The sequence below is a fragment of the Heptranchias perlo genome, chromosome 39 (assembly GCF_035084215.1).
Source record: "Heptranchias perlo isolate sHepPer1 chromosome 39, sHepPer1.hap1, whole genome shotgun sequence".
NCBI lineage: Eukaryota > Metazoa > Chordata > Chondrichthyes > Hexanchiformes > Hexanchidae > Heptranchias > Heptranchias perlo.
The window spans coordinates 5,024,982-5,130,313 of record NC_090363.1 but is presented as its reverse complement, the minus strand read 5'-3'; the positions used below and the strand labels follow the sequence as shown (position 1 = coordinate 5,130,313).

The following is a 105,332-nucleotide window of genomic DNA, read 5'->3' as shown; positions in this document are numbered from 1 at the left end:
GCCCTCTACCCTATCACAGACCTTCCCTTTGTTCTTTCCTCTCCTCCTCCTCCTCCTCCTCCTCCCCCCCCCCCCCCCAAACCTTCTTTCCCTGAATCTGCACTTGTTCTAAACTGTTAAATCTCTAACTTCTTCCAGTTCTGATGAAAGATCATCGACCTGAAACATTAACTCGGTTTCTCTCTCTCTCCACAGACGCTGCCCTGATCTGCTGAGTGTTTTCCTGCATTTTCTGTTTTTATTTCAGATTCGCAGCATCCGCAATGTTTTGCTTTTGTTGTAACGTCAGGAGACGCTTTAAATAGTTTAAGATAGCGGACGGTAGAATGCAATATGAACACATTAAGCATAATTGCATCAACCGCATATTCAAGGCCACAAACTCCCCAAAAATGAAGATTCTGATTCTGATCCCATAGAAAGAACTTGCATTTATATAGAGCCTTTCACAACCTCAAGACCAAAGCTCTTTACAGCCAATGAAGTCCTTTTGAATTGTAGTCAATGTTGAAATGTAAGAAACGCGGCAGCCAATTTGCAAGACGCCGCATACAGCGACTTGATAATGACCAGATAATCTGTTTTGTTAGTGATGTTGATTGAGGGATAAATATTGGCCCAGGACACAGGAAGAACTCCACTGCTTTTCTTCGAAATAGTGGCCGTGGGATCTTTTACCTTCACCCGAGAGGGGCAGACGGGGGGGCCTCGGTTTGAAGTCTCGTCCCGAAAGACGGCACCTCCCCCTCGGTGCTGGACTGGAGTATGAAGAAGTGGCCACACGAGGCCTGGAACTGTACCCCAGCCAGGGGTCAGCGCCTTTAGGGAACAAAGAATAGAGGCAGTGGAAACTCACAGTGCAGACAGATTTACAGGCTGCAGTTTACAGAACTGAGTCCTGGGACACTTATCGATAAAATCCATCTGCTTCCCAGGCTGTTTGAGCCCAATCCCTCCCTAATGCATTGCCGTGTATAAATAGTGCCCTTTTAAAGAGAATATCGAAATAATTTCTATTACAACAGTTATTTTAAGAAGCAAAGCGACTCAAAACTTCTGACATTTGAGAGAGAGATTACTGTATCTACATCTGTAAACAATTTTACAACACCAAGTTATAGTCCAGCAATTTTATTTTAAATTCACAAGCTTTCGGAGGCTTCCTCCTTCCTCAGGTAAATTTACCTGAGGAAGGAGGAAGGAGCCTCCGAAAGCTTGTGAATTTAAAATAAAATTGCTGGACTATAACTTGGTGTTGTAAAATTGTTTACAATTGTCAACCCCAGTCCATCACCGGCATCTCCACATCATGTATCTACATCATCCAGGCAAAAACATCTTTACCTCAAGGCCCGCAGGCGCTTGTCGTTAACGCTCTATAAAAAGAGATTTTTCCCTTTATGTTTACAATGAAATAATTTACAGATTATGTATTTCCAGCAGAATCAAAATATCATTGTGTGTGATAATAACTGACCATTGTACCCACGTGGGATTCGAACAATTGCCTTTCTGGTTGGTTGCAGCTCCACTTTCATGCTCTCGCTCTTTCTTGCTGATAACAAACGCTGTCCCAGACTCTAGAGTTCATGAGCTCCTTAACGGGCAACCGCTCTCCCACACTTTAATAACAGCTTTGAAATTAGTAACCTGCCAGGGGTTTGCTTAGCAAGGTGACTAGGTCCATGCTTGTAAATGGGACTGGGTGGTGCAATGGGTCAGACACTGTCCTTTCCCCCTCTGGGACTGGGTGGTACAGTGGGTCAGATACTGTCCTTTCCCCCTCTGGGACTGGGTGGGACAGTGGGTCAGACACTGTCCTTTCCCCCTCTGGGACTGGGTGGGACAGTGGGTCAGACACTGTCCTTTCCCCCTCTGGGACTGGGTGGTGCAGTGGGTCAGACACTGTCCTTTCCCCCCTCTGGGACTGGGTGGTGCAGTGGGTCAGACACTGTCCTTTCCCCCTCTGGGACTGGGTGGTGCAGTGGGTCAGACACTGTCCTTTCCCCCTCTAGGACTCCAGCCCAGATTTTAACTTAACCTGCCTGGCGGGAACGAGGTGGGAAGTGGGCGGCAAATTCATTTGAGAAACTAACAAGAGGTACGATTAAGGCAAATAACCTTCACTATTCATCACACAACTTAGCCTTCTGCTCATGGGGGTCCTGTGGAGGGGGTCTGGGCCCGGCGGCTGGACCTGAGCTTCAGAACAATATTCGGGTGGAGCCGCTGGAATGGAAATCCTCACTTGCTGACAAAACCAAACAGTAAGCGTCAGGCAGATGTGCGAGGAACAATCGAGAAGTTTTAACACCAGCCAAAACCACAATTTTAAAATGGTCCACGAGTGACTCGGCTGGAATAACCCCTCCCCTCACCCCCTCTCATTCCTGAACAGTCTCTATCTGGTTAGAGACATCTGGTCAAATCCTTTCAAGCAGTAGTTTCCTTCTGGATTGCCTCTTCTCAAACCATGGCCGTACTTTACCCTAACCCTACGGGGTTACGGGGAGCGGGCAGGAAATTGGACATGAATTTAGATTTGAGGTTAGGATCAGATCAACCATGATCTTATTGAATGGCAGAGCAGGCTCGAGGGGCCGATTGGCCTACTCCTGCTCCTATTTCTTATGTTCTTATGTCTGCAAGTGATGGCGGAGTTCATCGAGCATCTACCCAGCCACTGCCCGGATTATTGGCGTTCAAATCTGGAGATGTAAAAGATCCCTATTGAATATTCAAAGAGCAGGGAGTTCTCCCATAATCCTAGCCAATATCCAACACCACCATCTTGCATATGAATTTTTTTTTTTTTGCACACCATACAAAATGGAATCCCCTTCCAAATTAACTGGTTGTTTATCTCCTCTTGCTACATGCTAAATGGTTGCTACGTTTGCCTAAAAACAATATTGGCTGACTGAACTTCAAAAATAGTCCCACTCCAGAGATAAAGCAAGATCCCGCAGACAGTGGAATTTTTGTACTGTTCAGGCAGCGTACTGATGAACTTTAAAGGACAGTAGTTTTGGGATGGGGGTAGTGTAATCGTACTTTCACTGTTCCCTCCCTGTGCCCCCACCCCAGTCTCTGTTAGAGAACCCTTCACTTTCATTGTTAAATCCTTCGTCACCTAAAAGGCCATAAGAGCACTGTTTTCCGCCGTGACTCACTCTCGCCTCTGAGTCAGAAGGTCATGGGTTCAAGTCCCACTCCAGACAATCGAGCACATAATCCAGGCTGACATTCCCAGTGCAGTATTGAGGGAGTGCTGCACTGTCAGAGGTGCCGTCTTTCAGATGAGACGTTAAACCGAGGCCCTCTCGGGTGGACGTAAAACATCCAGTGGCACTATTTTGAAGATCAGGGGAGTTCTGCCCGGTGCCCTGGCCAATATTTAATCCCTCAACCAACATCACTAAAATACAGATTATCTGGTCATTATAACATCGCTGTTTGTGGGACCTTACTGTGCGCAAATTGGCTGCCACGTTTCCTACACTACAACAGTGACTACACTTCAAAAGTGCTGCTTTGGGATGTCCTGAGGTCAATAAATACAAGTTCTTTTTTTCTGTCTATTGTAGTCACTAAATCATCGGTGTCGTCCCCAGATGTATTTAGCTTATTGGCACCAATTCTACTGACAACTTTGTAAAATTAATTCACGGCATCTCATCTGACTGAACTTAAAAACAGTCTAATTTATGACTTTAGCGTGCAATTCCTAAAATTAAAATATAATTGAACTAATCGACATTACCAGGACTGAATTTGAAATAATTCAGTGTCTCTCTTCACTTAGTGGTTAATTAACAAACAAAAAGAATCGAAGACTGGAAAGAATGAGGCAATGGCCTTTAATGAAACAATAAACTTTATTTAACCTAGTCACCTGACAGTTTTAAGCAGACAACTGTTGCGAGATGGAGGAAAGAGAGAGAGAGAACGAACTGTACCAGTATCTACCCGTATTGGGGGGGATGGAGGGAGGGGGGAAAGAGAAGTAAATAGGATTGCAGCTACTGGATCTACACTTGAACAGGAGCAGGTCAAAGGTACAGCTACAATAGACCAGTGCTAGTGACACATAGGTCTGAATCCCACTAAAGACATTGCCCAGATCCCATAAGCAGGCTTACACTGCATAGCAGATCCATCGAGACTCATGGGCCCGCTGGAGATTAATCACATCCTTATACTGATTTCCCTCCCATTTCTTCTTGGGGATCAGTGGGAGGCTGGCCCAGTTGGAAGCAGATCTTTGGATCCACTGGCAGCAGCAGAAACCAACTCAACGCCCCCCCCACCCCCCCACCCCCCCCACTCCACCCCCCCCCCCACTCAGCTGAAGGAAGCCACGGTTCCAAACTGATTCCAAAAAAAAAAAATGGGGGCAGAGCTGTGGGGAAAGAGAAAGAGGCAGCATAGGCACGATGGTCCGAATGGCCTCCTCCTCTGCTATACCTACTATGATGATACTATGTCTCCCTGAGGGCAGGGCAACAAAGGACATCAACTCTGCATGACAAGACGGTGGCCGAGTAACCAACTTAAACAGTGCCCTTTTGGACAAGCCTAGGGGATCAGATTTCTCCCTCTCGTCCCTCCTTCCTCTCCCCACCACTTTCATCCAAATATAGACCAGCAACAGAAGGAACCCTAAATTCTAGAGTCAGTCGCAGGGCGAATGTCAGAATGCAAACCTGAGGGTCTCGTTTTGCGGCAACAAAATATTTGAAGATGTCCACAAAACCTTTTTAAAACCTCATAAGGAAACAAACAACGTCCTTTCTTATTCCACATTCCGGTTCAGACAAACCGCTGGCCAATAAAAGTCCCTTTCAGAAAGTCCAATCAAAATCCAAACTCACCCCCCCACCCGCCCCCAAACTCACCAATCTGAAACGTGCATCCGTCAAAGTGCAGAGAATAACTTTTAAAATCATTGGAAAGAATAAATCCACACTCAGCCCACAAAACGCTGGAAGCAGTGAGGGGGAAAACGCCACAAGGAACGCTGCAGGTCGGTCAGCGTCTGAAAGAGAGGTCGGGTCCCGAGGGAGGAGCCTCCCCCGTTTTCCTTTTCTCTTCCAGACGCCGACCGGCCTACCGTGCAGTTCCGGCACCGGCCGGCTGTGACCGGTCGCTTTTCCAGTTGCGCTCCCCCAACGAGGCCGGGATTTGCCACTGGGAGGGCACGTCAGGAAAGTTTGCACCTTCATCCCGTAAACGTTCCCAGACATTAATAGCCGCGGGTTGGGGGCGGGAGGTGCAGAATTTCCCGATAGGCGGTACATGGTGAGCACCAGAAAGCAGAATATCCCAGTCAAAGAGTGTAAAGAGCCAATCGTTCCCTCCTCCTTTGCTGGGACAATAAGACACGGCGTCCGCAAGTTTGGGGGGAGAGCGGGAACGATCGAAGTTTTAAGGGTCGAGCGGACGCACTTATTTTAACGTAAACCACAACCACCTCCTATAAATCGGGATTGAGCAAGCTGCTGTGACCAATCTCGCAGCCGAACAGTTACATCGTCTCCCCTACTGGCTACGGTTTGCACAAAAGGGGCTCGGATGATCGCGCCTGAGGTTTTGCTATTTTAACGAGTCAGATCATCATCTCAAAGTTCTGGATGGCTTCTTCCACCTTCTGCAATTCAGTCTGGCTCTGCTTCAGCTGCGAAATTAAAAAAAAAATGAAAACACGAATAAAAGAAAAAGCAGAGCCCAAACCTTTTATGACCGGGGGGTGTCAATCGGCTCTGATTCGATGGCCTTGTGATTCACTGTCGACTGGTGACTTTTGCCCCTTCCTGAGCCCAAGGGCGCAGAGGCTAAAGGCGAAACTTAGAAACAGGAGGAGACCATTCAGCCCCTCGAGCCTGTTCCGCCATTCGATTAGATCATGGCTGATCAGCATCTTAACTCCATCTACCCGCCTTGGTTCCATACGGCTCTCTATTCCTTCATTCAAGTCATTTGTAAATATAGTGAAAAGCTGAGGCCCCAGTACAGATCCCTGGGAGACACCGTTAGTCACATCCTGCCAACTGGAGTGCATGCCCATTATCCCCACTCTCTGTCTCCTACCTCCGAACCAACTCCCTCCCTACCCAAGCCAATAGGATCCCTCCAATTTCATGCGCTCTCATTTATGTAACAGTCTCTTACCTCAGTGACCTACTCAAAAAATTCAACTAGGTTCATTAGACATGACTTCATGGAGCTCAGTATCACACTGGGTGGTGCGTTTATCAACTCAGGCAGCGTGGGAGCGAGACAGGGCGGGAGAGCGAGCGTGAGCGAGACAGGGCGGGAGAGCGAGCGTGAGCGAGACAGGGCGGGAGAGCGAGCGTGAGCGAGACAGGGCGGGAGAGCGAGCGTGAGCGAGACAGGGCGGGAGAGCGAGCGTGAGCGAGACAGGGCGGGAGAGCGAGCGTGAGCGAGACAGGGCGAGCGACAGAGAGGGCGAGCGACAGAGAGGGCGCAGCTCGGCGGGAGAGAGAGAGCCACACACAGACAGACAGACTCAGCAAGAGAGAGAGCAGGATCATGAATCGTGTCCAGAGCTCACTGTAGCGGAGACAGAGAGAGAGAGCGAGGCTCGGTGGGAGAGAGAGAGAGAGACACGCACAGACAGATAGACTCGGCGAGAGAGAGAGCAGGATCGTGAATCGTGTCCAGCGCTCACTGTATTGGAGAGGTGGAAATGGTACAAGGCAAAGGGTCCTAGTGGGACGTCTCCGCTCGTTCACCATCGCCAATAGTCCCGACTGTGCTTGTTTTTTCTTCATTCAATCTTAACTGATTTTTTGTACCTATTAAAGGTGATGGGGTATTAGTTCTGGAGAATGGGACTCTCCATTTCAGGCAACGAGTGTCAGAACCAAACACTCCCAGGACAGGTACAGCACGGGTTAGATACAGAGTAAAGCTCCCTCTACACTGTCCCATCAAACACTCCCAGGACAGGTACAGCACGGGTTAGATACAGAGTAAAGCTCCCTCTGCACTGTCCCATCAAACACTCCCAGGGCAGGTACAGCACGGGTTAGATACAGAGTAAAACTCCCTCTACACTGTCCCATCAAACACTCCCAGGACAGATACAGCACGGGTTAGATACAGAGCAAAACTCCCTCTACACTGTCCCATCAAACACTCCCAGGACAGATACAGCACGGGTTAGATACAGAGTAAAACTCCCTCTACACTGTCCCATCAAACACTTCCAGGGCAGGTACAGCACGGGTTAGATACAGAGTAAAGCTCCCTCTGCACTGTCCCATCAAACACTCCCAGGGCAGGTACAGCACGGGTTCGATACAGAGTAAAGCTGTTCCGACACCAACCCCATCACTCGTTCTTGCAGCAGTGCGACGTTCTCCATTTCCCACATCAACCATCCTGCACCCACCGAGCGCGATCATAAATTCCAGTATCCAGCTTAGGGGCAGTTTTTGCAGGTGGGGCCCGTCTACAGTGCAAACTAGAACAAGGCCGCTGCAAACTCAACTCACGTGGGAAACGTACAACCAACGAACAGACTATTTCCCCCCACCCTTGTTTCGGAGCGATGCGCTTACCTTCTCTGCTTCTGACTCCTGGATTTTCTGAGGCACTTTGGTCCTGTAATCAGCTTTGGACATTTTCTCCCTGAGCTTCTCGATCTGCTTCTGAACCTCTCCCTGCTTGGTCCTTAGTTTGGTGACTTCTTTTTCTGCATCTATCAGCCCCTTTAAAACGATCAGAAACCAAGACTCCAGGTCAAAATGGAACACCAGGCTCTGCCTTACCTGGTTTCCCCTCGCACCCGAAAGCACAGCAGAGTCACTGCCAGACATCTCGTTCACACTCTGAGTATCAACTAATGACACAGACACCCAGACACTGAGGGAATAAGGAACTGTCTAGACACTATGATGAGAAAAGAGTTCTATCCTGATTGCATCTGCCCTGTAAATGAGCAAGAAAAAGGGGAGGGAACAACACAGCCAAGAGGATTATGACCGACGGCCCCAGGCACTCCCCGGGGTCAACTGCGGCCCACCTCCCCTTCATGAAGTGTCAGCCCGTGGCTCAGGGGGTACCTCTCTCGTGTCTCGGAGTCAGAAGGTCGTGGGGTTCAAGTCCCCACTCCAAAGACTGGAGCACAAAGCCCAGGCCGACGCTCCACTGGGAACGGGCCACGAACGGGCCACGAACGCGGCCTTGCCTGTGACGTCCATATCCCGAGAACAAGTCAAATTAAAAAATGTTAAACGGACAACTCTCACAACTAAGAGATTTGATATGGCACAGGTATAAACAATTAACATCATGAGGGGTGGTTTTAACCTAACTCGCCAGGCGGGAATTCCATGGGATCGGGTGCAATGCTGGTTTTACACCCTGCCCAATATCGCTCTCCGTTGACTTCAATGGAGAGTAAAATCGAGGGGGGTATAAAACCAGTGTCGCACCCGATCCCGTCAAGTTTCCCAACGGGCGGGTTAGGTTAAAATTGCTCCCGCTCCCCCCGTATAACATCACGCAGAATATATTACCGCTTCCATCCAAATTGGAACTTCTGCTTTGAAAACTTAGCACCGAGGCAGCGATGGGGAGACACGGTGGAGGGACGGGACGGGACATAGATATGGGGCAGTGACACCTACCTTCAGCATCAGATTGACGGAGCATCTGTCGGAGGCGAGAGCCAAGGCACAGCCGTTTGGGGAGTCCTCGTTCACCAGGATGGTCACCGACTTGGAGGAGGACAGTGTCTGGATGTCGGAGGAGAACTGTCTCACCAAGGCAGCTGTGCTCTCATCCGAGCACTTCAGGTAACCTGCAGATGAAGGCGAGAAAGCACAAGATCAATGGCCCACGATCTTGGGGGAAGAGAATTTAACTGGAATGATAAAGAAAGGGACTTGCGTTTATACAGCACCTTTCACCACCTCAGGACATCCCAAAGCACTTTACAGCCAATCAAGTACTTTTTGAAGGGCAATATAGGGAAACGCGGCAGCCAATTTGCGCATAGCAAGATCCCACAAACAGCAATGTGATAATGACCACATAATCTGTTTCTTAGGGATGTTAGTCAATATTGGCCAGGACACCGGGGAGATCTCCCCTGCTCTTCTTCGAAATAGAGGCCGTGGGATCATTTACGTCCAGCTGAGAGGACGGATGGGGCCTCGGTTTAATGCCTCACCCGAAAGACGGCACCTCCGACAGTGCAGCGCTCCCCCAGTACTGCACTGGGAGTGTCCGCCTGGATTACGTCCTCAAGTAGGACTTGAACCCACGACCTTCTGACTCAGAGGCGAGAGTGCTACCCACTGAGCCACAGGCTCACACCTTTGGGCTGCTTTGGAAAGAAGCTGGAAGTGGGTCTGCGACCCGTTCCCTCCAGCTGGGGAAGGCCGTAGAGTGCAAGAAAGTCCCCAGAAATAAACGGCACACGCCACATCTCGGGCGCACACGCCTGCATCTGACCAGGAGTGAAACGCCGCAAAAGAGAGTCAACTCACAATCTGCTTTGGTCTTGGTGAGATTATAGTCGGCTCGCAGGGACCGGATGGTGCGGGTGACGGACATGGCAAACTCCACATTTCGGTCCAACTCCTCGTCCCTCCAGCAGCACTGCAGGGAAAGAGGCAGCAAATTGAAACGCAGCAACGCTAATTAGACTCAGGAACCTCAGGAGCCCTCTTCTCCTTTAATTAACTATCCGTTCATTCCCCATCCCCCTCACCCTGCCTTTGACCACTCTTGTTCCTCCTAAACTCCAAATACCCATCCTACATTCCAACATTCTGCCTCCTCTTTGCAACTTTCATAGAATCATAGAAAGGTTACAGCACGGAAGGAGGCCATTCGGCCCATCGAGTCCGTGCCGGCTCTGTGCAAGAGCAATCCAGCTAGTCCCACTCCCCCGCCCTATCTCCGCAGCCCTGCAATTTTTTTCCTTTCAAGTACTTATCCAGTTCCCTTTCGAAGGCCATCATTGAATCTGCCTCCACCACCCCCTTGGGCAGTGCATTCCAGATCCTAATCACTCGCTGTGTAAAAAAGATTTGCCTCATGTCACCTTTGGTTCTTTTGCCAATCACCTTAAATCTACGTCCTCTGGTTCTTGACCCTTCCGCCAATGGGAACAGTTTCTCTCTATCCACTCTGTCTAAACCCTTCATGATTTTGAACACCTCTATCAGATCTCCTCTCAACCTTCTCTGTTCCAAGGAGAACAACCCCAGCTTCTCCAGTCTATCCACGTAACTAAAGTCCCTCATCCCTGGAATCGTTCTAGTAAATCTCCTCTGCACCCTCTCTAAGGCCTTCACATCCTTCCTAAAGTGCGGTGCCCAGAACTGGACACAATACTCCAGCTGTGGCCAAACCAGTGTTTTATAAAGGTTCATCATGACTTCCTTACTTTTGTACTCTATGCCTCTATTTATAAAGCCCAGGATCCCGTAAGCTTTTTTTTAGCCACTTTCTCACCCTGCCCTGCCACCTTCAACGTATTGTGTACATATACCTCTCTGTTCCTGTACCCACTTTAGAATTGTGTCCTTTAGTTTATATTGCCCCTCCTCATGTGGTTAAAAAAAAAATCAAAGCTCATTGCACGGTCTCCCAATCTAACCCAATCTTCTCCAGACCTCAAAGTAAGGAAGTCACGATGAACCTTTATAAAACACTGGTTTGGCCACAGCTGGAGTATTGTGTCCAGTTCTGTGCACCGCACTTTAGGAAGGATGTGAAGGCCTTAGAGAGGGTGCAGAAGAGATTTACTAGAATGATTCCAGGGATGAGGGACTTTAGTTACGTGGATGGACTGGAGAAGCTGGGGTTGTTCTCCCTGGAACAGAGAAGGTTGAGAGGAAATTTGATAGAGGTGTTCAAAATCATGAAGGGTTTAACCTCAAACCTGTAACTCTTCACCTTCCCCCTTCCCCAATTTTCCTTCCCTTCTATAATCCACAGATTGTTTTAAGCCCCAAGCTTGACGTTACCAAATCTTTCTTTTGTGATTGGCCTTATTTTCCCTCCCACCCTCTACGACCTGGGTACTTCCGACAGCACGGGGAATTTGGTTTCTCGAAATAAAACAAAAACACGTTTATTTTTTACCCGGCTAAAAAGGGATAAATTATGAGGCCAGGTCGCACAGACTAGGCTTGTATTCCTGTGAGAATGAAAGATTAAGGGGTAATCTAATTCAAATGTTTAAGACGATTAAAGGATTTGATAGGTTAGATAGAGAGAAACTATTTCCTCTGGTGGGGGAGGAGTCCAGAACCTTAAATTTCGAGCTGGGCCGTTCAGGGGTGATGTCAGGAAGCACTTCTTCACACAAAGGGGAGTGGAAATCTGCAACTTTCTCCTCCAAAAAGTTATTGAGGCTGGGGGTCAATTGAAAATTTCAAAACTGAGATTAATAGATTTTTTTTGTTGGATAAGGGCATTAAGGATTATGGAACTAAGGCGGGTAAATGGAGTTAAGATACAGATCAGTCATCATCTAATTGAATGGCAGAATGGGCTTGAGGGGCTGAATGGCCTCCTCCTGTTCCTATGTTCCGATTCTCCCACCCCGCCACGACCCAAAGTCCGTCAGCACCCGCACCTCGTCGCAGTCGGGGTAGGGAGTCACGCCGATGCTGGGGGGGTCCTGTGCCGATCGGCGCGGTAACCTCTGGTAGAGTTCCTCGGTAACGAAGGGCATGAACGGGCTGAGGAGGCGAAGGGCCACGTCCAGGCAGGTGTACAACGCGTGTCGGGCAACGTGGGCGGCGTCCTCATCCGCGCCGGCAAACACGGGCTTCAAACATTCCTGAGGTGGGGGGGGGGGGGGTGGGGGAGGAGGAGGGGGAAAAAGAAAAGGAAAAATTGACAAGCTTTTCGCTCGCGAGGCCAGCACAAGTCAACAGGAATTCGCGGACATCTTCCTTCATCACTAACAGTAACAATCATTTATATAGCGCCTTTAACGTGGTAAAACGTCCCCAAGGTGCTTCACAGGAGAACAATCAGACAAAATTTGACACTGAGCCACATAAGGAGATATTAGGACAGGTCAAAGTGGTAGGTTTAAGGAGTGTCTTAAAGGAGGAGAGAGAGGCGGAGGGGTTTAGGGAGGGAATTCCAGAGCTTAGGGCCCAGGCAGCTGAAGGCACGGCCGCCAACAGCGGAGCGACGAAAATCAGGGACGTGCAAGAGGCCAGAATTGGAGGAGCGCAGAGATCCCGGAGGTTGGTAGGGCTGGAGGAGGTTAGAGATCGGGTAAAGTGCGTCCCAAGGGTAACCTTTGGAAACTGCATGTCAGAAAATGCACAAGTCAGTCAGCGTCTGAAAGAGAGCTACAGGTTCAAGGTCCAAGCGAGTCCCTCACATCAGAAAAGCAGCAAAAGCCTCCTATTTTTTCCTTTCAAACGCTGACTAACTCTTCCGGCACGTTCCGTTTTCATTCTATAGCTTTGATTTAGTAAGGAGTATTAACCAGTCGTTTCAGCGTTTCCTAGTCTTCGATCTTGTACTGGAGGTGAGGGATATTTGACAATATTCGACATAAACCTAACAGAGCGCTGAGCCATGTCAGAGTGAACCACAGAGAGTGGGACTGGAATCGCGTGTTGGGCAGACCAGGAGTCGGTGGCAGCTTCCCTTCCCCTGACGGACTTCAGCGAATCGGTGAGAGCTGCTTTTTTTTTAAAACAAACGACACTCTGGCAGCTTTCGTGGATTATTTCTTTCTCCTGCAGCAGGGCGACAAATTGAATTCCGTTTCGGAACATTCCGCGGCGGGGTCCGAATACAAAGCTGGTTCGCTCGTTCACACCACAGCCCCGTGACCACGTGACTTATGTTGTTTCACGGCCTCCCCTGGTTGGTTTACAGGGCCCTCGTGTGGAGGACAACAGTGCTAACTCGGTGCACGACCGAGACAGAAACAACACACACCAGGAAGGTGGCGCGATCAATCCCCTTGTCTGCACTGACTTAAATAGGCCACAGCGGGCTTCTTGTTAAAGGCAAAGGGCAGATGTTCCTGCGTCTGGGATCGCCTGGGCGAATAATCGGACTGGGAAGGAGAGCGCGCCCCTAACAGAGCCCAGTGGGGTCCTCCGAGTGGGCAGAAAATTAGCCAGGCTCCTCCCTGCCCGCTTTTCCCGTGCCCAGGCGATCCTCTAAAGGGACAAAATCTGCCCCCACCCCCCTCCCAGATCAATGGAGAAAAGGGGTTTGGACTCAGCCGCGATGCCTCCCGCAGTTGAGAAGCCCAGACTCTCGTATAAAGAATGGGCCACTTGCGCGTGGCACTGGAGGGCACCCAGCATCGGTGATAACCGCACTGCAGCGACAGTTAAACCCCCCCCCCCGCCCCCCCCACACCCTACAGCAGAGGAAGGGAGAACGGGTGGAAGGGGGAAGTGTGCTAAGAGAATAACGAATTTTCTTTCGAGGGGCTACAAGACGTAAGCGGATCCCACGGTTTGCCGAGCGCTCACCAGGTAGACGTCGCAGAGCTCGTAGAGCCAGAAGTTGTAGATGGCGGTGGTGATGCCCGGGAAGTCGTACAGTTTGAACCCGCGATCGCACAGCTCCACCGCGTGACTCAGGCGACTCAGGATCCAGCGATCAATCAGACTCCCCCGCGAGGAGCACTGGAGGGAGAAACATAAGAACATAAGAAATAGGAGCGGGAGTCGGCCAAACGGCCCCTCGAGCCTGCTCCGCCATTCAATAAGATCATGGCTGATCTTTGACCTCAACTCCACTTTCCTGCCTGATCCCCATATCCATTGATGCCCCCAGATCCCAAAAATCTATCGATCTCAGCCCTGAATATACTCAACGACTGAGCATCCACAGCCCTCTGGGGTAGAGAATTCCAAAGATTCACAACCCTCTAAGTGAAGAAATTCCTCCTCATCTCAGTCCTAAATGGCCGATCCCATTTCCTGAGACTATGCCCCCTAGTTCTAGATTCTCCAACCAGGGGAAACATCCTCTCAGCATCTACCCTGTCAAGCCCCCTTAGAATCTTATACGTTTCAATGAGATCACCTCTCATTCTTCTAAACTCCAAAAACAGAATCACATCGAATTTTTGCAGCGCAGAAACAGGCCATACGGCCCGAGAGCTCGACACGAGAGCCTCCTCGCACCTTACTTCATCTCACCCGATCAACATATGCTTATCACAGTAGGTATAGCACAGAAGGCGGCCATTCGGCCCATTGTGCCTGTGCTGGCTCTTTGAAAGAGCTATCTAATTAGTCCCATTCACCTGCTCTTTCCCCATTAGCCCTGTAATTTTTTTCCCTTCAAGTATCTATCCAAATCCCCTTTCGAAAGTGATCATTGAATCTGCTTCCACCGCCCTTTCAGGCAGCGCATTCCAGATCATAACAACTCGCTGCTTAAAAAAATGTTTCCTCATGTCACCTCTGGGTACCTTTTGCCGATCACCTTAAATCTGTGTCCTCTGGTTACCGACCCTTCTGCCAGTGGAAACAGTTTTTCCTTGTTTACTCTGTCAAAACCATTCATGATTTTGAACACCTCTATCAAATCTCCCCTTAACCTTCTCTGCTCTAAGGAGAACAACCCCAGCTTCTCTACTCTGCCCATATATTGCCCCTGATTTTCCATGGGCCGTGAACCTAGCACTTATGCCCGAGTGTACAGAGTCAGGGGGAGGGTAGCACCAGAAGCTGCATAGAATTTTACAGCACAGAACCAGGCCATTCGGCTCAAATGGTCTATGCCGGTGTTTATGCTCCACATGAGCCTCCTTCCTCCTTACTTCATCTCACCCTATCAGCATATCCTTCTATTCCTTTCTCCCTCATGTGTTTATCTAGCTTCCCGTTAAAGGCATCTGTGCTATTTGTCTCAATTACTCCTTGTGGTATCGAGTTCCACATTCTCACCACTCTCTGAGTAAAGAAGTTTCTCCTGAATTCCTTATTGGATTTATTAGTGACTATCTTATATCAATGGCCTCTAGTTTTGGACTCCCCCCACAAGAGATCCAGCTTTACTGTAACTTTCAGGAGCAGAGAATAACTGTGGGTGGGGGCGGAGGCTTTCTCTGTGTGTTTTGCGTAACAAAATCGTTTCATTTGTCACGTACAGTAAATAGGGGAAATCTCTCCTCCCAACAGCGACTGAAACCCATCCCATTGAAGCAGAACTGTGACGACTCTCCAGTTTTGAACAATTACCATTAGGTTTTCATACTGGACGTACAACTTGGATTCAGTATCAATGGTCGCTCCCTTTAGCCGGCCTTGTGTCCCCTACAAAGCAGGTGCCTTCTAGAACCGTGCAGCACAGACGGAGGCCATTCGGCCCATCGTGCCCCGTGCCAGCTCTTTGAACGTGCGATCCAATTAGTCCCACGCCCCTTGCTCTTTCCCCATAACCCTGCAAATTTTCCTTTTCAAGTATATCGCCAATTCCCTTTTGAAAGTTTTCCCTGAATCTGCTTCCGCCTCTCTTTCAGGCAGTGCGCTCCAGATTAGAACATGGGTCCAGTCCTCGCCTAGCAAGACCCATGGATCGAACAGGGAACCCCTTGCCCAAGCTCTAATGTACTGAAATCCATCAGGTGCTGCCACGTGACTTCCTCGTCTTCAGTAGGATGTACACTCCACCAGGCCAGGGCTATAAACCAACAGGCAAACCTATCCAACATAAATCAGGTAAATGAACAGTATTCATTCACAAACAGTACATGCCTATTCTCCCTGAATTGCCAAACAATAAAGGGGCTACTCCTATGCTACCTAACATTAAAAAAGATAGAACTTGCCTTTATACAGCGGCTTTCACGACCTCAGGACGTCCCAAATCATTTTACAGCCAGTGAAGTACTTTCTGAAGTGTAGTCACTGCTGTGATGTAGGAATTGGCAGCCATTTTGGCCGATATAATCAGCGGGGACTGCACTGGCTTAACTCAACTTTCCCGAGCCTCGGTGGCTGCTCGCACCCACCCACCCGCCCGCCCCTCGGCCAGCACCTACCTGGGCCGGGCTCTCGGGTGCGAAGTTCTCCCCCAGGCCGCGGATCGCAAACTTCGTGGCGTTCCACAGCTTGTTGCAGAAGTGGCGGTAGCCGAGGATGCGGTTTACGTCCATGTTGATGTCCCGGCCTGTCGGTGAAGCAGAGGGAACAGGCTGCCAGTCGGTGAATCACGGCAATAAACTACGTCACCGCCACCAACTCTGCCACGGGGAGTCAGGTACCGCCTCAAAAATTACAACAACTTGCATTTGTATAGCGCCTTTCACGTAGTAAAACGTCCCCAAGGCGCTTCACAAGAGCGTAATCAAACAAAATTTGACACCGAGCCACATACGGAGATATTAAGACAGGAGACCAAAAGCTTGGTCACAGAGGTAGGTTTTAAGGAGCGTCTTAAAAGGAGGAGAGAGAGGCGGAGAGGTTCAGGGAGGGAATTCCAGGGCTTAAGGCCTAGGCGGCTGAAGGCACGGCCGCCAACGGTGGAGCGATTAAAATCGGGGATGCAAAAGAGGCCAGAATTGGAGGAGGGCAGAGATCTTGGAGGGTCGTAGGGCTGGAAGAGGTTACAGAGATAGGGAGGGGTGAGGCCATGGAGGGATTTGAACACGAGGATGAAAATTTTAAAATCGAGGCTTTGCCGGACCGGAAGCCAATGTAGGTCAGTGAGCACAGGGGGTGATGGGTGAACGGGACTTGGTGCGAGTTAGGATACGGGCAGCAGAGTTTTGGATAAGTCCAAATTTAAGGAGGGTGGAAGATGGGAGGTTAGCCAGGAGAGCATTGGAATAGTCAAGCCTGGAGGTAACAAAAGCCATGGATGAGGGTTTCAGCAGCAGGTGGGCCGAGGCGTGGCCGGAGACAGGCAATGTTACTTGTAAATAAAACATTTCCGACCAACTAAAAACACGAACCAGCCAATTCAAAACAACAGTGTAATGCAGGTGTATCGTTAGCATCTGACTGAACAACCAGAACAGGCAGACGGGGCCTTTGATTTATTATCTTATCCAAAGGACAGAAAAGCACCCTGTTCGCACTGTACTGGAGCATCAAGCCTGGAGTATGTGCTTTAGTAGCGGAGTGAATCTCGAACTCACAACCTTCTAACTCAAGAGGCGAGGGTGTTTCCTCCAACAGAACGACACACGCACATGCACGGATCAGCACCGGTTGTCTCACTCCCTCTCGCACAACAGCCAAATCGCTGACTAAGTTGCTGCTGCGTTTCAGCACAGACATCGGAGCTTGAAAACAGATCGCTCGCAGATCCCAACATTAGGGAACCGGACAGGCTCCCGAGAGACACTCTCGGCTGCCGTCAACGCAGCACGTGCGCTGGATACCGACACTCCCCACTGTTGTCCGTACGTGCACCTGGTTTTACATGAAACCGCGGCGGTGCGACAGCGCTGCAAATAATTCCACGGCCGCGTTACCTTGAGACGTGTAGGCGCAGAGAGCGAAACGCAGGGCGTCCGTCCCGCATTCGGGAATCCCAACAGGATAATCCGATTTCTAACGGGGAAAACAAAAACAGAAAAGAGGGATTCAAACAATCACCTTGCACTGGACGGGCATACAGGTAAGAAAGAAGGAACTTGCATTTATATAGCGCCTTTCACAACCTCAGGACGTCCCAAAGCGCTTTACAGCCAATTAAGTACCATTTTGATGTGTAGTCACTGTTGTAATGTAGGAAACATGGCAGCCAATTTGCGCACAGCAAGATCCCACAAACAGCAATATGATAAACGACCAGATAATCTGCTTTCTCAGTGATGTTGGTTGAGGGATAAATATCGGCCCAGGACACCGAGGAGAACTCCCCTGCTCTTCTTCAAAATAGTGGCTGTGGGATCTTTTACAGCCACCTGAGAGGGCAGACATCTCATCTGAAAGACGGCACCTCTGACAGCGCAGCACTCCCTCAGTACTGCACTGGGAGTATCAGCCTGGATTTTGTGCTCAAGTCTCTGGAGTGGGACTTGAACCCACGACCTTCGGACTCAGGGGCGACAGTGCTACCCACTGAGCCACAGCGGAAAACAGTGTTCTTATGGGCCTTTTAGGTGGCGAGGAATTTAATAATGAAAGTGAAAGGGATCTCTAACAGTGACTGGGGTGGGGGCACAGGGAGGGAACAGTGAAAGTATGATTACACCCCCACCCCATCCCAAACTACTGTCCTTTAAAATTCACTAATACGCGACTTGAACAGTACAAAAATTCCACTGTCTGCGGGATCTTGCTTTGTCAGAGTAACAATGATGACCAGTGGGCCCTAACCAAAGCGGAGCTGAGCCCTGTGGACCACACAGGAAGGAGTCACACGGCTTCTGTGGTGTTGGAGGAGACCAGTGGCCTCTTTATCCCCAGCTCTTCCCCTCCCGTCGGGCAAGTGCAGCCAAACAGCGACTGTACATATAATAATAAAAAAAACACAGAACAGCCGCAGCTCCTGGGAAATCCCAGGCCCGTTTTTTTTTTGCAAAGTTTTCCCAACTTTGAGAGGAAAAGGAACATAAACAGAAAGTTTGATCAGCGGTTGAAACAGAAATGCAGATTTTAAGTGTTTGGGAGCGACCCTTTCTCAGGACTCGGGGTGGGGGGGGGGGGGGGGCGGTATTCTTTTTTACGCAGCGAGTTGTTATGATCTGGAATGTGCTGCCTGAAAGGGCGGTGGAAGCAGATTCAATAGTAACTTTCAAAAGGGAATTGGTTGAATACTTGAAAAGGAGAAATTTGCAGGGCTATGGGAGAAAGAGCAGAGGGGGAGTGGGACTAAATTGGATAGATCTTTCCAAGGGCCGGCATAGGCATGATGGGCCGAATGGTCTTTGCAATGACCAGGCAGACAGGTAGAATTACATAGAATTTACGGCACAGAAACAGGCCATTCGGCCTAACTGGTCTATGCCGGTCTTTATGCTCCACACGAGCCTCCTCCCACCTTAGTTCATCTCACCCTATCGGCATATCCTTCTATTCCTTTCTCCCTCATGTTTATCCAGCTTCCCCTTAAATACATCTCCGCTATCTGCCTCAACTAGTCCTTGTGGTAACGAGTTCCACATTCTAACCACTCTCTGGGTAAAGACGGGGACAGGGGGACACACATTTCTTCAAAGCTCTGCTGTGTTTACCTGAGCCTCCTTCGCTCGCTCGACCTCGGTTGGGTCCAAGTTACTCTCGAGGAGCTGTGCGTGCAGACCCTGAGGAAACAGTAAAGGCGATGAACGACCGTGGGTTTTTCACCACGTGTGCATATCGCAGCCACTCGGAATAAACATTACTACAGCAACATGTTCTCTGAAGGATGCCACAAAGTCACACACGCATACGTGTAAACGCACACGCACGCGCGCGCACACGCACACACACACGCACACACACACGCGCACACACACAAATTGCGCAGACGCACGTGCACAATCGTGCAGACATTGTATAAACAATTTACAGCAGGAGTCGCTGAATGATGACCTGAAACTGGAAAGCTGGCTGATTTTTCCCACCCCTGGTCTAGGGGAGTGAAAGCCAATTGCAACATCCATCCTGCCTACTGAGATCACTAACTCAGCATCGACCAGCAATTGGACTAGAATTTTTTTTTAATATATATATTTTTCTTTTCCATTGGCTTTAATAGAAAAGAAAATCAGAGCAGGGGTGTAAAACGGACGGCCTATTCGCTAAGACCAGTCTTTGTGCTGCTGCCAGAGACCAAATTCACCCCAAATATATTTCAATTAGGATAAATTTCTAAATCCAAGTCCGAACCCCTGATGATAAATCATTACGTTTTACAACTCACAATATTGAACTCGAAACGCCAGCAATGCTGAGAACGGACGTTTCCCAAACCAGCAGGCTCTTACCTCAAGTGTAATACCGAAGATCACATCAAGGGGATCAATGACATTCCCCAGAGATTTGCTCATTTTCCGGCCGTGAGCATCACGAACGATGGCGTGAAGGTACACCTGAGTTATTTAAAGATAAACACGAGCATGAATGAAATAAGCAATCTCAATAGAAACACTGGACTACGATAGGAAGAGTTACCCACACTGTACTGATGGTCAGAAATACTGGGCTATGATAGGAAGAGTTACCCACACTGAACTGATGGCCAGTAGCACTGGGCTATGATAGGAAGAGTTACCCACAGTGTACAGATGGCCAGTAGCACTGGGCTACGATAGGAAGAGTTACCCACAATGTACAGATGGCCAGTAGCACTGGGCTTTGATAGGAAGAGTTACCCACAATGTACAGATGGCCAGTAGCACTGGGCTTTGATAGGAAGAGTTACCCACAGTGTACAGATGGCCAGTAGCACTGGGCTTTGATAGGAAGAGTTACCCACAGTGTACAGATGGCCAGTAGCACTGGGCTACAATAGGAAGAGTTACCCACACTGTACAGATGGCCAGTAGCACTGGGCTACAATAGGAAGAGTTACCCACAATGTACAGATGGCCAGTAGCACTGGGCTACAATAGGAAGAGTTACCCACACTGTACAGATGGCCAGTAGCACTGGGCTACAATAGGAAGAGTTACCCACAATGTACAGATGGCCAGTAGCACTGGGCTATGATAGGAAGAGTTACCCACACTGTACAGATGGCCAGTAGCACTGGGCTACGATAGGAAGAGTTACCCACACTGAACTGATGGCCAGTAGCACTGGGCTATGATAGGAAGAGTTACCCACAGTGTACAGATGGCCAGTAGCACTGGGCTACGATAGGAAGAGTTACCCACACTATACAGATGGCCAGTAGCACTGGGCTATGATAGGAAGAGTTACCCACACTATACAGATGGCCAGTAGCACTGGGCTATGATAGGAAGAGTTACCCACAGTGTACAGATGGCCAGTAGCACTGGACTATGATAGGAAGAGTTACCCACACTGTACAGATGGCCAGTAGCACTGGGCTACAATAGGAAGAGTTACCCACACTATACAGATGGCCAGTAGCACTGGACTACGATAGGAAGAGTTACCCACACTGTACAGATGGCCAGTAGCACTGGACTACGATAGGAAGAGTTACCCACACTATACAGATGGCCAGTAGCACTGGACTACGATAGGAAGAGTTACCCACAGTGTACAGATGGCCAGTAGCACTGGGCTACAATAGGAAGAGTTACCCACACTATACAGATGGCCAGTAGCACTGGGCTACAATAGGAAGAGTTACCCACAGTGTACAGATGGCCAGTAGCACTGGGCTACAATAGGAAGAGTTACCCACACTATACAGATGGCCAGTAGCACTGGGCTATGATAGGAAGAGTTACCCACAGTGTACAGATGGCCAGTAGCACTGGGCTATGATAGGAAGAGTTACCCACAGTGTACAGATGGCCAGTAGCACTGGGCTATGATAGGAAGAGTTACCCACAGCCAAATACAATATCGTAACAAAGGTACTCCACCTGGGAATGGGAGGAATCTCTCTTCCCCACACACCCCAAGGCGGTGGTTCGAAGCGGAGGTTCAGTACTGAGGGAGGATGGTCCAGCCTTTGACCTGTAACAAGCCTGCTGCTGCAATTCAGCCTCTTGCATAGGAACAAGTGGAGGCCATTCAGCCCCTCAAGCCTGTTCCGCCATTCAATTCAATCATAGCTGATCTGTATCTTAACTCCATCTGCCCACCTTGGTTCTATAACCTTTAATACTCTTGCCTAACAAAAATCTATCGATCTCTGTTTTAAAATTTTCAATTGATCCCCAGCATCAACAGCTTTTTGGGGGAAGAGAGTTCCAGATTTCCACTCCCCTTTGTGTGAAGAAGTGCTTCCTGACATCACCCCTGAACGGCCTAGCTCTAATTTTAAGATTATGCCCCTTTGTTCTGGACTCCTCACCCCCACCAGAGGAAATAGTTTCTCCCTATCTAATCCTTTGATCATCTTAAACACCTCAATGAGATCAGCCCTTAATCTTCTCTACTCGAGGGAATACAAGCCGAGTCTGTGCCGTGCCACCTGCCCTCGTAATTTAACCCCAATTTTACCTCGCTGAAAGGCAGTTTTCCGGTCAGCTTCAAACCCATCATCACCATCCTGGCCACCCAGAAGAACAAGATGTCATGGCCTGTCTCAAGCAGGGTGCCCGGATAGAAGGCTTTCAAATCCTCCGTCTGCAGGAAGGAAACTCGAGTCAGATTATTTCACATCTAATAATGCAGTATTGCACATATACAGAATTACAGAGAATGTATTGAACTGGTCCATGCCGGCATTTATGCCCCAAATGAGCTGCCTCCCTCCCTACTTCATTACGCCCCCTTGTTCCGGATTCCCTCACCAGAGGAAATAGTTTCTCTTCATCTACCCGATCAAATCCTTTTCTCATTTTGAAACAGCTCGATTAGATCACTCCTCATTCTTCTATTCTCAAGCCAAGTTTATGCAACCTGCTCTCGTAGCTTAATCCTTTTAGCCCCGGTATCAGTCTGGTGAATCTGCCTTGCACCCCCTCCAAGGCCAATATACCCTTCCTGAGGTGCGGTGCCCAGAACTGAACGCAGTACTCCACGTGGGGTCTGACGAAGACTCTATTCAATTGATACGTAACTTCCCTTTGCGTTCCAGTCCCCTTGAGATAAAGGCCAACATTCCATTAGTCGGTCTGATCGCTTTTTGGATCTGTCCACGAGCTTTTAGTAATTTCTGTACATGGATACCCAAATCTCTTAGCTCCTCCATAGTTCCTAGTCTCTTGTCATTTAGAAAATGCACTTTGGTATCCAAATTTTTTTTAAAGATGAACCCGTGTGCGTATTAACTCACTCACCTCGTTCGGCCAACCGAAGATGGAGAATGGGAAAATACCAGAAGAGAACCAGGTATCCAGTACATCGTCATCTGGAAAACAAAGAGGCTGATAACTAAAAGACATACATTTGAGTTAACGCTTCCCATATCATGTCAGTGTTTGACCCGCACAACATAATTGGAATTACATAGAATTTCCAAACAGAAACAGGCCATTTGGCAGGTGTTTATGCTCCACACGAGCCTCCTCCCTCCCTACTTCATCTCACCCTATCAGCATATCCTTCTATTCCTTTCTCCCTCATGTGTTTATCCAGCTTCCCCTTAAATCCATCTATACTATTTGCCTCAACCATTCCTTGTGGTAGCAAGTTCCACATTCTCACCACTCTCTGGGTAAAGAAGTTTCTCCTGAATTCCCTATCGGATTTATTAGTGACTATTTTATATTTATGACCTCTAGTTTTGGACTCCCCCACAATAGGAAACATCGTTGCTACGTCTACCCTTTCAAACCTTACCTAAGGAAGGATATACTTGCCTTAGAGGCGGTGCAACGAAGGTTCACTCGATTTTTAAATTGTTTTTTTATTCATTCATGGGATGTGGGCGTCGCAGGCGAGGCCGGCATTTATTGCCCATCCCTAATTGCCCTTGAGAAGGTGGTGGTGAGCCGCCTTCTTGAACCGCTGCATTCCGTGTGGTGATGGTTCTCCCACAGTGCTGTTAGGAAGGGAGTTCCAGGATTTTGACCCAGCAACGATTGATTCCTGGGATGAGAGGGTTGTCCTATGAGGAGAGATTGAATACATTCTCTGGAGTTTAGAAGAATGAGAAGTGATCTCATTGAAACGTATAAAATTCTTAAGAGGGCTTGACAGGGTAAATGCTGAGAGGTTGTTTCCCATGGCTGGAGAGTCCAGAATTAGGGGGCATAGTCTCAGGATAAGGGGTCCGCCATTTAGGACTGTGATGAGGAGGAATTTCTGCACTCAGAGGGTTGTGAATTTTTGGAATACTTTACCCCAGAGTGCTGTGGATGCTCAGTCATTGAGTATACTCAAGGCTGAGATCGATAGATTTTTGGACTCTCAGGGAATCAAGGGATATGGGGATCGGGCGGGAAAGTAGAGTTGAGGTCGAAGATCAGCCATGATCTGATTGAATAGTGGAGCAGGCTTGAGGGGCCGTATGGCCTACTCCTGCTCCTACTTCTTATGTTCTAAACCCTTTCATAATTTTAAAGGCCTCTATCAGGTCACCTCTCAGCCTTTTTTTTAAAAAGAGTAAAGAGCGCCAGCCTGTTCAATCTTTCCTGATAGGTATAACCTCTCTGTTCTAGTATCAGTATTGAAAATGATTTAGAAAGGAGTTGGTACAGTAATAGACGACTTTGTTGTTTTGAAAAGGGAGGGATGGATAAATAGCTTTAAAAAGCACGTCAGACATGCATGGACAGTTAACCATCAATCAGATAGCAAGGGCCAGGTTCCAGCCTGTGGATCACTCCGACTATTCAGATGCATTACAACCATATCCATTTTTCTAAAATTGAGAAACCAAGGTGAGGTGCAACACCACGGATGAAAAGGGCAAGAGAAAAGATGAGATAAATCAGGGAATAGCGATTAGGTGACATCAAAGAACGGCTTTTAAAAGAATAACTTTTTTTTCAAAAGAGGAACAGAAGGGGGAAGGAGGAAGACTGAGGGGAGTAAGAGACCCACAGTTTTCAGATCCTGGGAAAGAATGTTAAGAGTGAGGGAGGAGTCCTCATTTCAGCACAGCGAGGATAGAGATAGGAGGAAGAAGGGGTAAGGCGGCAACAAGAGAAGAAATTTCAGAGACGCAACGACCATGTTAACAAAGGTAGAGAAAGGCAAGAAAGGTTCAGCTGGAGAGAGAGGGGCTGGAGGCTGGAAGTGAGAAGTTGCCCACCAGGTGACAAGTATGTTTTTCTTGCATCCTGTCCCGGAAAGTGCACGAGAGGTGCTGGAAGAGTCTTGTCTGACACAGGGGCATTGGTCCAACTCTTGGTCAGACTTGGGTTTTATAAAGGCAGATTCACCAGAATGATACTGGGGCTAAAAGGATTAAGCTACGAGAGCAGGTTGCATAAACTTGGCTTGAGAATAGAAGAATGAGGAGTGATCTAATCGAGCTGTTTCAAAATGAGAAAAGGATTTGATCGGGTAGATGAAGAGAAACTATTTCCTCTGGTGAGGGAATCCGGAACAAGGGGGCGTAATGAAGTAGGGAGGGAGGCAGCTCATTTGGGGCATAAATGCCGGCATGGACCAGTTCAATACATTCTCTGTAATTCTGTATATGTGCAATACTGCATTATTAGATGTGAAATAATCTGACTCGAGTTTCCTTCCTGCAGACGGAGGATTTGAAAGCCTTCTATCCGGGCACCCTGCTTGAGACAGGCCATGACATCTTGTTCTTCTGGGTGGCCAGGATGGTGATGATGGGTTTGAAGCTGACCGGAAAACTGCCTTTCAGCGAGGTAAAATTGGGGTTAAATTACGAGGGCAGGTGGCACGGCACAGACTCGGCTTGTATTCCCTCGAGTAGAGAAGATTAAGGGCTGATCTCATTGAGGTGTTTAAGATGATCAAAGGATTAGATAGGGAGAAACTATTTCTCTGGTGGGGGTGAGGAGTCCAGAACAATGGGGCATAATCTTAAAATTAGAGCTAGGCCGTTCAGGGGTGATGTCAGGAAGCACTTCTTCACACAAAGGGGAGTGGAGAGGAAGAGGAAATCGAGCTTCTTGGGGGGGGGGGCAGTGTTAGCAATGGAGGGGGGTGCAGGAATCCCATCGGAGGGGAGCGGGAGGTCCAGAACGTAACTAGATGAAGGATTTAGGGTGGAGAGGTTAACGGTTTGTCCTGGCAGTTGTTGGTTAAGATGCCCATTCTCTGAACTCAAGAGGTTGTAACTGAAAAATAAAGCCTCCTCCTCTCCTGCTTCATTAATTTAGACACTTAACGTTAACTCAACTTGACATTATATGTGGACAGTTACACCCAAAACATGACCTTATGTCCTACATTACAACAGTGACCACATTTCAAAAGTACTTCATTAGCTGTAAAGCACTTTGCGATGGCCTGAGGTCATGAAAGGCGCTGTAAAAATGCAAGTGGCAGAGGCTTGAGTACTGCGCACAGTTCTGGTCACCACATTACAGGAAGGATGCAATTGCACTAGAGAGGGTGCAGAGGAGATTTACGAGGATGTTGCCAGGACTGGAGAATTTTAGCTATGAGGAAAGATTGGATAGGCTGGGGTTGTTCTCTTTGAACAGAGGAGACTGAGGGGTGATTTAATTGAGGTGTACAAAATTACGAGGGGCCTGGATGGAGTGGATAGGGAGGACCTATTTCCCTTAGCGGATGGGTCAATAACCAGAGGTCATAGATTTGAAGTGATTGGTAGAAGGATTAGAGGGAGCCGAGGAAAACTTTTTTTCACCCAAGAGGGTGGTGGGTGTCTGGAACTCACTGCCTGAAAGGGTGGTAGAGGCAGAAACCCTCAACTCATTTTAAAAGTACCTGGATGTGCACCTGAAGTGAAGGGCTACGGACCAAACGCTGGAAAGTGGGATGAAGGCCGGGTGGGCTCATTTTCGGCCGACGCGGACACGATGGGCCGAACGGCCTCCTTCTGTACCGTAAATTTTCTATGATTCTGTAAGTTTTTCTTTCTTATTTCACATGCTGTTGGGACCTGCTGCACATTTCCAGCACTCAACATTTTTTAGATGAGAAACAACTGTAAGTCATTTTCACTCCGAGGCTGTAATTAGTCAAGAAATACTGCCGAGTCACCACATTCACTCAGTTCAAGGAGGACATTTTCTTTTCTCTCCACAGTTTTAGTTTAATAAGCAGGTCAATTTTGAGCCGACATTCAGCAATTGAACAACTAACAAGACGGATGCCCGCGATCCCTGCCCCCTTGGTCCCAACTATCCGCCCGAGGTGGGGGGGGGGGGGGGGGGGGGGGAGGGGGAGGTGGGGGACAGGAGACACCAGACGTGCAGCCCACCCCCCGTACCTTGTCGAAGCGAGATCAGATCGGGAGAGACGTTGAAACTCTTGGCCGCTTTCTGTCTGGCGATCTCCTCCGTGCGGCCGCTCACCCAGTACTTCCCGTCGGTGTCCTGGCGGAGTAAAGACGGTGTGGTTTAAATCAACGTGCAATATCCACCATCGTAGGAACAGGAGGAGGCCATTCAGCCCCTCGAGCCTGTTCTGCCATTCAATTAGATAGTGGGTGATCTGTATCTTAACTCCATTTACCCGCCTTGGTTCACTAACCCTTAATACCCTTTGCCCAACAAAAATCTATCAATCTCAGTTTTGAAATTTTCAATTGACCCCCAGTCTCAACAGCTTTTTTTTTTGGTGAAAGAGTTCCAGATTTCCACTACCCTTTGTGTGAAGAAACGCTTCCTGACATCACCTCTGAACGGCCTAGCTCTAATTTTAAGGTTTCGCACCACCTTGCTCTGGCTCCCCCACCCCACCATCCGCGAGTGAGGTGCGTTACCTCAGAGGGCACGAGCCCCCACTCCACGGTCATCACCCAGAGCAGCAAGGCAGGTTCCAAGGTGACACAACAGCCCCTTTCTGGAATGCAGTTGCCTTTCTACGCTTTCTTATTCCAACCTGGTCAAATCCTGGAGTGGGGCTCGACTCCTAAAACTCTCGAGTCAGAGGCAAGAGAGATATCATCGAGACAAGCTAACACCTACAGCCACGATGACAACTCCTCACCCATCCCACTGAAGTAATTATTCTCACCTCAGATAACAGTGCTGTTTCAGTCCATCACCCACCTCCCCCCCCCAACCCGGTGCGGTACGGAGGGAGTGCTGCACTGTTGGAGGTGCCGTCTTTCAGGTGAGATGTTAAACCGAGGCCCCATCCGCCCTCTCAGGTGGACATAAAAGATCCCAGAGCCACTATTTTGAAGAAGAACAGTGTTCTGGCCTAATATTTATCCCTCAACCAACATCACTAAAACAGATTATCTGGTTATTATCACATTGCTGTTTATTGGATGTTGCTGTGTGTAAAATTGGCTGCCGTGTGTCCTACATTGCCAGCGACTACACTTCAGAAAAGTACTTCATTGGCTGTAAAGCGCTTTGGGACGTCCTGAGGTCATGAGAGGTGCTATATAAATGCAAATTCTTTCACTCTTTTTCTTTCTAAGCCACTCTGCCTAGCTGCTTCCCTTCCCCCTTCAAAAGGGCTCTTGAAAACTTCTCTCATCAGTGCGTTGAGTACTCTCCTTCCTTAATCTTTTCAGTGCTCTCCTCTCCCCTCGTTCAGTGCTCGAAGGCGCTATTCTATCCGATACACAGGTTCTGCTGAAGGACCGGACGTTTGAGAATCCAGCAAGGGACGTCGACCGTTCCGAGGGTCTTACCTCTCCAGGAGGGACTGCGGGATCGTTCACCGTGACAAAATAGGCCGGCGTACGATGTCCCCACCACAGCTGCCGGGAAATGCACCAGTCCCTGCAGAGAAGGCAGATACCGGATGTTAACACTGGTGAAATGGACAGACAACCGCCAAGGTGAAATTTAACGCAGAGAAGTGTGAAGTGATGCATTTTGGAAGGAAGAATGAGGAGAGGCAATATAAACTAAATTTAATGGGGGTGCAGGAACAGAGAGACCTGTGGGTACATATACACAAATCTTTGAAGGTGGCAGGACAAGTTGAGAAGGCTGTTAAAAAAGTATATGGGATCCTGGGCTTTTTAAATAGACTGGGGTGGACATTCATCTGACGAAGGGGATAATCTCCGAAAGCTTGTGATTTTAAAATAAATTTGTTGGACTATAACCTGGTGTTGTAAGATTCCTTACATTTTTAAATAGAGGCATAGAGTACAAAAGCAAGGAAGTGATGATAAACCTTAATAAAACATTGTTTGGGCCTCAGCTGGAGCATTGTGTTCAATTCTGGGCACCACACTTTAGGAAGGATGTCAAGGCCTTGGAGAGGGTGTGATATGGAGATGCCGGTGATGGACTGGGGTGGACAAATGTAAGCAATCTTACAACACCAGGTTATAGTCCAACAGTTTTATTTGAAAATCACAAGCTTTCGGAGATTATCTCCTTCATCAGGTGAGTGAGTCATTCACCTGACGGAGGAGGTAAGCTCCGAAAGCTTATGATTTTCAAATAAAACTGTTGGACTATAACCTGGTGTTGAACGATTGCTTACATTGGAGAGGGTGTGGAAGAGATTTACTAGAATGGTTCTGGGGATGAGGGACTTCAGTTAGGTGGAGAGACTGGAGAAACTGGGGTTGTTCTCCTTAGAGCAGAGAAGCTCAAGGAAAGATTTGATAGAGGTGTTCAATATTATGTGGGGTTTCGATAGAGTAAATAAGGAGAAACCGTTTCCATTGGCAGGAGGGTCGGTAACCAGAGGACGCAGATTTAAGGTAATTGGCAAAAGAACCAGAGGGGGAAGAGGAGGAGAATTTTTTTTACGCAGCGAGTTATGATCTGGAATGTACTGCCTGAAAGAGTGGTGGAAACAGGTTCAATAATAATTTTCAAAAGGGAATGGGATAAATACTTGAAAAGGAAAAAAAATTGCAGGGCTGTGGGATAAGAGCAGGGGGGGGGGCGAGGGACTAATTGGATAGTTCTTTCAAAAGAGCCGGCACAGGCACGATGGGCCGAATAGCCTCCTTCAGTGCTGTACGATCCTCTGAACCCCCTCTTAAAACTACTGATGCAGACCTGCTAACGTCTCTGTGGGTAAGACCGGCACAGGCCAGAGACAGATGGAGAACCAGGGACCTCCCTGGTCCCTGCCGTTAAAGGACTCGCTTAACCACGCAGCCATCAGGGGAGTGCTGGAAATTAGTCTGACCGGCACCTCAACCAAACCGTTTCCCATCAACTCACATCTACAGGGTTTGCTCAGCTCCTGCTGACACTGGTCAGCCCGCTGTGTGTCGGATAGTGTAAAACATAATAGCTTGACAATACGGATGTCAGTATTAATATCTTTGTAGATATGTATTCCCTCAAGTAAGGAAGATTAAGGGGTGATCTAATTGAGGTGTTTAAGATGATTAAAAGATTGTATAGGGTAGATGCAGAAAATCTATTTCCTCTGGTGGGGGAAGAGTCCAGAATAACCTTAAAATTAGAGCCAGGCCGTTCAGGGGTGATGTCAGGGAGCACTTCTTCACACAAAGGGGAGTGGAAATCTGGAACTCTCTTCCCCCCAAAAAGCTGTTGAGGCTGGGGGTCAAACAGAGATCGATAGATTTTTGTTAGGCAAAGGGTATTAAGGGTTATAGAACCAAGACGGGTAGATGGAGTTAAGATACAGATCAGCCGTGATCTAACCGAATGGCAGAATAGGCTCGAGGGGCTGAATGGCCTGCTCCTGATTCTACGTATTATGAGAATGTGTTCTGTGTGATAGTGGCGAACACATGGTTTGGATCAGGTCATTAGGGGAGTGCGAAGTAAGCAGGAGGAATGAAAGTGCTTATATAAGAATTATAGCTTGTTTGGAGTCAAGATGTCTATGTTTCAGCTGTTAGCACTGTGTTAAAGTGTGATGTTTATAACTATACAAAGTTTATAACTATACAAAAACTAAGCCACATTCCAATGAGAATGGAGTGCATGTTGTGCGGCATTGACATCTTCTGGCATAGTAGCAAATGAGACAAAGATTACATGACAATAATCTCAGAATTGATAGGTTTAGATCAAGTCATCTGACATTGTCCAACTCGATGAATAAATATGCTCACTTTCAGTAATTCCTTGGTATTCCATGCCAAGAACTCTTTTTGATTAGGAATCAAGAGTTGAAGACTGACCCAAGGAATATCCTACTGGTAAGTATATAGATGCATAACTCGCTTGTACTTTCTGTCGGTATTAATAAAACCAACAAGTTGATTTATCTATGGCATCCGAACCCGTATCATTTGGGCTAATCTACTCGGTTGATCTAACGCTGTTCGCACCTGATGTTGTCCATCCAATTAAACCAAGTCTTGAGGTGGGTCTCGGGGACAATCTTCAGATCTCCGTTCCGCACCGCATCAGCCGCCATTTTCGCCATCTCATTGCAGCGCACGTACCACTGCGGCTTTAGCAGGGGCTCCACAATGTCCTTGGAGCGGCTGGAAAGGAACAGACATAGCTCTATCATTTGGTCACTTGGTGTGTGTACACCTTGGCACCTCTTATCGCACTCCTGGGCAAGTTGCAAGAAGCAGCTCATCTCACTTCTGACCCTTTCACTCGCGCTCCCTCTCACTCCCATCGCGCCCTCACTCCCATCGCGCCCTCACTCCCATCGCTGCTGTTGTAGTCCTGGTTCAAATTTTTCTTCCCTTGTTCCGAAGCTCCAAATACACGGTCCTATGCCCTTCCTCACTGTGTTGAAACCAAGACGAACTGCACCATCTCCTCCAACTCAGTTATGATCTGAGATTCACTGCCTGAAAGGGTGGTGGAAGCAGATTCAATAGTAACTTTCAAAAGGGAATTGGATAAATAATTGAAAAGGAAAAATTTGCAGGGCTATGGGGGTAAGTGCAGGGGGGAGTGGGACTAATTGGATAGCTCTTTCAAGGAGCTGGCACAGGCACGATGGGCTGTATGATTCTTTCCCAGGATTTATAAACTATGGAACTCTTTACCTTTTACCTGCCTCCTACCATCTACCCAACTTGGTGTCACCTAATCACTATTCCTCGATTTACCTCGCGTTCTCTTTTCAACGCTGGTGATGTCCTGCTCTATCAGCCTCAGGTCTTCACTTGGTTTCTCAGTTTTAAACAAAAAGCCCCAACATACAAACAAAAAAAGGCTTTATCCAGCTGTTTAGCTCAGGAGCAAGTCATTATGATGTTTTTCCTCCGGTCACTACAGCCAGTTCTCCAGCCCTGTGCCACTGTCCCTGCCATAGCAGGGAAGAGCCAGCAGATGTTCGTTGACTGATGTCGAGTACAGAGTGAGCGTGACTCCAGCAATCGATATCATTTCGAGGTCAGGGGACTCTCCTCCCTCAGCTGTCCCACCCTGCGGGGTTTTAAAAACCCAAACTTAGCCTCACCTGATCAGGACTTTCCAATTTACCTCGACTTCTTTTCGGCTCTTTTCAGCCTCAGTCCTTCGACTTCTCAACGATTAAAAAGCACACACACGTGCACAGTGTTACATCGACTCTACAGCACAAAGACAAGACATTCGGCCCAACTGGTCTTGATTTTCATCTAACCCTATGTAAGGAATCTTACAACACCAGGTTATAGTCCAACAGTTTTATTTGAAAATCACAAGCATTCGGAGGCTTTCTCCTTCAGGTGACGAAGGAGAAAGCCTCCGAAAGCTTGTGATTTTCAAATAAAACTGTTGGACTATAACCTGGTGTTGTAAGATTCCTTACATTTGTCCACCCCAGTCCATCACCGGCATCTCCACTTCACCTAACCCTGTCAGCATATCCTTCTATTCCTTTCTCCCTCATCTGTTTATCTAGCTTCCCCTTAAAGCATCTATGCTATTCACCTCAACCACTCCGTGTGGTAGCAAGTTCCACATTCTAATCACTCTCTGGGTAAAGATGTTTCTCCTGAATTCCCTATTGGATTTATTAGTGACTATATTATATTTATTAAATGTCTCGCCGCACAATCTACACTGATATTTTTTTTTCTTATGTTACGGTCCTGCACTGTCTCACCCTGTGGTAAAAAGCCCTGGGTCTGTGGTCTATACCTGCAGAATGGCACCACCATAGGATTGTCCTTCACCTCCTTGAAGAGTCCCTTTTGTTTCAGGGCGTCCAGCACCGCTTTACGGGCGTCAAACCTCTTCATTCCCTGCACAAAGTGGGAACAACAAAATTTTTTTTAAAGTAATGCACGGTACACTTTGATCGATGGCAAAGCAGTTCGGGTCCCTTGACCGCGTTTGTCTTCCTGCTCCATCCCCTTCCCAAAAGATGGTGGCTAACCTATGCTGTACCTGCCCTGGGAGTGTTTGATGGGATAGTGTAGAGGGAGCTTTACTCGGTATCTAACCCGTGCTGTACCTGCCCTGGGAGCGTGTGATGGGACAGTGTAGAGGGAGCTTTACTCTGTATCTAACCCGTGCTGTACCTGCCCTGGGAGCGTCTGATGGGACAGTGTAGAGGGAGCTTTACTCTGTATCTAACCCGTGCTGTACCTGCCCTGGGAGCGTGTGATGGGACAGTGTAGAGGGAGCTTTACTCTGTATCTAACCCGTGCTGTACCTGCCCTGGGAGCGTCTGATGGGACAGTGTAGAGGGAGCTTTACTCGGTATCTAACCCGTGCTGTACCTGCCCTGGGAGTGTTTGATGGGACAGTGTAGAGGGAGCTTTACTCTGTATCTAACCCGTGCTGTACCTGCCCTGGGAGTGTTTGATGGGACAGTGAAGAGGGAGCTTTACTCGGTATCTAACCCGTGCTGTACCTGCCCTGGGAGCGTGTGATGGGACAGTGTAGAGGGAGCTTTACTCTGTATCTAACCCATGCTGTACTTGCCCCGGGAGTGTTTGATGCCTCCGTTCATTCACCAAGGACACAGCTTGGACTTGCTGAAATGGAAGGCATTCTGTTCCACAGGACTAACAACCCTCACTTCAATGAGCAGAAAAATTGAGGTAAAAAAAAATTAGTTACCAAGAAAGGCTCAGGGACGTTGATGAGAGAGCCGTTATCATCCATGATGTTTATGAACTCAAGGCCGTGCCTCATGCCCACTTCATAATCATTCTGGTCGTGAGCTGGGGTGATCTTTACGGCACCTATAGAGAATGAAGTTAGAAATGTTTGAACCCTGGTTGGCCACAGTTCTCAGCAGTCACATCCAAATATCGTGGGACATACCATTAGGAGAGAACGATTCACCTCCTTGGTGAATTCACTTGGTCGTGGGTTCAAGTCCCACTCCAGAGACTTAAGCCCATCATCTAGGCTGACACTCCCAGTGCAGTAGTGCTGCACTGTCGGAGGCGCCGTCTTTCGGATGAGACATTAAACCAAGGCCCCGTCTGCCCTCTCAGGTGGACATAAAAGATCCAGTGACATTATTTTGAAGAAGAGCATGGGGAGTTCTCCCCCGGTGCCCTGGCCAATATTTATCCCTCAGCTAACTTCACTAAAACAACAGATTATCTGGTCATTATCACATTGCTGTTTGTGGGATCTTGCAGTGCACAAATTGGCTGCCGTGTTTCCTACATTACAACAGTGACCGCACTTCAAAAAGTACTTCATTGGCTGTAAAGCACTTTGGGACGTCCTGAGGTGGTGAAAGGCGCTTTATAAATTGATAAAAAGGTATATAAAAATGAGTTGGACACTGGGCACGTTACCTGTTCCAAAATTCATGTCCACGAACTCATCGAAGACAACGGGCATTTTCCGGTCACAGAAAGGATGAATGACAAACTTTCCCTTCAGGTTCTAGAAAGAAAAAGCAAAAAATCAGCTGCCATTTCAATTAAAATTTATTCAAGAGATTAAGTGAGTTGGGCCGGCAGGTTAAAATAACCAAAAGCGCCATTTTCCTTCGGACCGTGCTCTGCTGTTGCCGTGACTCCCCGCTGTCCACACTACGCTGCAGGATCTGACCAATTGACTACACAGTCAAAATTTTGAGGGATTTTGATAGAGTAAGTAAGGAGAAACCGTTCCACTGGCAGGAGGGTTGGTAACCAGAGGACACAGATTTAAGATAATTGGCAAAAGAACCAGAAGGGAAATGAGGAGAGTATTTTTTCTACGCAGCGAGTTGTTATGATCTGGAACGCACTGTCTGAAAAGGCGATGGAAGCAGATTTAACAGTAACTTTCAAAAGGGAATTGGATAAACTCTTGAAAAGGAAACATTTGCAGGGCAATCGGGAACGAGCAAGGGGAGTGGGACTAATTGGACAGATGTTTCAAAGAGCCGGCACAGACACGATGAATTGAATGGCCTCTTTCTGTGCCATATAATTGTATGAATCGCTGGGGGAAAAAAAATTAAATCCAAGCCCAGGCTTTTGGGAAAGGATGAGGCCTTCAAGGACAAACTGGAAATAAGGCATGTCCTCACAAAAGATAATACCAGGGTTAAATTTCATCAGTTATTGGTCCACTCCACCCCCACCAAGGTTTCGAATGGAATTAGGAGACGTAGGTAAGAAGAACAAAGAGGGAGTTGATCAGACGGCCGTAATACGTCAGTCATTAGTTATAGAAATATGATATATTGGCTATGAAGCACTTTGGGGCATCCCGCAGTAAAGGTGAAACAAAATCATTAAAGAGGAAGTGTACAAGAAGCACATACTATATGCAACAATCTTAATATACACACACCACACAGCCTGACTCACACTGCATTTGGAGGGGGTGCAGCACGGATTCATCAGAATGGTACCAGGGCTAAAAGGGTTAAATTATGAGGGTCGATTGCATAGATTAGGCTTTTTCTTTCTTTTTTTCTAGTCACAAGGTCTCGCTAATCCATTTTTTTTAATTGTGTTTTAGGCCCCCCCCTTTTAAACCAAAAAACCCAAAATAAGCGTCAAATTAAAATGTTATTGTTTCGGTCCACGATGCACTCCAGTCCCTGCGGTGCCCATCAGTCGCGGAAAGCCTCAAGCATACCGGCAGACACCGCGTGCGCCATCTCCAGGGCCACCCAGGCGCGTAGAATGCCGCGGAAGAGAGGCAGACAGGTGGAGCGACCGCCCGCCTGAGCCGCATCTAACCCGGACCTGTGAATAGCCGCCTTGGACAGACCCAGGAGCAGTCCCACGAGGACGTCCACCGTCCTGCCCGCCCCCCTCCTCACCGGGCGGCCAAAGATCAGGAGCGTGGGACATAGATTAGGCTTGTATTCCCTTGAATACAGAAGATAAGGGCTGATCTAATTGAGGTGTTTAAGATGATTAAAGGATAATGATAGGGTAGATAGAGGGAAATTATTGGGAGAGTCCAGGACAACAGGGGCATAACCTTAAAATTAGAGCCAGGCCATTCAGGGGTGATGTCAGGAAACGTTTCTTCACACAAAGGGGAGTGGAAATCTGGAACTCTCTCCCCCAAAAAGTTGTTGAGGCTGGGGGTCAATTAAAAATTTCGAAACTGAGATTGATAGATTTTTGTTGGGCAACGGTATTAAGGGTTACGGAACCAAGGCGGATAGATGGAGTTAAGATACAGATCAACCATGATCTAACTGAATGGGGGAACAAGCTCGAATGGCTTCCTCCTGTTCCTATGTTCCACACAGACAGCGCTGCTCACAGCAAGGCAACAGCATCCACTGTTATCTAAGGACAGCGACATTATAATATTTAAAATAGTATGCATTATTCTATACCAAAGTGTTGGTCTATTCCTTTTAAGGCTACAAAGTCTAACTGACGTTAAGTAAGCACGGCAAGAGTTGATTCGCAGGTAAGTCAACAGGCTTCAAACACCATGGCTCAGGTATGTCCTGTTGATCTGAGAGCTGGTCGGCACGTTCCAAGCAACCCACGTTTCGGTGTTACCTGGTATCTGGGATCCTTCGGGTGTACGGACACAGCAGTGTCTCCCAGCATGGTCTCCACACGAGTGGTCGCCACCACTACTTCCTCATCTATAAAGACACGGGAAAAGAAATTACTGTCCTGTCCAGCGTGCCCGGGATAATTTCTCATTCATAGTATCATGGTAGGTACAGCACAGAAGGAGGCCATTCAGCCCATAGTGCCCGTGCCGGCTCTGTTGGAGCTATCCAATTAGTCCCACTCCCCTGCTCTTTCCCCATACCCCTGCACATGTTTTCCCTTTTGAAAGTTACTATTGAATCTGCTTCCACCGCCCTTTCAGGCAGCGCATTCCAGATCATAATAACTCGCTGCCTAAAAAAATGTCTCCTCCGTCACCTCTGGCTCTTTTGCCGATCACCTTAAATCTGTGTCCTCTGGTCACCGACCCTTCTGCCACTAGAAACAGTTTCTCCTTATTTACTCTGTCAAAACCCTTCATGATTTTGAACACCTCTATCAAATCTCCCCTTAACCTTCTCTGTTCTAAGGAGAACAATCCCAGCTTCTCCAGACTCTCCACATAATTGAGGTCCCTCATCCCTGGTACCGTTCTAGTAAATCTCTTCTGCACCCTCTCTAAGGTCGTGACATCCTTCCTGAAGTGTGGTGCCCAGAATTGAACACAATACTCCAGCTGAGGCCTAACCAATGTTTTATAAAGGTTATTTTATAACCTTTATAAAACATTGCTCCACTTTTCCAGCTTCCACCCTAACCACGTCAAAGAGGCCATCCCCTATGGACAGGCCCTGCGAATACACAGGGTCTGCTCAGACGAGGAGGAACGCGATGGACACCTACAGACGCTGAAAGACGCCCTAGTAAGAACGGGATATGATGCTCGACTCATCGATCGACAGTTCCGACGGGCCACAGCGAAAAATCGCGTAGACCTCCTCAGAAGACTAACACGGGACGCAACCAACAGAGTACCCTTCGTCGTCCAGTACTTCCCCGGAGCGGAGAAACTACGCCATGTTCTCCGCAGCCTTCAACATGTCATCAATGATGACGAACACCTCGCTAAGGCCATCCCCACACCTCCACTACTCGCCTTTAAACAGCCACCCAACCTCAAACAAACCATCGTTCGCAGCAAATTACCCAGCTTTCAGGAGAACAGCGTCCACGACACCACACAACCCTGCAAGACATGCCAGATCATCGACACAGATACCGCCATCACACGAGAGGACACCACCCACCAGGTGCACGGTTCATACTCCTGTGACTTGGCCAACGTTGTCTACCTCATACGTTGCAGGAAAGGATGCCCCAGAGCATGGTACATTGGCGAGACCATGCAGACGCTGCGACAACGGATGAACGGACACCGCGCAACAATCGCCAAACAGGAGGGCTCTCTCCCTGTCGGGGAACACTTCAGCAGTCATGGACATTCAGCCACCGACCTTCGGGTAAGCATACTCCAAGGCGGCCTTCGAGACACACAACAACGCAAAATCGTCGAGCAGAAATTGATAGCCAAGTTCCGCACCCATGAGGATGGCCTCAACCGGGATCTTGGGTTCATGTCACACTACACGTAACCCCACCAGCGAACAAATGTTATCTGTTTTTAATATAACGGGTCATTGACTGTCTTCCTTCTCTCTCTCTCTCTTTTTTTTTGGGGGGTTTGTATATTCGGTGGCCTTTTAGTTGACACCTCTCTGTCTGCTCACTGTGATTGCCTTGGCAACGGGCAGTAATCACCAGGCATTGTTCTGTGATTTTCAAATGCGAAGGATTCGAAAATTTCATTTCCACACCGTTCACCTGAGGAAGGAGGAAGCCTCCGAAAGCTTGTGGAATTTAAAATAAATTTGTTGGACTATAACTTGGTGTTGTGAAATTGTTTACAATTGTCAACCCCAGTCCATCACCGGCATCTCCACATTATAAAGGTTTAGCATAGCTTCCTTGCTTTTGTACTCTATGCCTCTATTAATAAGGCCCAGGATCCCATATGCTTTTTTAACAGCCTTCTCAACTTGTTCTACCACCTTGTATGTGCACCCCCAGGTCTCTGTTCCTACACCCCCTTTAAAATTGTACCATTTAGTTTATATTGCCTCTCCTTATTCTTCCTACCCAAATGCATCACTTCACACTTCTCTGCATTAAATTTCACCTGCCATGAGTCTGCCCATTTCAATTACAGGGCTAAGGGGAAAAGGCAGGGGAATGGGACTAATTGGATAGATCTTTCAAGGAGCCGGCACAGGCACAATGGGCCGAATGGCCTCCGTCTGTGCTGTATCATTATAGGATTCTATGATGTGTGTAGAAGAGGAGCTTCTTCGATGAATACAAGGCTCTCAGTTTGCAGCTTCACTTTAAATGACACTGAGAGGCAGGGAGAATAATCACAAAAGCTGGAAATTTGGAATTACACCTGGAGTCAGTCAGGGCCATCATTTGGGACACAAATCCACCCAAAACTTCACCCTGTCTTTCCGTCTGTCAGAGTCTGACTGCCGCAGTTATGGTTTCTGTTATTAAAATAACAACACTACTGTTGTCACTTTACGAGATATGGAAACAGGCACCAAGTGAGAGCTCAGGGAATTCCTGGAACACGACCACTGGCAGATCTGAAACTAACCAGCTGTACTTCTCGGAGATTAGACTGGTGCCTCCAGCGGCTCAGTCTGAGTGGGGAGGAGTCAGCAGTATCGTCGTGAAGTCTTATTTCTCGAGACCATAATCCGGGACAAAATTCAATTTTCCCTTGGAGAAACATGGGTTTAATAAATAACAGCCAGCACGGATTTGTTAAAGGCAAATTGTGTCTGACAAACTTGATTTGAGTTCTTCGACGAAGTAACGGAGAGGGTTGACGAGGGTAATGTGGTTGATGTCGTGTATACGTACTTTCAAAAGCCTTTGATAAAGTGCCACATAATAGACTTGTTAGCAAAATTGAAACCCGTGGGATTAAAGGGGCAGTGGCTGCATGGGTACAAAAATTGGCTAAGGGGCAGAAAGCAGAGTGTAGTGGTGAACAGTTGTTTTTCAGACTGGAGGGAAGTGTTCAAAATTATAACAGGGCTATGGGGAAAGAGCAGGGGGAGGGGGATTAATTGGATAGCTCTTTCAAAGAGCCGGCACAGGTACGATGGACCGAATGGCCTCCTTCTATTTCTGGAAGACTCTAAAGAGCTTCGCACAAGCGAGAGTAATTTTGCGCGACTGAACTCAGCGTTTGGTGCAGAATTATGATTTTAACCAGCACTGCACGCATCTGGAAGTCGATTCCCTTTCACTGGACTCACCCGATCCTTCGATTTTATATGCAAAGGAGATCAGAACTCCAAACTCCACCTTGTCCTTGTAATTGGGTACGGGAAGCAGTGTTCGTCCCATCAACTCCTTCTTGTCCACCTGATGGAAGAAACGCATCTCAGTTTGTCCAAAGTTTTCTTCAGATCATTACAGATTATTACTCTCACAAGGCTGTGCTGAGTTTGCCGATCTCAGCCAGAGTGGCAGCATGGGGCGCGGCAGCTGACCTCCAATTCGGGCCTCTTGCGCATCCCCCACCACTGGCAGCCGTGCCTTCAGCTGTCTAGGCCCTAAGCTCTGGAATTCCCTCCCTAAACCTCTCCGCCTCTCTCTCCTCCTTCAAGACACGCCTTAAAACCTACCTCTTTGACCAAGCTTTTGGTCACCTGTCCTAAAATCCCCTTTATGTGACTCGGTGTCAAGTTTTGTCCGTTAACGCTCCTGTGAAGCGACTTGGGATGTTTTACTACGCTAAAGGCCCTGTATTAATGCAAGTTGGTGTTGTCAGCATCCGTTGGCTGGAGATGGGCGAGGGAAGGAACGATCAGCCCAGAATCATCACACCTGAGCGCCATTCGAGGACACCCCATGGTCGAATAGCCGGACACCATTCACCGTTTGGGCTTGCACGCGTAGAATGGCCATCTGGGTGAGATACAGAGGGCAAGTGAGGCGCAAGAGACCGTAACCTCCAGCGAAGAGTTAGCGCCTTGAGGGGAGAAGGGAGAAAGAATATGGAGCCCCGCACCCGTGATGTTCACTTTACAACGGACACAGAGGCGGTTTTACACCCCGTCCACTACTGCTCTCCGTCAACTTCAATAGAGTGTAAAATCGGGTGGGGAGTAAAATTGGAGGTACTCCCGATCTGGTCAGTTTCCCGACAGGCGGGTTAGGTTCAAATCACACCCAGATTTTCGGCGGCACGAGACGTAAAGTGATCCAAATATGAACTGCAGTCGAGCACAAAGTGATACTTCCAGAGACATCAAGTTACTTGAGCTTTGCGTCGCCCTCAGGTAATCGCTGTGTTATACAGAGAATAAAGGACAGCGGGGAAGTGATCAAAAAGGCGCAGCCCCTCTGACTGTCCCTTCCTTCCCCTCTCAGGGCTCCAGCCAGGATTAGTAGCAAGGTAGGAATTGCTAGGCGAGAAAAAGACCCAGGTCCATCTAGTTCGTCTTCTACACAGGAAGAGGAGGCCTTTCAGCCCCTCGAGTCTGTTCCGCCTTTCAATGCTGATCTGCACCAAAACTCCATTTACCCGCCTTTGCTCCATGTCCCTGATACCCTTACCTAACAAAAATCTTTTGAAATTTTCAATTGACCCCCCCAGCCTCAAAAGCTTTTTGGGGAAGATAGTTCCAGATTTCTACTACCCTTGGTGTGAAAAAGACTACCCTCCTGGCAGTCACAAGATACAACGATAATTGAATTGTTGACTAATCATAGCAATCAATCTCTATCAGTTAGTCTACAACAGACCCCGACACGAGGCGAGGAAAACCCCCAGTGGTGGAGAGCTTTGGGAACCATAGGTCTAAAAATCTGCTCCTTCCAAGCATAATACACTTACCACATGTCATGTCTCAAATTACTGATATACTGTATCCCAAAGCTCCTGTATGAAGGATTGTGGAGGTCGATATACTCCCCATGTCTCAATGATTGCACTTTTCTCATCTCGTCCCCTGCCCCCAACACTTCAGTACATCAAAACTGAAATATTTCTAAACAGAAGCTCTGCTGATCACTGCAAAGAACGGGATCAGTATATTGCAGGATGCCCGAAATCGTGTGGTACTCAAGATCGAAAACTTACTGGAACGCTCTCTCCCAAAAAGCTGTTGAGGCTGGGGGGTCAATTGAAAATTTCAAAACGGAGATTGACAGATTTTGGTTAGGCAAAGGGTATTAAGGGTTACGGAACCAAGGCGGGTAAATGGAGTTAAGATACAGATCAGCCACGATCTAGTTGAATGGCGGAACAGGCTCGAGGGGCTGGATGGCCTCCTCCTGTTCCCATGCTGCTCTCAGACTCCCTGTAACTGATCTATCAGAGGGGGAATCGAACACGTTTCTTGGAAGTTCAGGAGATGATGAAATAAAAGGAGGTTCTGCACCGTAATGGTCAGAAAATCACAAGTTGGAGGACCGGAATTTCCTGATACGCGCTCCCAGCCAGGAGTGGTGAGGGGCAAAATCCCAGCCCAGATTCAACGTGAAAAACATATTCATATATTTTGAAATATAGACCAAGATTTTGTCTCCAGCATCGGCTGAAGGCTGAATGATGGCCAGGAAAACTCCCTGCGTTTTGAAAAAACTGCCGTGGGATCTTTTACACCCACCGGGACAGGCAGACAAAACCCCCAGTTTAACACCTCATCTGAAAGACAGCACCTCCGACAGTGCAGCGCTCTCCCAGTACTGCACTGGAGCGTCAGCCTGGATTGTGGGCTCGAGTCCCGGTGCGGGGTTTGAAGCCGCCACCTTTCTGACTCGGGGACAAGAGAGCTACCGACCGAGCCACGGTGGTAAGTTCATGTTTTAGGTGCGACGGGTCTGATGGAAGATTTTGCCTCAACTTTAACAGCCCTTACAACTAAATGCTGACTGACCTGTTTGCAGTCTCAGTATTTTCCGTTTCTATTGTGTTACATCAGCTAAGCCTTGTATGTAGATGTACCTGAACAGCACACAGATTTGGAAGCACGTGGTGAGTCATAACAGTTTGGCATATTACTCATCGGTACCTCGATTTCGGAAATGGCGGAGTTGAGCGTGCAGGACCAGTTGACCAAACGCTTGCTGCGGTAAATCACCCCTTCATCGTGCAGTCTGATGAAAGCTTCTTCAACTGCGTTCGAGAGTTTCTTCGGAAGGAGAAAAAGAGACACGAATGAATGATTAAATCCTCCATGTGAGAATCCCATGGTTAAATCCTCCATGTGAGACTCCAATGGTTAAATCCTCCATGTGAGACTCCAATGGTTAAATCCTCCATATGAGACTCCAATGGTTAAATCCTCCATATGAGACTCCAATGATTAAATCCTCCATGTGAGAGTCCAATGATTAAATCCTCCATATGAGAGTCCAATGATTAAATCCTCTATGTAAGACTCCAACGATTAAATCTTCCGTGTGCCAAGCAACAAATGGTACACTCGACACCGGCAATACATTAAAACATAAATGTGCCTGACAAAAAGGTGCCTCACCTCTCGTTACGACTGCCAGGTTAATGCAGGAGCACTTTGTAATTCTGATCACATCAACTACACATTTCACACAGTGTCTGGGTAAAGATTTATACACCGGAAGTGTCTAGACATGATGCTCCGGCCATCATGAGGCGTGGGGCAGGTGTGATGGACTAGCTGGTCTTTTCCTGCCCGTCAATTCCGTATGTTATTTCAATGATTTGAAAAATCTCACAATGCGCATTGGATTACGACTAAAGTCACAGCTCTTCCCAGTCCCCTCCCAAGTCGCGAGCCGTCACCAACGCACCCTGGCAGAACCTGCCTGCCCAGGTGTACTCACAGCATCCATAGTGAAGCAGGCGCGGTCCCAGTCCAGAGACGAGCCCAGCTTCCGCAGCTGATGGTAAATACGGTCGCCTTTCCTGTAGAAGAAACAAGGACAGAAAAAGAACTAAGGATGACACACACTTGGAAGAGGCTTCATAAACGAAGACAGCCTAAAACCTTTGTTACGGGACTGGGTAGTTAAACATCAAATACATTTCTTGCATGTCGGGCAGTGTTACTAACTTAGGGTGCCGGCCGCGGCTCACTGCGTAGCACTCGCGCCTCTCAGTCAGAAGGTCGTGGGTTCAAGCCCCACTCCAGGAACTTGAGGGCAAAATCTAGGCCAACACTTCAGGACAGTACTGAGGGAGTGCTGCACCGTCGGAGATGCCTTTTTCCAGATGAGACATTAAACCCAATCAGGTGGAATTCAAGGGTCGCACGGTGCTAGTGGAAGAGGAGCGGGGAGTTTTCCCAATGCCCCGGCCAACACTCCTCCCTCAACCAAAAATAGACTATCTGTTTGTGGGATCATGCTGTGCAACGACTGGCTGCCGCATTTGTCTATATTAGAAAGGTGACTGCATCTCAGAAGTAATTCATTGGCTGCGAAGCGTCCTGAGGAAGTAAGAACGTGCTATATCAAAGCAAATGTTTTTTCTTCCCTTCCAGAAAATGAGGAGAAAAAGAAGAGGAGGCGAAGGAAGGAGAAGGAGGCGAGGGAAGGAGACGAGGCGAGGGAAGGAGACGAGGCGAGGGAAGGAGACGAGGCGAGGGAAGGAGACGAGGCGAGGGAAGGAGACGAGGCGAGGGAAGGAGACGAGGCGAGGGAAGGAGACGAGGCGAGGGAAGGAGACGAGGCGAAGGAAGGAGAAGGAGGCGAAGGAAGGAGACGGAGGCGAAGGAAGGAGACGGAGGCGAAGGAAGGAGACGGAGGCGAAGGAAGGAGACGGAGGCGAAGGAAGGAGACGGAGGCGAAGGAAGGAGACGGAGGCGAAGGAAGGAGACGGAGGCGAAGGAAGGAGACGAGGCGAGGGAAGGAGACGAGGCGAAGGAAGGAGACGGAGGCGAAGGAAGGAGACGAGGCGAGGGAAGGAGACGAGGCGAGGGAAGGAGACGAGGCGAAGGAAGGAGACGGAGGCGAAGGAAGGAGAGGGAGGCGAAGGAAGGAGAAGGAGGCGAAGGAAGGAGACGGAGGCGAAGGAAGGCGAGGAGGCGAAGGAAGGAGAAGGAGGCGAAGGAAGGAGACGAGGCGAAGGAAGGAGACGGAGGCGAAGGAAGGAGAAGGAGGCGAAGGAAGGAGACGGAGGCGAGGGAAGGAGACGAGGCGAAGGAAGGAGACGGAGGCGAAGGAAGGAGAAGGAGGCGAAGGAAGGAGACGGAGGCGAAGGAAGGAGAAGGAGGCGAAGGAAGGAGACGGAGGCGAAGGAAGGAGACGGAGGCGAAGGAAGGAGACGGAGGCGAAGGAAGGAGACGGAGGCGAAGGAAGGAGACGGAGGCGAAGGAAGGAGAAGGAGGCGAAGGAAGGAGACGGAGGCGAAGGAAGGAGACGGAGGCGAAGGAAGGAGAAGGAGGCGAAGGAAGGAGAAGGAGGCGAAGGAAGGAGAAGGAGGCGAAGGAAGGAGACGGAGGCGAAGGAAGGAGAGGAGGCGAAGGAAGGAGAAGGAGGCGAAGGAAGGAGACGGAGGCGAAGGAAGGAGACGGAGGCGAAGGAAGGAGAAGGAGGCGAAGGAAGGAGACGGAGGCGAGGGAAGGAGACGGAGGCGAAGGAAGGAGAAGGAGGCGAAGGAAGGAGACGAGGCGAGGGTAGGAGACGGAGGTGAAGGAAGGAGAAGGAGGCGAAGGAAGGAGACGGAGGCGAAGGAAGGAGAGGAGGCGAAGGAAGGAGAAGGAGGCGAAGGAAGGAGACGGAGGCGAAGGAAGGAGAAGGAGGCGAGGGAAGGAGGAGGAGGCGAGGGAAGGAGGAGGAGGCGAAGGAAGGAGACGGAGGCGAAGGAAGGAGACGGAGGCGAAGGAAGGAGAAGGAGGCGAGGGAAGGAGGAGGAGGCGAAGGAAGGAGACGGAGGCGAAGGAAGGAGACGGAGGCGAAGGAAGGAGAAGGAGGCGAAGGAAGGAGGAGGAGGCGAAGGAAGGAGACGGAGGCGAAGGAAGGAGAAGGAGGCGAAGGAAGGAGACGGAGGCGAAGGAAGGAGACGAGGCGAGGGAAGGAGACGGAGGCGAAGGAAGGAGAAGGAGGCGAGGGAAGGAGAAGGAGGCGAGGGAAGGAGGAGGAGGCGAAGGAAGGAGACGGAGGCGAAGGAAGGAGACGGAGGCGAAGGAAGGAGACGGAGGCGAAGGAAGGAGAAGGAGGCGAGGGAAGGAGAAGGAGGCGAGGGAAGGAGGAGGAGGCGAAGGAAGGAGACGGAGGCGAAGGAAGGAGAAGGAGGCGAAGGAAGGAGAAGGAGGCGAAGGAAGGAGACGGAGGCGAAGGAAGGAGAAGGAGGCGAGGGAAGGAGAAGGAGGCGAGGGAAGGAGGAGGAGGCGAAGGAAGGAGACGGAGGCGAAGGAAGGAGAAGGAGGCGAGGGAAGGAGAAGGAGGCGAGGGAAGGAGACGGAGGCGAAGGAAGGAGACGAGGCGAAGGAAGGAGAAGGAGGCGAAGGAAGGAGAAGGAGGCGAGGGAAGGAGGAGGAGGCGAAGGAAGGAGACGGAGGCGAAGGAAGGAGACGAGGCGAAGGAAGGAGACGGAGGCGAAGGAAGGAGAAGGAGGCGAAGGAAGGAGACGAGGCGAGGGAAGGAGAAGGAGGCGAAGGAAGGAGACGAGGCGAAGGAAGGAGACGGAGGCGAAGGAAGGAGACGGAGGCGAAGGAAGGAGACGGAGGCGAAGGAAGGAGACGGAGGCGAAGGAAGGAGAAGGAGGCGAAGGAAGGAGACGAGGCGAAGGAAGGAGACGAGGCGAAGGAAGGAGACGGAGGCGAAGGAAGGAGACGGAGGCGAAGGAAGGAGACGAGGCGAAGGAAGGAGACGAGGCGAAGGAAGGAGACGAGGCGAGGGAAGGAGACGAGGCGAGGGAAGGAGACGAGGCGAAGGAAGGAGAAGGAGGCGAAGGAAGGAGACGGAGGCGAAGGAAGGAGACGGAGGCGAAGGAAGGAGACGAGGCGAAGGAAGGAGAAGGAGGCGAAGGAAGGAGACGAGGCGAAGGAAGGAGACGGAGGCGAAGGAAGGAGAAGGAGGCGAAGGAAGGAGACGGAGGCGAAGGAAGGCGAGAAAGAGGATAAAAAGGAGAATGAGCAGCACTGATTCCCAGCTATGTCAACACCCCACTGCTTGGCAGACACGGTCAAGTGGAGAAGGATGTACTGTTGTTCCCAGAGTTAGGAACAAGTACCTGGCCCGAGGCTGCTGCAAACTCACTGCATGTCGGACCCCCCAATCGGGCACAGTGAGAAGACTTTCATCCCACTTAAAAAGTAGGACGGGTTCAAACTCCGATCCCAATCGACGAAACGACTGCCATTAACGCTCGACCGAGCCAAGCAGCTTCCGCCATTCACCTTCGGACGATACAATTCCCCTGGTCGGGATCGGGAGCCCACGTTTCCTACACAGCCGCCCCCTCCCCCCCACCCCGGAGGAAGTGCCGACGAGGGCTTCGATCCGCACTCACTCGTTCTTCCACTTCCACACCTCCTCGATGAAGCTCTGCCGACCCAGGTCGTGCCGGGTTCTCCCCGTCTCGCGCCAAAGCTTCTTCTCCACCACGACTTGTGTGGCGATGCCGGCGTGATCACACCCGGGGTTCCACAGCGTCGTCTCTCCGCGCATACGGTGCCTGGTTAAAGAAAAAAAAACACCAAGAACAATGGGAGTCTGGTCGAGGACCTTTTTAAACATAAGGTGGAAAACCCGCCCGACTGGAAGAGGTGTCCGGTCACCGAGGATCGCGATTGTTAACGATCTTTCATTTTAATGTATCCATTTCAGTCGAGCGCTGATGACATCACCAACAGGGAGGGTGCCAAGTCCTAATTAACATGCAATTCTTTACCCCTCCCTCTCCCCACATCACCAAATCTTTTCTCCCAAAACTCCCGACTCTCCATCACCCAAGTAACCAATTGTAATGTGTGAACCGTAACACGGCTATCCCAACATGGAGGGCATCACATGGAAGGCAAAACGTCCGGGGGGGGCGGGGGGGGGAAAGAGGGAGAGAGAGAGAGAGAGGGAAGGGGGCAAGAGAGAGAGAGAGAGGGAAGGGGGCAAGAGAGAGAGAGAGGGAAGGGGCAAGAGAGAGAGAGAGGGAAGGGGGCAAGAGAGAGAGAGAGAGGGAAGGGGGCAAGAGAGAGAGAGAGAGGGAAGGGGGCAAGAGAGAGAGAGAGGGAAGGGGGCGAGAGAGAGGGAAGGGGGCGAGAGAGAGAGGGAAGGGGGCGAGAGAGAGAGGGAAGGGGGCGAAGAGAGAGAGGGAAGGGGGCGAAGAGAGAGAGGGAAGGGGGCGAAGAGAGAGAGGGAAGGGGCGAAGAGAGAGAGGGAAGGGGGCGAAGAGAGAGAGGGAAGGGGGCGAAGAGAGAGAGGGAAGGGGGCGAAGAGAGAGAGGGAAGGGGGCGAAGAGAGAGAGGGAAGGGGGCGAAGAGAGAGAGGGAAGGGGGCGAAGAGAGAGAGGGAAGGGGGCGAAGAGAGAGAGGGAAGGGGGCGAAGAGAGAGAGGGAAGGGGGCGAAGAGAGAGAGGGAAGGGGGAGAAGAGAGAGAGGGAAGGGGAGAAGAGAGAGAGGGAAGGGGGAGAAGAGAGAGAGGGAAGGGGGCGAAGAGAGAGAGGGAAGGGGGCGAAGAGAGAGAGGGAAGGGGGCGAAGAGAGAGAGGGAAGGGGCGAAGAGAGAGAGGGAAGGGGCGAAGAGAGAGAGGGAAGGGGCGAAGAGAGAGAGGGAAGGGGCGAAGAGAGAGAGGGAAGGGGCGAAGAGAGAGAGGGAAGGGGCGAAGAGAGAGAGGGAAGGGGCGAAGAGAGAGAGGGAAGGGGCGAAGAGAGAGAGGGAAGGGGGCGAAGAGAGAGAGGGAAGGGGGCGAAGAGAGAGAGGGAAGGGGGCGAAGAGAGAGAGGGAAGGGGGCGAAGAGAGAGAGGGAAGGGGGGGGAAGAGCGAGAGGGAAGGGGGCGAAGAGAGAGAGGGAAGGGGGCGAAGAGAGAGAGGGAAGGGGGCGAAGAGAGAGAGGGAAGGGGGCGAAGAGAGAGAGGGAAGGGGGCGAAGAGAGAGAGGGAAGGGGGCGAAGAGAGAGAAGGAAGGGGGCAAGAGAGAGAGAGAGGGAAGGGGGCAAGAGAGAGAGAGAGGGAAGGGGGCGAAGAGAGAGAGAGGGAAGGGGGCGAAGAGAGAGAGGGAAGGGGGCGAAGAGAGAGAGGGAAGGGGGCGAAGAGAGAGAGGGAAGGGGGCGAAGAGAGAGAGGGAAGGGGGCGAAGAGAGAGAGGGAAGGGGGCGAAGAGAGAGAGGGAAGGGGGCGAAGAGAGAGAGGGAAGGGGGCGAAGAGAGAGAGGGAAGGGGGCGAAGAGAGAGAGGGAAGGGGGCGAAGAGAGAGAGGGAAGGGGGCGAAGAGAGAGAGGGAAGGGGGCGAAGAGAGGGAAGGGGGCGAAGAGAGAGAGGGAAGGGGGCGAAGAGAGAGAGGGAAGGGGGCGAAGAGAGAGAGGGAAGGGGGCGAAGAGAGAGAGGGAAGGGGGCGAAGAGAGAGAGGGAAGGGGGCGAAGAGAGAGAGGGAAGGGGGCGAAGAGAGAGAGGGAAGGGGGCGAAGAGAGAGAGGGAAGGGGGCGAAGAGAGAGAGGGAAGGGGGCGAAGAGAGAGAGGGAAGGGGGCGAAGAGAGAGAGGGAAGGGGGCGAAGAGAGAGAGGGAAGGGGGCGAAGAGAGAGAGGGAAGGGGGCGAAGAGAGAGAGGGAAGGGGGCGAAGAGAGAGAGGGAAGGGGGCGAAGAGAGAGAGGGAAGGGGGAAGAGAGAGAGGGAAGGGGGAAGAGAGAGAGGGAAGGGGCGAAGAGAGAGAGGGAAGGGGCGAAGAGAGAGAGGGAAGGGGGAAGAGAGAGAGGGAAGGGGAAGAGAGAGAGGGAAGGGGGAAGAGAGAGAGGGAAGGGGGCGAAGAGAGAGAGGGAAGGGGGCGAAGAGAGAGAGGGAAGGGGGCGAAGAGAGAGAGGGAAGGGGGCGAAGAGAGAGAGGGAAGGGGGAAGAGAGAGAGGGAAGGGGGAAGAGAGAGAGGGAAGGGGGAAGAGAGAGAGGGGGGGGGAAGAGAGGGAAGGGGGGAAGAGAGAGAGGGAAGGGGGGAAGAGAGAGAGGGAAGGGGGGAAGAGAGAGAGGGAAGGGGGGAAGAGAGAGAGGGAAGGGGGGAAGAGAGAGAGGGAAGGGGGGAAGAGAGAGAGGGAAGGGGGGGGAAGAGCGAGAGGGAAGGGGGGGAAGAGCGAGAGGGAAGGGGGGGGAAGAGCGAGAGGGAAGGGGGGGGGAAGAGCGAGAGGGAAGGGGGGGGAAGAGCGAGAGGGAAGGGGGGGGAAGAGCGAGAGGGAAGGGGGGGAAAGAGCGAGAGGGAAGGGGGGGAAGAGCGAGAGGGAAGGGGGGGAAGAGCGAGAGGGAAGGGGGGGGAAGAGCGAGAGGGAAGGGGAGGGAAGAGCGAGAGGGAAGGGGAGGGAAGAGCGAGAGGGAAGGGGGGGAAGAGCGAGAGGGAAGGGGGGGAAGAGCGAGAGGGAAGGGGGGGGAAGAGCGAGAGGGAAGGGGGGGAAGAGCGAGGGGGAAGGGGGGGAAGAGCGAGAGGGAAGGGGGGGAAGAGCGAGAGGGAAGGGGGGGGAAGAGCGAGAGGGAAGGGGGGGGAAGAGCGAGAGGGAAGGGGGGGGAAGAGCGAGAGGGAAGGGGGGGGAAGAGCGAGAGGGAAGGGGGGGAAGAGCGAGAGGGAAGGGGGGGAAGAGCGAGAGGGAAGTGGGGGAAGAGCGAGAGGGAAGGGGGGGAAGAGCGAGAGGGAAGGGGGGGGAAGAGCGAGAGGGAAGGGGGGGAAGAGCGAGAGGGAAGGGGGGGGAAGAGCGAGAGGGAAGGGGGGGAAGAGCGAGAGGGAAGGGGGGGAAGAGCGAGAGGGAAGGGGGGGGAAGAGCGAGAGGGAAGGGGGGGAAGAGCGAGAGGGAAGGGGGGAAGAGAGAGAGGGAAGGGGGGGGAAGAGCGAGAGGGAAGTGGGGGAAGAGCGAGAGGGAAGGGGGGGAAGAGCGAGAGGGAAGGGGGGGAAGAGCGAGAGGGAAGTGGGGGAAGAGCGAGAGGGAAGTGGGGGAAGAGCGAGAGGGAAGTGGGGGAAGAGCGAGAGGGAAGGGGGGGAAGAGCGAGAGGGAAGGGGGGGGAAGAGCGAGAGGGAAGGGGGGGAAGAGCGAGAGGGAAGGGGGGGGAAGAGCGAGAGGGAAGGGGGGGGAAGAGCGAGAGGGAAGGGGGGGGAAGAGCGAGAGGGAAGGGGGGGGAAGAGCGAGAGGGAAGGGGGGAAGAGAGAGAGGGAAGGGGGGGAGAGAGAGAGGGAAGGGAGGAAGAGAGAGAGGGAAGGGAGGAAGAGAGAGAGGGAAGGGAGGAAGAGAGAGAGGGAAGGGAGGAAGAGAGAGAGGGAAGGGAGGAAGAGAGAGAGGGAAGGGAGGAAGAGAGAGAGGGAAGGGGGAAGAGAGAGAGGGAAGGGGGAAGAGAGAGAGGGAAGGGGGAAGAGAGAGAGGGAAGGGGGAAGAGAGAGAGGGAAGGGGGGAAGAGAGAGAGGGAAGGGGGGGAAGAGAGAGAGGGAAGGGGGGAAGAGAGAGAGGGAAGGGGGGGAAGAGAGAGAGGGAAGGGGGCGAAGAGAGAGAGGGAAGGGGGGGAAGAGAGAGAGGGAAGGGGGGGGAAGAGCGAGAGGGAAGGGGGGGAGAGAGAGAGTGAGAAAAAAGAGAAAGAAGTGGGGTAGAGAGAGAAAGAAGGGGGATAGAGAGAGAGAGAAAGGCAGGGAAAGGGGGGGGGGGGGAGACACCCTGTTGAGTCGGAGGATAAAGTAATTGTGATGCTGGGATTGGGTCGAATCTGTGTCTCTGCTGGAGGGATAATTGCTGCAGGCCGACTTTATGAACCATCGCATGCCACAATTCACTGCAATCAATCCAAGGGATGGTCCACTTGTGTATACTTATATACACGTGCGTACTAATATTGATAAGGAAAAGGTTTTTTTAAGAGTTAAAATAATTAGAAGAGTCGGCCTGGCATTCTGACGGCGTCTCCCACTCGAAGCATCAACCTGTCGTTTCCCTTTCAGGTGCTGATCAGCTCGCCGAGCGTTTCCAGAACATTCTGCCGCTTCTTCCAACGCCCAAGCCGAACATGCCCAGTCCGTGCGCTACAGACGTCCGGCACAGTCGCTAACTATAGACGGGGAAAAAACGGGCGAGCAGCTCCGTCTGGCAAGCAGCGTCCGTTAATGGCGTGGGGGCGGGGGAGGGGCATTACCAGCGGGTGAGTGAGTCCTGAATTGCGTTGGTTAAGGCGTGGCCCAGATGCAGGGACCCAGTCACATTCGGCGGAGGGATGCAGATCATGAACGTCCCCTTCGGGTTGGGTTCAGAGATATTGTGCTGCGGGAACAAAAAAAAGAGAAAAAAACGTTTGGAAATCAGTTCAACTCCTACACACGTACACAAAAGAAAACCCTCCCAGAGCCGTCCAAAAATAAAACAAGACTATCGCACAACAGGATTCTGATTCAGAGCGCTCACTAATGCTCCCTGAGCTAATCTCCTCATGGAGTTACTGTTGTACATGTACTGGTTGCTCTCCGGTACTGTACGAAGGGACCAGTATTCTGCTTTGACGGCAAGTACCAGGGGGCTGTTCAACTGTGGAGGCCGTCACAGCTGAGCCCGACTCTCTCCTCAACTGATGTCCATGCATTTTCCAGTAGGAGGCGCCAGATAGCAATGAAGACCAGGATCAGTGGCTCTCTGCCCCCACTGCCCGCAGCGCCCCCCCCACCCCCCCCCCCCCCCCCGCCTCTCCATCCCTCCCCTAGTCCAGACCCTCAAAACAAGGAACATTCTGCTGCTGGACGTTTTTCAACCGTTCAAGGGGATTCAGGATGGAAAACTCACGCCCGTGCACCGTAAGGCTGGGCTGAGATTAGTGACGTAGCCGCGGAGGATCGGCCCCTCGAGCTTACCCCGTACTCGGGTTTGAAGAATCCTTGCTTTTCCCACCAGGCGTACCAGGCTGCTTCCACATACTGAGGGCTGTAGGAATCCGGCATCGGGCAAGTCACATCTAGAGTCCAGAAAAACAGCACGTCAAGGACCGTGCATCACACTCGTTCCTTCAGATAAGCTCTCGGGCGGGATAAATATTGGCCAGCGAAAACGCCTCAATTTCTTCTCCGCGTAGCGGCCGCGGGATCTTTTATGTCCACCCAACGGGGCCTCGGTTTAACGTCTCTTCCGAAAGACGGCACCTCCGACAGTGCAGCACTCCCTCAGTGCTGGCACCGTGAGTGTCAGCCTGGATTATGTGCTCGAGTCTCTAGAGTGGGGCTTGAACCCACGACCTTCTGACTCAGAGGCGAGAGGGCCACCAACCGAGTGCGTTAAAGGAGACGGCGCTGAATTTCAACGCCGTGAGGGACAGGGAGGAGGACGAGCATGTACCACGGTGTGTTTGGAGTTTAGGAGTTAGAGAGGAAAATTTAGGAGTAATGACGAGTAAAGTGCGACGAGCGCCAGGTCACCCCAGTACCAGATACTAACGTTCCCAGCTAGCCAGTTATCAGCGGTTACACTGCACTCCCACCTCACCTTTTTTCTCTCCTGCGGGAGTCGCAACGTCGTACGTAATCACTCCCAGATCCTTCTTTTCTTTCTTCTCTGCTTTGGCTTTTTTCTGAAAACGTGGGAAATTATTTTTTTTTTTTTTTTAAATCCCATCAGCTTCTCATTTTGTGATTCTATTAAACTGGAGGAAGGAAAGATTTAAGATACAAGAACCCAGATATTACTGTTGGTGATATCGGTGGATGAATGTTTCACGTGCTTGTAATGACAACCCACTGTTTGTTTTAGCAGAGGTATTAAAAGAAATGGGCTATTATCTGCTTTAAAAGAGAGGATTGAGGAATGCCACATAAACATATGAAATGTTCACTCACTAATGTCGCCAACAGTAATTTCTAGACTATCTTGTGTACGGTTGTGATTCACCAGTGAGACTGTGGGCGTTATTTTAACCTAACTCGCCTGGCGGGAATCCCACAGGGGATCAGGTGGAACGCCAATTTTGCAGCCCGTCCGATATTACTCTTTGTTGACTTTGGGCGGAGTGTAAAACCAGCGTTGCACCCGATCCCATCAGTTTTGCGACGGGCAGGCTAGGTTAAAATTGCCCCCCTGTATTTCGGTGTAAAACTGTGTTCGAAAGAAAAGAAGGAACTTGCATTTTATGCAGCGCCTTTCCTGTCCTCAGGATGTGCCCAAGTGCTTCGCAGCCAATGAAATGAATTGTAGCCACTGTCGTTTGTAGGCAAATTTGTGCACAGCAAGGTCCCACAAACCGCAGTGAGATAAACGACCAGTTAATCTGTTTCTTGGTGGAGCTGGTTGAGGAACATATGTTGCCAGGGCACCAGGACAACTGAATTAAGCCACCCCTTCTGTCCTTGCATGAGTGAATGTATCAGCACAAGCTTCAGAAGGTAAGTTGATTACATGGTTACGACCAGCGGTGAGGTGTAATACAGCTTAATCACTCAACGGGCCGTGACAAGGCCACTGTGCGTCCGAGAGAGAAGGGCACGGGGGTTCATGATGCAAGGTTAAGGAGAAGGATCTAGAGAGAGATGCCTGGCTCCTCTGGTACGCGCATAGCCGAGCGGAAGCTTAAAAATGGAGCAGCCACGAGTGTGCCTGATTCGCAAGGATCCAGGTCTGTGGAGGATGTCCAGGGTCTGACGGGACGGCGGTGAAGTGAGGACGTCACCTAGGCCGACACTCGAGTGCGGTACACCGAGGGAGTGCTGCGCTGTCAGAGGTCCAACCCTTAGATGTTAAACTAAGGCCCCATCTACCATACTCAGGCAGATATTAAACGATCCCACCGCACTATTTGCAGGGAGCTCTTTCGAGTGCCCTGGCCAACATTTCTCCCTCAATCATCACCGAAAAGAAAGAACAAACTTGCATTTATATAGTGTCTTTCACCACCTCAGGACGCCTGGAGGTGCTTTGCAGCCAATGAAGTTGTTTTTGAAGTGTAATCACTGTTGTAATGTAGGAAACGCGGCAACCAATTTGCGCACAGCAAGATCCCACAAACAGCAATGAGATAATAACCAGATAATATTTTTAGTGATGTTGGTTGAGGGGGTAATTATTGGTCAGGGTACCAGGGAGAACTCCCCTGCTCTTCTTCAAGTAGTGTCAGAGGGCAGACGGGGCCTCGGGTTTAACGTCTCATCCGAAAGACGGCACCTCCAACAAATCAGCACTCCGTCAGTGCTACACTGGGAGTGTCAGCCTGGATTTTGTGCTCAATTTTCTGGAGTGCAATTTGAACCCACAACCTTCTGACTCAGAGGCGAGAACGCTACTCTGTCACGGCTGACTCCTTAACTCCGCATTCATCCCATGGCTTGTGAGATCTTGCTAAACGACGGCCACAGCACTTCATAGACATTCACTGTACATGAAACGCGGCTGTGATTCCTTTCTGAGAGATGTCAGCCATGGCTCAGTCGGTAGCACTCTCACCTCTGAGTCAGTGGTTGTGGGTTTGAGTCCCACTCCGGAAACTTAAAACACAAAATCCAGACTAACACACCCAGTGCAGTACTGAGGGAGTGCTGCACTGTCGGAGGTGCCGTCTTTCGAATGAGACGTTAAACCGAGGCCCCGTCTGCCCTCTCGGGTGGACGTAAAAGATGCCGTGGTACTATTTTGAAGAAGAGCAGGGGAGTTCTCCCCTGGTGTCCTGGGCCAATATTTATCCCTCAACCAACATCACGAAATAAGATTGCCTGGTCAATATCTTATTGCTGTTTGTGGGATCTTGCTGTGCGCAAATTGGCTGTCACATTTCCTACATTACAACAGTGACTACACTTCAAAATAGTAATTCATTGGCTGTAAAGCGCTTTGGGATGTCCTAAAGTCGTGAAAGATGCTATATAAATGCAAGTCTTTCTTTATAGATCAGGGAGTGGGGGCTGACTTCTCAGTTTATATCTTTCCCAAATGTCATGTAAGTCTGCTCAGTGAGATTACAATCCAGGCGCAATGCAATCAGATCAGTCTAGTTTTGTTTCGGCAATGCATTTTATGTTTCTTTAAAATACAACAGCAGTTTAAATTTTAAAAAAAAGCAGACAAAATTAATTTGGGAATCTTACCCTTAATTGACAACCAGCATAACTTTTTCTCACAGCGCGGTGCGACCAGTGGTATTCATCGCTGCGCCATATTAACACAGGTGTAAGGAATCTTACACCACCAGGTTATAGTCCAACAAATTTATTTTTAAATCACAAGCTTTCGGAGATTATCCCCTTCGTCAGGTGAATGAGTGAAAAGGTTCTCAAATCGCATATCTTATACTATGCTGGGACATCATCACACCAATCAAAAGGTGTCGTTGTTGTTCAAACAGGCCAGTCACGGAGAACAGCATGTCCCAGTACACTGGATATACATTGTGTCAATTACACAGACAGACAGAAAGAAACCCAAATGGCAGAGAGAGACAGAGAGAGAGAGAGAGAGAGGGAGAGAGAGAGAGAATATCAAAAACACAACTCCTTTCTCCCCCTTCGCTGGCGGGGTCACGTGCAGCGCGACACGAACCCAAGGTCCCGGCCGAGGCCGTCCTCATGGGCGCGGAACCCGGCCATCATATTAACACAGGGCACGGGTTGGTGGCTGGGGAGCTGCCTCATTCTTGAGAAGGCTAAACTGCCAGCAATGACCCACTAACCTCCCACTGACCCCATACTGACCTCCGGCTGCGCCTGCTGCTGCTCCTTCAGCTTGTCCTGTTTCTGCAGGAACTTGTCCATTTTCTCTTTCTTCTTGGCCTCCTTCTTCAGCTGCGCTGGTGTCTTCTTCACCGGCTCCTCCGCAGGCGCGACTGGCTCTGGACTGACCACGCGCTGCTGCTGCTGCTGCTGCTGCCGCCCTGTGTAACGAAGGGAAGAGACTTTGGATGCAAGTGTGAAAAACATCAAAGCCCCCCACCCCACCCACCTTATGTAGGTCAGCGAGCCCAGGGGTGATGGGTGAACGGGACTTGGTGCGAGTTAGGGTGCGGGCAGCAGAGTTTTGCATGAGCTCAAGTTTATGGAGGGTGCAAGGTGGGCCAGGAGAGCATTAGCCAAGTTTGGAAGTAACAAAGGCATGGATGAGGGTTTAGCATAACATTAACATCCTTGGAGAGGGTGCAGTGGACAGTCACCAGAATGAAACCAGGGATGAGGGACTTCCGTTATGTGGAGAGATTGGAGAAGCTGGGATTGTTCTCCTTAGAGCAGAGAAGGTTAAGGGGAGATTTAACAGAGGTGTTCAAAATTATAAGGGGTTTTGCTTTGATAGAGTAAATAAGGAGAAACTGTTTCCAGCGGCAGGAGGGTCGGTAACCAGAGAACACAGATTTAAGATAATTGGCAAAAGAACCGGGGTGGGGGGGGGGGAAATGAGGAGAATTTTTTTTTAACACAGCGAGTTATGATCTGGAATGTGCTGCCTGAAGGGGTGGTGGAAGCAGATTCAATAGTAACTTTCAAAATAGTAACTTTCAAAAGGGAAGTACTTGAAAAGGAAAAATTTGCAGAGCCATGGGGAAAAAAGCAGGGGGGAGTGGGACTAATTGGATAGTTCTTTCAAAGAGCCGGCACAGGCACAATGGGCCAAATGGCCTCCTTCTGTACTGTAAGATTCTTTGAATCTTGTCAGTGCTGGAGAAATAGAAACTGAAAGAACAAAACAAAAATCAACTAAAAGTGAAAGCAAAATGCTTCAGGTGCTCTGAAAGTACAGCCACAGCCAGCTCAATGCTCCAAGGTCCGAATTTCAATGTCCATCCCCATAATTTAGGAAAGCGGGGAATCAGATCAAGTGTCCGTGCTAAGGAAAGCCTTGAAGCTGGGTGCCAAGGGATTACCTCTCAAAAGTTTGAAAGCATTTTACAATCAAAGGAACTACTTTGAAGTGCGTGGGTCACAGAATCATAGAGCACAGGAGGAGGCCATTCGGCCCATCGTGTCTGTGCCGGCTCTTTGAAAGAGCTAGCCAATTAGTCCCACACTTCCCCTGCTCTTTCCCCACAGCCCTTGTGTGGACTGCCGGTTTACGAGAATGCAGTTTCTCCTCTCGTGCCTGTCGTGACCTAATGCTAAATTGAATTTTACCTTCGTAGCAGATAAATATCCAAAAGCCTAAAATCACACCACACCTAAATGTCCCACGGCTTTTAGAATGCAGCCACAATCGCTATGCAGGCAAACCTGACCACCTTTCTGCGCCAGCATTATGCCAGTTAGCAGCGAGAGGAATGACCGAGCGCATCTGATTTTGGGTGGCATTGACTGAGTAAGGAACGTTAGCCAAGAGGCTGAGAGAATGCAGTTGTTCTTCAAATTCTGCCATGGGATTTTCTTTTTAAATATCCGACTGAACCACCAGAACAGGCACCAAACTGTTCAACAATCTTATTGTGTTGTACAGAATTGCAGAGGCCCCTGCTCACTGCACGGGAATAAGCTAAACACTTCCTCTCCCCAGTCCCAATTTGTTTTTATTCTCTTCTTGGGAAACCGCAATGGCGACACCCCATTTTAAATCTAGTGTGCAACTCCTCTCCTCTTCCCCGCACCTCCCCCCATCCTCTTCCTCAGTGTCACTTCTCTACGCACCTGGACATTTCTCACCGGTCACAGGCACAATCTTCTCGCACAGCTTAACCTCTCCCAGCGCTCTCTTGAACTCAGGCTGGTTCACGCAGGTCAGGAACCAGCGGTTCACATTCACGTAAGGCTTCCTGAAGTCGGGCTCAAGGACCTGCAGGGAAGCAAGCGGTGGCATCAGAACTAAGTGTCCTTTAGTTGTCAAGGGCGAGGCCCTCTTAGTTTATCCCACCTCCTCTCCTGGGGTACAGCTGAACAGGGGTCAGCGGTATCTTGCCTAACAGCCCAGTCCACACGCGTGAGCCCTGGGACCTGATTATTGGCAGGCTATTGGGATCAACACGGGTTATAAATACAGACGTTAGTTAAGATTTGGTCGAGTCGACTGCTCCGCTCTGCAGTTGGAAAGTGTTTACTACGTACGTGCTTGTAGGGTAGCAGCAGGGCGCAGCTCACAGCGATGTCGGCCAAGGTGACTCCCTCTCCCACCAGGTAGGTTCGCAGCCTCAGATGGTCATCGAGGAACTTCAGAATCTTCTTCAGCTCCAGCTGCGCTCTTTCAACGGCCTGCGGCAGAACAGAGGAGGGAGTGAGGAGGGAGTAGCAATCTCACCTCTGAGTCAGAAGGTCATAGGTTCAAGCCCCAATCCAGAGACCTCAGCATATAACCCAGGCTGACACTACAGATAACATGCCAGAGTTTCCAAAGCCCCAGGCCGCCAGAGGTTTATCAGGAAAAATCCCAGGTGTATCTCCGGCGTTTTTTTCCGATAAGCCACCTGCCGAGTGAAGCCCCACCAGTGGCACGAAGTCTTGGAAAATTCTGCCCGTTGTATGTAACTATGGCATGGTGTCATCTTTTCCAGACCTGTATGCTCCTACATTCCTGTAATATTGCAAGTAATGTTTGTTCACCCCGTCCTATAGCATCTAACAGGGCTGCGCCTCACATCGATTCAGTCAATAATAGCATACAACGATAACTTGCATTTATATAGCACCTTTAACGTAGTAAAACGTCCCAAGGCGCCTCACGGGAATGTAATCAGAGAAAGAAAATTGACAGCGAGCCAAAGAAGCAAATATCAGGACAGGCGACCAAACGCTTGGTCAAATAGTTAGATTTTAAGGAAGGAGAGAGAGGAAGAGGGGTTTAGGGAGGGAATTCCAGAGCTTAAGGCCTAGGCAGCCGAAGGCACGGCCGCCAATGGTAGGGCGTAGGAAGTGGGGAATGGACAAGAGGCCAGAGGTGGGGGAACGCAGAGATCTCAGGGGGGCTTGCAGGGCTGGAGGAGGTTAGAGAGACTGGGAGGGATTTGCACACGAGGATGAGAATTTGAAAACCAAGGCGTTGGTGGACTGAGAGTCAAGGTAGGTCGGCGAGTACCGGGGTTGGGGGGGGTGATGGGTGAACGGGACTTGGAGTGAGTTGGGATTGCGGGCAGCAGGGTTCTGGACGAGCTCCTGAGCTCCAGTTTACAGAGTTTATACAAGCTGCGTGAACTGTCTCATCGCAGAAGCCCAGTTAAAAGTCTGTCAGTCGCCGTACCTGTTTGTTGTGCTTCAGCAGGCCCAGAACAGGGAAAGCCCACGCGCAGGCCGGCTGAACAACCTCGTTATCCGCAAAGCTCAGCCACTGCTGGACCAACGCCTCGTCCTTCGGGCCGGATCCCCTCATCCAGTCCGAGGCCAGGTAGTGCGCCACGGCGGTCGCTCCGCAGATGCAAAGTTTGGAGTCGGTTTCCACCGCTGGCAATCTGGCCAGCGTCAACTGGCTCTGGGTATCTCCGGCAGCGGGCCCCCTGATTTCGACGACCTTGAGCTTCAACCTTCCATACTCTAGGGTGACGAGAACCTTTGCATTCTGAAAGTTGTGTGGGTGAGGAGAGAGGTAGAGGGCAGGCGAGGCCATTCTGAGTTACTCGGGTGTAGAGCTACAAAGGGGGCAAAAAGCAGGGAATTTTAATTAAGATCATTCTTTATGACCCCGCAACGTCCGTATTGATAACAACAGCAACAACTTGCATTTATATAGCGCCTTTAACATAGTAAAACGTCCGCAGCGGACTTCACAGGAGCATCATCAGACAAAACATTTGACACCAAGCCACATAAAGAGGTAGGTTTTAAGGAGTGTCTTAAAAGGAGAGAGAGGCAGAGAGGTTGAGGGAGTGAATTCCAAAGTTTAAGGCCTAGGCAGCTGAAGGAACGGCCACCAATGGCAGGGCGATAAATGGAACTATGCCAGAATGTCCCAGATTTGATCTGTGCAGAGGACTGATGACGGGCAGAGCAGTAACTGAGATGCAGCAATTGACCAGAGAGTCCTTCCTTGGGTTGGGGGAGGGTTCCTGTTTTTGATCTTTTGATCATTATCCAGCCACCCCTGCTGGAAAATGTATGTTTTTGGACACAAGGGGAGGGGGAGAGATCACAAATGGCCCAACAAGAGGCAGCACCTTCAGGAGAGAAAGTGAAGCATTAGAAAAAGTAAACTCGGTCCTTGTAAGGATCACTTAAATAGGAAGCAGCCCGAGATCAGAAACAAAAAAAAAGACAATGGCAAGAGAATTGGGAATCCTGCACCTTAAAGATCTTCAAAACATTCCAGCTAGATCAACCTCTGCTGCGGTGTTGCATCAGTTGTTCGGGTTGACACGGCCAACAGGAAGGGAACCCCAGAGCGATGCACCGAGGGAAGGAACAAACAATTGCAAAGCAGACCCCCGGGTCAACCGTGAGAAATAAATGACGGGATAAAAAAGGGGGGGGGGGGGGTCTGGGAAGGTCGGTTGTATCCCTCGTATGTAAGTCGGGTCCGCGCTTCTGTCCCTTAATGAAACGCGCCCCCTGATCGGACAGTGCTCACCGTGGAACGCCGTGTGACAGCCCGGGGTTCGAATGGAACGCCGTGTGACAGCCCGGGGTTCGAATGGAACGCCGTGTGACAGCCCGGGGTTCGAATGGAACGCCGTGTGACAGCCCGGGGTTCGAATGGAACTCGGCCCTGTTCCAACCCAGCACTCACCGGCTCCGCACTCCACACTGACACCCACGTGCTCCGAGCAGAACCAAGACCCCAAGGCTGGGACTGCCCCCCCCCCCCCCCCCCCAATCTTCTCCTGGAGACTCAGATCCCACAAGCATCCTAAAACATTTTGTATAATATAATAAAAAAGATAATGCTATCAGGTTGGCGGCGTGCAAACCTTCTGCTAATTGCTGTTTGCAAAAACGTTTCCTTTTCTTTCTCGTCCGGCACAGAGAAGGACGCATAAATACCCGTCTGGAATGCGCATGCGAATTTCTGTTGCTAGCCAGCGGCACCTTGTGGTTAGAAGAGGTGAAGAGTTTGCAACGAGGAAATAAGTTGAACAGCATATTTGGGTTCTCGTTCTAATTAATCGAAACTGAAAGATTATTATCAGCAGTCTACATTTTCCTAATACTTTAATTGTATTGCCTGTTGGTTCATATTTCTAAATAAAATATTTATATCCAGTGTAAACAAGGAATTGCGCCGCACCGTTTTCAGAAAATATGCAGACTTACAGTCTTGTGTTTTTGGCAAATGTATACGTGGAATTTCTGCGATGGTACAATCTTTAAGTGCTGAGAAAGAGCTTATATAGCACCCTTTCACATCCTCGGGTTATCTCAAAGTACTTCATAGCCAATATCCTTTAGAAATATAGACAAGACAATAACAGATGAGGAAGGTCATTCGCTCCTCTTGATTCATTGATCCAGAAAGGTGCTAAAGTCTCCATTATATCCAATTGTTACCTAAATGGCCCCAGGATTATCAACTCCACTGCTTTATCTGGAAGCCTATTCCACATTTATCATCCTTTGTGTGAAGAAGATTTTCCTGATATCAGTCAGAAAATTACCTTTTAATAGTTTGAACCTGTGTCAACATCAACAACATGCATTTGTACAGCGCCTTTAATGTAGTAAAACGTCCCAAGGCACGTCAAAGGAGCGATTATCAGACACAATTTGACACTGAGCCACATAAGGAGATACTAGCACAAGTAACCAAAAACTTGATCAAAGAGGAGCGTCCTAAAGGAGGAGAGAGAGGTGGAGAGTTTTAGGGTAGGAATTCTAGAGCTTGGGGCCTAGGCAGCTAAAGGCACGGCCACCAATGGTGGGGCAGTGGAAATGGGGGATGCACAAAAGGCCAGAATTTGAGGAGCACAGAGATCTGAGGGTTGTAGGGCTGGAGGAGGTTACAGAGATAGGGAGGGGCAAGGACATGGAGGGATCTGAAAACATGGATGAGAATTTTAAAATCGAGGCATTCCCGGACCGGGAGCACCTTATCCTTGTCCCACAATTTAATTTACAATAATATTACAGGTTTACTCTTTCTATTCTCTTAACTATCTTGCATAAGATCACCTCTCTGACATCTTTCTGGGCTTAAAAACCCATGTTTCTCTAATCTATCCTCATAACTTAGACAAAAGCAAAATACTGCGGATGCTGGAAATCTGAAATAAAAACAGAAAATGCTGGAAAAGCTCAGCAAGTGAGGCAGCATCTGTGGAGAAAGAAATAGAGTTAATGTCTCAAGTCAAAGACCTTTTGTCAGAACTGGAAGATGTTAAAGAGTTAAAGTTTTTAAGCAAGTACAGAGCCAGGAAAAGGGGGAGGATGGGAGGAAAGAACAAAAGGGAAGGTCTGTGATCGGGTAGAGAGCAAGAGTGATTAAATGACAAAAAGGATGATGGTGCAAGGCAAAGGGGGTGGTAATGGGACAACAAAGAAACAAAAGATCGGTCTAGAGTAGCTGTGAGTGGCAACACCAGAACCATTACCAGCACTTGCTGTCCGAAAAAATGGGAGCAGTTGTTATGATCGAAGTTATTGAAATCAATGTTGAGTCGAGAAGGTTGTAAAGTGCCTAAACAAAAGATGAGGTGCTGTTCCTCGAGCTTACGTTGAGCTTCAGGGGTCATAACTTAGACCTCTGAAACCAGGGATCCAGCTCAAGGCTCTTTTCTGCACTTGAATGTCTGCCATGTTTTCTGGTGACCAGAAGTGGATGCAAGTATACAGGTTGCTACATGACCAGAACATTACAAAGTTTGTTCATTACCTCCTCTGACTTATATTCTGTTGTTTTGTCTATATGTTTCAACACTCTTATTGGCTTTGTCTGCTGCCCATATCCTAACTCGTACCAAGTCCCATTCACCCCATCACCCCTGTGCTCACTGACCTACATTGGCTCCTGGTCCGGCAATGCCTTGATTTTAAAATTCTCACCCTTGTTTTCAATTCCCTCCATGGTCTCACTCCTCCTGTCTCTGTAACCTCCTCCAGCCCTACAACCCTCCGAAATCTCTGCGCCTCTCCCATTCTGGCCTCTTGCGCATCCCCAATTTTAATCACTCCACCATTGGCTGCCGTGCCTTCAGCTGCCTAGGCCCAAAGCTCTGGAATTCTCTTAAATCTCTCGTTAAAAGAGTACTTCTGCTATTAATTACTAGATTTAACTTTCTGTGGCGAGTTAATGGGCAATTAATGTGCAAATGCAGCAACTCCATGAAAATCACAGGAAGGTTAAGCATGAGATGCCATTTTCGCAAAGCTAATGGCAGAGTGGTGCAAATCGGCCAGCAAAATCCTGCTCAGCAGAGGTGAGGAGGGGTACAGCTGCAATAACAACAACTTGCATTTATATAACACCTTTAACATGGCAAAACATCCCATGGTGCTTCGCAGAAGCGATTATCAGACAAAATTTGATACTGAGCCACATAACCAGACATTAGGACAGGTGACCAAAGGCTTGGTCAAAGAGATAAGTTTTAAGGAGTGTCTTAAAGGAGGAGAGAGAGGAAGAGAGGTTTAGGGAGGGAATTCCAGAGCTTGGGACCGAGACAGCTGAAGGCATGGCCGCCAATGTTGGAACAAAGGAAATTGGGGATGCACAAGAGGTCAGAATTGGAGGAATGCATTGATCTTGGAAGGTTGTAGGGCTGCATGAGGTTACAGAGATAGGGAGGGGCGAGGCCATGTAGTGAATTCCCAGCCAGATCCCATTTTCAAAAGGCTGTGGCTGCTGGGACAATTGAAATTTTCAAGACTAAGATCGACAGATTTTTATTAGGCAAGGGTATCAAGGGAAATGGATCAAAGGTGGGTAAATGGAGTTGAGGTACAGATCAGCCATGATGTAATTGAATGGCCTCCTCCTGTTCCTATATTCCTAAACCTAGAAATTTCAAATAAAAGCTGCACAGAAAAACGATTAAGAAAAAGAATTACATCTGTTCAAATCGCACTTTCCATTAATTACATTTACAACAGGAAATATTATTTCCATAAAGTTTCAACAATTATCTCCGGACTCATGATTTGTCAAAACAGAAGCCAGATTTTACAAATTGACTTATTTCAAGTGTGAGGAACCTTCCAGATATCTTCCCATGAATGCAGTTAATATCCATGGGGAAATAGAAATGCTTTAATATCCTGGATTTAAATTTTATCATCCCATACTATTTATATTGTCCCTCTAGGTTTTCCCTGAGTTTGGTGATTTTCCAGATGATCTGCAGCCAGTGGTATCAGATCTGGAGAAAAGGAGCAGAAATTGCCAATTTACATAGAAGTTTCAGCACAGAAATAGGCCATTCAGCCCAAAAGATCTATGCTGGTGTTTATGCTCCACATGAGCCTCCTCCCTCCTTACTTCATCTAACCCAAACAGCATAACCTTCTATTCCTTTCTCCCTCATGTACTTATCTAGCTTCCCCTGTTCGCCTCAATACTCCCTGAGGTAGAAAGTTCCACATTCTAACCACTCTCTGGGTAAAGATAAGCAAAGACAATTATTTTAGTCTTTGGTTAAAAATAAATATACAAATTCCCACATAAAGTAACATGGTTACAGGTGCATTAATTGGAGTATTTTGTCCAATTCTGGGTTTTAGGTTAGATGTCAAGGACTTAGAGAGGGTGCAGAGGAAATTTACTAGAATGGTACCAGGGATATGGGACTTGTTATGTGGAGAGACTAGAGAAGCTAGTAAAAGGGTAGTCAAAGGAAGGGTGGGGCCAATTAAGGAACAAAAAGGAGATCTTCTTTTGGAGGCAGAGGGTATGGCTGAGGTGCTAAATGAGTACTTTGCCTCTGTCTTCACTAAAGAGAATGCTGCCAATTTAACAGTAAAGGAGGAGGTAGTGGCCATATTAGATGCGATTAAGATAGATAAAGCGAAGGTCATTAAAAGGTTGGCCGTACCTAAAGTAGGAAAGTCACCCGGTCTGGATGGGATGCATCCTAAATTATTTCGGGAAGTAAGAGTGAAAATTGCAGAGGCTCTGGCCACAATCTTCAAATCCTCCTTTGATATGGGGGTGGTGCCAGAGGACTGGAGGATTGCAAATGTTCAGCAAAGGGGAGAGGGAGAAACGTGGCAATTACAGGCCAGTCAGCCTGACTTTAGTGGTAGGGAAACTTTTAGACACAATAAACTAAGATAAAATTAATTGACACTTGGAAAAGTATGGGCTAATAAATGCAAGTCGGCACAGATTTATTAAAGGTAAATCGTGTTTAACTAACTTGATTGAGTTCTTTGATGAAGTAATGAGATGGTTGATGAGGGTGGTGATGTTGATGTTGTCCATATGGACTTTCAAAAGGTGTTTGATCAAGTACCACATGATAGACTTGTTAGAAAAATTAAAGCCCATGGGATTAAAGAGACAGTGGCAGCGTGGATACAAAATTGGCCAAGGGACAGAAAGCAGAGAGTAGTGGTGAATGGTTGTTTTTCAGACTGGAGGGAAGTATACTGTGGTGTTCCCCAGGGATCGGTATTAGGACCACTGCTCTTTTTAATATATATTAATGACCTGGACTTGGGTATAATTTTAAAGTTGCAGATGATACGAAACTCTGAAATGTAGTACACAATGTGGAGGATAGTAACAGACATCAGGAGGACAAAGACAGACTGGTGAAATGGGCAGACAGGTGGCAGATGAAATTTAACTCAGCAAAGTGTGAAGTGATGCATTTTGGTAGGAAGAATGAGAGGCAATATAAACTAAATGGTACAATTTTAAAGGGGGTGTAGGAATAGAGAGACCTGGGTGGTGTACGTGCACAAATCTTTGAAGGTGGCAGGATGAGTTGAGAATGTTGTCAAAAAAGCATTTGCGATCCTGGGCTTTATTAATAGAGGCATAGAGTACAAAAGCAAGGAAGTTATGCTCAACCTTTTTAAAACACTAGTTGGGCCTCAGCTGAAGTATTGTGTTCAATTCTGGGCACCATACTTCAGGAAGGATGCCAAGGCCTTAGAGACGGTGCAGAGGAGGTTTACTAGAATGGTTCCAGGGATGAAGGACTTCAGTTACGTGGAGAGATTTGAGAAGCTGGGGTTGTTCTCCTTAGAGCAGAGAAAATTAAGAGGAAATTTGATAGATGTGTTCAAAATCATGAATGGCTGTGATAGAGTAAATAAGGAGAAAATGTTTCCAGTGGCAGAAGGATCAGTAAGCAGAGGACATAGATTTAAGGTGATCGGCAAAAGAACTAGAGGCGACATGAGGAAAAAACTTTTTAAGCAAGTCCTAATGATTTGGAATGCACTGCCTGAAAGGGTGATGGAAGCAGATTCAATGGTAACTTTCATAGAAACATAGAAAATAGGAGCAGGAGTAGGTCATTCGGCCCTTCGAGCCTGCTCCACCATTCAATATGATCATGGCTGATCCTTCATCTCAATATCACATTCCCACTCTCTCCCCATACCTCTTGATGCCTTTTGTGTCAAGGAATCTATCTAGCTTCTTCTTAAATGTATTCAGTGACTGGGATAGCTCTCTTAAAGAGCCGACACAGACACGATGGGTCTAACCGCCGCATTCTGTGCGATTTTATGATTAATAACGAGACCCAGCCAACAAATTGTGAACCAGTTCAAGTGAGATTCGGGAGGGGAAGAGCGTCAATCGATGCATTTAGCTTCTTTTATTGGAAATCTGTGAGTGGCTCTGAAAAGAGCCTTTTGTGTTCAGATGGTTTGCCGCTCCTGTCCCGTCTACCTCCTCTTCGGGGCCCGTCGCTTACGTCCCACGGCCTTGGATACTGCGGGACGTTTGGCCGCTTTCCCCTTCCGGGGGCTCTTGACCGCCGGCAACTTTTTGGCGGCTTTTCGCTTCTTGGCGGGTTTGTGGGCAAGTTTGGCTTCCGCCGCCGCTCTCTTCTGGGCCGGTTTCTTGGCTCGTCGTTTCCTCTTGGCGCCTCCTTTGGTCCAGTCCTCGACCTCCTCCTCCTCCTCCTCCTTCTCTTGGTTCAGAAGAACGGAGGCCGAGGACGGACCGGGGCCGGCGCCGGATTCCACCGGGGAGCCCTTGTTGGCCAGGGCACTGGCCGACTGGTTGGGCCGAACGCCGCTCTTCTCCACCTCGTAGCCGGAGGCCGAGATGATCTTCTTCACGGCGCCCAGTTTGGCAGCCTGGCGCTCCTTGGTGGCGGCCACCGCCTCCAGGATCTGCTCGGCCACCGCGGTGGCGCCTTTCTGCGGCCGGTAAGCGGCCTTCTTCTTGGCGGCTCCCGGGGCCACGGCCGGGGTGGCGGCGGCATCGGGAGGAGTGGGTGCGGAGACATCGGCTTTCGCAGGGACGATATCGGCCATTGAGCAAAGTCCAAGCTCATGGACGTCGCGCAAAGATGTGGCGGAGCCGCGGCGGCGACATTTTATATAAGGGCGAAAGGCGGACGAGGTAGAGTCAAGCTCCCGCTAGGCCACGCCCCCAGCCCTGGGTTACTCTGCCATGGAAAGAAGACCTTGCATTTACCGGTGGGCACCGCAGGGGCTGGACTGCATCCTGGACAAGAATAATAAAATTATGATTTGAACTTGTTTTGGTTTTTCTTTGGGATTTTCGTACATAAACACACCCTAAACCCCCCTTCTTATAAAAGGGGGGGGGGAGGCCTAAAAGAAAAAGGACAAAAAAACACCCGGAACAAACCTCTTTCTACAAAATCCCCCATGGAAAAAAAGGGGAAGGCAGAGCAGAACAACCGCCTTTGCTTGCGTGTTTGCATACCTCTGAATCCGGGAGAAGGCATTGAATGAGAGGTGAGGTGAGGAGAAACATCAAAGAAAAAAAGACCTTGCATTTACCGGTGGGCACCGCAGGGGCTGGAGTGCATCCGGGACAAGAATAATAAAATCTTAATTTGACACTGGTTTTGGTTTTCTTTGGTTGTACACAAACACACCCTAACCCCCCCTCCCCCCCCCGCCTTATAAAAGGGGGGCCTAAAATCACAAAAAAAAAACATTTTCACGGCCTCAGAACATCCCAAAGCACTTTACAACCAATGAAGCACTTTTGAAGTGTAGTCACTGTTGTGATGTAGCATAATAGGTCTTATTGTATTTTCTGCAGAATTAGGTATTCCGAAATTAGCCGAATATAGTTCTATTTGGCACAATTCCTGCCTTAGAAATCGAAGGAATTTGACCCAACTCGAAGTTTCATAAATTACTAAGCCACTGGGGCCGAACTCCTTGCAGAACACAAAGAATCAGAAAACGATTACAATATAAACCGAAAGAAAGAATTTTTAATGCATTTTTACTATTCATTATTTAAGCAAATGTCATGTGCCAATTTCATATGCTTAATGAAAGAAAGATAAAACATATACAGAGCACCTTTCACGACCTCAGGACATCCCAAGGCGCTTTACAGCCAATGGAGTATTGGAGTATATAGTCACTGTTGTAATGTAGGAAAACCGGCTCCCTGCCTCATTAAATCTCCCTGTTTATTCTGGAGGTGTGAATCCAGGGATCCTTTATAATCGAAAATAACGGAAGAAAAGGAAAAATGCAAGCTAAAGAAGATGTTGGGAGAGATGACCAACATCTTGGTCAAAAAGGTGGTTTTTAAAGAGTCTTATATGAGGAGCAGGTGCTGGAGAAGTTAGGAAGGGGATTCCAGAGTGCTGGGCCTATCCAGCTTAAGACACGATCATCAAAGGTGGGACGAGGGGAGGGGGGCATCCACAAGAGGCCGGAGTTGGAGGAACAGTGAGTCTGGAGGGCAGTTGTAAAATTGGGGAAGAGGTGAGGCCAAGGAGGGATTTAAAAACAAGGATGAGAATTTTTAATGAGACAGTACACCATGGGAAACAGACACAGAAAAAAATATTTCATGAATTAGGTTATGGCCGTTTTGATGATGTGGGAAGGTCAGAAACCCGATTGAAGGGGTTCAAAACAGAGTCAGTTGAATTTTTACACCATGATGTTATGAGTTATGGCATGAGCCCTTTCTGTAACATGGAATTCACAGAAACCAAGGATTAAACCCTTTAGTTTTCCCAGAATGCTCGTAGTGTCTCCAATATGACTTTCCGTCTTACTAATGGGTCCAGAAAACCTCCAGTATCCCAGCCATAGAGGAAAGAACCCCTGGGAAACCTGACTTTATGGGAAAAGAGAATGAAATGCCAACAACGGCACAGGTAAAGTGATGAAAATAACTTTGGCCCGAGATTAAATATGATAACTTGTTTTGAAGCATTGATGCCGATTAAAGCTCTCCCAACAGTGCATGCAGTTGCCATGAAAGGGTACATTCCTAAGGTGTAATCGTAGTTCCTGAGGTAACCTAAAATACGCAACCAAGATCCAGCTGATTGCTCACCTGCATCAAGGTTGTAGACATCAATCTATTGGAGGGTGTCCTCAGATATTGACAAGGGCAATCAAAACCTCAAGCCGGTTGATTGAAGAGAAAAACCACCGCAAAGGATTTGGTGTCAAGCTATACTGAAGGGAACAAATGGCAGATCTTTTTAACATATTCTCTCCGGGAAAAAAGTGTCAGATTCTAATTTCAACTGTAAGACAATTCAGCAATTCCTACATTGTCAATGTGCAGGATTAAAAAAGGACTATCACACTTATTTGCCGCTGTCCTAAAGCTGCTCAAATCCTATGCGGCCTCAATCATTCTGTTCAATGTGCATCTGATTTCCCCTTGAACACTATCCGCCTCGACTGGTAATCTGTTCCACATATTCACCATTAATAGTTTTAAATCTAAGCTTTCCTGTTCATTTTTCTTCTAGATAAGAAATGAATTGGGTTAGAATGGTTATTTCAGTCCTTTGCGGAGATACTGTGGCTCTGAAAAGAGCCTTTTTGTTCAGAGCTTTAAACTGTCTTTCTTTTCCTTTTAACTTTCTTAGATTTTTTCAATTTAGTTTTTCTGGAAGTTGCCTTCTTCGCAGTTCGCTTCACCCTGGGTTTCTTGCCGGCGTTTCTGGTCCTCCCTTTGATCTTATTGGTTTCCTTCTTGGCCTTGATCCCGGCCCCGGATTCCTTCTGCTGTTGTTGCTCCCTCCTGCTGAGCATGAAGGAGTCCGTGGCGCCTTTACCTTTGGTCTGCACCAGCGAGCCGTTGCTCACCAAGCTCTTGACGGCCAGCTGGACGCGGGCCTTGTTCTTCTCCACGTCGTAGCCGTTGGCCAGCAGCGCCTTCCTGAGGGAGGCGAGCGAGAGGCCGCCGCGCTGCTTGCGGGCCGACAGTGCCTCGAGGATGAGCTGGGAGATCCGCAGCTCTTTCTTCCTCTGGTAAGGTCGGTGCTGGCGCTTCTTCTTCTTTTTCTGCTGGTCGGCGTTAACGCCAAGTGTGGGCATCTTGGGCGTGGGTTCGAACGGTTGAATTGCACCACCTGTGCCACCCAATTTAAGGATGGATGTTAACTATTATTTCCAGACCCGCCCCCCGTCAAAAAAAAGATGCAACAGCCGCCGTCGCTCCTATTTAAAGGCACAAAGCGGACACGATGGAAACCACCGCCGCGGGGGTCATAATCTCCTGCCAATCCCGTGCTTCGTCCTGTTGCAACTTGCCTACTTGTGAAATGTGCCAATTTCCAGATCCCAAACGTGCAGCTTCCCGGCTCATCTTACATTTTAACTTAGTTCCTATAAAACAATATCTTTTTAAAAAATGCTGGCAATGTACAGCGGCTTTGGAGACTACCTGATAGGCGCGGAGGAAGGACCTCACCATAAATATTTACGCAGCGTTCTGCCTTTCGAATGCTGCTTGATGTGTTGTATAGGCGCAAGTATTTTCCCACCCTTTATTTTTTCAATTCCAAACTCTATTTTAAGAAAGGCCTTTACGACTAGTTCGGCTCTTTGCTGATTGTCTTGTGGCTCTGAAAAGAGCCGTTGTTTTTTTAAAATAAAGCATTCAGGGTGCTTCGCCTCCGCTCAGGTGCTGCCCCGTTGCTCTGAGCAATCTTGGCTTTCTTTGTGAGACACGGAGGTTTCCTTATGAGCGGGAGGCTTGTCCGCCTCCTCCACCTTCTCCGGGTGTTTGGCCAACTTTCTCGGCTTTGTGTGTTTCCCTTTTCGGCCACTCCTCACCGGCTTCCTCCCCTTGGTGATTTTCTCCTTGCGAGTCCCCCTCGCCACCTTCCTGGAAGCGCCGTGTTTCTTGGTCTTCTTGGGAGCCCCTCTCTTCTTGGGCTTTTTGGGCTTCTTGGCGGCGGCGGGTCTCTTGGCCAAACCTTTCCTCCTTCTCCTGGTGCCGGTGGACTCCGTCTTCGGCTTCTCCTCCGTCCTGATCGCCTTGTCCTTCTGGGTCTTGCTGACTTTGAAGGAACCCGAGGCGCCCGTGCCCGCGGTCTGCATCAGTGAGCCTTTACTCACCAGGCTCCTGACCGCCTGGTTGACCCGCCAGTTGTTTCGGGCCACGTCGTAGCCGCCGCCCGAGAGGATCTTCTTGAGAGCCGACAGCGAGAGCCCGCGGCGCTCCTTGGTGGTCGCCACCGCCTCCATGATCTGCTCGGACACGGTGGTGCCGGTTCTTCTGGCGGAGTGGGAAGCCTTGGTCCTCTTCCTGGGGCTTTTGGCAGACAGAGTGTCGGTCATGGCTGGGTTGGGACTTGTCCCTCGAATCTTTCACGGATACTGTAGGGGAAATGAAGGGTTTCCGTCAGCCGGAGCTATTTAACCGAGTGGGCCGGACGTTACAGAGCCAAAGCAGCCCAAAGGTCTCCCCCAGCTCAAAGGATCCGGGGTCATCTCATCTCCTCAAATGACTGAAAGGGCAATTAGTGTTTTTGTTTCAAACCGTGCCCTACACTGGAGTGACAATTGTCTTTTCAGATATCTAATTTGGGAGTTGATCAAGCCTGTTTCCTAATACAACACATTCGTTCTCAGAACTCCCTGCCTCTCCCGAGTTACACTCTTCCCTTTACAATAAAGAAGCTTTTAAGAACAAAGCCTGGCACCGGCTAATCAATTATCTCTTGCTTTTCTTTCCTGCCTTTTTTCTCGACCTTGGTGGCCTTTTGCACACTGGTGTGCAGAAGGCTCGATGGATGTGCCCTTGACAGTTGGCAGCTAATTGTCACTGGTCTTTCTTGCTCTCCGGATCTGTTTGGGACTTGGATAACTTTCCTTTGCTCCCAACCATCGAAGACTCACTGAACCTTCCGAAAGGGAAATTTGCTGCAATGAGTGAATTTCGTATCCCCTCCCTTTATATTGTGGAAAAATTACACATCTATCTCTTTTCAACTGCAGCAAGCTATGTAAAAAAAAACTGGCACAGTGGTAACTAGTTTAGCTCAAATTTGCTAAAATCCGTGGCTCTTAAAAGAGCCGTTGTGTTCAGATAAATTTTGAGAGTTTTATTTTTGCCGACAATAGTTTCCCCTATACTTCCGGACAATCGGGACTTTCCGGGGGCGCCCCACCGGCCGCTTTGGTTTGGTGGCTGGCGATCGCCTGCGGTAGGTGTTGGCCGCCTTCTTGCCTCTTGCGGGCTTGTATTTCTGATAATCCCACACCGCCCTGCCCTTGGCGGATTTGGGCTTGAGATGGACGCGGACGGTCCTGGGCGCGGCTCTCCCTGCGGCGAATTTCGGCTTGCGGCGGGTTTGCGCCGCGTTCCTGGGCTTCGCCACCTTGCGCTTGGCAGTGTGGCTCTTCTTGGCAGCTGAGGTCTTGGTCTGGGACGATTTCTTGGAGGACGCCGGGGTGGGTTTCTTAGCTGAAGATTTCTTCTTGGCGGCCTCTTCTTTGATCGACGCCGCCGCTGCCGCCGCCACCATCGCGGGGTCCGGGTGGGTCTTGGACTTGTTGAACTTGAAGGAGCCCGACGCCCCGATGCCCGCGGTCTGTACCAGCGAGCCCTTCTTCACCAGCTGCCTGACGGTCCGGTTGACGCGGGTGTTGTTGCGGGACACGTCGTAGCCCCTGCCGGACAGAGCCTTCTTGAGGGCGGCCAGCGAGATGCCGCGCCGCTCCGTGGCGGCCGCCGCCACCTGCAGGATCCGCTCGGCTACGGTGGGGCCCGTCTTCTTGCGGCTCTGAAGGGCCCGCTGCTGCTTCCTCTTCTTCTTGGCCATCGCCTTGTCGACACCCGAATCTCCGGCATCGTCTGCCTTTGGGTCGCTATCCGCCATGGTCAGCTCGGGGTTGCCGGGCCCCCGGGGCAGTTCTTTCTCTCTCTCTCTCCCTGTCCCAGTCTCGCACCAAACGCGGCTGAGACTAAAGGGCAGCGACCGCGGAGGAGCCGCTTTTATAGATCAAAGGCGGACGGACTGGAACCAACCCGCCGCCCGCCTCCTCTCCCCCTCAGCCTCCCTTTCTCCTTTTGTGTTTCTCCCTTTTACTAATCCCCTTATTCCTGCGAAACCCGCCCGACACGACCTCCTAAACCCGGGCCATTCCAACGCACCCGCTGCAAAATTTCCAATAGCCGTGGCGTTGCGCGCCAAGGATCTTTAAAACACGCCCTGATGTGCATCGTGGTGCAAAAATCGGCGGCGCATTTTCGGGTTTTATCCTTTCCTCCTTAGAAATAACTAATAAACTTTGAGGTTTAGTTGAAAATTAAAAATCTCCTTCAAAGCAGAGTTGCTAAGTTAAAAGTTTTAAAAAGAATCCGTGATTTTACAGTTTACGTTGCTCTTAAATGATTCCATAAATGTGGCTACAGTAACACAAGTCATTCAGAAACGGGGACTACACACCATCAAGTTCGATTAAGCCAATGGGATCGCTTGCGTTAATAAATACCTGCAATAGGGTTTTTGATTCCAAGAATGGGATGTAGTATTTTGAAATGTACTTGTATTGGAACTTTTTTCCTGATTTGCTGGAAAAATACCGAGTACTCCCAAAAATCTTTAACTTAATTCGTTTACAATACTATTCAATGACATTCGTTTTTTTAATTTAATTTTTTTTCAGAATTGACGTGAGTTATTTCCGTTATAGACACAAATGTCAGCTATTGTTTACACAAACCACTCATTCAGATGTCCGTGGGAAGTTATAGGCTACATCACCTGTACCAAATGTGCTTATATCTATTGCTAGTGTATCGGACAAGTGAGCAATGAGAGTTTGAGAGGAGACGTTCGAGCCCACAACGCCCCATACTATGACCTGATCAGGGTGTAATTCCAATGGACAACCAACCAATCTGATTTGAAACTCAGCCCAGTTTACAAAAAAACTTTATAATGCAACTCATGTGCATGTCATTGTACCACCAATTACTCAATGCTTATTAGCGAGCTTTACATAACAGATATTTGATCTTTCTCAGGATAGGTTGGGATTGAGGGTCTAAAGAAGATTTCTAATTTAACTAATAAAATTTGAATTTATTAGGGAGATTCTCTCTAAGAATGAATGCTTTCAAGTTAAATGATTATGGTGCCGATGTAAAATAAATATTTTGTACATCAGTTGCTATTCGTATTTTTTAAATATTAAAGATGCGCTACAATACATTCCAAGGCTTGAGGTCGCAGCCAATTCACCAAATCAGGAATAAATGGATCCCGGAGAAAATAATATACTAGATATGAGCATCGGAATGAAAATAATTGTGCTCTTTTTAACTTTTCAATGAATAGTGGTCAATTGATGGTTGTAATCACTCAATCGCAGTTGTGGGTGTTCCGTCTCATGATAAGCACCGTCCAATCCATAAGTTATTTCGCCAATGAACTGGGTCGATTTATTCCATAATTATTTCACTACATATACATTATTGATCTGAGAAATCTCTTTACATTTCTTCAACCAATTTATCACTGAACCAGAGACAGGGCATCACAGTCCACGGAGAATTCAATAGTAAACGTAATGTTCAAATGGGACGCAATCTATGTTTAAAGTTTGTCATCCACCGATTTTGATTTTAAAATACATTCCTTTTTAAAAAAATACAATTTAATCATTCTGATCTAGTACTGAAAGTAATTCTACAGAAGTTACCCAATCACTCTAAAGATTTTGTTCCCTAAAGTTTAACCTGGATTTTTCGTTTCTGCGCTCGCTGGCTCGACATTTTTGTACCATTTGCGACGACTAGAGGAAAATTGCGGACCCGCAATTGCGGACACGGGAAACCTCGACCTTCTTCCGGGCATGGTTACAAATTTATTTTTAGAAGTTGTTGAACCTGTGCTAATACATCGCTTTCCCCAAAGTTGTTGTTGCAGGGATGACTGTGTCAACGATAAGGGAAGACATCAAGTTCGAAGAAGCGCCTGTTGGAATCTCACATTCACAAGCACTTTTCCGGATACTCAGCGCTCGCCGCTGCAGCTTTTAATATTCCTCTAGGAATAGTCTATCTGTGTACAGTGCACAAGCCTGCTGTCCTGTCGACCACCATGTCAAATTGTTCAGCCTTAGAGGTCAAATCTCATCATATGATGCAGTCGGGCCGCTCAGTAATAATATTGTAGATTGAATTTTCCAACCTGCTTTGTGTCTGGCTTGCTGAAGAGTCTGGAGAGCAAATTCATTATTCAGCAGCCCGCGAGCAGAAGATCATAGAGATTCCAGTTGTTATGATCTGGAATGCACTGCCTGAAAGCAGATAGTAACTTCCAAAAGGGAATTGGAAATATACTTAAAGAGGAAAAACATTGCGGTGCTATGGGGAAAGAGTAGGGGCGTTGGACTAATTGGATAGTTCTTTCAGAGAGCCAGCAGATGCACAATGGGCCAAATGGCCTCCTTCTGGCTTCTATGTTTAGTCAGCAGTAAGAGCTTTCCTTGCAGCCCCGAGCTACTTGATACAATTTGAGTTATTTACCGAAGCTGTTTACTGTAACAACTCTTCTGGAAAGGAAATGATCGGCGGTCTTAGGCTATTCTGGACTCGCGTTTGTGAGAAATCGTAACAAAAAATGGTCCTAGTCAACGGTCCTTGAGCTGAAGCTGGGCGGGTTAGGTTAAAATCGGGACTGAAATTGGTTTCACTTCCCCCCCGTTAACGTTCTTGATGTAACGTTCACTGGTGTCTGTTTTCAGCGAGCCCTGAATATCCAGGCCATTCTCCAATGGTCCAGTATTGCGAAAGCATGACATGCTTGAGTAGGAAACCGTGGGATGTGCCTTGATTTCCATGAGGAATTAGAGAACCATCAACGAGGATCAGGAAAGGAAAGTTCAGAGGAAAAATGATCGCACTGCAGTTTCAATAAAACGGACACTATAAAGGAGGGACGGCAAATTCGGTACTTCAGAAGGGGAATTGAAAAGCACTCCAATTGCATTCAATACTGCGTTAGCGCCCAACCTTGAAACAAACGGTTATGTCATATAAAACCACAACTGGACAGATGTGGGTTGGTGGCAGTTGTCAGAAGATAACAGGAATCAAGCAAACTGCCCACAAATCAATTGAAGTAAAAGTTCCTGGTAAACAGAAGGCTACCGAGGGTACTAGCAAGACCGCTCTAGCTACGGGGGGAGTGAAACCAATTTCAGTCCCGATTTTAACCTAACCCGCCCAGCTTCAGCTCAACGCCCAATTTACACCCGTCCGATTTTGTGCTCCATTAGGGGGTTTGGCTGAACACTTTAAACACCGGGAGGGGGGGATGCAGATCGGCGGCTTGTTTTACACTCTGCCTGATTTTCATTCGCACTGATTTCAATGCAGATGAAAATCGAGCAATATGCAAAACAGACGGCTGATCCCGGGGGTAAAAGCGAACCTTCACCGCAAGAAGTCAAAGGAGTAATATCGGATGCGATGGAAAACGAGAGTCCTACCCGAACCGTCTGTTCCCACCAGGCGGGGTTAGGTTAAAATTATCCCTCCCTCCTCAATAGAATTGAATAACAGGTGATTCCGCCCATTTTGCACAACTGCCCAAGATTAATTTCTACCCCCCGTTTGGTTTTGAGTCGCTTCGTATAAATGGGAGCTCGATTCAAGCAACATCGTGGAGCCTCGCTCTCCAGCGGCGCAATCGGGACATCGACCCCATTGATCCCGGGTTTTCCTCTTCAGAGTCTGGGATAGGAGCTTCGACCGCCCCAGAAGCCGTTCACCATCTTCAGACCACTAACACTTGGGCTCTACTCATAATATGAGGTCAAGGTGGGTTGTTATAACAGCCCATTCAATGACCTCAATTGGGAATGAAAATTAGGAGGTAGCTCTTTAAAGGAGGAGAGAGGATGGCTCTTAAAAGAGCCTTTGTGAATTTGTTGAGTGATTTCTTTGTCTTTAGGGGTAAACCTTGCTCGGGTGGCCGGTTTTCTTCTGCAGCAGAACGGCCTGGGAGTTGGGCAGGACCCCGCCCTGAGCTATGGTGAACCCTCCCAGTAACTTGTTCAGCTCCTCGTCATTGCGGATGGCGAGCGTTGCCCGCCAGCTCCAGGATCTCGGCGGTCAGATACTCGAGAACAGCAGCCAGGTAGACCGGAGCTCCGGCCCGACCTTGTCAGCATAGTGACCCTTGAGCAGCAGCCGGCGGATGAAGCCAACTGGGAACTGGGGACCAGCTCTGATGAAAGAAAGAAAGACTTAAAATTTCTCAACTGCAGGACGGCCCAAAGTACTTTTCAAAGTGAAGTCGCTTAATGTAGGATACACGGCAGCCAATTTGCACACAGCAAGGTCCCTCAAGCAGCAATGTGATAATGACCAGCTAATCTGTTTTTAGGTGTTGGTTGAGGGATAAATATTGGCCAGGACACTGGCTCTTCTGCAAATAGTGCCAGGGGATCTTTTATGTCCACCTGGGAGGGCAGATGAGGCCTCGGTTTAACGTCCCATCCCAAACACAGTACCTCTGACGGTGCAGCACTCCCTCAGTACTGCACTGAAGTGTCAGCCTGGATCATATCAAATCTCTGGAGTGATGCTTGAACTTACACTTAAATGATGATCTACCAATTCATCCTGATCAACAAGGTCAAAGTATGACTTCACTAGATGATGGCATAGATTTTGAACTCATGGTCCGGGCGTATAACTGGTGTTGCTGATCAGCCAACCGTTATAGAAACCGCACGATTTATGTTTCCATTGAATTTTAATTAATTGCTTCGTTTGACTTGAAAGCTCATATCTGGTTAGCAAGAGGAGCAGGATTCTCTGCAGATACTTTGACAGACAACAACAACTTGCATTTATATAGCATCTTTAACGTAGTAAAACGTCCCAAGGCGCTTCACAGGAGCATTATCAAGAAAAGTTTAAAACTGAGCCACGTGAAAGACACAGTGTCTTAAAGGAGGAGAGGTAGAGGGGTTTAGGGAGGGAATTATGGAGCTTAGGGGCCTCCAATGGTGGAGCGATGGAAACCGGGGATACGCAAGAGGCCAGAATTGGAGGAACGCGGAGATCTCGGAGGGTCGTAGGGCTAGAGGAAGTTACAGAAATAGAGAGGGGGAGAGGGAATGGAGGGATTTGAAAACAAGGATGAGGATTATAAAATTGAGCCAGCTCTGTAGCTAGGTGCTGCTAGTTGTGGGTTTATATTTTTATCCAGTTCGTAAATGAATCTGAATCTTGCAGTGATACAGGGCTAATCAGAGCACTCTGTTATACCATATCGCCACATAAGAAGTGAGCAATTGTTTATCAAGCATCAATCTCATGTTGAAGGCTAGCTGAGGAGGAGTATCTTTGTTGTTTTGACATTGTGAGATGAGCACGGGTTGTAATTTTTAAATTTGTTCTCGGGATGTGGACGACACTGGCAAGTCTGCAGTTATTGTTCATCTCTAATTGCCATGTGAAGGTGATGGTGGACCATCTCGAACCACTTGGCCTTGTTACTGTGTGCACAGCCATTTGCTGCATACTCCATGTTAAGTCTTTGTACAGGGTGTTGACAAGGGGAAGCATCTGCCACTAGGGATGAGCAGCAAGTTGGACTATCACATGAGCTCTCTTCAGCACACATGCCCCAGCACAAAAACATCAGGGCAATTTTCCTGTTCCTGTGCCTGCGACTATTGGTTCGCCTGAGCACATCAAATACAGGAAAATGCCTATTAGCCTATTATTATTATTTTTAAATGTAGTCATTACTGTTGTAAGGAGGGAAACCTGGCAGCCAATTTGCCCCCAGCAAAGTCCTACAAACAGCAATGTACCGAATGACCAGATAACCTGTTTTAGTGGTATTGGTTGAGGGATAATTGATGGCCAGGCCACGGGGAGGACTCTGCTACTCTTTGTCAAACAGTTCTGCGGGATTATTTACCTGCACCCGAGAGGGTGGGCTGAGCTTCGTTTTAAAGTTTCATCTGAAAGACAGCGCCTCCGACAGTGCAGCACTCCCTCAGTACTGTACTGAGGTCTCAGCCTGGATTATGTGCTTAAATATCTGGAGTGGCACTTGACCTTCTGACTCAGATGCCAAAGTGCCACTACTGACCCAAGCTGACACCTACGTTTTATAAACACAAGCAACTTCTGAGCATGTCCTTATAAATTCAGATTTCACTATGAATAATTGTGATGGTAGGAAAAATACAAATTTTCAAAACAAATATGTTTAACTTAAATGTTCTGAGATGGATGATTAATATTCGAAAGTGAATCACAATTTATCCAAAGCTCAAAACAGAGTGGTTTAAGATTCCTAACTATTCCTTTCAAGAAATATTCAAGATTTGATGTATTCAACGTAATTCAGTTGAAAATCTTGGGACATGAGAATCCCATTTTTAAAAATATTATTTTCGGTTAGAAAAACTGTAAAGAGTTTTGAGGAGGAGTGAACAAGGAGCACTGGATATCATTCGTCCGACACATTTGATTTTAATGGTATAATGGCGAGTTTACTTTCAATCTGTTAACGACGAGCCCAAATTGTGTTATTGTGCCAGGAGTTAGCAAGACATTTAAAAGTTCATAATTCGAATAAGAAAACGCACTCTCTCGGATATGTTAACTGCATCAATTCCGCAGGGATCGGAGTGGTAATTGCAAGCACGGTGTTAGATATAATCCGGGAATGTTACAAACGAATAAATAAAGTTTATAATCCTTGCTGGTTTCACGAGCTCAGATCAGCTGCTGTGGAAGATAGCAAACTTCCATTTAGCTTCATTTGACGCCAATCGGTTTGATATCAAAGCAGGTGCTGTTCCCGTCAGAATGATGCACGTGTATAATCTCAGGGTATCTGGCTTCGAAGAAAATTCGCCCGTTTTGTAAGAGAGAGAAACACAAAGTGCAGAGGGCAGGGGGTGCACAGGGCGCGGCTGGGCGGCAGGTTGACTCTACCTCGTCCGCCTTGCGCCTTTATAAAGCCGCCGCTGCCGCTCTTACTCCATAATCTTTGTGGCGACGTCGTGTTACCGATGGCTGACATTACTGTTCCTGCCAAGACGGATCTGCCCGCTGTTGCCGCCGCTCTCGCACCTGCGGCTCCCGCAGCTCCTACCGGCCCGGCAGCGGTCCCGGGAGCCACCAAGAAGAAGAGCGCTTACCGGCCGCAGAAAACCCCCTCCGCGGTGGCCGAGCAGATCCTGGAGGCGGTGGCCGCCACGAAGGAGCGCCAGGCTCCCGCCACCTTGGCCACCATGAAGAAGACCATCTCGGCCTCGGGCTACGAGATGGAGAAGAGCGGCGGCGCTCGGCCCGTCCAGTCCGTTAAAACTCTAATCAATAAAGGCTCCTTGGTGCAGGGCGGCGGTGGGTCCAACGGCGGTCCGGGCTCCCTCCAGATCAGTAAACCTCAGGAGGCTGAAGGGGAACCCAAGAAGAAACGACGGGGCAGGAAACCGGCCCCCAAGAGAACAACAACGGCGGCGACGGAGGCCAAACCTCATAAAAGCATCAAGAGACCAAAAGCTGCCAAGAAGTCGGCGGCCAAGAGCCCCCAGAAGGGGAGAACTGCCAAGGCGAAAAAAGCACCCAAGCGGCCCGCAGCACCTCGGGCCGTGGGGCGTAAACGACAGGCCCCGAAGAGGAGGTAGACGGGACAGGAGCGGCAAACCATTTGAACACAAAAGGCTCTTTTCAGAGCCACCCACAAATTCCACCAAAAAAGGAGCTAAAGACATTGATGCTCCCCTTCCTCCTCGATTTTCACCTGAACTGGGTCACAATTTGTCGGCTGGGTCTAGTTATGAACCTGCCGTATCACTTTTACGTGACGAAATGTATTCAGCATTCACTTAGGAACATGTTTGTAATAATATTGAAGGTTTACCTAAAGCATTCACTAAAATAAATGGAAAAATGATGCTCCTTACTCTGCTGCAGATCTTGTGCTGATTCTTCTAGGGGACAATCTGGCGCCTCATTAAACTCAGCGTATCGGCTACAGGGGCGATAGAAAGACCGTGAGGTTAAATATACGAGTCAGTAGAAAATTGGCAGTATTTTTGAGTCCTGTAGTTTTTTCTGAAACCAAATTTAGTTAAGAGTGTGAAAGAAGTTATGTTTTTTTTTAAAAAATAAACTTAGTGGATACTTCTTAAATCTTCTATCACAGGCGGCTAAAATTAAAGCAGATGATGCTAGAAGTTCACAAAACAACTTAACCTATCATCTGAAAAGAGAAATGACAAGGTTAACGGTTAACCTGTCCTGATCCGCCATCTGGGTCTATCTCTTTCCTGGAGAGATTGGTGGGGTTTCTGTGAATGTTTGAAAAGATCCTTCATCAGCATTGCTTATAATGATGAAAAGCACAAGATCTTGACTGTATTGGGTGCGGTCCTTGGTGTCAAAGGTCACCTCGCCCTCTGCTTTGAGTGGTTACCGGGACCGCCCACCTTTTGTGGACAAGCCGGACGATTCGTACTTCCGATTGGCCATAGGCTCCGAACGTGGGAAAATAATCTGAAACATGATTGGCTGAAAACCGGATATTAGCCAATCAAAAATCCTTCTTTCTGCATCCTTCATTAGCATAACGGTGTCTATATATGAGACGGGCGGACGTCTAAATTTGATTGAGTAGAATTCGTTTGAATTGACTGGAATGCCTGAGGCGGCGAGTAAAGGGGCTGCGTCTAGAAAGTTATCGAAGCAGTCACTTACCAAAATCAACAAGAAAACTCCTAAGAAGCGGAGGAGAAGTCGGAAGCTGAGTTATTCCACTTATGTCTACAGAGTGTTAACCCAGGTCCATCCCGCCACCAGGATTTCTTCCAAGGCCATGAGTGTCATGAACTCCTTCGTTGTGGACATCTTCGAGCGCATCGCCTCAGAGGCTTCCCATTTAATTCATTACAATAATCGCCGGACTATCTCAGCCCGGGAGATCCAGAGTGCCGTCCGCCTCATGCTGCCGGGGGAACTGGCCAAACATGCCGTTTCTGAAGGCACGAAAGCTGTTACTAAATACACCAATTCCCTTTAGGTAACCCGGGTAAAAAAAAACCGACACAACGGCTCTTTTAAGAGCCACACACAATAATCAAACGAGGGCTAAATCCAAGCGAAGATGTTTTACGATGTCCAGTGGGGTACTGTTGTAGGCAGCGTTTGTGGCCAAAAGTTGGTGTGTTCCCATCAGATAACTCGCGGATAGTTTACTAATTTGTCGACACCTCGTCGTCAATGTGGTGCGTGTTATCAGCTAGCTGCAGTGGCGCTCGGGGAATGTTGAATTTGGTTGTTTAAATCAACTTAAAAACTGACGTTCGAGCAGGAAAAAAAAGCAGTAAAAGCAACAAACGTAAAAGGCGCAATTAAATAAGAGCCAGACTGAATGTATTATCGTTATTTGAAAACGGCTAAGTTTCCCATGTCCTTCCTCGCCGCTTTATTAAGGCTCTGCTAATTACAGACGAAAATCTGCACTCAGATTAAAGCAGTTTTCGGTAAGATATCAATTTTAATCGACGATTCTACATACCCATAGCAACAAAACTACTCTAGTGGTATGTCTTTGTGTGACACTGACAAACGGATCACCCTCTTTACATGGTCTTGAGATCTGTAACAAAAAAATAGAATTATCAGAGCCTGTTTGGATGTTTTGTTTGTCATGAATTCGGTGACACATTTGTAGAGCAATTTAGTTGCATTTTCTAGTGACAGTGCTAATGAAATATTAAACAAAAAAACAGTAATTGGCAGCTTCGTTGAGGTGAATATCTGGATAGAATAACGTAGCATTGTCTCAATCACAGGACTAAATTAGCAATTAGAGATTATGTTGAAGTGAAGAATCTCAGGCTTTTATAGGTGAACCATATGGTCTATATTGCTGTCCACCATTCAACCAAAAGGGAATTGCTGAAGACCTGGATTTTCATCTGAATAAAATTGGTTGAATATTAAGAATAAAGTGCATTGTAAGTTCAGACAGGAGGGTCCTGTATGGGCTAACTAAGGGTCTTCTTGCTATTTTCTTTACTGCTTCAGAAATCGAGGAGAGACAGAGCTACATACAATAGTTGACAAGATTGCACTCTGATGAATTCGCCCCAGGATTCAAGCACAATGTGTGATGTCCTTTCTTTTGTCTTTGCTTTGAGAGTTATCGCAGAAGCGAAATTACTGCAGCCAACTTCATGAGACATACAATACGAATCATAGAGGCTACCAGGCGAAAATTGCAGCCCAAGAAAGTCATCTGAAAAGTGCTTCCAGTCTCGACTAGAAAGCATGTTCACTTCAGCCAACAGCATTTTCTTTACAGCTTGATCAATCACACGAGATCTTGATTACTTACCTTTATTGCAATAGAAAATCGCAGGGAACAGTGCTCGATATTTGATTCTAATTTACTTAATAAAAACGAGTTTACATTAATAGTCCTTTCCGCAGGAGGTGGTTACATCCGATCAGAAACAATGGCAGAAGAAATAACCAGTGAAAAAACGATTTCATTGTCGTCTTCATTCTCTCTGTACTAATGTTGAGCATTAAAATGATTAATGGCCTTGCAATGGATAGAATATAAACTGGAACAAGTCGAAATTACTGGATGATGTACGAACATAGTTTTTATGATGAAAAAAAATTAGGAAGGCAAAAAGCGAGCAAAATTGCTCCAAAATTGAAGAGAGCAAAATGCAATGTGATTGGGGAAATGGGATGACATTGCATTTTTGACTATTAATAATAATAATGACTTTAAAAATACTCCTAATTTCTATACCTCTCAATTCGTGAAATCCCCTTAAAACATTTCCGGAAAAAGAATACTGTGTGAGAATGTGTGTATTTCAATTGCAATTCCGTTTCTCCACTATTTCTTCATAAATCAGACGTCTGGCGCTAGAGATCAGTTAATCGGCTTTTCTCTGCCTCTCCTCCAAGGACTAGGATGTGTGTTCTTACAGCTATTGAGAATTTATGTAGGGTAATGCGGCATTTCTTACACTTTTCTTTTAATGGTTTTATTCTTGTCTAATATGCTCCCCTCAGACAAAAGCCACCAATAAACTCAATCTGCTCGTGAGTTTGCGATTTGCTCTCTGGGGACTCTCTGGTGCATTACTTTTATTTTCATTTTACAAGCTGGAATGGATGAATTGGATTTGCAGTTGGAATTCATTATTTTTGCTACTGACATTGGGAACCTATTTAAATTCCGTGTGTCCCCAAAGTTTGCTGGGATTTTTTGCCTTAGGCCCCTTTTATAATCAGGGGAGTTTAGGGTGTTCTTTTTTTTAATAAAAAGCAAATAAAAATCAAATAATAATTTTACTATATTGGTCAAGGATCCACTCCAGTCCCTGCGGTGCATACCGGTCACAAGTTTGCTGTTTTTTTCTTTTTTTGTTGTGATTTTTAGGCCCCCCTTTTAAAAGAAGGGGGGGTGTAGGGTGTGCTTCAATACTAAAAAGAACCAAAACCGAGTTTACAAGTTTGCTGTTTATCTAACTTGAAAAACAGCTTATGCTAATTAGGGATGGATAAGACGTCGATTCCCATTCGCCAAATATTAATATTTCTCCTGAATTAAAGGCCTATCAGAAACAAAGACAATATAATTAACCAATGAAAAACGACTGCGTCCCTATCCCGCCGACTGATATAAAAGCAGAAGCGACCGATGCAACCCGATTATTTTGGAGTAGTTGAGAGTTTGAACAGGATGTCTGGCCGTGGTAAAACTGGAGGGAAAGGGCGCGCCAAAGCCAAGACTCGTTCATCCAGAGCCGGTCTCCAGTTTCCAGTTGGTCGTATCCACCGGCTGCTGCGCAAGGGTCACTATGCAGACCGGGTCGGGGCCGGAGCTCCGGTCTACCTGGCTGCTGTTCTCGAGTACTTGACCGCCGAGATCCTGGAGCTGGCCGGCAACGCGGCCCGCGACAACAAGAAGACCAGGATCATCCCCCGCCACCTGCAGCTCGCCATCCGCAACGACGAGGAGCTGAACAAGTTGCTGGGAGGGGTCACCATAGCCCAGGGCGGGGTTCTGCCCAATATTCAGGCCGTCCTGCTGCCGAAGAAAACCGGGCACCCGAGCAAGGTTTACCCCTAAAGACAAAGAAATCACTCAACAAATTCACAAAGGCTCTTTTAAGAGCCACCCACCTCCTTCTAAAGAGTTCGAATCAGATTGTCGCGTATACTCGGGATTTTAATTTAAACAAACTTAGAAAAGTTATATTAAACGTTGTATCCTTCAGGGAGCCTCCACTGGGAATCTGCCAGCGGAGTTTCGTCCCGAAATTCATCTAATTTCATTATCTATATTAACTATATATGGAATATTGTTGAGCAATGAATTAATTTACTAGGTGAATGTAACCCAATGTTTTCGACATAAAATCTAAGATCTAAATTCGTGGCCAACAACGTATAGTCTACAGGATTTAACTGGTGTGAACAGCAGGAACGCTTTGCAATCAAAATGTTATCTTATTAAAGATTATTTGTTCCTGTACGCCGTTACAATAGTTTTGTTGGTGATTTTTTTGTGATTTTTCTTTTTAAATAATATGTTAAACTAAGAAACAAGGTAGAGAACACCTGTAAGAAATATTGAACAAAAATGCTGCATTTTTATCAGTGCAGCAGCTGCAAGGAGTCACTGAACCATCTTTCTCTCGAAAGAGGAGCGAAAAGAGTTTGTCCACAACCCCCAGGCTATTTCATGCCTTTTCGGCGATGTGTTGGAGGGCGGGCTGAGGTACGGCCTCGGGAGGAGTCCGTTCTGGACAAACACCATCGGCTGATGTTACAATAAAGAAAAAAAAAGGTTTGCGAAGGCGGACGCACCGAGTGGGAATGTGACGGTTCTGTGACCAGAGAGAGAAAAAAACAAACAGCGGGAGGGAACCAACTGCCATTTCCCGCCAAAAACGCATAGCCTCTTACAGCACAGAAGGAGGCCATTCGGCCTGTTGTGCCTGTGCCAGCTCTTTGAAAGAGCTGCCCAATTAGTCCCACACCCCAGCTCTTTCCCCATAACCCTGAAAATTAGTCCTCTTCAAGTACATGTCCAATTGCCTTTTGAAAGCTCCTATGGAATCTGATTCCACCACCCTTTCAGGTAATACGTTCCAGATCATAACAACCCTCTGTGTGAAATAAAAATCTCTGCATTTCCCCTCTACTTCGTTTGCCAACTATTTTAAATTGTATGTTTGTATGTATCTATGTCCTGCCAGAAACAGCGGTGGAAACAATCACTTTAATCGCTTTTTAAGAAGATCAAATATGAAATATGTAGCATTTGAAGGTTTTTTTTGGGAAAGGGAGTATGTGGATAGTTCTTTCAGACGAATAGCTGTGCTGTAAAATTCAATGGCCTTGCTTTTAAAAGGGGAGTGGATAAATATTTGAAAAATAAAATATGGGGAAAGGGCGGGGAATGGGAGGAAGCGGAACGCTTTCAGAGCCATCACAGGCACATTGGGCCGAATGGTCGCCTTCTATCATTCCTTATGATATTCTTGTGGTTTTAATTTGTTTTTCGCATTTTCCTTGAATTAATAGGGCAGGGAGGGGGGGTGGTGGGATGAGATGCTCAGTGAGTTACGATCTGGATTGCGCTGCCTGAAAGGGTGGTGAAAGCAGATTCAAAAGTAACTTTGAAAAGGGAATTGAATAATTGAAAAGGAAAAATGTTGCAGGTATTGGGGAAAGAACAGGGGGGGGAACTAATTGGATAGTTCTTTGAAAGATCTGGCAACGGCACGATGGGCAGAATGGCCTGCTTTTGTGTTGTATGGTTGATTTAACATCAGGCAAATGCTGCTCTTAATCTGTTAGCAAAAAAACCCACTAACATTCATGTTATTCAAACATTTGCCCTTCAGTCGCTTCTCTGCATCACAGCCTTTTTTCCAACGGATTTAGTTAGTGGCTCTTAAAAGAGCCTTTGGTTTCGTTACTTAAATACGTAAAAGTGCCGCGGAAAATTTTAGGCGCGCTCCCCACGGATGCGCCGAGCCAGGTGGATGTCCTTGGGCATGATGGTGACCCGCTTGGCGTGGATGGCGCACAGGTTGGTGTCCTCGAAGAGGCCGACCAGGTAAGCCTCGCTGGCCTCCTGCAGGGCCATGACGGCCGAGCTCTGGAAGCGCAGGTCGGTCTTGAAGTCCTGCGCGATCTCGCGGACCAGGCGCTGGAAGGGCAGTTTGCGGATCAGCAGCTCGGTGGACTTCTGGTAGCGGCGGATCTCCCGCAGGGCCACGGTGCCGGGCCGGTAGCGGTGGGGCTTCTTCACCCCGCCGGTAGCCGGGGCGCTCTTGCGGGCGGCCTTGGTGGCCAGCTGCTTGCGGGGAGCTTTCCCTCCGGTGGACTTGCGCGCAGTTTGTTTGGTCCTCGCCATTTCTTCCTCTTCTTTCGATCTGAATTTTAATTCTTCGCCGAAAGAGACTGGGCTGTGATTTTTATAGTGCCCGCCGGTCGAGTGGCACCTTGTTATTGGCTGGAAGCTCCAGAAATCTTTTATTTGATTGGCGCGTTTTTCAATCCGCTCTAATACTGTAACTCAACCGAAAAAAAGAGGGAAAAAGTAACAAAAATAAAAAGGGCGTTTATAGAATAAAAACTTTTCTTTAGAAACCCAGAAGGAGACACTGGGCTGCTCATCAAACCAAAAAAACTAACTAAAGTAACTAAAATGCCCCCTTTTTAGAGGGGCAGAATAGAAATCCAAATCATCAATAAAAACAAAGGAAACTTATCAAATTACATAATAATGTTGCCTCCCGCATCCAATATGCCCACCAGTCCCTGCGGTGCCCAAAGAACTGATCTGTGGGACTGAATAATCAGTCATTATTATTACATCTGAATTATGTTACATTGATCATTGAAAATTACTGGATCTTGATATAAGCTGACAGATTTAATTTCACAAGTTTTCAGCGGCGTGGTTCGTACAAAACATGACACAGTAACTACAATATTTTGTATTGGTCATATAGCGTAAATCAGGAATGTCAACTCATTTTAAGTTAACAAAAATATTTTAATACAAAATTTCCATGACACTACCAAATCTGAACATAGGAAAAAATGAAACGGTGGAGTTAATTTTACGATTAAATTAAGTCAGGCTTTCAGCTCCAAATGCCCGTGGATTCTCGAAAGAAAGGAAAATAAAGGTGAGGGGTTTCATTCTTTGAGATCCTGTCGATACTTCAAACGACAAACAACTGAGAACAAATAGTCCCTTCTGGATATCGTGAGTGGCTCTGAAAAGAGCCTTTTGGGTTGAATTTTAAAGCGGAATATCAAGATGTTTTATTTGCAGCTGGTGTATTTGGTGACGGCCTTTGTCCCTTCCGAGACGGCGTGTTTGGCCAGTTCCCCGGGCAGCAGGAGGCGGACGGTGGTCTGGATCTCCCTGGAGGAGATGGTCTGCCGTTTGCTGTAGCGGATGAGGCGGGAAGCCTCGCAGGCGATGCGCTCGAAGATGTCGTTGACGAAGGAGTTGATGACACTCATGGCCGAGGAGGAGATGCCCGTGTCCGGGTGGACCTGCTTCAGCACTTTATAGATGTAGATGCTATAACTCTGCTTCCTTGTCTTTCGGCGCTTCTTTTCACCCTTGGCCCGCTTCTTGGTGGCCGCTTTCTTTGGCCCCTTTTTAGGAGCCATACCTTTTGACGCCGCTTCAGGCATCCCGAACGAACAAACAGGTTTGTTGTGGGGAAAACCCGCTTGGGCGCGTTATTTAATAGCTCGCTGTATGCAAATGAGGAATCGGAAACTGATGCATTCCTATTGGTGAAAAGGCGCATATTTTGATGTTGCTATTATGAGATAGAAACAATGGGGTCTAATTGGCCAATCAGAAACGCTCACTCAGGTTTCAGGCAAACTACAAACAAGTGCAAACTGTGGGAGGGTCTCAACACCACCGGGGGGGGGGGGGGGAGCTTGAAATGTCCGTTTTGTAAAACACGTTGTCCTGTTTCGCCCCGATGAGCCGCACTAAATTCACCATCAGTCTGGCGATCCTGGGCGGGGGGGGGGGGGGGGGGAGGGAATTCAAGGTGATCAAGGGGGCTGAACCAGTTAGGGCTGGGAAACTCGGCAGGGTGACCTGGGGACTGATCAGTTATGTGATCGCGCCTGGGAACAGAAAGGTGCCACTTGGCTCATCGAATCATAGATTGATCCAGCACATAAGGAGGCCATTGGGCCCATCGTACCTAGAAGTTTACAACATGGAAACAGGCCCTTCGGCCCAACATGTCCATGTCGCCCAGTTTATACCACTAAGCTAGTCCCAGTTGCCTGCACTTGGCCCATATCCCTCTATACCCATCTTACCCATGTAACTGTCCAAATGCTTTTTAAAAGACAAAATTGTACCCGCCTCTACTACTGCTCTTTGAAACATTTAGTCCCATTCCCCTGCTGTTTGCCCACAGCCTTGCAATTTTTTTTTTTCCTTTTCAAGTATTTATCCAATTCCATTTTGAAAGTTATTATTGAATCTGCTTCCACCGCCCTTTCACGGACCGCAATCCAGATCATAACCACTCGCTGCGTAAAAAAAAAATCTAGGAACATAGGATCCATTCAGACCCTTTTAGCCTGTTCCGCCGTTCAATTAGATCTGTCACCTTCTCTATCTCTAGCATCTTCTCCTCATCTCACCTCTGGTTCCATTGCCAATTACCTTAATGAAAAAAGTGACTGACTGTTCAAATTATTGCTGAATCCTAGAGGGTGACATTTGTTATGGGCAACAGCGTAAAAGGGGCAATAGCGAATCGGCAGCCCGTTTTTACACTCAGACGAAATTTCTTTTGCATTGAAGTCAATGGAATATAAAATCGGGGGCAGAGTAAAACGAGCTGCCGATTCGCTATGGCCCGTTTTGCGCCGCAGCCCAAGGTGAATTTCACCCCCATAGTTATCAAGAGCAATTTCACCGAGACACGTATGATGGGCTCAGATTTCCTGCAATGCCTTTCCACGGGATGATGTGCTGGTTTTCACAGGGCAGTGCATCTCACGCACTCCACCTACATGAGACAAACTAAACTCTTTTTGGATTGGTTAGTCGTGGCTGTCAGGAAACTGTTCCAGCGGAGCTGCGAACTGGGCTGTTTAGCTGCAATAGGCATTAAATCTTCACCTTTCAGTGCACAAACCAGCTCCATTCCAGTTGCAGATGGTGTGAAATCGATCATGCGGGAATCCAGGTGGAGTTTGGGTCATCAGCTGTTAAAAGCCTGAGTCCACTTTTTTATATCTCAAGATATACTTTATTTCATAAAATTTAAAGATACACATAGTTCAATGTAAAAAGACACAATTTCAAGCAATGCTGTTCAAACTAACACCATGCAGATTGTACACACTATGATCTCATTATTACAATTCAAAACACAGTACATATCTTCCAATACATTCTGTACAATACAAAGCGGGGTGGCCTTACATGGTGGCCTTTCCCCATAGAACCTTTGACGAGGCTGCACCTCGCTTCAGTGCGACCCTCAGCACGTACTCCTGGACCTTGGAATGTGCCAGTCGGCAACACTCAGTCATGGACAGCTCCGTCAGCGGGAAGACCTGCATGTTTCGGGCAGACCAAAGGGCCTCCTTCACTGAGTTGATGGTCTTCTAGCAGCAGCTGATTACTGTCTTGGTGAGCATCCAGGGAACAACCCGTAGAGCAGCGTCCTGTATTACCGAGATGTTTGGGATGAACGGGGACGGATACGAACGCATCTCTCTCCACACGCTCTGCGCGAAGGGGCAGTCCACCAGGAAGTGGACGACGGTCTCGTCCCCACCACAGTCTCGAGGGCAGCTCATGGTGGCGATGAGATTCCGTGCGTGTTGGAAGGACCGCACTGAGAGGGCCCTTCTCATCACCATCCAGGCTACATCCTGGTGCCTATTGGTCAGTTCTGGTGATGAGACATTCTGCCAATTGGCGTTGACCGTCTGGTTGGGGAACTGCCCGATTGGATCCACCCTCTCCCTTCCCTGCAGGACTCTCAGAATGTTTTGGTGTCGATCACTGTCTGACGGCCTTGTGGTTGAAGGGGTTCCTCCTCAGGAACTTCTCTACCTCGGACAGGTGGTGGGGTACAGTCCAGAGGACAGCCCTGCCTGACTCCAGATCTGATCGGAAAGCTCTCTGACTCCCACCCGTTAATTAGGAGTATGCTATGGATGTCCGTGTAGAGCAGTGGGATCCAATTGCGGATTCCCTCCCCAAACCCCATTTTGGAGAGCACGTGCATCATTTACTTGTGGGATATTCTGCTTTTGTCAGCTCGTCCAAAGTCAGCGGCCAATCCATGCCCTCCCGCTCGCTGTCTTCTAAGACCTCCATGATAGAGAACAGGGAAGGATTGGGAGGCCGTGCTGTATGTGGGCTTCGTGTCATACAGCTTGGCTGATCCTCAGTATGTCAGCCTGCGAAGACGTCACCGAGCCATCTTCCTCCTTCAGGCTGCTGATCACAGAGGTCTATCTGTGCAGCTTCTGGAAGAAGAAGCGTGGGCAGGAACGGAAGGTGAGGCTTGCAGGAACGGAATGAGGCTGGCTGGCCCTTCACCTTTCAGAGTTCCTCCCCGACTTCGACCCCCATCGACTGCAGATGGAGCAGATCCTGTATGCTTTTCTGGAGCTGGGACACTTCCCTCCGTCTCTCTCTCTTGCCTTCTGAACACCTTCAAGGATGAAGAACCTCTTGATGTTGACCTTGATCACTTCCCACCAGTGCACCGTGGAGTCAGAGAGGGGTTTCACGGTTCTTTAGTTCCTCGATGTTCTCCAGGAGCAACAGTCTCGTGATCAGCTTCCATATCCCCCTGCCAGCCTTCTGGTCCTCCTGCGATTGACAGTCAGCCAGTAGGAGGCAGTGGTCAGAGAAGAACACTGGCTGGGCATCAGTGGATCTGACCTTGAGCGTTTGAGGCACAAAAAGGAAGTCTATCCTGGAAGAGACAGACCAGTCTGGCCTGGACCAGGTGTATCTCCGCGGCGCTCCGTCTGCGGGGTTGCTGAAGACGTTGCGAAGCTTTGCGCCTTTCACCGCTTCTATCAGGAGTTTGGTCGTGGTGTCCAGTATTCTGTTAACTCTGCTGGATCGTCCAGCCCCATCGATGATGCAGTTGAAGTCTCCGGCGAGAACCACCGACCTGGAGGTCGCCAGCAGCATCGGGAGATGCTGGATCCCCTCCATCCGCTCGCTCCTGAGGGTCGAGGCATACATATTGATCAGTCAGAGCAGGGCGTTCTTGTACAGAATGTCTGCTACGAGCAGGCGGACCCCCAGCACCTCCTTAACCTCGGTGATGGTGAATTGACCACCTCGCAGCAGAATCCCTGGGTCCGAGGAATGACTATCGTTGCCTCCCGATCAGATCGACTGCCCCTGGGTCCACATCCATGACCACTGCCGGTAGATGCTGAGGTACGGGTTCCCACACTCCTGCAAGAACAGAGTGTCCCTCTTGACCCCGGACAGGTAGTTCAGGGTCGTAGCACATCGCGTAGTCGATTTAATACTATTCACATTTCTGGATGCAATTTTTAAAACCATTTTGAAAATACAAAAAGGACAACTATTAAGGTCTTACAATTGTATCAGTCGGCGTCCATTTCCAACCCTCAGTCCAGATTCTACATTTGGATGGTGTGCAGGAACTTCTGGACGATCCTTGGGCTGAGGAAGAAGGCCTGAGGGGGAGGGTCCGCACTCGGGGGTCGTCAGCAGTTCCTCTTTTTACCTACTTAATGAGGGTGAAATCGGACTTGGGTGGGATGCAAAGCAGACGGTATGTTATACGATATTGACTGAATATCGGTCGTGTCGTATAACAGTCGGCAAAATGAGATTCCGCCTGTTTGGTGCTCCTGCCCAAATCCAGTTTTGCCCTCAACGTCTTTTGAAGTCAGTTTTCTGGCCAAGCTTAATTGTAATTAAGCATTGTAAGGTTGGTTGATCCAAAAATACAATTCACAGCACACAAACAGCCCTAACAAACTTCATGGGCACCCATTCTCTGTGACTGTGGCCATGGCGCACTATCCCTCCTGGACTTCTTCAACCTCTCTGTGACCTTTGACGTTGCACTGACCTCCTGCAACGCCTTGCCTCCATTGTCCAGCTCGTTGGGATTGTTCTCAATTGTTTCTACTCCTACCAATGTGAATGCCACCACAGCATCTCTAGCAACGGCTTCTCTTCCCACCGCTGCGCCATCACCTCAGGAGTCCTCCAAGGTCCCATCTTGACCCCCTTCTCTTCTTCAGCTACATGTTTGCCCTTGGCCACATCATCCAAGGATTATGGGGTCCAATACCAGTCTTGGATAAGCTGCAATTCCCTTCAGCTAAATCTTGGGAAGAACAAAGCCATTGTCTTTGGCCCACGCCATAAACTCTGTACCATTACTACAAACACCACCCCCCTCAGAATGATACCAGGGCTAAAATGGTTAAATTATTGAGGACAGGTTGCATAGACTAGGCTTGTATTCCCTTGAATAGAGAAAATGATCTAATTGAGGTGTTTAAGATGATTATAGGATTTGATAGGATAGATAGAGGGAAACTATTTCCTCCGGTGGGAGAGTCCAGAACACTTAAAATTAGAGATGGCCATTCAGGGGTGATGTCAAGAAGCAGGTCTTCACACAAAGGGGAGTGGAAATCTGGAATACTCTTGCAAAAAGCTGTTGAGATTGAAAATTTCAAAACTGAAATTGATAGATTTTTGTTAGGCAAAGGATATTAAGAGTTGTGGAACCAAGGCGGGTAAATGGAGTTAAGATATGGATCAGCCTTGATCTAATTGAATGGCAGAACAGGCTCGAGGGGCTGAATGACCTATCCTGTTCCTATGTTCCTATGTTCCCTCCCCAGTCACTAGCTCAGGTGAATGAGACTGTTCACAACTACAGTGTCCTAATCCACCCCTAGCTGAGCTCCCAACTGCATAATCTCTCCATCACAAAGACCACTCTCTTCTACCTCTGTAATATTGTCCACCTCCTCCCCTGTCTTAGCCCATCTTCCGCTGAAACTCCTATGTCACCTCCATACACGACTATTCGAATGTTCTCTTGGCCGGCCTCCAATCCTACACCCTCCATAAACTTCAGCTCGTCCAAAATGCTTCTGCCCATATCCTATTGTGCACCAAACCCCAGTCACCCATCATCCCTGTCCTCGCTGACTTACATTTGGCTCCTGATCCCTCGACATCTCATATATAAATTTCTCACCCTGGTACTGAAAGGTTCCAGCTTCCAGCTCCTGTCCGTGTTCTGTCACTCCTCTCAATCAGGACAACAGTCATGTTGCTATAATTTGCCCTAGAGCTCTTTATGGGTGCTACTTAAATTTTTTTTGTGACTTTTTTTGGGCAGAATCAACCCAATTCCCAATGCCTACAAGTTGACACTAAAGTCTAAATTTTCCTAGTACATGCTGGTTGTGAAAAACCTTACCCACCGATAGCACATACTGGAAAACTCTGAGCGATATGCGTTGGCAATGGGTGAGTATTCCTCATTGCCAGCATACACTCGGAAGATTTCCATAAATTAGCAGTCTTACTGCTCCCTTCTCCAAGAGCTCACCAAGTTTACCTAGTGAATAGCAGAATCATATTGTCAAGCAGAATCCAAAGTTTAATCCCGGATCAATGCTGGTTTATTTGATCTCAACTGGTATTGTGGTAGAATGCTACAATTGGTCTCAAATCCCTGAGGTTGTTGAGGAGGGGGGAGGAGTGGTGGGAGGAGAGGGCTGGAAATTGCTTCTGATCACTATCCACCATATCCTGATGGAAAATGCTTGAGTGTAGATGGTGAGTAAACAGGACTAAGCCCATCAGTGGGATATCCATTGCCTCCACCCTCATCAGATAGCCTGCCAACATTCACTATCAAGGCTTGGATGGTATACTGGACGACAACAAGTCTAACAAAATTGTCACCCTCAGTCATAGTGGTCATAAGGTTGGCAGTAGGGGATTACTCTTGTGATTCTGGGGTGTCCAGTGCAAAATGGGATGCCAGGTAAATCCATTGAATCAAATGGATTTTCATGAATCGTTGATAAGGCTATTAGTGCTGGGGAAGCCAACATTTTTCACTTCAGGTACCCAGGATTGGCATCAAGCATTGGTTGTTTTTTATGATTAGATGCAGAATACAGATCTGCTCCAATAATGTGCCTCAGCCCCAGTGTCGGAAGATGACCCCATACAGAACCAATGTGGCATTTTCTATTTCCCACACCAACCTCCTGTGCCCTCTCAGAGTGAGATAGTCAATTCAGTACCAAATTATGGGGCAGTTTTGTGCTGGGGCAGTGGGGGTGGTGGGGTGGGGGGGGCACCCGTGACCACAAGGAATTGGGCTGAGACTGGCCAAACCCATTTCACATCTAACAGCGATGACTTCTCCCATCATATTCTGGGTTGGTTTCGAACACCAATCCCAGAGGTGAAAGGCCAATGTCTTCTGGGTGAGGTCCACTGCATCACCTAGTTCCATTAGTTATTGAAACATTTTACAATACTAACACCACTCGCAGACAATCCTGCGACCCCACTCCCCTGCCCCAAGCTGTCCTTGTCAATAAGGAACCCTTCTTTGCAAGTTGCCTCTTATTAACTCAAATGGACGCTACTTTTTTAATCCATATCTCTAGGTATGTATTTTACCAAAGCAGAATAAACAGCTGCCTTGCTTGCTTACTGGAAATGAAGTAAATGTAAAATGAACACCAACTTAACCAGCCACGTTTACTGAGCACCAGTTTTATCAGGAGTTTACATTTATCTGAGGTAATTCCTTTTTCGTAAAACTTGTTTAATTTCCTCCCTTTTTTCACTTAAATTGAGATGATTTAGTAAAAGGAGGCACGTGGAAATTGTGTGGAATGACAGCATTGAACCTGTGATTAGCATGATGATTCCATTGTGACCATATTAATGGTAAAATACAATATTTGATAGGCGATTTATCGCCCACCAATAGCTTTTAATCTCACTCTCTCTCTCTCTCACAATCTCTCTTTGTTGCAACCTCTCTGATCTCTCTTTATCTTATCGACATTTACGAACATGTGAAATTGACGGGCAGGAAGAGACGATTTGGTCCATCAAGCCTGCCCCATGCTCATGATGGCTGGAGCATCCTGACTACACACTTACTTCCTCCCTCCCTATCCTTTCCCGGGCATCAAAACTGGGATCGAAACAAGAATTTCTGTCATTACTTTATGTGATTTTTATGAGGGCACAAAAAGGAGGCTGCTCTCTTTTAACTGAGATTCAAAGTGTTAGACTGAAGGCAGTCACTCTGTGGATGAGGTCAAAATGCCTTTTGTTCAGAAATCAATTAAGGTAAAGACACTTTGATGCCTGGCGCACAAGGATTAAAAGTCTTAATGTTTGCAACTTAACAGAGAAGATGTGGGGCAAATCTTTTTTTTCCCTGCAGGTGGGGTAGTGAATTGCCTGGGCACAGCGATTACAGAAAAATCGGGTGAGGACGAGTGTACAGTCATAAGGGAGCCTGCCCTATTTTTCATCTATCTGTTTCTAAGGAGTTGCTAAGATGAAGTTTGTGTAAATAGTCAATTCAAGATTGCTTATTGTATTGTTAGTATTTGCTTATCTTTCTGCTTCTGCATATTATTAGATCTGCAAATTGATCTGATCAAGTAGTTCAGCCTGTATACTAGGGTCTAGTGGTGTGATATTTTCTGCCTTCTGAGGTGACAGGTGGTGGGCATCCATAGATTCTCCAGTAGCCGAGTTACTGAAGTCTTGGTTAATTATTGGACCTGGGATATGCTTAACTAATCACAGGGGAAAATAAAGGTGCAAGTTTTAGTTCATAAGATGCTCAGACTGCTTATGGAAACTCTTCCAAGCTCTTCTCTTGAGTAGAGATGTTGGGAGAAAGTCCAAACTACAACACTGTTTGCCACCTGTCGCAAATTTGGGGTCTGCAATAGATATTCTCTTGTGCCCCATGACAATGGTTTCTCCCATAAACAGACCCCCATATCACGTGCGATTAGGAGTTTAACTTTACTGCCCACTATCTAGTCATACAATAAAATGGCCTGGGCGGGTGAGGTCAGAACAATGAAACCCCTCGTTGTCCATATTGGATACTGTAAACTGCCCTCATGTGCATTTGTCCCATCTTCTGGAAGGCCCATTCATCTCTCCTCCCATACCATCAACATCATGGAGGTCGCCATTGAGCAAAGACTGGGCACTCTGTAAGGAGCAACTCACCTCCTGACTCCTCAAAGCTTCTCCACAATCTGTCCTCAAGGATCATGTCGGGAGTGTGATGGAATACTCACCGCTAGCCTGGATGGGTGCAGCTGCAACAACACACAAGAAACTCGAAACTGTCCGTAAAAGGGCAATTCTGCTTTCTCAGCGTCCCTGCCGCTGATTCACTATCTACACCTGGGCGCTGTGGCTGCATTCTGTACTATCTATAGGATACACTGCAACAACTCACCAAACTTACTTCACCAGCACCTCCCACCCCCATGACCCGCCACAGGACAAAGCAGTAATGTCATGGGAACATCACCAACCCACTGTTCCCTTCAAAGTCACACACCATCCTCTCTTGGACATTTACCACCATTCCTTCATCAGCACTGCTTCAAAATCCCGGAATTCCCTACCTAACACCATCAAGGGAACACCATCACCGCAAGGACTGCTACAGTTCAAGGAGAAGGCTCATCACCACATTCTCAGGGTAACTAGGAATGGGCAGTGGAATATGGCTTTGCTGGCTTCACTCACATCCTGAGCACAAATAAAAAACAATGTTGTGGAAGTCAAACCTGGAGGCAACAAGAAAGAAAGAATTGGCATTTATATAGCCCCAACAGAACATTCCAAAGCATTTCACAGCCAATGAATTGAAGTGTAGTCACTGCCATTTTTGTAGGCCAGCGCGACAGCCACTTTGCGCACAGCAAGGTCCTACAAACAGTAATGAAATAAATGGCAAGTTCATCTGCTTTCAAGCTGTTGGCTGAGGGATAAATGTTGGCCAGGCCACCGGGAGAACTCCTTGCTCTTGTTCAAAAAGTGCCATGACATCTTTTATATTCACCTGAACAGGCAGAGAGTGCCTCAGTTTACCATCTCCTCTGGAATATGGCACCTCCAACAGTGCAGCAACCCCACTTGGTATGGCACAGAAATCTCAGTCTAGATTGTATGCTTAAATCCCGGGCTTGAACCCATGATATTTTGATTCAGAGGTGAGAGTGGTACCATTGAGTCAAGTTGGCAAAGGTGTGGGTGAGGGTTTCAACAGCGATAGTGGAAAAGAAGGAGCTGAAACAGACAATGTTCTGGAGGTGGCAATAGGAGGTCCTCATGATGCAGAGAAACTGGGGTTTGAAGCACAGGACACCAGATTCAGGCCAAACACTCAGCCAAGGGTGGGGGATAGTATGGGGGCTAGGGAGCAGTTCTTAAAGGGAGCCAAACAGAATTGGCTTTGGTGTTAAGTTGTAGAAAGTTCTACTTTATTCATGACTTAATGTCGAGCAAGCAGTCAGACAGCACAGTGGTGTTAGAAGAACTGACAGCAGTTACAAAGAGGTACCGCTTGGTGTGACCATCATACATATGGAAGCTGACCCCACATCTAAGGATGATGATGCCACTGAGAAGAAACATGTGGTCACGAAACTTGAGTTAGCCACGCGGGGCATAAGATATCACTGCAAGAGGTGTGTTGGCTGTGTTTGGACAGATTGGATTGAAGTGAAGCCAAGTGAGGGTAAGCCAGTGAGGTGGGCCACAGACAGGAGATGATAGGAACATAAGAAATAGGAGCCATACGGCCCCTCGAGCCTGCTCTGCCAATCAGTAAGATCATGGCAGATCTTCGATCTCAACTCCACTTTCCAGCCCGATCCCCATACCCCTTGATTCCCTTAGAGCCCAAAAATCTATCAATCTCAGTCTTGAATATACTCGACGACTGAGCATCCACAGCCCTCTGGGGTAGAGAATTTCAAAGATTCACCACCCTCTGAGTGAAGAAATTTCTCCTCCTCTCAGTCCTAAAGGGCTCAACTTTGCCCCCTAGTTCTAGATTCTCCAGCCAGAGGAAACAACCTCACAGCATCTACCCTGTCAAGCCCCCTCAGAATCCTTTATGTTTCAGTGAGATCACCTCTCATTCTTCTAAACTCCAGAGTACAGGCCCATTCTACTCAACCTCTCCTCATAGGACAACCCTCTCATCCCAGGAATCAATCTAGAGGAAGATGGAGTGATTAATCGTGCAAAAGGTGAAGGAAGGATTGCTCACTATGGTCACAGTTAGGGAGGATGTTGTTGGCGACCTTGTCCAGGGACATCTCAGTGCAGTGGGGAAGACTGAAGGCATTTAAAGAAGTGTTAGAAGGGGTGACCGTGGAGTTGGGTGGTGACAACGCATTTGAAGACCTTGGAAAAGAAGGAAAGGTGATTGCCACCTTCAAAGTGTTCACCTCTGGATACACAACCTCAGGATGTCTCAACATAGCCTAGGTCACCAAACGTACATGGAGCAAAGAGCATATGTGGAATACTAAATATTGTTCACAGGGGGAAAAAATCCCTTATAAAGCCTAATAACCTAAAGGTGCATTGTTGGCAAATTCCTCCTCGGGAGCTACCCGTAATAAACAGGTTTGGAGGACTATTATCAGCATAGTTTGGGGTCATTAAGATTTGACGGTACCGGCGGCAGATTTGAAAATTCAAACCTCCCAACAGCCAACGGTAAACGGAGCAGGTTTGTGACGTAACGGGGAAGCTCATTTGCATAAGCGGATTGAAAATATGCCCCAAGACCTGCGCAGCGACAGCCAATCAGAAGTCAGCAAACCGAGACCACCTTTTAACCAATGGCGTCAAAGCAAGTCGACTGAGTCATTTCAACCGAGCAGCGACCCCACATTAGCGGGAAGTCAATGGGAGATGGGCCATGAGATGGGAAACACACAGGAATAAACAATAGAAGGAAACATTGTTTTTAAAAATTCTCCTGATCACATTTTAATTTCTTTTTATCAGGCGCCTTTCTTGCCGCTGCACCGAGTGTTCCGTTAACACATCGTTTTCTTTTTGAAATTTCTAATCCGATGCCAAGTTCCCAGTGCACGTTTCCCAAACGGTTCATTGTGTCACTGTGCTGGATTTATAAAAAAGTCAGCGGGAGCGGCAGTGCGGTTTCAGTTGCAATGTCCTCACGGCTAAAAGATGCCCGTGTCTTTATTTTTCTGAAAACGAATTTCCTTATAACTAAAAGCAACCCTCAGACAAGTGCAGGAATTCTGCCATGTTGCAAATCTAACAGGATCCTATGGGATTTGGTCTAGGAAAGCCTTTCACCGGGAAGGTTAGATTTGTTTTGCTGATGAAGGTTTGACCTTTAAGAAAATGAAAGGGTCTGATAGGGTAACTGGATTGCTCTTACAAAGAGCCGGCACGGGCTCGATGGGCCGAATGGCCTTCTTATGTGCTGTAACCATTCTATGACCATTCTATGATTCTACTTAGAGAAGATGCTTCCATTTGTGGGGAGTCGAAAAGTAGTGGCCATAAATATAGGATAGTCACTAATAAATCCAATAAGGAATTCAGCAGAAACTTCTTCACCCAGAGAGTGGGAAGTTACCACAGGGAGTAGTTGAGGGGATCAGCAAAGATGCATTTAAGGGGAAACTAGACAAATACAGGAGGAAGATAGGAATACAAGGGTATACTGATAGGGTTAGATGAAGTAAGGTGGGAGAAGGCTCGTGTGGAGCATAAACGCCGGTATAGACCAGTTGGGCCGACTGGCCTGTTCCTGTGATGTAAATCATATGTAATTCTATGTAACAGTAAAGGAAATGTGCTAGTTTATGGATGGGTTAATCTAATTTCACCAGGCACTGACTAAACTATCCCCAAACTGTTAGGAGAATTTGAGGACATTGTATAGAATCACAGCAACATCCACTCTCATAATTCTGCCCTTCCATTGGTCTTTGTTTTTACAATTTGAATTAAATTGCAACATCAATGAGGAGAAACTGAACATCAATTTTAAGGTCAGACACTTGGCATTTCCATTCTTAACCAAATTAACACAGTACTAAAACACTCTTGATGCATTAAGTTAAGTACATGGACTGATACTTCCTCTTATCTCCATTCTCAGTCACCTGGTCACATAACAGTTGGTTTAAGTTCTGATTTATTTTTTGGAGACATCAAGTGACAACGGCATTATCTATAACCGTTTCTAACCCTAATGCTTGATCTTAATTCTAAACCCTAACCACTAACACCTAACTTTAACCCTAACCCTTAATTCTAACACCTTATGATCTCAACCCCTGACCCTAACACCATAGCCTTAACTCCAATTCCTAATCTTAACCACTAACCCTTAACACTAACCCTAATTAACTATAACTCTAACAGCTAACACGAACCCCAATTCCTAACCTTAACCACTAACCCCTAACCCTAGCCCTTAAATTGTGTGGTGTCGATAGCGCGATGCAGGGCTGGCTGCGGTGTCACTTACTCTCGTGTTTTTGTTTTGTTTTATTTCACAGCTATATAAATGTCAAATCGAGCATCTTTACCTTAAGCTCACAATTACACTTATTTAAAACTTTCTTGCGGGTTCCTTGATGTTTCTAACTGACCTATGACTCACATCTATGTGGCCCTGGGTGTTTGTTTTATTTGTCATCTGGACAAAGAGCTAAAGCCCAGAGCACCAAGATTGAAGAAGATGAGGTGAATTAAAAATAGTGGTCAGTTGACACCAAGTTTAACATTTAAAAGTCTGTAACATGTAAGAGGGAGGAAAGCCTGCAGAGTACAAAATTGAACAAACTCCTGGTCCTGAGAAAGAATGAATGAGAGTAGGAGATGTTGCAATGAATCTTGAGTCAAGCACTGAGGGTGCAGGAAGGGGAAGCTGTGTAGGATGGTGTATTTGGAGTTTTAGGAGGAACAAGACAGGAAAGATCAGAGGGATATTTTCTACAGTAGTTTCAATAAAACAGAGAAAGTCCAGAAAAGATATGGAGACAGGGAGAGGAGGGGTTGAATATGTAAGAAACAATGCCTAAAAGATGTCAAACTATTTTTTTTCTTATATCCTCTTTGGGATTATGATGACGGTGGTTGAAGGCCTCTTCGGAGTTGGAAATTGTAATCAAGTTTTAGATGGAAATGGTCCTGATGGAATTAAAAGGTTGATTGGTAGAACTGTACAAAGACTCAAAAGAGGAGAGCAAGCTTCTTGGAGGCTGCTTTAGCGTTTGAAAATATGTGAGATTTTGATGCAAACAGGGAAGATGGTGAGGCCAAGAGTGAAAATTGAATCACTAAAAATCAGAGTTCTAGGCAAGAAAACTACCAGTAAAATGACCACGCCAAAAACCATATTGACAATCATAGATTTGCCCAGATACTTTCACTTGAGAGTTAACAGTTTCTTCTTTTAGAAAGTAGATGTAAGGGCAATAGGGTGGGAAGGGAGGAGGACATTGTCATTCTCGGAGAAAGAGCGGACACGAGGAAAAGGAAAGATAATTTTGGAGATGAACACATTACAACACACGCCTTGAAAAATCAACGCCATAATTTTTATTGGTCCACCTCTAAAATTTACAATTGAAGCTGAGTTTCAAGATGTCAGCTGTGGCTCAGTGGGTACCACTCTTGCTTCTGAACCTGAAGGTTGTGGGTCCAACCCCACTTCAGGGACTTGAGTACAAAATCCAGGCTGATACTCCTAGCGCTGTACTGAGGGAGTGCTGCACTGTCAGAGGTGCCTTCTTTCAGATGAGATATTAAAACTGAGGCCCCGTATGCCCTCTCAGGTGGATGTAAATGATCCCATGGCACTATTTTGGAAAAGAGATGGGGAATTCTCCCTGGTGTCCTGGCCAATATTTATCGCTCAACCAACAGCACTAAAAAACAGCAGACCATCTGGTCATTATCACGTTGCTGTGTGTGGGATCTTGCTGTGCGCAAATTGGCTGCTGCATTTCCCACATTATAACAGCGACTACATTGCCAAAAAAAATACTTCATTGGCTGTAAAGCGCTTTGAGGCGCCCTGAGGTGGTGAAAGGCACTGTATAAATGCACGTTTTTTTCTTTTCATTCGTTACTGACTGAGGATTTCAGCTTCACTTTAAAATGTGCATTTTTGACTTTGTTCTCAAGAGCAATCCGTTCTGCTTTCACGTTATTAATGTTTTAAGTCTACGATAAACCAACAGATCTATGTTTAATTATGGATGTTTATTCGTCAATTTTGGAACATCCAGTTGAGCGTCAATTTTTTTGACGGCAAAAAGATGAGTAAAAATAAATAGGAAAAAAAAGGTGAGTCTCGCGGGGTCCTCTGACCCCGCCCCTCTTCCGTTTTTCAACCAGGTCCGCAGCAATGGTATAAAAGGAATCAGGCTGCCATTAACTCACCATTATAGAGTTCCAATTATTTTTGGAGTTATGTCTGGTAGAGGTAAAGGAGGTAAAGGTCTTGGCAAAGGTGGCGCCAAGCGTCACCGTAAAGTCCTCCGGGATAATATCCAAGGAATTACCAAACCTGCTATTCGCCGCTTGGCTCGCCGTGGGGGTGTTAAACGCATCTCTGGCCTTATCTACGAGGAAACTCGCGGGGTCTTGAAGGTTTTCTTGGAGAATATTATTAGGGACTCTGTTACCTACACGGAACACGCCAAACGTAAGACGGTCACTGCCATGGATGTGGTGTATGCCCTGAAGCGCCAGGGACGCACCCTGTATGGGTTCGGTGGTTGAAGAAAGACAAGAATAACCTCAAGAAAGGCTCTTTTAAGAGCCACTTACACTGTTTATGGAAAGATGTATAACAGAAAATACTGCAAACACTCCGCTGGCCAGGCAGCATCTGTGGAAAGAACAAACATTAACATTATGAGTGAAAACTTTTAATCAGAACTAGAATATATTACAGCTGGAAAGTATTTGAAAAGGAACTGGACAAGGAGAAAGGGAAATAAAAAGCACAAGAAATAAAATGACCTGTAAAGAAGTAAGAGACAGATGCGAGACAGTGTGTCAATAGTTAAAAAGATGGGTCAAGAGCAGGTGCAAGGGAAGCAAAGAAAACTGGTAAAACTAGTGGCCCAGGAGCCTTGTAGAAGCAAAAAGCAGCGTTCCAAAGCTATGGCCCCATCCCAAGTGAATTATTAAAAACCTTTGTCCTCAGAGCTAACTGAAAATCAGCAGTGAAACTCAGCTCCATTTGTATAGATGTAGAACTGACTGCAATCTCTCCCAGCATTTCAATTCACTGTCTTTGCGACTAGATTGTAATGCTAATAAAATTCAACTCTTATTCTTGCTGATGTCCGTGATATAAGCCATTAAATAATATAGATATGGCAAACCCATAATATTAAGGATGTATAATTATA

The 105,332-nt window shown here is 48.1% G+C and overlaps 10 protein-coding genes across 13 annotated transcripts; 3 read left to right on the top strand and 7 right to left on the bottom strand.

Moving 5' to 3' along the window:
* Window positions 1-4,338: 4,338 nt before the first annotated feature.
* vars1 (valyl-tRNA synthetase 1) lies at window positions 4,339-61,437 on the bottom strand. 4 transcript variants are annotated; one of them, XM_067973929.1, is made up of 31 exons: window positions 61,348-61,437; window positions 59,688-60,072; window positions 58,562-58,705; window positions 58,148-58,292; window positions 56,237-56,415; window positions 53,049-53,133; window positions 52,424-52,524; window positions 51,718-51,842; window positions 46,934-47,098; window positions 43,303-43,384; window positions 42,510-42,629; window positions 39,744-39,852; window positions 36,424-36,512; window positions 34,252-34,342; window positions 33,557-33,681; window positions 32,630-32,733; window positions 30,868-31,026; window positions 28,279-28,369; window positions 26,899-27,004; window positions 22,850-22,920; window positions 22,068-22,193; window positions 19,910-20,014; window positions 19,175-19,243; window positions 17,468-17,546; window positions 16,031-16,158; window positions 13,506-13,661; window positions 11,624-11,830; window positions 9,522-9,633; window positions 8,658-8,830; window positions 7,587-7,736; window positions 4,339-5,677 (listed from the first exon to the last, which is right to left on the bottom strand). In XM_067973929.1, the coding sequence occupies exons 2-31, from the start codon at window positions 60,048-60,050 to the stop codon at window positions 5,609-5,611; spliced, it is 3,828 nt and encodes a 1,275-aa protein (XP_067830030.1). In that variant the 5' UTR covers window positions 60,051-60,072; window positions 61,348-61,437; the 3' UTR covers window positions 4,339-5,608. The 4 variants fall into 4 exon arrangements, with proteins under 4 accessions (XP_067830030.1, XP_067830029.1, XP_067830032.1 ...); XM_067973928.1 differs by lacking the exon at window positions 61,348-61,437 and adding an exon at window positions 61,008-61,199; XM_067973931.1 differs by lacking the exon at window positions 61,348-61,437 and adding an exon at window positions 61,167-61,183.
* Window positions 61,438-67,210: 5,773 nt separating this feature from the next.
* On the bottom strand, window positions 67,211-67,807 carry LOC137304978 (histone H1-like). Its single transcript, XM_067973753.1, has one exon. It carries the CDS (start codon window positions 67,805-67,807, stop codon window positions 67,211-67,213), a length of 597 nt encoding a protein of 198 aa, XP_067829854.1.
* A 2,541-nt stretch (window positions 67,808-70,348) lies between these two features.
* Window positions 70,349-70,834, bottom strand: LOC137304977 (histone H1-like). The gene has a single exon (XM_067973752.1). The coding sequence runs from the start codon at window positions 70,832-70,834 to the stop codon at window positions 70,349-70,351; it is 486 nt and encodes a 161-aa protein (XP_067829853.1).
* A 585-nt stretch (window positions 70,835-71,419) lies between these two features.
* Window positions 71,420-72,082, bottom strand: LOC137304976 (histone H1-like). Its single transcript, XM_067973751.1, has one exon. The coding sequence runs from the start codon at window positions 72,080-72,082 to the stop codon at window positions 71,420-71,422; it is 663 nt and encodes a 220-aa protein (XP_067829852.1).
* Window positions 72,083-72,849: 767 nt separating this feature from the next.
* On the bottom strand, window positions 72,850-73,626 carry LOC137304975 (histone H1-like). The gene has a single exon (XM_067973750.1). It carries the CDS (start codon window positions 73,624-73,626, stop codon window positions 72,850-72,852), a length of 777 nt encoding a protein of 258 aa, XP_067829851.1.
* Window positions 73,627-82,434: 8,808 nt separating this feature from the next.
* On the top strand, window positions 82,435-82,913 carry LOC137304895 (histone H2B type 1-L-like). The gene has a single exon (XM_067973687.1). The coding sequence runs from the start codon at window positions 82,435-82,437 to the stop codon at window positions 82,813-82,815; it is 381 nt and encodes a 126-aa protein (XP_067829788.1). The 3' UTR covers window positions 82,816-82,913.
* Window positions 82,914-85,506: 2,593 nt separating this feature from the next.
* Window positions 85,507-86,257, top strand: LOC137304894 (histone H2A-like). Its single transcript, XM_067973686.1, has one exon. It carries the CDS (start codon window positions 85,507-85,509, stop codon window positions 85,894-85,896), a length of 390 nt encoding a protein of 129 aa, XP_067829787.1. The 3' UTR covers window positions 85,897-86,257.
* A 1,526-nt stretch (window positions 86,258-87,783) lies between these two features.
* On the bottom strand, window positions 87,784-88,194 carry LOC137304893 (histone H3-like). Its single transcript, XM_067973685.1, has one exon. It carries the CDS (start codon window positions 88,192-88,194, stop codon window positions 87,784-87,786), a length of 411 nt encoding a protein of 136 aa, XP_067829786.1.
* Window positions 88,195-88,860: 666 nt separating this feature from the next.
* Window positions 88,861-89,495, bottom strand: LOC137304892 (histone H2B 8-like). Its single transcript, XM_067973684.1, has one exon. It carries the CDS (start codon window positions 89,493-89,495, stop codon window positions 89,115-89,117), a length of 381 nt encoding a protein of 126 aa, XP_067829785.1. The 3' UTR covers window positions 88,861-89,114.
* Window positions 89,496-104,382: 14,887 nt separating this feature from the next.
* LOC137304891 (histone H4-like) lies at window positions 104,383-104,716 on the top strand. The gene has a single exon (XM_067973683.1). It carries the CDS (start codon window positions 104,383-104,385, stop codon window positions 104,692-104,694), a length of 312 nt encoding a protein of 103 aa, XP_067829784.1. The 3' UTR covers window positions 104,695-104,716.
* Window positions 104,717-105,332: the final 616 nt, after the last annotated feature.

Coding starts and splice junctions, on each gene's coding strand:
- vars1 (XM_067973929.1), bottom strand. CDS start 60,050: ATGGCCTCGCCTGCCCTCTACCTCTCTCCTCACCCACACAACTTTCAG. Junction 43,385..46,933: donor GTGTGGAAGTGGAAGAACGA/GTGAGTGCGGAT, acceptor TTTCTTCTACAG/GAAAGGCGACCGTATTTACC. Junction 19,244..19,909: donor TCTTCGGTATTACACTTGAG/GTAAGAGCCTGC, acceptor CTGTTTCCTCAG/GGTCTGCACGCACAGCTCCT.
- LOC137304978 (XM_067973753.1), bottom strand. CDS start 67,807: ATGGCCGATATCGTCCCTGCGAAAGCCGATGTCTCCGCACCCACTCCT.
- LOC137304977 (XM_067973752.1), bottom strand. CDS start 70,834: ATGCCCACACTTGGCGTTAACGCCGACCAGCAGAAAAAGAAGAAGAAG.
- LOC137304976 (XM_067973751.1), bottom strand. CDS start 72,082: ATGACCGACACTCTGTCTGCCAAAAGCCCCAGGAAGAGGACCAAGGCT.
- LOC137304975 (XM_067973750.1), bottom strand. CDS start 73,626: ATGGCGGATAGCGACCCAAAGGCAGACGATGCCGGAGATTCGGGTGTC.
- LOC137304895 (XM_067973687.1), top strand. CDS start 82,435: ATGCCTGAGGCGGCGAGTAAAGGGGCTGCGTCTAGAAAGTTATCGAAG.
- LOC137304894 (XM_067973686.1), top strand. CDS start 85,507: ATGTCTGGCCGTGGTAAAACTGGAGGGAAAGGGCGCGCCAAAGCCAAG.
- LOC137304893 (XM_067973685.1), bottom strand. CDS start 88,194: ATGGCGAGGACCAAACAAACTGCGCGCAAGTCCACCGGAGGGAAAGCT.
- LOC137304892 (XM_067973684.1), bottom strand. CDS start 89,495: ATGCCTGAAGCGGCGTCAAAAGGTATGGCTCCTAAAAAGGGGCCAAAG.
- LOC137304891 (XM_067973683.1), top strand. CDS start 104,383: ATGTCTGGTAGAGGTAAAGGAGGTAAAGGTCTTGGCAAAGGTGGCGCC.